General features: G+C 46.1%; 1 pseudogene across 1 annotated transcript; it reads left to right on the top strand.

Annotated features, from left to right (window-relative positions):
- Nucleotides 1-34,921: 34,921 nt before the first annotated feature.
- LOC311142814 (aspartate beta-hydroxylase domain-containing protein 2-like) lies at nucleotides 34,922-120,663 on the top strand (annotated as a pseudogene). The gene is made up of 5 exons: nucleotides 34,922-35,378; nucleotides 102,135-102,341; nucleotides 112,497-112,724; nucleotides 112,982-113,095; nucleotides 120,554-120,663. The product of its transcript is annotated as an aspartate beta-hydroxylase domain-containing protein 2-like (transcript).
- Nucleotides 120,664-136,446: the final 15,783 nt, after the last annotated feature.

Genomic DNA, 136,446 nt, shown 5'->3' with positions numbered 1-136,446 from the left:
TGTCAAACATACGGAGGGGGTCCAATCTGGCTTGCGGGTGGTTGGAGTAAAAAAAATAATACAAAATGAAATTTTTCTCTTTTATTTTAACCTTTATTTCAACAGGCAAGAAATATAACAAATTTCAGTGCGGCCCTCCGGACCTCGTTGAAGACCGATTGAGGCCCCAAGGGCAAAATTAGTTTGACACCCCTGCTTTAGAGAGACAGATATTAAAAAGGTGCAGTCTGGGACCTGGGACTCTGTTCAATGGTCATTTACATTTTTGATTCCTAAAGAATATAACATACACATGAGCTTAGCCCAGCTGTCTTTCTCCATCATAAGCCAAGGGTTGTATTGCTCCATTGTTTACAAACAATAAACAAACAAACAAGGTATAGCTTCAAAATGTTTAAAAGGTAAAATTGCTCAACATGATATTATCAGCAGTGCAGTATCATCATTGGTGTTTGTTAGTGTTGCCTTCCATCAATGTCTCACCATGTAAATCTATCTCACAACATAAGATAAAGGGGAAAAGGCTATCACATTTCAGATTGTGAACACGTATTTACATTATGCGGGTCCTAAGGCCCAAGGGGGTTTAGATCCGTGGTCGTATGACATGCCTTCTGTGCTGTCATGGTCACTCAGATCTAAAATACTGTAATAGAGATCATACATCCGTATAGCTACATTAAACAAAACATGATAGGCCTAATAAGAATAGGCCTAAAATGTCAAGTTATGCATCGCAGGAGAACGTTTCATTCCTTCATGCTTTCAATTCCGTTCCCTCTTGGTTTTCAAAATACCCACCAAATCATTATATTTGTCCGACAACCACTCTCACCGGACGGCTATCAAAAATGAATAGGCCTAATTTCTATTTGCGACAGAGAAAAACCCGGAGTATTATTTGTTTGGTTTAAGATCTCATTGCAGATAGCGTTTGTGGTGCGAGGTGATGGATAAGAAAAAGAGACCTGCGCTAATTATTAGGCCTATGCGTAATAGTTAACAGGGAGGGAAGCATACGTACCTGGAAAATCACGTCCTGAACTATTCCCCTATTATTATCCGCTTCTTACACACTGGTATTCACGTTTCAGTAAAAAAAATCTGCCTATTGTTGGTTGAGCTACGTTCTCTTTTACTGCGTTCCTTCGAGTCACTTATGTAAAATACCAGCGCTGATGCTGCGCGTTACATTTGTTTAAATTATCATTTGCTCCCACCCGGACCTGCTCTTTGTGTGAGTATGCAGGGGGTTTTGTGACTACACCATTGATTTTCCATTGATTTTCCCAAATATGTGGAAAGGTATCCTGCTGTCTTCTGCCTCCGCTCCCCCTTTCTCCTTGATGGTATGTCTATCCGCCTCTCTTTCTAGGCCCCGAAGCAGGCGAGCGGGTGGGTGGAACGCTGGTAGCTTGTACCCGTATGGTGTGTGTGAGGGCATTTAAGTCGGGAGTCATAGCTCACAGATGCGCCCTGGTGGATGTTCGCAGATTTTCATGAACTTGGTTCTCTTGGCGAAGAGCTGTACACAAACACAGTGCTGAAACAACAACAACAACAACACACATCTAAAAGCCCAGGCTAGAGATGGGATAGCATGCAAGATTTACACTCAGATTGCCTATACCAAGCTAATTAGAAGACAAACATGCATTTCACTTCAATTGACCACACAATAAAAAAAACGTCTACAATTATATACCCTTCGGTATTTTCCGTAAAGGAGGACATTCTACTCTGGCGCTTTGCGGAAACATCGAATGCGGAAGAAATTGTATTGAGTTGCATCGGCGCAGCCCATCAAGACCGATAGACAGTGAAGCACAGAAGATAGACAGTGGTGAGTCATTAGGCTACAATTCAAATGTATTAGGAACCATGCATGCACGCATACCAGATACCTTTTAATGGTAGCCTAGAACTGAATAACCTACACAATATAGCCCATTTGTATAGCCTATATATTTAGATGTCGACTATTTTCAGAATAAATAGCTTAGGCTACTAAATTCTTTGCCCCCCACCACCACTATATTTTGACATTCTCCCGGGAACGCTTACAATCATTTTCATCGACAAAACCACAAGTGAAAGGCTGTGATGGAAGTATCTGCGCAGTTGTGCTATGTTGTCAATATGTTTACTGAAATGTGGGCTGATGATGATATCTTGTTAATGCACGGGAGGGGACCGTTCTAGGGGTTGCTTTTTGTGTAAGCCAAAAAAAGACCTTTGCTCATACAGTAAGTCCTGTAAACGCGGGATACTGAATCTAATAGGCCTATGTACACTGCTCAAAAAAATTAAGGGAACACTTAAACAACACAATGTAACTCCAAGTCAATCACACTTCTGTGAAATCAAACTGTCCACTTAGGAAGCAACACTGATTGACAATAAATGTCATATGCTGTTGTGCAAATGGAATAGACAACAGGTGGAAATTATAGGTAATTACCAAGACACCCCCAATAAAGGACTGGTTTTGCAGGTGGTGACCACAGACCACTTCTCAGTTACTATGCTTCCTGGCTGATGTTTTGGTCACTTTTTAATGCTGGCGGTGCTTTCACTCTAGTGGTAGCATGAGACGGAGTCTACAACCCACACAAGTGGCTCAGGTAGTGCAGCTCATCCATGATGGCACATCAATGTGAGCTGTGGCAAGAAGGTTTGCTGTGTCTGTCAGCGTAGTGTCCAGAGCATGGAGGCGCTACCAGGAGACAGGCCAGTACATCAGGAGACGTGGAGGAGGCCGTAGGAGGGCAACAACCCAGCAGCAGGACCGCTACCTCCGCCTTTGTGCAAGGAGGAGCAGGAGGAGCACTGCCAGAGCCCTGCAAAATGACCTCCAGCAGGCCACAAATGTGCATGTGTCTGCTCAAACGGTCAGAAACAGACTCCATGAGGGTGGTATGAGGGCCCGACGTCCACTGGTGGGGGTTGTGCTTACAGCCCAACACCGTGCAGGACGTTTGGCATTTGCCAGAGAACACCAAGATTGGCAAATTCTCCACTGGCGCCCTGTGCTCTTCAAAGATGAAAGCAGGTTCACACTGAGCACATGTGACAGACGTGACAGCGTCTGGAGACGCCGTGGAGAACGTTCTGCTGCCTGCAACATCCTCCAGCATGACCGGTTTGGCGGTGGGTCAGTCATGGTGTGGGGTGGCATTTCTTTGGGGGGCCGCACAGCCCTCCATGTGCTCGCCAGAGGTAGCCTGACTGCCATTAGGTACCGAGATGAGATCCTCAGACCCCTTGTGAGACCACATGCTGGTGCGGTTGGCCCTGGGTTCCTCCTAATGCAAGACAATGCTAGACCTCATGTGGCTGGAGTGTGTCAGCAGTTCCTGCAAGAGGAAGGCATTGATGCTATGGACTGGCCCGCCCGTTCCCCAGACCTGAATCCAATTGAGCACATCTGGGACATCATGTCTCGCTCCATCCACCAACGTCACGTTGCACCACAGACTGTCCAGGAGCTGGCGGATGCTTTAGTCCAGGTCTGGGAGGAGATCCCTCAGGAGACCATCCACCACCTCATCAGGAGCATGCCCAGGCATTGTAGGGAGGTCATACAGGCACGTGGAGGCCACACACACACTACTGAGCCTCATTTTGACTTGTTTTAAGGACATTACATCAAAGTTGGATCAGCCTGTAGTGTGGTTTTCCACTTTAATTTTGAGGGTGACTCCAAATTCAGACCTCCATGGGTTGATACATTTGATTTCCATTGATAGTTTTTGTGTGATTTTGTTGTCAGCACATTCAACTATGTAAAGAAAAAAGTATTTAATAAGATTATTTCATTCATTCAGATCTAGGATGTGTTGTTTAAGTGTTCCCTTTATTTTTTTGAGCAGTGTATTTGGATGTGTGCAAGATGGTAAACTCAATCAGACAACAAATGATAACATGATTCCTCAACTGTAATACTTTTTTAAACCTTTATTTTATCAGGGAGTCATACTGAGACCAAGGTATCTTGTGCCCTGAATTACAGAAAATACACACAATATTAATACAAAATACAAGCAGAAAGAAAAAAAACAGTAATAAAAAACAAACACATTCATAAGTAACAAGGTCCTCAAATCAGCTTTCTGAATTGCCCTAGAGGCAACAGAACATCACATTTAAGAACATTTGGAAGATTGTTCCACAGATAAGGTGCAAAAAAACTAAAAGCTGATTTACCTAACTCAGTAGAGACCAAAGGAACTTCCAGAGTTAGCCACCACATCTGGTAACTCACGGCGGCCCACTTATTAGGCTGCGGCCTATGGCTGTAGATTGACGAGGGCAACATATTCTGAGTTAAATTGACCAAGACGCACCTCCAACAACACATAACTTACATAATTTTGCCCCAAAACAATGACAATGTCTCTCAACCAGTGGCATATGGGCTTTTTAGGTGAGCGCTGATGCCACCCTGTAATAAACAGTGCTCACTTTGTCAAAGGCTCAAAATATTTTGTTTGTCCATTCCCAGCACGCCTCTTCAGGGTCCTGTTGGAGAGACGCGTCGCTGTGGCGCTCCACCAACTTTACGTCAAATAAATAATCTAACATGGTAGAAGGAGTATGTGGACTTTTCTGTAGCCTACAGGCTGGAGATAATGTATGACAATGTAATGAGACGGGCATGCAGGTTTCTCCAATCAAATAGCCTAACCTAAATGGTGCCCAATCCAGTAAAAAATGTGCTGTCATTTTAACAAACATATCCTAAAAACAGGACAGGTCAAAGTAAAATGGACAATCACAACTGTTGTCCAGGAGTTTCACCCCACTGTCTTGATCAATGGTTTGAAGTTTGTATCCTTCAACTTTTGACAAGCTGATCATAGCGAAAAAGAAAATACTTCTCCATTTCCTACTGTGTAAACACATTGAAAATAGGCTCACGATAACTCCTGATAAAGTTGGGTAGCTTATATTCAGAGTTTAAATAGCCAAATGGATTAGTCACAGGAGTCAGGACTAATAAAGCCAATACAACGGCCCATTTTACAAATGGTGGGCTTACCACATGGATGGGCATTCATAAAATTCCATTGCGGCCGACATGGTAGGCTACATCACAGTGAGCACGAGGGGGGTGCATTTTTTGGTCTCGCCTAGGGTGGCAGAACGGCAAGGACCAGCCCGGTGATAACTCATGTCTAAAGTTTAGTAATGATGTTAGGTACAGTGGGATTTTTTGTAAAAGGGCTTTATAAATGAAGCAATGTATCAACCTTCGTGACATCGAAGAGAGCCAACCAACTTTCTGGTAGAGAATGCAGTGATGAGTGCTAAAATTGTTGCCCGTAATAAAGCGCAGTGCGCTATGATAAACTGCATCTAACAGCTTTAATGAAGTGGCAGCTGTGTTCATATAGATGACGTCGCCATAGTCTAGGACCGACAGTAACATCGACTGAATAATCTGCTTTCTACTATTTAGCAAGCGGCAGTAACCCATTTTTATTCTTAGCTTCTTAACTCATCAATATGCTTTTCAAAAGACAGCTTTTCATCTATCCAGATATTTGTATGCATGGACACGATCAATTTGGACACCAGCACATATGCTTAAATCAGACTTATTTTTATGCGCTCTAGAGAACATATACTTAGTTTTACCTGCATTCAGTACTCATTTCAGGTCAATAAAGTTTCTGTAATACAATGAAGGCAGACTGTAGTTCAGATAGAGTCTGGTCAACCGTGGGGGCAATAGCATACACATCAGTATCATCGGCATACAAGTGCAGGTTACAATGTTTTACAGACAAGTCGACATTGTTCATGTAAACAGTAAAAAGTACAGGACCCAGAATCAACCCTCTGAATTAGCAGTGAGTGATCAACAGTATCGAAAGCCTTTGACGGGTCGATGAAGAGTGCAGCACAATGTTGCCTTTCATCCATACAGTTAACCACATCATTTATAACTAGGGATGCAGCAGAGATAGTGCTATCACCTTCTCTAAAACCCGACTGAATACATTTCAACGATAAGAAATATCTTAGCTGGATTTTAATAGTTTAGCTAGGCTAGAAAGTTTAGAAATAGGCCGAATTTTTTAGGTCACCACCTTTGTGAAGGGGGAGTACATGGGCCGCCATCCAAACCTTGGGTAGAGTACCAGATATAATCGTCAGGTTAAAAATATGGGTTAATGATTCAGCAAATCAGAGGGGCAGAGAGCTGCAACAAAAAGGGATCAAGCATATCAGCTCCAGTGGATTTTTAAGCAAGGCATCTAGCACATCACAGATAGTGAATTGTTGAAATGAAAACAAAGATTCACTAGGAGCTGATGGGTTGACTGTCGAGTCAGCTAGAGGCTGGCAGAGGGAAGAGCAGACGATTGACTGACCAGGGTCAACTACACCAAGGTTTATCTCAAATAAAAAGCCTGCTGAGATAACATGATTAAAAGCATCAGGTATGGTTTACATTTTAAGTTTAAGGTTTACATTTAATTGACCACAACTTTGTTACATAATGTGCTATTTCACTGGCATATCAGGTAACAAGAAGTGATTTGATTATGTCATGTGTCTGCTTTACATTCCTACCTGGTCTCAAAGCATTTTGTATTATTCTGTATGTAAATCCTAAATACTTCATTTAGTATGATATGTTATGTTTTGTATGGTATGTATTAATTAGTGGATGTTGAGACATTCCCAGCTGACAAACTCAAAATGTCGCTCACAACAAAGGGAACTAACAAAGAAAAATCACTTTGACCACCAAAACAAAACAGAAAGGGGTTCAGAAAGGCACCCGTGTGGGTGCTCACTGAAAGGGGTTTTAAAAGACACCCACCATGGATGCCCACTAGGTATGCCTTTGAAAAGACAAACTAAAAGAAAAACCCAAAACAACTTTGGATAGGGTTTAAAAAGAACGTGGAGCAAAACAAACAGGGGGGGACACCAAAAATCTGGCTTCTTTCAAACTTGTTATATGTACTTTAACCTATTTTTCTCCCCAATTGGTAGTTACAGTCTTGTCCCGTCGTTGCAACTGCCCTACGGACTCGGGAGAGGCAAAGATCGAGAGCCATGCGTCGTCCGAAACACGACCCTGCCAAGCCGCACTGCTTCTTGACTCACTGCTCGCGGCTCGCTTAGAAGCCAGCCCCACCAATGCTGCGCCACTCGGGAGGCCGCTTCTTTCAAACTTACATAGGTTGAGCTCGAAATCGCACCTTAACTGAAGTGTAGCTCTCCCAACATCTCTCATGCTCAAGAGGAGCACTGGGCCAGCCACTCTTAAATATCACCTGGGCGGAACACCTTCCGACTAACGAGATGACGAGCCAGCTCAGGTGTAACACGTACAGTACCAGTCAAAAGTTTGGACACACCTACTCAATCAAGGGTTTTTCTTGATTTTTACTAATTTCTACATTGTAGAATAATTGTGAAGACATCAACACTATGAAATAACACATATGGAATAATGTACTAACACCAAAAAAGTGTTAAACAAATCAAAATATATTTTAGGTTTTAGATTCTTCAAAGTAGCCACCCTTTGCCTTGATGACAGCTTTGCACACTCTTGGCATTCTCTCAACCAGCTTCATGAGGATACTTTTCCAACAGTCTTGATAGAGTTCCCACATATGCTGAGCACTTGTTGGCTGCTTTTCCTTCAATCTGCGGTCCAATTCATCCCAAACCATCTAAATTGGGTTGAGGTCGGCACTCCATCACTCTCCTTCTTGGTCAAATATCCCTTAAACAGCCTGGAGGTGTGTTTTGGGTCATTGTCCTGTTGAAAAACAAAATGATAGTCCCACTAAGCGCAAACCAGATGGGATGGCGTATCGCTCTGGTAGCCATGCTGATTAAGTGTGCCTTGAATTCTAAATAAATCACAGACAGTGTCACCAGCAAAGCACCCCCACACTATCACAGCTTCTCCTCCATGCTTTATGGTGGGAACCACACATGCGGAGATCATCCGTTCACCTACTCTGCGTCTCACAACGACACGGCAGTTGGAACCAAAGATCTCAAATTTGGACTCATCAGGCCAAAGGACAGATTTCCACCAGTCTAATGTCCATTGCTCGTGTTTCTTGACCCAAGCAAGTCTCTTCTTCTTATTGGTGTCCTTTAGTAGTGGTTTCTTTCCAGCATTTCGACCATGAAGGCCTGATTCACGCAGTGTCCTCTGAACAGTGTCTGTTACTTGAACTCTGTGAAGCATTTATTTGGGCTGCAATCTGTGGTGCAGTTAACTCTAATGAACTTATTCTCTGCAGCAGAGGTAACTCTGGGTCTTCCTTTCCTGTGGCGGTCCTCATGAGAGCCAGTTTCATCATAGCGCTTGATGGGTTTTGCGACTGCACTTAAACTTTCAAAATTCTTGAAATGTTCCAGATTGACTGACCTTCATGTCTTAAAGTAATGGACTGTCATTTCTCTTTGCATATTTGAGCTCTTTCTTGCCATAATATGGACTTGGTCTTTTACCAAATAGGGCTATCTTCTCCCTACCTTGTCACAACACAACTTATTGGCTCAAACGCATTAAGAAGGAAAGAAATTCCACAAATTAACTTTTAACAAGGCACACCTGTTAATTGAAATGCATTCCAGGTGACTACCTCATGAAGCTGGTTGAGAGAATGTCATCAAGGCAAAGGGTGGCTACTTTGAAGAATCTGAAATATATGTTGATTAAAAAAAAAAATTGGTTACTAAATTATTCCATGTGTTATTTCATAGTTTTGATGTCTTCACTATTATTCTACAATGTAGAAAATAGTAAACATAAAGAAAAACCCTTGAATGAGTAGGTGTCCAAACTTTTGACTGGTACTGTACTTACTAACAAGGTGAAACCAATCGGTGCACCCTACATGCTACCTCGAAATATAAATGGAAAAACCAAAACCAGTAACACCTTCCCCCTTAAGACAACAAATGTATCCTATATTTGTTGGACAAGTTTGTTCACAACCAACAGAAAATAACTTCCATCTCACAACATGATCAACTTAAATGTGTCGCCTTCTCCAATATAAACATGGTGTCTACTGGCTGTCAACAATGAAATACAAGACAAAAACAGCCACCTTTATATATATTTTTCTATATATAGTTGCCTAAAACACAGTAGTTTTGAGAAACAGGTCAAATCATGTTCGTTCTCTCATCCCTTTGGAACAAGCACAACCAAAACAAAACTAATCTCCAATATGGCAAAACCTGCAGTCAAAATAAATTGAGAGCCAGGGCTACACACTGGCTAAACACAAAACGTATTCAAAACGACATCTCCCGAGTGGCGCAGTGGTCTAAGGCACTGCATCGCAGTGCTAGCTGTGCCACTAGAGATCCTGGTTCGAATCCAGGCTCTGTCGTAGCTGGCCGTGACCGGGAGACCCATGGGGCGGCGCACAATTCGTCCAGGGTAGGGGAGGGAATGGCCAGCAGGGATGTAGCTCAGTTGGTAGAGCATGGTGTTTGCAATGCCAGGGTTGTGGGTTCGATTCCCACGGGGGGCCAGTATGAAAAAAAATAAATAGATGCACTCACTAACTGTAAGTTGCTCTGGATAAGCGCGTCTGCTAAATGACGTAAATGTATTGACTGTGCACACTTGAAAGACAATCAGCAACCAAGTTGTCCTTACTACGGACTAATATGAGACTCAAACAACCTAAGTGTTAGTCATTAAAATTTGTTTTTCAACCACTCCACAAATGTATTGTTAACAAACTATATAGTTTTGGCAAGTCGGTTAAGACATCTACTTTGTGCATGACAAGTAATTTTTACAACAATTGTTTACAGACAGATTTCACTTATAATTCACAATTCAGGTGGGTCAGAAGTTTACATACACTAAGTTGACTGTGCCTTTAAACAGCTTGGAAAATTCCAGAAAATGATGTCATGGCTTTAGAAGCTTCTGGTAGGCTAATTGACATAATTTGAGTCAATTGGAGGTGTGCCTGTGGATGTATTTCAAGGCCTACCTTCAAACTCAGTGCCTCTTTGCTTGACATCATGGGAAAATCAAAAGAAATCAGCCAAATTGTAGACCTCTACAAGTCTGGTTCATCCTTAGGAGCAATTTCCAAACGCCTGAAGGTACCACGTTCATCTGTACAAACAATAGTACGCAAGTATAAACACCATGGGACCACGCAGCCGTCATACCGCTCTGTCTCCTAGAGATGAACGTACTTTTGTGCGAAAAGTGCAAATCAATCCCAGAACAACAGCAAAGGACATTGTGAAGATGCTAGAGGAAACAGGTACAAAAGTATCTATATCCACAGTAAAACAAGTTCTATAGACATAACCTGAAAGGCTGCTCAGCAAGGAAGAAGCCACTGCTCCAAAACCGCCATAAAAAAAGCCAGACTACGGTTTGCAACTGCACATGGGGACAAAGACTGTACTTTTTGGAGAAATGTCCTCTGGTCTGATGAAACAAAACTAGAACTGTTTGGCCATAATGACCATCGTTATGTTTGGAGGAAAACGGGGATCGCTTGCAAGCCGAAGAACACATTCCCAACCGTGAAGTACGGGGGTGGCAGCATCATGCTGTGGGGCTGCTTTGCTGCAGGAGTGACTGGTGCACTTCACAAAATAGATGGCATCATGAGGAAGGAAAATGATGTGGATATATTGAAGCAACATCTCAAGACCTCAGTCAGGAAGTTAAAGCTTGGTCGCAAATGGGTCTTCCAAATTGATAATGACCCCAAGCATACTTCCAAAGTTGTTGCAAAATGGCGTAAGTCAACAAAGTCAAGGTATTGGAGTGGCCATCACAAAGTCCTGACCTCAATCCTATAGAAAATGTGTGGGCAGAACTGAAAGCGTGTGCGAGCAAGGAGGCCTACAAACCTGACTCAGTTACACCAGGTCTGTCAGGAGGAATAGGCCAAAATTTACCCAATTTACTGTGGGAAGCTTGTGGAAGGCTACCCGAAACGTTTGACCAAAGTTAATCAATTTAAAGGCAATGCTACCAAATACTAATTGAGTGTATGTAAACTTCTGACCCACTGGGAATGTGATGAAATAAATAAAAGCTTAAATAAATCATTTGACTATTATTCTGATATTTCACATTCTTAAAATAAAATTGGTGATCCTAACTGACCTAGGACAGGGAGATTTTACTAGGATTAAATGTCAGGAATTGTGAAAAACTGAGTTTAAATGTATTTGGCTAAGGTGTATGTAAAGTTCCGACTTCAACTGTATCTCTTAACACCATCCATATTGGATTTCTATTTGCCATATATTTTTCAACTGTACTCTGATGTTTTACAAAAGCTCTGAACCCTTCTATTCTCATAGTTTCTACAGATTGTAAATTGAAAATAAACATTTTTGCTAAAAGTATCATATTATTGATCGATTTACTGTCTTTTCAGATCACCCAGTAGTGCTATCTGCAGGGTTAGCTCTAGGTAAATATTGCAATCCTTTAGCCATTCCTGGACCTGTGTCCAAAAATAAACTACAAATGGACTGTACCAAAACAAATGATCGAATGATTCTGTCTCTTCGCAGCAAAATCTGCAGAGCTGGGAAGATTGTATCCCCCATATAAACAACATTCTATTGGTAGCAAGAATTTTGTATATTAATTTAAATTGAAAAATTGTAAAGTTTTGAATCTGGCGTCGTTTTGCGTATCAGTTCAAAAAACACTATGCCATGGAATCGGTATGTCAATCTCTTCCCAACTATTTTGCAATCTATATGGGACTGCTGTCAATCCTTTGGTCCTTAAATGAAACTGGTATACTTTTTTATTTATCACAATTTTCTTTAACCAATTATGTTCTTCCGACAGACAAGTTCCTTACTTTTTCCCCTTTCCACTTTCCTCTTCCATTTTTGCGGTAATGCTGCAATTATTTGGTTTTAATTTTTGTGTAGAGCAGACATTTCCATATGTTTTTGTTAGGTGTTTTTAATATGAAGCCAATTTCTTTGGAAAATACCCCACAGGGTGCTCAACATTTTTATCGTCTTTCTGTAGGTGCACAGCCCCTGCATTCCTGAAATCGGACAATGGAAATCCAGAGCAGCTAGCACCTGTGCAGTGACCAAAATAGTCTTTGTCTTCTCAAATGCATCATGACAGTCGGGGCTCCAACAGAAAACGACTTTCAGACTGGTCAATCTGTAAATGGTGCAACAACCTGGGCAAAGTTCTTGCAAAAAGCCCGGTAGTAGCCAGACATTCAAGAATCGGTGTAGAAGCTGGCACTGGAAGGTTATTGATGGCCGCCACTTTTTCGGACTCTCCCTTGCCCCACCACCTGTCCGAGATATTTCACTGTTGCTTGGGAAATGTCGCTCTTTGACAGGTTAACTGTAAGGTTGGCTGCTGCGAAACGCCCGAACAGACTCCTAATATCCTGAAGGTGTTGGGGCCAGGTGGTGCTAAATACGACCACATCTAAATATGCCTCAGCATTTTCTAAGCCACTTAGCACGATGTACATGAGCCTTTGAAACATGGGTCCGGCATTTCGTAACCCGAACGGGAGACGAAGGTAGGAAAACAAACCATCTGGAGTGACAAAAGCAGACAACTATGGCGCAGAGACCTATCCACCTTAGATTCTAAAATACAGGGCGAACTCCACTGACCATTGTCATGTTGTGCAATGCCGTGCCCCACCTCACTGCAGAGCTTCTTTCTCTTTTCAGGATTCACTCGATAGGCATGTTATTTGTCATGCTCTAGTACATTTGTCTGAGTTGACACCTCTGAGAATAAACTCTGATATTCTAAAAGCAGTGAAACAATGTTGCATTTTTCCTCCGGAGACGAGTGTACCAAAAATACATCAAGGTTTTCTAGGATCTGAGTTACTCAACCATCCAATAGGCACAGGGTGTATTGGGCTTTCCTTGTGCTCTTGAGGAAGACGATAGTCAACGGTGACAGCAGAAGAGTATCACTAACGGTTTCCACCGACTTCTCTGCCTGATCGTAGCGGGTGAAGTATGGTTTCAACATGTTGACATGACACAGGAGTTTTTTTTCCCTGCGCTCCAGTGTGGCGATGATGTAATCCAGATGACCATTTTTTTCCTATGTGGTAAGGGCCTGAAATGCGAGCTTGCAACGGTGACCCCAGAACGGGCAACAAAATCAGGACTTGGTCACCCACATCGAAAGTGCGGTTTCGGGCCTTTCGATCAAACTTTCATTTTCGTTTGCGCCTTCTCCAGATTCTCACTGGCAAACTCACAGGCGCGGTGCGATCTGTATCGAAAGCGCTAACGTGCGCCAACAGATTTGTTTTTGTGTTTAAGGTGTTGCCCTGCAACAACCTCGCTCTCAGCAAACTCAAAGGACCTCTGACATGATGTCCAAACACGAGCTCATTTGGACTAAAACCGAGAGATTCCTGAACAACCTCCCACGCTGCAAACAGCTGAAGAGGGACATCCCAGTCTTTCTCAAACGCAAAGAAGTAAGCTCTCAAAATAGACTTCAAAGTCTGATGTAATCTCTCAAGAGCACATTGAGACTGTGTGGTAGGCACTAGAGGGGGAAATGGGTAACACCCACTTGCTGGAAGACATTTGACATTAAATTTGAACGTGCTGAAGTCCAAACGTTGAAAATAATTTCACCAGGTCTGTTACGGTCCGGCTCTGTTGGTCCTGTTCCTGTTGGTGTTCCTTTACCTTTTCTCCCCTGTGTGTGTTGTTTGTGTCTGTCTCCCCCTGCTGTGCAGTCAGAGGTTCTAGGTCAGCGGGCGTGGCCATTCTATCACCAGAGCAGTTACATCAAGCTGCAGCTCATTGGCACCAATCAAGCAGCAGATATCTACCCGGGCTGGACACCTCTCCAGCGCCAGTTCGTTCCTACACTTCCAGTGGTAACTTGGCCCGTACAGCACTCTCAGTGTAGTTGTACTCTCTCAGTATTATTGTTGTTCCTGCCACGTTTTGTAACCTGTCTCTCCTTCGACCAGATCTCGTCTGTTCCTGCTGCCTGCTTGCCTGCCTGCCTGCCTGCCATTCCCACGCCGCTACCTGCTCCTCTGTTGCCTGATATCCTCGTTATTCAGCTCTCAGGACTACTGGCTCTCCACTCCACTCAGCTCCTACCCCAGCCTGAAGCTATTTCACCCTGACTACTTACCTCTGCCAATACACGTTGAATAAACTACGTCCTAATTTTACTCTCTTTGTCCGTGTGTCCGTCTCTGCACCTGAGTCCCCCACCCAACCGAACAGAACGAACTGGCCAAACATGGACTCAGCAGAGATGCCACATGAAACAACGGAGGATGGCATACAACACGCCCTCCATTCACAAGGAGTACTATTGGGACAACACGACCAACTCATCCGGACTCTATTGGATAACAACCAGCAGTTGTTGGATCAAGTATCTCATCTCACCTCTCAGGTAGTTAACCTGGTAACACTCACTACCCTTTCTCCCTCTGCTTCTCCTCCGCCTGTTCCTCCTACAGTGGCTCCAGGCTCGGCTTCCGCTCCTGCCCTTCGGGAACCCCCTACAACCGCACCCGAACCTTTCACCGGGGATCTGAACAAATGCCGTGGTTTCCTGCTTCAGTGCCGCTTGGTGTTCCAACAGAAGCCCCTGTCTTTCTCCACGGAATCCTCAAAGGTACATTACGCACTGGGGTTAATGAGGGGCAAAGCTTTGATGTGGGCAGAAGCGGCTTGTTCTACTCAGCAGATTACCAGTCTGTCGTTTGACGATTTTTCCTCTCAATTGAAAGTTGTGTTTGATCACCCGGACTATGCCGGAACCGCCACAAAGAGACTATTGAAGCTACGACAGGGCACGGGTAGCGTGGCTGAGTACGCCATTGATTTTTGGACCTTGGCAGCCGAGTCCAAGTGGAACGACGAAGCTCTTCAGGGAGCGTTTGTTAACGGTCTAAGTGACACAATTAAGAATGAACTAGCAGTTCGTGATGAGCCTGCTAACCTTCATGTTCTCGTTTCCCTTGCTACACGAATAGACAACAGGCTACGGGAGAGGAGACAGGAGAGGGGCGGTCGGGTCCACACCTCTAACGGGGCTCCCTCGTTTTCTGCAGTCCAAGCTACACCACCACTCGGACACCGACCACACACCTCAGCGGATTCCTCCACGGAACTAGACGAGCCCATGCAGCTGGGCCGTGCTCGTCTGTCCCATGTCGAAAAGGAACGGCGCATACGGGCTGGTGAGTGCATGTACTGTGGGGACCGCACTCATTTCCTGGTTAACTGTCCGATTCGCCCAAAAGACCAAGCTCGCAAGTAAAAGTGGGCGTACTTGCGAGTGTTATACCAGACTCAATGCCCACAGCACCCCGTCTAGTGATCCCAGTTACAGTCCAGTTCAGGAAGCTATCTCTCCCACTAGCTGCTCTCATCGACTCTGGTGCTGAGGATAGTTTTATTGACGCTAGCCTGGTTACTCAGGCTGAGATCCCTGTTCAGCCCCTGCCTAAGCCTATAACAGTAACCACTATTGACGGCCATCAGTTTGCCAACATCACCCACCAAACTGTCCCCGTTTCTCTCATGCTGTCCGGCAATCACAAAGAAACCATCCAGTTTAAAGTTGTCTCCTCCTCGGCCTCCCCCCTTATCCTCGGTTTTCCCTGGCTTAGCCTTCACAACCCCCATATTGATTGGCAAAACCACAAAATACACAGTTGGAGCACTCACTGCCATTCTGTTTGCCTTGGGTCGGCTATTCCGCCCTCGGTCGGCTCCCCTGCGTCCCCTGTCAAAACCCCAGACCTCTCTTCAGTCCCGGAGGAGTACCTGGACCTGGCCGAGGTATTCAGCAAGTCCAAGGCACTTTCATTACCACCTCATAGGCCATACGATTGCGCTATTGAGTTACTGCCTGGAGCGCCTTTGCCGTCCAGTCGGCTTTTCAATCTGTCCCGTCCTGAGAGGGAAGCTATGGAAACCTACATAGGCGACTCCCTAACCTCTGGCATCATTCGTCCCTCATCGTCCGCTGTTGGTGCTGGGTTCTTTTTTGTTGAGAAGAAGGACAAAACATTACGCCCATGCATTGACTACAGAGGACTTAATAACATCACAGTCAGAAATACATACCCCCTGCCTCTCATCAACTCAGCATTTGACTCCCTTCATGGTGCCACTGTGTTTACCAAACTCGACCTACGGAACGCTTACCACCTCGTTAGGATCAAGCAGGGAGACGAATGGAAGACTGGGTTTAATACCCCTCTCGGACATTTTGAATACCTAGTCATGCCATTCGGTCTCACTAACGCCCCAGCAGTGTTTCAGGCCATGGTGAACGATGTGTTGAGGGATTTTCTACACCGTTTTGTGTTTGTCTATTTGGATGACATTCTGATATTCTCTAAGTCACAGGATGAACACGTCTCCCACGTCCGTCTGGTTCTCCAACGCCTCATGGAAAACAAACTGTATGTGAAGGCAGAAAAATGTGAGTTCCACCGGCAGTCCGTCCCCTTTTTGGGCTTTATCATTGAGCGGGGACAAGTGTCACCAGACCCTGACAAGATCAGAGCGGTTGTGGAGTGGCCCACACCCACGTCTCGGAAGCAGCTACAACGCTTCCTGGGCTTCGCCAACTTCTACCGCCGCTTCATCAGGGGTTTCAGCCGAGTGGTTGCCCCCCTGACCAAGCTCACCTCCCCTAAGGTGCCTTTCCTGTGGACGCCTGAGGCCGAGTCAGCCGTGAGTACATTGAAGAAACTGTTCACTACCTCACCTGTTCTGATTCATCCTGACACTAGTTTGCAGTTTGTTGTGGAAGTGGACGCCTCAGATTCGGGGGTGGGGGCTGTCCTGTCACAACGTTCCCCCACGGACCAGAAGCTCCATCCGGTGGCTTTTTTCTCCAAGAGATTGACCCCTGCTGAGAAGAACTACGACGTGGGTAATCGGGAGTTACTTGCTGTCAAGTTGGCGTTGGAGGAATGGAGGCACTGGCTAGACGGAGCAGAGCAACCCTTCATAGTCTGGACTGACCACAAGAACCTGGCTTACATCCAGTCGTCCAAGAGGCTGAACTCCCGTCAGGCCAGATGGGCTCTGTTCTTCAGCAGGTTCAAGTTTATTTTGACATATCGTCCTGGCACACGTAATGTCAAGCCTGATGCTCTCTCTCGCCAGTTTACAGACACTGAAGACTCCAGCAATCCTGAATCTGTTCTGCCCGCTTCCTGTTTGGTGGCGGCTGTGGGGTACCAACCGCCATTGTTCCCGTCTCAGGAAAGGGAGTTAGCCGTTCCGTCTGTTCAGGATAACCTTCGTCGCTGCCGCAAGGTGTGGGTGGACACCCGTGAGGCCCTTCTACGGACAGAAGAGAGGAATAAGAGGGTGGCGGACAGGCACAGAGTAGTCGCTCCACAGTTCCAGCCTGGTCAGCGTGTCTGGCTCTCCTCCAGCAACATTCCCCTGCGCACTGACTCCCGTAAGCTGTCGCCCCGATATTTGGGTCCTTTTGAGGTCGAATCCATCATCAACCCTTCGGCTGTTCGGTTGAAGCTTCCCCAGGCCATGAGAGTCCATCCTACATTTCACGTGTCCCAGCTGAAGATGGTCTCCTCCAGTCCTTTGTGTCCGCCGGCGGATCCCCCTCCGCTACCGCGCATTATTGACGACCATCCAGCTTACACGGTTCGGAGACTGCTGGACGTCCGGAGGCGTGGTAGAGGGTTTCAGTACCTGGTGGACTGGGAGGGATACGGTCCCGAGGAGAGGTCCTGGATTCCCAGACGTTTTATTCTGGATCCTCAGCTAGTGAATGACTTCCACAGGGACCACCCTGACAAGCCGGGTGGGTCGCCGGGTGGCGCCCGTTGAGGGGGGGGTACTGTTACGGTCCGGCTCTGTTGGTCCTGTTCCTGTTGGTGTTCCTTTCCCTTTTCTCCCCTGTGTGTGTTGTTTGTGTCTGTCTCCCCCTGCTGTGCAGTCAGAGGTTCTAGGTCAGCGGGCGTGGCCATTCTATCACCAGAGCAGTTACATCAAGCTGCAGCTCATTGGCACCAATCAAGCAGCAGATATCTACCCGGGCTGGACACCTCTCCAGCGCCAGTTCGTTCCTACACTTCCAGTGGTAACTTGGCCCGTACAGCACTCTCAGTGTAGTTGTACTCTCTCAGTATTATTGTTGTTCCTGCCACGTTTTGTAACCTGTCTCTCCTTCGACCAGATCTCGTCTGTTCCTGCTGCCTGCTTGCCTGCCTGCCTGCCTGCCATTCCCACGCCGCTACCTGCTCCTCTGTTGCCTGATATCCTCGTTATTCAGCTCTCAGGACTACTGGCTCTCCACTCCACTCAGCTCCTACCCCAGCCTGAAGCTATTTCACCCTGACTACTTACCTCTGCCAATACACGTTGAATAAACTACGTCCTAATTTTACTCTCTTTGTCCGTGTGTCCGTCTCTGCACCTGAGTCCCCCACCCAACCTAACAAGGTCCTAAACAATATTGGGAGCCGTGATTTCCCTCAGAGGAATGGCCTCAGGGAAACAAGTGGCAGCGCACGTAACGGTCAAGAGAAACTGATTACCACTCTTTGCTTTGGGCAAAGGACCAACACAATCCACCAGAACCCTGCTGAAAGGATTTCAAAAGCTGAAATAGGCTGCAAAAGGTGCAACCTGTACAGCTTGGTTTGGTTTACCCGTCCGCTGGCAAACACAACAGGATTTACAGAAAGCCACAACATCCTGTTTCAGACCAGGCCAGAAGAAATTACGCAAGATCCGGTCATATGTCTTGTTGACCCCAAGATGACCTCAGCATCTCTTGTCGAAGTGTAACTGGAACGACAATTTGAGATACACTGGGCCAATAGTCTTGCTCAGAAGTGATGCGAGAACGCCACTTCCTCATTAGAACACCATCTCTGTCAAAGTAACCCACACAAACCTCCTCTGGACTTATCTCAGCAAAAATAGGAGAGAGGGAAACATCTTTACTTTGTTCAGCAATCAGTTGCAACCTAGACATCGAAGTGTCAACTGTAGGGACCCTCTCTTCCTTCAGTGGTCCTACAAACTCGCTCAGCGGTCAACTCAGGAGGTTTAGCGAAATCAGGATCACCCATAAACATCTCGGACAGATCGACCATGGTGGGATCTCTGACATCCTCCTCAACATTAGACTTGCTCCCGGCAACTTTCTTACACATAGCACGCTGGGAACACTCTAGGGTACTTTTCTGATCACCCATCAAGTTCCTCTACTCTGGGTTCCATACAAATTACAGGATTTGGAACGACATTCCCTACAACAAAATCGTTTCCCAAAATGAATGAGACCCCCTTCACCGGTAGGCTAGACCTCACTCCAACAAAAACGGAACCAAAAATAAGATCAGACTCGAGTTCCACATTACTGTATACAAAGGAACTTCCATGCAACCCATCTCCACGCCTTGTACTACCACATTGTAACCAGTTGCTGAAGTGTCAGACAAAGGCAAAACACCCTCCAAAATGAAGGATTGGGCTGCCCCAGTGTCTCACAGTATCTTTACCGGCTGCTTAAAAGCATCACCACTCTGCAGAGACACGAACCCGTCTGAAACAAAAGGTTCATACACAAAATCTTGTTTAGGAGATACGTACACCAATCCCAACCAGACTTAATGGCTCCCACAAGAAGAAACATTTTTCTCTCTCTCAGTTTTCTGTTTCAACCTAGGACAATGTGTCCTTTCTCACAGCAGTAATGACAAACTGCCGGATACGAAAAACCTGTTTTCTGCCGATCTTTATCTTTGGGCACTGTAGAAAAAGACTGAAACCTCGTATGAGGTGACTTCACTGGATTGCTTTTTGCGCAAGGATAACTACTGGGTGCTTTGTTTGTGAAGGTAATTTTATGTGTCAACACAAACTCATCTGCAAGAACTGCAGCTTTCTCATAAATGGAGGTTGTAGGCAATTCTTGAACTGCTCGAGAAGTACGAGTGTCTTTAAATCCTCCAGGTCCTTGACCTCTTGAGAACCACACCACTGATCAAAAATACATGCTTGTTCCCTTGCGAACTCAACATGGCTTTGTGATTATGTCTTTCGTAATTTGTGTAACTGTTGTCTGTATGCCTCTGGGACCAACTCGTAAGCCCGAAGGATAGCAGCTTTAACAGTGTCATAATCTGAACTCTGGTCAAGAGAAAGCGGCGTACACTTTCTGGGCCTTTCCCACAAGAACACTTTGGAGGATCGGTGACCATATCTCACAGCCATTTTAGGGATGTGGCAGTCCACTCAAAACAGTAAAATATACATCCACTTATTTTTTGTTTAAAAGGCGGTACAAGCAGGCTGTTCCGACCAAGATCAAACTCTGTTGAGAGTGCATGACTGGATTCTGAGTGCTTCCAGATCCATCTCTTAATCGAATGGCATGCTCACGTTCCTGATCTTGTGGTTTGGCTGCACGCTCATCTTGTCTTTCCCTGTGCTCCAACTAATTTATGTTGTTCCAATCTCTCCTTAGGTTATATTTCCTTGTGCTCAAGGTCTAATTTATGTTGCTCCAACTTTGCTTTTAGTTCTAACTCCCTCAGTTGCATGTCTATGGGACTCACCCCACCACCCGTAGCACCCTTTTCATCAGCCTCGCCAAAACCGTACCAATCAACTCTTTGACTACTGTTTTTGGATTGCCAGATGCCACGGATGTCATAAATGCTTTGCAATGATGAGCAGATTTGCCTTTGTACATTTATCCAGCATCTCCCATGTAGGGGTTTTCCACAAATGCTTCCAACTTAAAGTCCATGGATTTTTTTATAAGCCTGTGTCTTTATGTAACTTTCAAAATTATTGCACCAATCTTATAACCCTTTTGGGTGGATGTCAGTGACAGAAACTCTACCACAAAACAGAATTTTGAACACTCATATCTGGACACAGCAGAGCTTCAAAGTAGGTGATTAGAGCCTCTATCATACCCATGGGAACCAAGATCCTGGACGAGCCCCCATTTTGTTACGTTCCCAGCTGACAAACTGAAAATGTCACTGACAACAAAGGGATCTAACAAAGAAAAATAATTTTGTCAACCAAAACAAAACAAAGGGGTTTAAAAGGGGTTATGAAAGGCACCCATGTGGGTGCCCACTGAATGTTGGCAAAGCCACTAGTAAGGGGTTCTAAAAGACACCCACCATGTATTTATTTTTATTATTTTTTATTTCACCTTTATTTAACCAGGTAAGCCAGTTGAGAACAGGTTCTCATTTACAACTGCGACCTGGCCAAGATAAAGCAAAGCAGTGCGATAAAAACAACACAGAGTTACATATGGGGTAAAAAACATGAAGTCAAAAATACAACAGAAAATATATATACAGTGTGTGCAAATGTAGCAAGTTATGGAGGTAAGGCAATAAATAGGCTATAGTGCAAAATAATTACAATAGTATTAACGCTGGAATGCTAGATGTGCAAGAGATTATGTGCAAATAGAGATACTGGGGTGCAAAAGAGCAAAATAAATAACAATAGAGGGATGAGGTAGTTGGGTGGGCTAATTTCAGATGGGCTGTGTACAGGTGTGTCACGGTTTCGGCCGAGGCTGCTCCTCCTCCTGGTTCGGGCAGGCTTCGGCGTTCGCCGTCCCCGGAATATTAGCTGCCACCGCTCTATGTTTCTGTGTTTGATTGCTTTTGTCTGTCTGTCACACCTGTGTCTGTTTGAGTGTTGATTACGTGTCTTATAAGTTCCTTGTTTTGCTCTATGGTAACTGTGTGTTGTTATTTTCCGTTGCCTATTTTGTATATGATACGTGTTTGTTTTTCCGTATCATTTTTCTATGTTTAGTGTTTTACGCGTGTGCGTAATTTTCCCTCGCCTCTTCGTGTTATCGAGGTCGGGGTTTATACCATTGCATTTGAGACTATTAAAAGTCTTGTTGGACTAAACCTCTGCTTCCTGCGCTTGACTCCTCCACCACATCCACAACGGTTTATCACAGAACAACACACCATCATGGAGTCAGCAGGATCAGCGGCGGCACCCGAATCCCTGCTGGACCGGATCGATTTCCAGGACGCCATGATCCAGCGACTCGGGACCGCCATGGACGAGGTGTCCAACGCCCTGCGCCGATTGGTGAACTCTGAGGTGGCCAAGGACCCTTACAACATCACCTCACCAACGGCCAGTCCTCCTCTCTCAGTACCGGAACCCAGTGGCATTCGGCTCTCACTCCCGAGGGCATATGACGGTTCTGCAGCCGGGTGTCAGGGATTCCTCCTGCAGGTAGAACTGTACCTTGCCACTATACACCCGGCGCCCTCGGGATACGAGAGCGTCTCCGCCCTCATCTCCTGTCTCTCCGGCAAGGCGTTGGAATGGGCCAACGCCGAATGGAGGGGAATAGACGGCGCTACCATCACCTACGCGGAGTTCTCCCGCCGCTTCAGGGCTGTCTTCGATCATCCCCCTGAGGGGAGAGCGGCGGGAGAGCGTCTATTCCACCTCCGACAGGGGAAGAGGAGCGCACAGGAGTTCGCACTGGAGTTCCGGACACTAGCGGCAGATGCGGGGTGGAATGAGAGGGCCCTCATCGACCAGTACCGATGTAGTCTACGAGAGGACGTTCGTAGGGAGCTGGCCTGCAGGGACACCAACCTGTCGTTTGACCAGTTGGTGGACATTTCCATCCGTCTGGATACCCTGCTGGCTACCCGCGGACGTCCCGAGTGGGGGTCGTTCTGTCCACCCTCCAGCACCCCCGAGCCGATTCCCATGGAGCTGGGGGGTGCTGGCGCTAGAGAGAGGAGGAGAGGGAACCCGAGGGGGGCCATCCCCTGCACCACCTGCGGTCGTGGAGGACACACTGCGGCCAGGTGCTGGGGAGGGTCCCCTGGGGGAGGTGACAGCAGGCCACGCACTGGGGAGTCATTTCAGGTGAGTAGGCGCCCCACTCACCCAGAGCTCTCTGTTGGTCACATGAGTATTCCTGTAAGGTTTCCACAGGTGGCACCTCATTCCCAGCATAAGGCGCTAGTAGATTCAGGCGCAGCTGGGAACTTTATTGATCGGGCATTTTGTAGTAGGTTAAGGATTCCCCTTCGGCCGGTAGACAATCCATTTCCTGTCCACGCATTAGACAGCCGGCCGTTGGGGTCGGGCCTTATCAGGGAGGTCACAGCGCCACTGACTATGACGACGCAGGGGGGTCATGAGGAAATCATTCAGTTCTATCTGATTGACTCTCCTGCGTACCCAGTGGTGTTGGGTCTTCCCTGGTTAAGCACCCATGATCCTACCATAGCGTGGCAACAGAGGGCTCTTATGGAGTGGTCTGCCCAGTGTGTAGGGAGATGTCTAGGTGTTTCCATAGGGGCGACCTCGGTAGAGAGTCCGAACCAAGTGCCCGCACTGCGCATTCCCCCCGAGTATGAGGATTTAGCACTCGTGTTTAGCAAATCGAGGGCAGCACGGCTACCTCCTCATAGACAGGGGGACTGTGCGATAAATCTCCAGACCGGAGCGGCTTTTCCCCGGAGTCATGTGTATCCCCTGTCTCAAGAGGAAACTGCGGCTATGGAGACATACATAGCCGAGTCCTTGGCACAGGGATACATACGGTTCTCTACTTCCCCAGTCTCCTCGAGTTTCTTCTTTGTGAAGAAGAAGGACGGGGGATTGCGCCCGTGTATTGATTATCGTAGTCTCAATCAGATCACAGTTAAATACAGCTACCCACTTCCACTGATTGCGACGATGACGGAGTCATTACGCGGAGCGCGGTTCTTCACAAAGTTGGATCTCAGGAGCGCGTACAATCTGGTACGCATTAGGGAGGGGGATGAATGGAAGACAGCATTTAGCACCACCTCGGGTCATTACGAGTATCTCGTCATGCCATACGGTTTAATGAATGCTCCTTCAGTCTTCCAATCCTTTGTTGACGAGATTTTCCGGGACATGCATGGGCAGGGAGTAGTAGTTTACATTGACGACATCCTAGTGTACTCTGCTACTCGAGCCGAGCATGTAGCCCAGGTACGCCGAGTGTTGAGACGACTGTTGGAGCATGACTTGTATGTCAAGGCAGAGAAATGCCTGTTTTTCCAGGAGTCCGTCTCCTTTTTGGGTTATCGGTTGTCCGCGTCTGGTGTGGAGATAGAGGTAGACCGGGTATCGGCCGTGCGTAATTGGCAAACTCCAACCACTGTAAAAGAGGTGCAGCAGTTCTTGGGTTTTGCTAATTACTACCGGAGGTTTATTCGGGGTTTTGGACAGGTTGCAGCTCCCATTACGTCCCTGCTAAAGGGGGGTCCGGTTCGCTTGCGGTGGTCGGCTGAGGCGGACAGGGCATTTGTCAAACTGAAGAACCTGTTCACCTCGGCTCCTGTGCTGGCGCATCCGGATCCCTCTTTACCATTCCAGGTTGAGGTAGACGCGTCCGAGACTGGTATTGGGGCAGTTCTATCACAACAGTCCGGCACGCCACCTAAACTCCGCCCCTGTGCGTTCTACTCCAAGAAGCTCAGCTCGGCGGAGAGTAACTATGATGTCGGGGACAGGGAGCTGTTAGCCGTAGTCCAGGCCCTAAAGGTGTGGAGGCATTGGCTTGAGGGGGCTCAACACCCTTTCCTCATTCTGACGGATCACCGTAACCTGGAGTACATCCGGGCAGCTAGGAGACTGAACCCTCGTCAGGCTAGGTGGAACATGTTCCTAACCCGGTTCGTTTTTAAGATCACATACATCCCTGGGTCCCAGAATGGTAAGGCAGACGCCCTGTCCCGGCGGTATGACACAGAGGAGAGGTCCAACGAGCCTACTTCCATACTGCCGGAGTCCTGTTTGGTGGCTCCGGTGGTGTGGGAGGTCGATTCAGAAATCGAGCGGGTCCTGTGGGGCGGACGTACGTTCCGCTCGAGATTCGGGATCGACTTATTTATTGGGCTCTTACAGCACCCTCCTCTGGACATCCAGGTATTGGCCGGACATTGCACTGTCTTAGCATGAAATACTGGTGGCCAACGTTAGCCAGGGATGTGAGGGTTTATGTCTCCTCCTGCTCGGTATGTGCCCAGTGTAAGGCGCCTAGACATTTGCCCAGGGGTAAGCTACATCCCCTGCCCGTTCCACAACGACCATGGTCCCACCTATCGGTGGATTTCGTAACAGACCTTCCCCCCTCCCAGGGGAATACCACCATTTTGGTCGTTGTGGATCGGTTTTCTAAGGCCTGTCGTCTCCTTCCCATGCCGGGTCTCCCTACTGCCCTACAAACCGCTGAGGCCCTATTCACCCATGTTTTCCGGCACTATGGGGTCCCCGAGGATATTGTGTCTGACCGAGGTCCCCAGTTCACTTCCAGAGTTTGGGGAGCGTTCATGGAACGGTTGGGGGTCTCGGTAAGCCTTACCTCGGGGTACCACCCAGAGAGTAATGGGCAGGTGGAACGTGTCAACCAGGATGTGGGTAGGTTTTTGAGGTCCTATTGCCGGGACCGGCCGGAGGAGTGGTCGAGGTTCATCCCCTGGGCAGAGATGGCCCAGAACTCTCTCCGCCACTCCTCAACCTAAAACACACTGGAAAGGTGTTAAGTTGGTGATCAGCCGGTCCTGGCACTGTGGCACGAGAGCCAGATCGAGGCCCCTGCGGTGGACGAGTGGATTCAGCGCTCGGAGGAGACGTGGGACGCTGCCCATGTCCATCTGCAGCGTGCCATCCGTCAACAAAAGGCGAGCGCCGATCGCCACCGCAGTGAGGGACCGGTGTACGCACCGGGAGATCGAGTCTGGCTCTCGACTCGAAACCTGCCCCTCCGCCTGCCCTGCCGGAAGCTGGGTCGGCGGTTTGTGGGGCCCTTCAAAGTCCTGAGAAGATTGAACGAGGTGTGTTACAGGTTACAACTGCCAATTGAGTATAAAAATATTAACCCCTCGTTCCATGTGTCTCTTCTCAGGCCGGTGGTAGCTGGCCCACTCCAAGAAGATGAGATAGGAGAGACCCCTCCGCCCCCTTTGGACATCGAGGGGGTCCCGGCGTACAGGGTCCGGACCATCCTGGACTCGAGGCGCCGGAGGAGTGGTCTCCAGTATCTCGTGGAGTGGGAGGGGTACGGTCTGGAGGAACGGCGCTGGGTGCCCAGGGGGGACATACTCGATCCATCCCTCCTGACTGAGTTTCACCATGGGCATCCCACGCGCCCGGGTCCGCGTCCTCCTGGCCGTCCCCGAGGCCGGGGTCGGCGCGCGGCTAGGGCCGCGCGTCAAGGGGGGGGTACTGTCACGGTTTCGGCCGAGGCTGCTCCTCCTCCTGGTTCGGGCAGGCTTCGGCGTTCGCCGTCCCCGGAATATTAGCTGCCACCGCTCTATGTTTCTGTGTTTGATTGCTTTTGCCTGTCTGTCACACCTGTGTCTGTTTGAGTGTTGATTACGTGTCTTATAAGTTCCTTGTTTTGCTCTATGGTAACTGTGTGTTGTTATTTTCCGTTGCCTATTTTGTATATGATACGTGTTTGTTTTTCCGTATCATTTTTCTATGTTTAGTGTTTTACGCGTGTGCGTAATTTTCCCTCGCCTCTTCGTGTTATCGAGGTCGGGGTTTATACCATTGCATTTGAGACTATTAAAAGTCTTGTTGGACTAAACCTCTGCTTCCTGCGCTTGACTCCTCCACCACATCCACAACGGTTTATCACAAGGTGCAGTGATCGGTAAGGTGCTCTGACAACTGAAGCTTAAAGTTAGTGAGGGAGATAAGAGTCTCCAGCTTCAGAGATTTTTGCAATTCGTTCCAGTCATTGGCAGCAGAGAACTGGAAGGAATGGCGGCCAAAGGAGGTGTTGGCTTTGGGAATGACCAGTGAGATATACCTGCTGGAGCGCAGACTACGGGTGGGTGCTGCTATGGTGACCAATGAGCTAAGATAAGGCGGGGATTTGCCTAGCAGTGATTTATAGATGGCCTGGAGCCAGTGGGTTTGACGACGAACATGTAGTGAGGACCAGCCAACAAGAGCGTACAGGTCACAGTGGTGGGTAGTGTATGGGGCTTTGGAGACAAAACGGATGGCACTGTGATAGACTACATCCAATTTGCTGAGTAGAGTGTTGGAGGCTATTTTGTAAATGACATCGCCGAAGTCAAGGATCGGTAGGATAGTCAGTTTTACGAGGGCATGTTTGGCAGCATGAGTGAAGGAGGCTTTGTTGCGAAATAGGAAGCCGATTCCAGATTTAACTTTGGATTGGAGATTATTTATGTGAGTCTGGAAGGAGAGTTTACAGTCTAACCAGACACCTAGGTATTTGTAGTTGTCCACATACTCTAGGTCAGACCCGTCGAGAGTGGTGATTCTAGTCGGGTGGGCGGGTGCCAGCAGCATTCGATTGAAAAGCATGCATTTAGTTTTACTAGTGTTTAAGAGCAGTTGGAGGCTACTGAAAGAGTGTTGTATGGCATTGAAGCTCGTTTGGAGGTTTGTTAACACAGTGTCCAATGAAGGGCCAGATGTATACAAAATGGTGTCGTCTGCGTAGAGGTGGATCTGAGAGTCACCAGCAGCAAGAGCGACATCATTGATATACACGGAGAAAAGTGTCGGCCCAAGAATTGAACCCTGTGGCACCCCCATAGAGACTGCCATAGGTCCAGACAACAGGCCCTCCGATTTGACACACTGAACTCTATCTGAGAAGTAGTTGGTGAACCAGGCGAGGCAGTCATTTGAGAAAACAAGGCTATTTAGTCTGCCAATAAGAATGCGGTGGTTGACAGAGTCGAAAGCCTTGGCCAGGTCGATGAAGACGGCTGCACAGTACTGTCTATTATCAATCGCGGTTATAATATCGTTTAGGACCTTGAGCGTGGCTGAGGTGCACCCATGACCAGCTCGGAAACCGGATTGCATAGCGGAGAAGGTACGGTGGTATTCGAAATGGTCGGTGATCTGTTTGTTAACTTGGCTTTCAAATACTTTCGAAAGGCAGGGCAGGATGGATATAGGTCTGTAGCAGTTTGGATCTAGAGTGTCACCCCCTTTGAAGAGGGGGATGACCGCGGCAGCTTTCCAATCTCTGGGGATCTCAGACGTTATGAAAGAGAGGTTGAACAGACTAGTAATAGGGGTTGCGACAATTTCGGCGGCTAGTTTTAGAAAGAAAGGGTCCAGATTGTCTAGCCCAGCTGATTTGTAGGGGTCCAGATTTTGCAGCGCTTTCAAAACATCAGCTGTCTGAATTTGTGTGAAGGAGAAGCGGGGGGGGGGGGCATGGGCAAGTTGCAGCGGAGGGTGCAGAGTTGCTGGCCGGGGTAGTGGTAGCCAGATGGAAAGCATGGCCAGCTGTAGCAAAATGTTTGTTGAAATTCTCGATTATTGTAGATTTATCGGTGGTGATAGTGTTTCCTAGCCTCAGTGCAGTGGGCAACTGGGAGGAAGTGCTCTTATTCTCCATGGACTTTACAGTGTCCCAAAACTTTTTGGAGTTAGTGCTACAGGATGCAAATTTCTGTTAGAAAAAGTTAGCCTTTGCTTTCCTGACTGCTTGTGTATATTGGTTCCTAACTTCCCTGAAAAGTTGCATATCGCAGGGGCTATTTGATGCTAATGCAGTACGCCACAGGATGTTTTTGTGCTGGTCAAGGGCAGTCAAGTCTGAGGAGAACCAGGGGCTATATCGGTTCTTAGTTCTGTATTTTTTGAATGGGGCATGTTTATTTAAGATTGAGAGGAAATTACTTTTAAGGAACAACCAGGCATCCTCTACTGACGGAATGAGATCTATATCCATCCAGGATACCTGGGCCAGGTCAATTAGGAAGGCCTGCTCGCTAAAGTGTTTTAGGGAGCGTTTGACAGTGATGAGGGGTGGTCGTTTGACCGCGGACCCGTTACGGACGCAGGCAATAAGGCAGTGATCGCTGAGATCCTGGTTGAAGACAGCTGAGGTGTATTTAGAGGGTATGTTAGTCAGGATGATATCTATGAGGGTACCCATGTTTACGGACTTAGGGTTGTACCTGGTAGGTTCGTTGATAATTTGCGTGAAGTTGAGGGCATCTAGTTTGGATTGTAAGATGGCCGGGGTATTAAGCATATCCCAATTTAGGTCACCAAGCAGTACGAACTCTGAGGATAAATGGGGGGCAATCAATTCACATATGGTGTCCAGGGCACAGCTGGGGGCTGAGGGGAGTCTGTAGCAAGCGGCAACAGTGAGAGACTTATTTCTGGAAAGGTGGATTTTTAGAAGTAGAAGCTCAAACTGTTTGGGCACAGACCTGGATAGTATGATAGAGCTCTGCAGGCTATCTCTACAGTAGATTGCAACTCCACCCCCTTTGGCAGTTCTATCTAGACGGAAAATGTTATAGTTGGGGATGGAAATTTCAGAATTTTTGGTGGCCTTCCTGAGCCAGGATTCAGACACTGCTAGAACATCAGGGTTGGCGGAGTGTGCTAACGCAGTGAATAACTCAAACTTAGGAAGTAGACTTCTGATATTTACGTGCAAGAAACCAATACTTTTGCGATTACAGAAGTCAGCAAATGATAGCGCCTGGGGAGTAGGAGTGATACTGAGGGCTGCAGGGCCTGGGTTAGCCTCTACATCACCAGGACTAGAATATGGATACGGCTAAAGGCTTTAAGAACTGGTCTTCTAGTGTGTTGGGTACATAGAATAAAGGGGGCAGATTTCCAGGTGTTGTAGAAAAGATTCATGGCATTATGTACAGACAAGGATATGGAAGGATATGAGTAAAGTGGAGGTAAACCTAAGCGTTGGGTAACAATGAAAGAGATAGCATCACTGGAGGCATCAATTGAGTCGGTCTCCGCGTGTATGGGGGGTGGGACAAAGGAGCTATCTAAGGCAGGTTTAGCTGGGCTGGGGGATCTACAGTGAAATAGTACAATTAGAAATAACCGAAACAACAATAAGCTAACCATGTTTGGGCTGAGGCTAAACATAAACAGGATGTAGTACCGTAAAAAGGAACAGTCCAGCAGACATCAGCTGTATAGCTGAGTTATCATAAGGTCCGGTGAACAGCAATAGGATAGTTCGGAGGCTGCTAAAGCACTAGCGAGTAAGAGGCCACGGCTAGCGTGTGCTAGCGGGCCGGGGCTAGCAGATGGAATCTTCGTGGTCGACGTCGTAACCACATCAGACGATTTCGTCGGCAGACCAGTCGTGTAGGATCGGCGGGGCTCCGTGTCAACACTAGGTGGTCCCGTCCGGTTGACAGAGAGGTAGATAGCCGGGAGATGGGCCTAGCTCAGGATGATTAGCCAGACCACAGCGTCCATTTTGTTGCAGCTAGCTGGTAGCGATGAATCCGGAGTTAAAGGTCCAGTGATTCAGTGATTCTGGCAGAAAAACTGATATGTTCTGGGTCGATAACGCGCTGTGCAGACTGGCCGAATATCCGGTGATTAATGTCCAGTGATTAAATTAATCCCGCAGAAAAAAAAATCCAATGTTCTGGGTGAAATACCGCTAACTGTGGCTAATAGCAAGTAGCTAGTTAGCTGGCTAGCTAGTTTCAACTGGAGATTCTAGATAAAAGGTAAGTCAGTAATAGAATCCGTTCCACATTGAGTGAGGCGGGTTGCAGGAAAGTATATTTTGTAGAAGGATGAAAAGTCTGATAGGGAAATATGTACGAAAAATACAACAACAAAAAAACAGGGTATTTACAGGCTATTTACAGACACACGACAAAAACAGAACTGCACTACTACGCCATCCACAAGATCTGCCTCCGAAAATAAAAACCCACAACTTAGGTTGGAGAGTAAAAAGAATATGGAGCAAAACAAACAAGGGAAACAACAAACATCAGGCTTCTTTCAAACTTAAATAGGTTGAGTTTGAAATCGCACCTCAGCTACGGTGAAGTGTAGCTCTCCCAACATCTCTCAAGCTCAATTGGAGCACTGGGCCAGCTGCTCTTAAATATCACCAGGGCTAGCACAGGTGAAACACCTTCCGACTAACGAGATGGACAAGCCAGCACAGGTGTAACACATACTTACTAACGAGGTGATACAAATTGGTGCACCCTACGTGCTAACATGCTAACGTGCTACCTCAAAATATAAATGGAAAAACCAAAACCGGTAACAATGTCCATCATCCATTTCGTATGATATATTATGAATTACAATTCATATGAAAAAAACAAAACCGGTAACAATGTCCATCATCCATTTGGTATGATATATTATGAATTACAATTCATATACAGTGGGGAGAACAAGTATTTGATACACTGCCGATTTTGCAGGTTTTCCTACTTACAAAGCATGTAGAGGTCTGTAATTTGTATCATATGTACACTTCAACTGTGAGAGACGGAATCTAAAACAAAAATCCAGAAAATCACATTGTATGATTTTTAAGTAATTAATTTGCATTTTATTGCATAACATAAGTATTTGATCACCTACCAACCAGTAAGAATTCCGGCTCTCACAGACCTGTTAGTTTTTCTTTAAGAAGCCCTCCTGTTCTCCACTCATTACCTGTATTAACTGCACCTGTTTGAACTCGTTACCTGTATAAAAGACACCTGTCCACACACTCAATCAAACAGACTCCAACCTCTCCACAATGGCCAAGACCAGAGAGCTGTGTAAGGACATCAGGGATAAAATTGTAGACCTGCACAAGGCTGGGATGGGCTACAGGACAATAGGCAAGCAGCTTGGTGAGAAGGCAACAACTGTTGGCGCAATTATTAGAAAATGGAAGAAGTTCAAGATGACAGTCAATCACCCTCGGTCTGGGGCTCCATGCAAGATCTCACCTCGTGGGGCATCAATGATCATGAGGAAGGTGAGGGATCAGCCCAGAACTACACGGCAGGACCTTGTCAATGACCTGAAGAGAGCTGGGATCACAGTCTCAAAGAAAACCATTAGTAACACACTACGCCGTCATGGATTAAAATCCTGCAGTACACGCAAGGTCCTGCTGCTCAAGCCAGCGCATGTCCAGGCCCGTCTGAAGTTTGCCAATGACCATCTGGATGATCCAGAGGAGGAATGGGAGAAGGTCATGTGGTCTGATGAGACAAAAATAGAGCTTTTTGGTCTAAACTCCACTCGCCGTGTTTGGAGGAAGAAGAAGGATGAGTACAATCCCAAGAACACCATCCCAACCGTGAAGCATGGAGGTGGAAACATCATTCTTTGGGGATGCTTTTCTGCAAAGGGGACAGGACGACTGCACCGTATTGAGGGGAGGATGGATGGGGCCATGTATCGTGAGATCTTGGCCAACAACCTCCTTCCCTCAGTAAGAGCATTGAAGATGGGTCGTGGCTGGGTCTTCCAGCATGACAACGTCCCGAAACACACAGCCAGGGAAACTAAGGAGTGGCTCTGTAAGAAGCATCTCAAGGTCCTGGAGTGGCCTAGCTAGTCTCCAGACCTGAACCCAATAGAAAATCTTTGGAGGGAGCTGAAAGTCTGTATTGCCCAGCGACAGCCCCGAAACATGAAGGTTCTGGAGAAGGTCTGTATGGAGGCGTGGGCCAAAATCCCTGATGCAGTGTGTGCAAACCTGGTCAAGACCTACAGGAAACGTATGATCTCTGTAATTGCAAACAAAGATTTCTGTATCAAATATTAAGTTCTGCTTTTCTGATGTATCAAATACTTATGTCATGCAATAAAATGCAAATTAATTACTTAAAAATCATACAATATAATTTTCTGGATTTTGTTTTAGATTCTCTCACAGTTTTAGTGTACCTATGATAAAAATAACAGACCTCTACATGCTTTGTAAGTAGGAAAACCTGCAAAATCGGCAGTGTATCAAATACTTGTTCTCCCCACTGTATGTTACGAATTTGCAAAATGTATGATTTGTTACAAATTCCAATGTGTTGTGGCTAACGTTATCTAGGTGGCTAATGCTAATGTTAGCTAGCTGGCTAACGTTAGCTAGGCTAGAGGCTAGAGTTAAGGTTAGGTGTTAGGTTAAAGTTAGGGGAAGGGTTAGATAAAAGGCTTACATTTAGGGTTAGGGGAAAGTTAGCTAACATGCTAAGAAGTTGCAAAGTAGCAAGTAGTTGAAAAGTAGCTAATTAGCTAAAATGCTAAAGTTTTCCATGATGATATTCAAACACACAACCTTTGGGTTGCTAGACGTTTACGTTATTCGCCCACCCTCCTTTCGTTCTTACGTTAAGTAACCTTTTGTCTTATGTAACCATAACAGCCTTATCCTAAAATTGATTAAATCATATTTTCCCCCCTCATCAAATCACGCACAATATCCCATAATGACAAAGTAAAAACAGGTTTTTAGAAATGTTTGCACATTTATAAAAAATAAAAAAACTGAAATATCATATTTACATAAATATTCAGACCATTTACTAAGTACTTTGATCTCTGCAGATCCTTTCAAGCTCTGTCAGGTTGGATGGGCTGCACAGCTATTTTCTGGTCTCTCCAGAGATGATCGATCGGGCTCAAGTCCGGGCTCTGGCTGGGCCACTCAAGGACATTCAGAGACGTGTCCCGAAGCCACTCCTGCATTGTCTTGGCTGTGTGCTTAGGGTTGTTGTCCTGTTGGAAGGTGAACCTTTGCCCCAGTCTGAGGTCCTGAGCGCTCTGGAGCAGGATTTCATCAAGGATCTCTCTGTACTTTGCTCCATTCATCTTTCCCTTGATCCTGACTAGTCTCCCAGTCCCTGCCGCTAAAAAACATCACCAAAGCATGATGTTGCCACCACCATGCTTCAGTGTAGGGATGGTGCCAGGTTTCCTCCAGACGTGACGCTTGGCATTGAGGCCAAAGAGTTCAATCTTGGTTTCATCAGACGAGATAATCTTGTTTCTCATTGTATGAGAGTCTTTAGGTGCCTTTTGGCAAATTCCAAGTAGGCTGTCATGTGCCTTTTACTGAGGAGTGGCTTCCGTCTGGCCACTCTACCATAAAGGCCTGATTGGTGGAGTGCTGCAGAGATGGTTGTCCTTCTGGAAGGTTCTCCCATCTCCACAGAGGAACTCTAGAGCTCTGTCAGAGTGACCATCGGGTTCTTGGTCACCTCCCTGACCAAGGACCTTCTCCCACAATTGCTCAGCTTGGTGGTTCCAAACTTCTTCCATTTAAGAATGATGGAGGCCTCTGTGTTCTTGGGGATCTTCAATGCTGCAGACATTTTTTGGTACCCTTCCCCAGATTTGTGCCTCGACACAATCCTGTCTCGGAACTCTATGGACAATTCCTTCGACCTCATTGCTTGGTTTTTGCTCTGACATGCACTCTCAACTGTGTGTGCCTTTCCAACATGTCCAATCAATTGAATTTACCACAGGTGGATGCCAATCAAGTTGTAGAAACATCTCAAGGATGATCAATATAAACAGGATGCACCTGAGCTCATAGCAAAGGGTCTGAATACTTATGTGAATAAGGTATTTATGTTTTTTATACATTTGCAAACATTTCTAAAAACCTGTATTTGATTTGTCATTATGTGGTATTGTGTGTAGATTGATGAGAAAAAATAATAATTTAATCCATTTTAGAATGAGGCTGTAACGTCACAAAATGTGAAAAAAGTCAAGGGGTCTGATTACTTTCCGAATGCACTGTACATGTCGGATTTTCACTATGCATAATACAGTAATGTCTCTCTGGATAAAATCAAGAAAAACAGCTCAACTACTTCTCTCTGACTGGTACCTGTTACTCCGTAGTGTTGCGCATATCTTCATTACCCTGGTCCTGGACTAAAAAGCTATTTAAATGGCGGTTCAATCTCCATTGACCATGTCTTATAGTCCAGGGCTAGGCTTTATTTGTGTCTGGGAAACCGGCACCTATTGATATCTCTCTCGCTTCCTCCTTCTGCTCTTTCTCCTTTACTTCCCCTCTGTTATTTCAGTTTATCACTATCGGATGGACTGGCCCATGGATCTGCTCCCATTGCCCCCCTGTGCTGAGCTGGGGATCCGTCCTCTGAGTGGGCTCCTGTGGACCCTGCTGCTCCTCTTCCTATGGTATTGTTACAGGGTGGGCTCCGACCCGCCAGCCCCAGGCAGAGCCATCCCAGGAAAGCACAAGTCCGGCTCCAGACGCTCTGTGTTGTCCCGCGCCGGCAGCTGTGCCGGAGCAGAGTGCAGTGCCACATCAAAGGTGACCACTGGTGGTCGGGGGACTCCCTGCATCACCATGGAGATGGGAGATGGGGGAGGAGGAGCAGGGGCGAGGCTACCTGACCCCTGTGCTGAGCCATGCCCTGTTCCCAGCCCAGGCCACAGCGAGTGGCAGGAAGCTTTATGCAGCACTGCAGGAGTATGCAAAGCGCTACAGCTGGGCTGGCATGGGACGCGTTCATAAAGGACTCCGGGATCAGGTAATGTGAAATCTGAAATTTACAGTCATTTCAATTAATGATATACCCATTGATTTTCGAAGAATATGAAATGCCTCATGAGCTTAATACAACTGTCTAACCCCATCATAACCCGAAAGATAATGGTTGGTTGGTCACACTTTATTTGGATAGAACAGATAGTCCATCTGTAGATGTTCTACAGATGGTCATACTATCAACCCACTATATTTTCATAAGCAACTGGAAAGGGAAAGAGGGATACCTAGTCAGTTGTACAACTGAATGCATTTAACTGAAATGTGTCTTCCTCATTTAACCCAACCCCTTCTAAGTTTGCGATTAGGGTTAGGTTTAGAATAAGGTTAAGGGTAAGGGTTAAGTTTAGGGTTAGGATAAGGGTTAAGGTTAGACTTAGGGTTAGTAGATAGTTAGTTCATGTCAAGGTAGATGTAGGTGGGTGTGGGTGGAATCAGGCGCAGGACGCAGTACGTTAGTCCAACAGACTTTAGTGATGCACAGCAAAACAAACACGAAATAACTGCCCTGAGGCAAAAGCTCCGCACGTAGGCGAAAACACAAGCGCACAAACAGGTGCGACAAAATACTCCAAAACTAAGGAGCAAAATAGCTCAACCGAGCAAACAGTAATAATCCAGCCTACCGGCACGACAGTCAAACAATCACACACAACACTAGACAAACACAACGAGAACTTATAGGACACTAATTACACTAAATGATAACAGGTGTACAACAATCAGACAAAAGCAAACGAACATGGAAACATACAACGGTGGCAGCTAGTATTCCGGAGACGACGACCGCCGAAGCCTGCCCGAGCAAGGGAGAGAGGCAGCCTCGGCCGAAACCGTGACAGTACCCCCCCCTTGACACGCGGCTCCAGACGTGCGCCGACTCCGGCCTCGGGAACGACCAGGAGGACGCGGAGCAGGGTGCGTCGGGTGCCCACGATGGAATTCCGTCAGGAGAGACGGGTCCAAAATGTCTCTCCTCGGCACCCAGCACCGCTCCTCCGGGCCGTACCCCTCCCACTCCACTAGATATTGGAGACCCCCCATCCGACGTCTCGAATCCAAGATGGACCGTACGGAGTACGCCGGTGCCCCCTCGATGTCCAATGGGGGCGGAGGAGTCTCCCTGATCTCACTTTCTTGGAGTGGGCCAGCTACCACCGGCCTGAGAAGAGACACATGGAACGAGGGGTTAATACTTTTATACTCAACAGGTAGTTGTAATTTGTAACACACCTCGTTCAACCTTCTCAGGACTTTAAATGTCCCTACAAACCGCCGACCCAGTTTCCGACAGGGCAGGCGGAGGGGCAGGTTTCTGGTAGAGAGCCAGACTCGATCACCAGGTGCGTACACCGGTCCCTCACTGCGGTGGAGATCGGCGCTCGCCTTATGACGTCGGAGGGCCCGCTGCAGGTGGACGTGTGCAGCGTTCCATGTCTCCTCCGAGCGCCGCGCCCACTCATCCACCGCAGGAGCCTCGATCTGGCTCTGCTGCCAAGGTGCCAGAACCGGCTGGTAACCTAACACACATTGAAAAGGGGTTAGGTTAGTGGAGGAATGGCGTAGGGAATTCTGGGCCATCTCGGCCCAGGGAACGTACCTTGCCCACTCCTCCGGCCGGTCCTGGCAGTATGTTCTAAGAAACCTACCCACATCCTGGTTCACGCGTTCCACCTGCCCATTACTCTCCGGGTGGTAACCCGAGGTGAGGCTCACCGAGACCCCCAACCGCTCCATAAAAGCTCTCCAGACTCTGGAGGTAAATTGGGGACCTCGATCAGACACAATATCCTCGGGTACCCCGTAGTGCCGGAACACATGGGTGAATAGTGCTTCGGCGGTTTGCAGGGCAGTAGGAAGGCCCGGCATAGGGAGCAAACGACAGGCCTTAGAAAACCGGTCCACAACGACCAGTATAGTGGTATTCCCCTGTGAAGGAGGAAGGTCAGTGAGGAAATCCACCGAGAGGTGAGACCATGGTCGTTGTGGAACGGGCAGGGGTAGTAACTTACCCCTAGGCAGATGTCTAGGCGCCTTACACTGGGCGCACACCGAGCAGGAGGAAACATAAACCCTCACATCCCTCGCCAACGTGGGCCACCAGTACTTGGTACTAAGACAGTGCACTGTCCGGCCGATACCAGGGTGTCCAGAGGAGGGTGACGTGTGAGCCCAATAGATCAAACGATCCCGAACCTCGAGCGGAACGTACTTCCGACCCTCCGGGCATTGAGGTGGACTAGGGTCGGTGCGTAACGCCCGCTCAAGTTCGGCATCGACCTCCCATACTACCGGTGCCACCAGACAATCCTCCGGCAGTATGGGAGTGGGCTCCACGGACCTCTCCTCCGTGTCATACCGCCGAGACAGCGCGTCTGCCTTACCGTTCTGTGACCCAGGGATGTACGTGATCTTAAATGTGAAACGGGTCAAAAACATATTCCACCTCGCCTGGCGAGGGTTCAGCCTCCTCGCTGCCCGGATGTACTCCAGGTTACGGTGGTCCGTCAAAATGAGGAAAGGGTGTTGAGCCCCCTCAAGCCAGTGCCTCCACACCTTTAGGGCCTGTACCACGGCTAACAACTCCCTGTCCCCCACGTCATAGTTTCGCTCCGCCGGACTGAGCTTCTTGGAATAAAAGGCACAGGGGCGGAGCTTAGGTGGCGCGCCGGACCGTTGCGACAGCACGGCTCCTATACCGGCCTCTGACACGTCCACCTCTACCTGAAATGGCAAAGAGGGATCCGGATGCGCCAGCACCGGAGCCGAGGTAAACAGGTCCTTCAGCCTCCCAAACGCCCTGTCCGCCTCGGCTGACCACTGCAGACGCACCGGACCCCCCTTCAAAAGAGACGTTATGGGAGCTGCCACCTGTCCAAAACCCCGGATAAACCTCCGGTAATAATTCGCAAACCCCAAAAACTGCTGCACCTTCTTCACAGTAGTTGGCGTTTGCCAATTACGCACGGCTGACACCCGGTCTACCTCCATCTTCACCCCTGACGCAGACAACTGATAACCCAAAAAGGAGACCGACTCCTGGAAGAACAGACACTTCTCTGCCTTGACATACAGGTCGTGCTCCAACAGTCTCCGCAACACTCGGCGCACCAGGGCCACATGCTCGACTCGGGTAGGTGAGTACACGAGAATGTCATCGATGTACACGACCACCCCCTGCCCCTGCATGTCCCTGAAGATCTCATCCACGAATGATTGGAAAACTGAAGGAGCGTTCATCAACCCGTATGGCATGACAAGATACTCGTAATGGCCCGAATTGGTACTAAAGGCTGTCTTCCATTCATCGCCCCCCCTAATGCGCACCAAGTTGTACGCGCTCCTGAGATCTAATTTAGTGAAGAAACGCGCCCCGTGCAATGACTCCGTCATGGTCGCAATCAGCGGGAGTGGATAACTGTACTTCACCGTGATCTGATTGAGACCACGGTAATCAATGCACGGGCGTAATCCTCCATCCTTTTTCTTCACAAAAAAGAAACTCGAGGACGCAGGGGAAGTGGAAGGCCGTATGTATCCTTGTCTCAGAGATTCGTCTATGTACGTCTCCATAGCTCTCTTCTCCTCCTGAGACAGAGGATACACATGGCTCCGTGGGAGCGCAGCTCCTGCCTGGAGGTCTATCGCACAATCTCCCTGCCTATGGGGAGGCAACTGATTCGCCCTCGACTTACTGAACACAATAGCCAAATCCCCATACTCAGGGGGAACGTGCAATGCGGGCACCTGGTTTGGACTCTCCACCGAGGTAGCCCCTATGGAAACGCCTAAACATCGACCCACACACTGGGCAGACCACTCCATCAGAGCCCTCTCCTGCCACGAAATCGATGGGTTATGGGTACTCAACCAGGGCATGCCCAGCACCACCGGATACGCAGGCGAGTCGATCAGAAATAGCTGGATCATCTCCTGATGACCCCCCTGCGCACACATCCTAAGTGGCGCAGTGACCTCCCTGATCAAGCCCGCACCCAACGGACGGCTATCTAGGGCATGAATGGGGAAGGGAACGTCCACAGGGAGAAGGGGAATCCCTAAGGCTAAACAAAACTTCTTATCAACAAAATTCCCAGCCGCGCCTGAATCTACCAGCGCCTTATGCTGGGAATGAGGTGCTACCTGTGGAAAACGCACAGATATACAGAAATGTGCAACAGAGAGCTCTGGGTGAGTGGGGCGCCTACTCACCTGGAAGGACTCCCCAGTGCGGGACCTGTCGTCCTCTCCCCGAGGAGGCCATCCCCAGCACCTAGCCGCGGTGTGTCCTCCCCGACCACAGTTGGTGCAGGAGATGGACCCCCTCGTAAGCCGACCCCTCCTCTCTCTAGCGCCAGCGCCCCCGAGCTCCATGGGGCACGGCTCGGAGGCGCTGGAGGGTGAAATGGACGGACATCCCTCGGAACGTCCGCGGGTAGCTAGCAGGGTATCCAGCCTGATGGACATGTCGACCAACTGGTCGAACGAGAGGCTGGTGTCCCTACAGGCCAGCTCCCTACGGACGTCCTCGCGTAGACTACATCTGTAGTGATCAATGAGAGCCCGCTCATTCCACCCTGCATCCGCCGCTAGGGTACGGAACTCCAAGGCGAACTCCTGGGCACTCCTCTTCCCCTGCCTGAGGCCGACCAGATGCTCCCCCGCCGCTTTCCCCTCCGGGGGATGGTCAAACACCGCCCTGAAGCGGCGGGAGAACTCGTCGTAGGTGATGGTGTTAGCGTCGATCCTCCTCCACTCTGCGTTGGCCCATTCCAACGCCTTCCCGGAAAGGCAGGAGATCAGGGCGGACACACTCTCGTGTCCCGAGGGCGCCGGGTGCACGGTGGCCAGGTAAAGCTCCACCTGGAGAAGGAATCCCTGACACCCGGCCGCGGTCCCATCGTAGGCCCTCGGGAGTGAAAGTCGAACTCCTCTGGGTTCCGGAGCGGGAATGGGCTGAGTGGCCGATGGTGCGGGCAGGGAGGATGGCGGTGGAGGAGTCCCTCGGGTCTACCAGCCTCGGATGGTGGTGATCACCTCCTGCAGTGCGGACCCCATCCGCAGGATCTGGTCATTCTGCTCACGGACCCTGTCCTCCAACGTCGCCTGTGCTGCTGCGGCTCCTGCTGATTCCATCGAGTATGGTGTGTGATTCTGTCAAGGTAGATGTAGGTGGGTGTGGGTGGAATCAGGCGCAGGACGCAGTACGTTAGTCCAACAGACTTTAGTGATGCACAGCAAAACAAACACGAAATAACTGCCCTGAGGCAAAAGCTCCGCACGTAGGCGAAAACACAAGCGCACAAACAGGTGCGACAAAATACTCCAAAACTAAGGAGCAAAATAGCTCAACCGAGCAAACAGTAATAATCCAGCCTACCGGCACGACAGTCAAACAATCACACACAACACTAGACAAACACAACGAGAATTTATAGGACACTAATTACACTAAACGATAACAGGTGTACAACAATCAGACAAAAGCAAACGAACATGGAAACATACAACGGTGGCAGCTAGTATTCCGGAGACGACGACCGCCGAAGCCTGCCCGAGCAAGGGAGAGAGGCAGCCTCGGCCGAAACCGTGACAGTTCAAATGTGACTAATAGTCTGTAGAGTATCTACAGATGGACTATCCAAGTAAAGTGTTAGTGGTTGATTTACTCCATTGTTTGTAAACCAAGTGTTTGTGTATCTGTGCCAAGTCTGGCAAAAATTGCCTGCATTTTGAAAAGACACCAGATATAAATGAAACCGATATTAAAGGTGAATCAGAATCTCAGGTGTCACCTACACACTTAAAAGGCCCAATGCTGTTTTGATCTTAATACCAAATCATTTCTGTGTAACAATTAAGTACCTTACTGTAATATTTTCCATTAAAATATTCGTTTTTTTTATTTTTTTATAGCTTTTTAGCAAAAACAACTTTTCTCAAGCAAGAATTTTGCTAGGATTGTCTGGGAGTGGTCTGTGTAGGACCTAATTGAAGGGACCTAACAGAACTTGAGTGGCTTGCAAAAGTATTTTTCCTATTTTGTTTTCTTATAAACTGGAATTAAAATAGATTTTTTGGGGGTTTGTATAATTTGATTTACACAATATGCCTACCACTTTGAAGATTTTGAAGATACCCCCCCCTATCTCAACGCTCGGGCACGCCACCCATGCTCCGCCCCTGTGCCATCTTCTCTAAGAAGCTCAGCCCGGCGGAGCAGAACTACGACGTTGGTGATCGGGAGCTGTTGGCTGTTGTCAGAGCCCTGACCGCGTGTAGGCACTGGCTTGAGGGAGTGAAACACCCTCTCCTCGTCTGGACTGACCACCGTAACCTGGAGTACATCCGGGCAGTGAGTAGGCTGAACCCTCGCCAGGCCAGTTGGGCCTTGTTCTTCACCCAGTTTGATTTCACTTTGTCATACATACCAGGTATTAAGAACGTGAAGGCAAACGCACTGTCCCGGCTGTATGATACAGAGGAGAGGCCCAGAGACAATACCCCCATACTGCCAGACTCATGCATTGTGGCGCCGGTAGTATGGGCGATGGACGTGTATATAGCGCAGGCATTACGCACAGATCCATCTCCACCGCAGTGTCCAGCTGGACTCCAGTACGTGCCTGCGCTTATCCGTGATCGTCTGATCTACTGGGCACACACGTCATCCTCCTCTGGTCACCCAGGTATCGGTCGTACAGTGCACTGCCTGACCGAAAAGTACTGGTGGCCTACCTTGGCTAAGGATGTGAGGGTGTATGTCTCCTCCTGCTCGGTGTGTGCCCAGAGTAAGGCACCTAGGCACCTCCCAGCGGGTAAGTTACATCCCTTACCAGTTCCACAACGACCATGGTCCCACTTGTGTATTGACTTCCTTACCGATCTTCCCCTCTCTCAGAGTAATACCACCATCCTGGTCGTTGTGGACCACTTTTCTAAAGCCTGCCGCCTCCTTCCTCTGCCCGGTCTCCCCACGGCCCTGCAAACGGCGGAAGCCCTGTTTACGCATGTCTTCCGGCACTACGGGATGCCAGAGGACATAGTGTCTGACCGGGGTCCCCAGTTTACATCCAGGGTCTGGAAGGCTTTCATGGAACGTCTGGGGTCTCGGTCAGCCTGACCTCTGGGTTTCACCCCGAGTCTAATGGGCAGGTGGGAAGGGTGAATCAGGAGGTGGGTAGGTTCCTGCGGTCCTACTGTCAGGACCGGCCGGGGGAGTGGTCGGTGTTCTTACCATGGGCCGAATATGCCCAGAACTCTCTCCGCCACTCACCTAACTCCCTTTCAATGTGTCTTAGGGTATCAGCTGGTTCTGGCACCATGGCATTAGAGCCAGACCGAAGCTCCTGCGGTGGACGACTGGTTTTGGTGCGCAGAGGAGATGTGGAACGCTGCCCACGTCCACCTCCAGCACACTGTGAATCGCCAGAAAGCTGAAGCTGACCACCACCGTAGTGAGGACCCGGTCTTTGTACCGGGTGATCGGGTCTCGCTCTCGACCCTGAATCTGCCCCTCCGCCTGCCCTGCCCGGAAGCTGAGCCCGTGGTTTGTGGGGCCGTTTAAAGTCCTGAGGAGAATAAATGAGGTTACATATAGGTTACTACTCCCTCCTGATTACCGTATTAACCACTCGTTTCATGTTTCTCTCCTCAGGCCGGTGGTGGCTGGTCCGCTCCAGGAGTCTGAGGTGCGGGAGGTCCGAGGGGGCCCCGGCATACTCTGTCCATTCCATCCTGGTTTCGAGGCGTTGGTGGGGGGCCTTCAGTACCTCGTGGAGTGGGAGGGGTACTGTCCGGAGGAGCGGTGCTGGGTCCCGGTGAGGGATGTCCTCGATCCCTCCCTGTTGCAGGATTTTCACCGTCGCCATCCGGCTCGCCCTGCTCCGCGTCCTCCTGGCCATCCCTGAGGCCGGTGTCGGCGTGCTGCTGGAGCTGTGCGTCAAGGGCCCCTCCGAAGCTGCCTCCTCTCCTTGTTCGGGCAGGCTTCGGCGTTCGTCGTCACCGGCCTTCTAGCCACTGCCACTCCTCATCATCATTCCATTTGTTTTGTCTTGTTTATTACACACACCTGGTTCATATCCCCTCATCAGTACCTGTATAAGTATTCCCTCTGCCCCCCTTGTCTTTGTGTGTGATTGTTTATTGTGGAGGTTTCTGTAGCTCGGTGGAGCTAATTTGTATTTTGTATCGCCGGGATATTCACCTGTGTGCCTTGTTGTCTGCAGTGTGCCGAAATTACCGCATTGGAGTGTTTTAGGCATTGCTGCGTACCGCTGTCTTACCGAATAAAACATTTATTCTGTGATTTACCCTCCTGCGCCTGACTCCGTCCAAATCACCCGCCACATTAATGAAGAACAGGGTGGGCCATTCTATTGTATTGATCCATTCTAATTATAATATTAAAGATGCACTATGCAGAAATCACTCCGCCATTTTCTGGTTGCTAAAATTCTAACAGTTTGTCTCATTTCAGTGTATGTGACTGTCACGGTTTCGGCCGAGGCTGCCTCTCTTCCTTGCTCGGGCAGGCTTCGGCGTTTGTCGTCTCCGGAATACTAGCTGCCACCGTTGTATGTTTCTATGTTCGTTTGTTCTGGTCTGGTATTGTACACCTGTTATCGTTTAGTGTCATTAGTGTCCTATAAGTTCTCGTTGTGTTTGTCAGGTGTTGTGTGTGATTGTTTTCCTGTCTGTTGGTGTTCGACTGTTTGGGACAGACGCTAGTTTACCGTCGCACTGTTGTTCGTGCGTAGTCGGGTTTTGTATTTTACGCACTGTTGCGTATTGTTTACCTCCGGGTTAGTTTACCCGTATATTTTTGTGCTTTGCCAGTAAAGTCAAGTTTGACTGAGCTCCTGTGTCCTGCACTTGATTCCACCACACCGTCGCATCAGAACCCTTGACAGAATCACACACCTTTTCGAATGGAATCAGCAGGAGCCGCAGCAGCACAGGAGACGTTGGAAGACAGGGTCCGGGAGCAGAATGACCAGATCCTGCGGATGGGGTCCGCCCTGCAGGAGGTGATCACCACCCTCCAACGCTGGGAGACCCGAGGGACACCCCCAACGCCATCTTCCCTGCCCTCACCATCGGCAAGTCAGCCCATTCCCGCTCCGGAACCCAGAGGAGTTCGACTCTCGCTCCCGAGGGCCTACGATGGGACCGCTGCCGGGTGTCAGGGCTTCCTTCTCCAGGTGGAGCTTTACCTGGCCACCGTGCACCCGGCGCCCTCGGGACTCGAGAGCGTGTCCGCCCTGATCTCCTGCCTTTCCGGAAAGGCGTTAGAATGGGCCAACGCCGAGTGGAGGAGAATAGACGCTACCACCATCACGTATGCTGAGTTCTCCCGCCGCTTCAGGGCGGTGTTTGACCATCCCCCGGAGGGGAAAGCGGCGGGGGAGCGTATGTTCTGCCTCCGGCAGGGGAAGAGGAGTGCCCAGGAGTTCGCATTGGAATTCCGTACTCTAGCGGCGGATGCAGGGTGGAATGAGCGGGCCCTCATCGATCACTACCGCTGTAGTCTACGTGAGGACGTCCGTAGGGAGCTGGCCTGTCGGGACACCAGCCTCTCGTTCGACCAGTTAGTCGACATGTCCATCAGGCTGGATACCCTGCTAGCTACCCGCGGACGTCCCGAGGGGGGTCCGTCCATTTCACCCTCCAGCGCCTCCGAGCCGTGCCCCATGGAGCTCGGGGGCGCTGGCGCTAGAGAGAGGAGGGGTCAGAGTACGAGGGGGTCCATCTCCTGCACCAACTGTGGTCGGGGAGGACACACCGCGGCTAGGTGCTGGGGATGGCCTCCTAGGGGAGAAGACGACAGGCCCCGCACTGGGGAGTCCTTCCAGGTGAGTAGGCGCCCCACTCACCCAGAGCTCTCTGTTGCACACTTCTGTATACCTGTGCGTTTTCCACAGGTAGCACCTCATTCCCAGCATAAGGCGCTGGTAGATTCAGGCGCGGCTGGGAATTTTGTTGATAAGAAATGTTGTTTAGCCTTAGGGATTCCCCTTCTCCCTGTTGACGTCCCCTTCCCCGTTCATGCCCTAGATAGCCGTCCGTTGGGTGCGGGCTTGATCAGGGAGGTCACGGCGCCACTTAGGATGTGTGCGCAGGGGGGTCATCAGGAGATGATCCAGCTATTTCTGATCGACTCGCCTGCGTATCCGGTGGTGCTGGGCATGCCCTGGTTGAGTACCCATAACCCGTCTATTTCGTGGCAGGAGAGGGCTCTGATGGAGTGGTCTGCCCAGTGTGTGGGTCGATGTTTAGGCGTTTCCGTAGGGGCTACCTCGGTGGAGAGTCCAAACCAGGTGCCCGCATTGCACGTTCCCCCTGAGTATGGGGATTTGGCTATTGTGTTCAGTAAGTCGAGGGCGACGCAGTTGCCTCCCCATAGGCAGGGAGATTGTGCGATAGACCTCCAGGCGGGAGCTGCGCTCCCACGGAGCCATGTGTATCCTCTGTCTCAGGAGGAGAAGAGAGCTATGGAGACTTACATAGACGAATCTCTGAGACAAGGATACATACGGCCTTCCACTTCCCCTGCGTCCTCGAGTTTCTTTTTTGTGAAGAAAAAGGATGGTGGATTACGCCCGTGCATTGATTACCGTGGTCTCAATCAGATCACGGTGAAGTACAGTTATCCACTCCCGCTGATTGCGACCATGACGGAGTCATTGCACGGGGCGCGCTTCTTCACTAAATTAGATCTCAGGAGTGCGTACAACTTGGTGCGCATTAGGGGGGGCGATGAATGGAAGACAGCCTTTAGTACCACCTCGGGCCATTACGAGTATCTTGTCATGCCATACGGGTTGATGAACGCTCCTTCAGTTTTCCAATCATTCGTGGATGAGATCTTCAGGGACATGCAGGTGCAGGGGGTGGTCGTGTACATAGATGACATTCTCGTGTACTCGTCTACCCGAGTCGAGCATGTGGCCCTGGTGCGCCGAGTGTTGCGGAGGCTGTTGGAGCACGACCTGTATGTCAAGGCAGAGAAGTGTCTGTTTTTCCAGGAGTCGGTCTCCTTTTTGGGTTATCAGTTGTCTGCGTCATTGGTGAAGATGGAGGTAGACCGGGTGTCAGCCGTGCGTAATTGGCAAACGCCAACCACTGTGAAGGAGGTGCAGCAGTTTTTGGGGTTTGCGAATTACTACCGGAGGTTTATCCGGGGTTTTGGACAGGTGGCAGCTCCCATAACGTCTCTTTTGAAGGGGGTCCGGTGCGTCTGCAGTGGTCAGCCGAGGCGGACAGGGCGTTTGGGAGGCTGAAGGACCTGTTTACCTCGGCTCCGGTGCTGGCGCATCCGGATCCCTCTTTACCATTTCAGGTAGAGGTGGACGCGTCAGAGGCCGGTATAGGAGCTCTGCTTTCGCAACGGTCCGGCACGCCACCTAAACTCCGCCCCTGTGCTTTTTATTCCAAGAAGCTCAGTCCGGCGGAGCGAAATTATGACGTAGGGGACAGGGAGCTGTTAGCCGTGGTACAGGCCCTAAAGGTGTGGAGGCACTGGCTTGAGGGGGCTCAACACCCTTTCCTCATTTTGACGGACCACCGTAACCTGGAGTACATCCGGGCAGCGAGGAGACTGAACCCTCGCCAGGCGCAGTGGAATATGTTTTTGACCCGGTTCACATTTAAAATCACGTACATCCCTGGGTCACAGAACAGTAAGGCAGACGCACTGTCTCGGCGGTACGACACGGAGGAGAGGTCCATGGAGCCCACTCCCATACTGCCGGAGTCTTGTCTGGTGGCACCGGTAGTGTGGGAGGTCGATGCTGAACTCGAGCGGGCGTTACGCACCGACCCTAGTCCACCTCAATGCCCGGAGGGTCGGAGGTACGTTCCGCTCGAGGTTCGGGATCGATTGATCTATTGGGCTCACACGTCACCCTCCTCTGGACACCCTGGTATCGGCCGGACAGTGCACTGCCTTAGTGCTAAGTACTGGTGGCCCACGTTGGCGAGGGATGTGAGGGTTTATGTTTCCTCCTGCTCGGTGTGCGCCCAGTGTAAGGTGCCTAGACATCTGCCTAGGGGTAAGTTACTACCCCTGCCCGTTCCACAACGACCATGGTCTCACCTCTCGGTGGATTTCATCACTGACCTTCCTCCTTCACAGGGGAATACCACTATACTGGTCGTTGTGGACCGGTTTTCTAAGGCCTGTCGTTTGCTCCCTATGCCGGGCCTTCCTACTGCCCTGCAGACCGCCGAAGCGCTATTCACCCATGTGTTCCGGCACTACGGGGTACCCGAGGATATTGTGTCTGATCGAGGTCCCCAATTTACCTCCAGAGTCTGGAGAGCTTTTATGGAGCGGTTGGGGGTCTCGGTGAGCCTCACCTCGGGTTACCACCCGGAGAGTAATGGGCAGGTGGAACGTGTGAACCAGGATGTGGGTAGGTTTCTTAGAACATACTGCCAGGACCGGCCGGAGGAGTGGGCAAGGTACGTTCCCTGGGCCGAAATGGCCCAGAATTCCCTACGCCATTCCTCCATTAACCTAACCCCTTTCCAATGTGTGTTAGGTTACCAGCCGGTTCTGGCACCTTGGCAGCAGAGCCAGATCGAGGCTCCTGCGGTGGATGAGTGGGTGCGGCGCTCGGAGGAGACATGGAACGCTGCACACGTCCACCTGCAGCGGGCCCTCCGTCGTCAAAAGGCGAGCGCCGATCTCCACCGCAGTGAGGGACCGGTGTACGCACCTGGTGATCGAGTGTGGCTCTCTACCAGAAACCTGCCCCTCCGCCTGCCCTGTCGGAAACTGGGTCGGCGGTTTGTAGGGCCATTTAAAGTCCTGAGAAGATTGAACGAGGTGTGTTACAGATTACAACTACCTGTTGAGTATAAAAGTATTAACCCCTCGTTCCATGTGTCTCTTCTCAGGCCGGTGGTAGCTGGCCCACTCCAAGAAAATTAGATCAGGGAGACTCCTCCGCCCCCATTGGACATCGAGGGGGCACCGGCGTACTCCGTGCGGTCCATCTTGGATTCGAGACGTCGGATGGGGGGTCTCCAATATCTAGTGGAGTGGGAGGGGTACGGCCCGGAGGAACGGTGCTGGGTGCCGAGGAGAGACATTTTGGACCCGTCTCTCCTGACGGAATTCCATCGTGGTCACCCGACGCACCCTGCTCCGCGTCCTCCTGGTCGTCCCCAAGGCCGGAGTCGGCGCACGTCTGGAGCCGCGCGTCAAGGGGGGGGGTACTGTCACGGTTTCGGCCGAGGCTGCCTCTCTTCCTTGCTCGGGCAGGCTTCGGCGTTCGTCGTCTCCGGAATACTAGCTGTCACCGTTGTATGTTTCTATGTTCGTTTGTTCTGGTCTGGTATTGTACACCTGTTATCGTTTAGTGTCATTAGTGTCCTATAAGTTCTCGTTGTGTTTGTCAGGTGTTGTGTGTGATTGTTTTCCTGTCTGTTGGTGTTCGACTGTTTGGGACAGACACTAGTTTACCGTCGCACTGTTGTTCGTGCGTAGTCGGGTTTTGTATTTTACGCACTGTTGCGTATTGTTTACCTCCGGGTTAGTTTACCCGTGTATTTTTGTGCTTTGCCAGTAAAGTCAAGTTTGACTGAGCTCCTGTGTCCTGCACTTGATTCCACCACACCGTCGCATCAGAACCCTTGACAGAGACAAAACAAGCAAGTATAGTGTAGATAATCATTATACCATGTAAACCGCTGTGATTGTTTTTTTTTTCCATAACCAAAAATATTGTATTTCAGCTGTTTGAAGCTGGTATACAAAACTGACACATTTCTATGTGAATTTGGTAAGGTCACCCAAAAAGTGACATATTACAGCTTTAAAGTGTTATGTACCCTATATCAGTCCACCGAATCAAAGCAGTCTTATCAGTCTACTCTGGCCTACTTGGAGTATTCTATACAGTGAGAGTGTGCATAATTGTACATGCTGAATGGCTTTCAATATCTGGGAAAATATCCACATCGGGCAGCAGGTGAACGAGTGATGGAGAATGTGGTGATGAAGCTCGTGGAACCTTAAGTTGGCAAGGGGAGAAATGTCACCATGGACAATTTCTTCACTTCACTGTCATTGACGAACAAGTTGCTTGCAAAGAAAACAAGTCTGGCCGCCACCATGAACAAAGTGAGATAGGAGATGCCTCCCTCTGCACAAAATAAGGCACCTGCACAGCGGTTGTACTCCACAACAGTGCTGAAGAATGACAAGATGATGGGGGGACAATTAAGAGAAAACCGGAGACTATTATGCACTATAACCAAACAAAGGTATGTCAAAGTGTGTCAAGCAAGTGAAAGTTTCGAAAATTGTGTCAACTGTTAGGACAAGGGATAACAGCTAAATAAAATCAAACTGATGCCATTGCATGAAGACGCACACAAGCATGAGCTGACAATAATTGATAATGTTTTATTGTTGTCTTATCGACACATTCATAAAAATTCCATTATTGCTTTTGTGCTGAGTTTCACTATTTGTCAAGGCCAGTTGGCGCTTATAAGGATGTTTAGGCTACTAATGTTTTCATTATTTGACCGCACGTCTTGACCGTGCGTCTTGGTGGGTATTTTTTTTCTTCATAAGTGTTCCAACACATATGGTTTCTGTTTCATGGTTATAACAAAGGCACAAATAAAATTGATTGAACACTTGATTTTTTTTGTTTTTACCTATAGCCTACAGTAACATAAACTAATGAAAAGGCTATTGTGTTATTTGAAATAAAATAAAAGTAGTGTTCTAATTTTACCCAAGGCTTTCATAAACACAGCCAAATGATTATTTTTGCGATAGCATATATGAAATGTATTGATTACACTGTTTAAAGGGGATCCATTGAGGCCCAGCAGTTCTAGTATTACGGTTCTATGAAGAACCATTCTTAAAGGCTGTACAAATAACATGTTGAAGAACCATATAGGGTTCCTTATTCTATGTTCTTTTTTTATGGTTAGCCATATTATACTGTTTTGTGTTGAATTATAATTTCAAAAGTGTTATTGTTGAGTTATTTCTCTTCATACAACGGGTGGGTCTAATCCTGGATGCTGATTGGTTAAAACTGCATTCCACTGCCGGTGTCTATTCCACAAGTTACCACCGTGTGACGAGGAGTGAATGACAGAGTCAGGCGCAGGAGGTAAAACACCAAAATCCAGAGTTTATTCAGTGTACATGAATAAAGTGCAGCAAGCGTCAAAATGAAGGGAAAAATCCACCTTGGCTACATACAAGGAAAGAGTAGCTCAACCGAGCTACTCACTCTCACAATGAAAAATTAATCACAAAGGACAAGGGGGCAGAGGGAACACTTATACACAGACTAATGAGGGAATGTGTGTGATTGACAAGACAAATGGAGTGAGTAAGCCGGTGACGACTAACGCCGAAACCTGCCCGAGCAAGAAGGAGGGGCAGCCTCGGCTGAATTCGTGACAGTACCCCCCACTTGATGCGCAGCTCCAGCAGAGCGCTGACACCGGTCTCGGGGACGGCCAGGAGGATGCGGAGCAGGGCGAGTCGGATGACTCCGGTGGAAATCCCTCAACATGGAGGGATCTAGGATGTCCCTCCTAGAGACCCAGCACCGTTCCTCCGGACCGTACCCCTCCCACTCCACGAGATACTGCAGGCCCCCCATCCGACGCCTCAAATCCAGTATGGAACAGACAGAGTACGCTGGCGCCCCCTCGATGTCCAAAGACGGGGGGCCTCACTGCGGTGACGGTCAGCGTTGGCCTTCTGACGACGCATGGCGCGTTGGAGGTGAACATGGGCAGCATTCCACGTCTCCTCCACGCACCAAAACCAGTCATCCACCGCAGGAGCTTCGCTCTGGCTCTGGTGCCATGGTGCCAGAACCTGTTGATAACCTAAAACACACTGAAATGGCGTTAGGTTTGTAGAGGAGTGGCGGAGAGAGTTCTGGGCATATTCTGCCCATGGCAGGAACACCGACCACTCCCCCGGCCGGTCCTGGCAATAGGACCTAAGGAACATACCCACATGCTGATTTACCCGTTCCACCTGTCCATTACTCTCAGGGTGGAACCCAGAGGTCAGGCTGACCGAGACTCCAAGATGTCCCATGAACGCCTTCCAGACTTTTGACGTGAACTGGGGACCTCGGTCAGACACTATATCCTCTGGTACCCCATAGTGCTGGAAGACGTGAGTAAACAGGGACTCCACAGTTTGCAGAGCCGTGGGGAGACCAGGCAGAGGAAGGAGGCGGCAGGCCTTCGAAAAGCGGTCCACAACAACCAGGATGGTGGTGTTCCCTTCAGAGAGAGGCAGATCAATTAAAAAATCAACACTCAAATGAGACCATGGTCGTTGTGGAACTGGTAAAGGTTTTAACTTACCCGCTGGGAGGTGCCTTACTCTGGGCACACACTGAGCAGGAGGAAACATACACCCTCACATCCTTAGCCAAGGTAGGCCACCAGTACTTTTCGGTCAGGCAGTGCACTGTACGACCGATACCTGGGTGACCAGAGGAGGATGACGTGTGTGCCCAGTAGATCAGACGATCACGGATAAGCGCAGGCACGTACTGGAGTCCAGCTGGACACTGCGGTGGAGATGGATCTGTGCGTAATGCCTGCGCTATATACACGTCCATCGCCCATACTACCGGCGCCACAATGCATGAGTCTGGCAGTATGGGGGTATTGTCTCTGGGCCTCTCCTCTGTATCATACAGCCGGGACAGTGCGTTTGCCTTCACGTTCTTCGTACCCGGAATGTATGACAGTGTGAAATCAAATCGGGTGAATCATAGGGCCCACCTGGCCTGGCGAGGGTTCAGCCTCCTCGCTGCCCGGATGTACTCCAGGTTACGGTGGTCCGTCCAGAGAGGGAATGGGTGTTTCGCCCCCTCGAGCCAATGTCTCCACATGGTCAGAGCTTGGACAACAGCCAACAGCTCCCGATCACCAACGCCGTAGTTCTGCTCCGCCGGGCTGAGCTTCTTTGAGAAGAACGCACAGGGGCGGAGCTTGGGTGGCGTGCCCGAGCGTTGAGACAGGACTACTCCCATCCCAACCTCGGACACATCCACCTCCACTACGAACGGTGGTGGTGGATCGGGGTGGGCCAGTACCGGGGCCGAGGTGAACAGTTCCCTCAGGTTACTGAAGGCCCTGTCAGCCTCAGCAGACCAGCGGAGCCGGGATGGCCCACCCTTCAACAGAGATGTAATGGGAGCTGCGACCTTGCCAAAGCCCCGGATAAACCTCCGATAATAGTTGGCGAAGCCAAGGAATAGCTGCACCTCCTTTACTGTGGTTGGAGTTGGCCAATTACGCACGGCTGCAATGCGGTCGCCCTCCATCTCCACACCTGTGGTAGAAATGCGGTATCCGAGGAAGGAGACGGACTGCTGGAAAAACATACACTTTGGTCCTTAGCATAAAGGTCAGTTTCCAACAGTCTGGCCAGTACTTTGTGAACCAGGGACACATGCTCGGGGTGCGTAGCGGAATACACCAATATGTCATCGATGTAGACCACTACACCGCGACAAAGCATGTCCCGAAACACCTCGTTCACAAAGGACTGGAAGACTGAGGTAGCATTGATCAAACCATAGGGCATCACCAGGTATTCATAATGCCCCGTGGTTGTGCTGAATGCTGTCTTCCACTCATCTCCCTCTCGGATACGCACCAGGTTGTACGCACTCCTGAGATCTAATATAGTGAAGAAGCGCGCTCCATGCAATGACTCAACCACTGACGGAATGAGGGGGAGAGGATAACTAAATCGAATCGTCTCCTTGTTCAGTGGTCGATAGTCAATGCACGGGCGCAGACCGCCATCTTTCTTTTTCACAAAAAATAAACTTGAGGAGATGGGTGAAGTGGAGGGACGTATGTACCCCTGGCGCAGGGACTCGTGACGCATGTCTCCATAGCCTTCGTCTCCGCCTGCGACAGGGGATACACATGACTCCTGGGAGGTACAGCGTTTACCCAAAGGTTTATTGTGCAATCCCTTGCCCGATGAGGTGTCAATTTAGTTGCTTTATTCTTGGAGAAAACTTGTGCCAGATCATGGTATTCGGGGGGGAATGTGCACGGTGGAGGCACCGTCTGGACTTTCCACTGTGGTTGCACCAACGGAAACACCCAGACACCTACCCTGACACTCTTGTGACCACCCCGTGAGAGCCCACTCCGGCCATGAGAAAGTGGGGTTGTGGAGTGCTAGCCACGGAATACCTAACACCACAGGGAAAGCAGGAGACTCAATGATGGAAAAAGTGACCTACTCACAATGCGTCTCCTATTTGATTATGGTGACTGGTACCGTGACTTCCTTTATCAACCCGGATCCTAATAGTCGACTATCAAGTGCTCTGATGGGGCATGGAATGGATAGAGGAACTAATGAAATGCCCTGTCGGCGTGCAAAAGTTTTATCCATAAAGTTCCCAGCTGCGCCTGAATCTACTAGCGCCTTACACTTGGGAATGCTCATGTAATCAGGGAAGTATATGGGTATGGTACAGTGCACAGCAGAGGGCTCTGAACAAGTGTGGGTGCTCAATACCTGGGGTGATGCGAGAGTGCCCTGCCGGCTGCCTCCTGACCCAAAAGAGCGCTGACGACAATGTGTGGTGGAATGTCCCTTCGTGCCATCCGATTGGCACTGGCACTGTCGTCTTCCGCTCTCTCGGTGCGCGGTACCACCCAGCTCCATGAGCTCTGGATCCGCGTTGGTCGGGGCGGGAACGGGCAGACCTCCTCCAGGACGTCCTCTGGTTGCCAGCAGGTTATCCAGATGAATGGCCATGTCCACCAGTTCGGTAAAAGACAAACTGGTGTCACGGCAGGCTAGCTCCCGTCGGACATCCTCCCGTAGATGGCACCAGAACTGGTTGATCAGGGCCCGCTCATTCCACCCGGATCCTGCTGCCAGAATCCGGAACTCCAGCGCAAACTCCTGTACTGTCTTTGTCCCCTGCCTCAAGTGGACCAGCTGCTCACCCGCCTCTTGACCCTCGGGCAGGTGATCGAAGACCGCCCGAAGTAGGCGGGCAAACTCCCTGTAGTCCTCCAACGCGGCTCCTCCTTCTCTCCAAACCGCATTGGCCCACTCCAGCGCTTTCCCCGAGAGGCAGGAAATGAGGACAGACACCTGCTCTCGATCTGATGGCGCTGGCCTGACACAGGAGCAGTACAGCTCTAGTTGGAGAAGGAATCCCTGACATAGAGCCGGCGTCCCATCGAACGCCCGTGGTCAAGATATCTGGATCCCTCTGGGTGCTGTGATGTAGGTGGCTGGATCCGGTTGGCCAGCTGGTCTCGACGGATCGGTTTCTCTTCTCTCCAGGCGTTGGACGACCTGAAGAACCCGATCCATCGCTTCCCCCAAGCTGGCCAGCATAGTGGAATGTTTCTGGACCCTAGCCACTATTCCAGGCATGCGCTCCTCTCCTGCTGACGCCATAGAGGTGAGTAATTCTGTGATGAGGTGTGAATGACGGAGTCAGGCGCAGGAGGTAAAACAGCGAAATCCAGAGTTTATTCAGTGTACATGAATAAAGCGCAGCAAGCGACAAAACGAAACTAGCACAAGGGAAAAATCAACTGACCTACTCACTCTCACAATGAACAATCACTCACAAAGGACAAGGGGGCAGAGGGAACACTTATACACAGACTAATGAGGGAATGAGTACCAGGTGTGTGTGATTGACAAGACAAGACAAATGGAGTGATGATAAATGGAGCGGTAGTGGCTAGTAAGCTGGTGACGACGAACGCCGAAACTTGCCCGAGCAAGGAGGAGGGGCAGCCTCGGCTGAATTCGTGACACACCGGCTAAATTGATGACGTTCAAATGCCTATGTACTCTGTTCCCTCTGACTACTCAATCCACTGTCTGATCAGCTCAGCCAGGCAATTTATATACTAGATCTACACTGTAAAAAGCATCTAGACATTATCTCCGATTTCTTTTAGACTAGCAGTTGGTCTGACATTTGCAACATTGTTTCAATATTGAAATTCAATCTCCAGCTGTCCTATGGTAATGAGTGTGTCGGGAGTCGGGACGAGACAGAAAGGCTGGCAGGTTTTCTCAGCCAGTCGAAATCATGAATCAGCATAATTTGTATGAAAAATGTATGCACTCACTAACTGTAAGTCGCTCTGGATAAGAGCGTCTGCTAAATGACTAAAATGTAAAATGATATATACAAAGAAATTTCAATAGAAAAACACGAAATGCAGCAAGTTTTTGTTAGCTGTGTAGTTGGCTATCTCTCTTGAACAGTGGATTGGCGAGAGAGCAAATGTTCTATGCCAGGCGAAATCTTATATCATTAGCTCATTGTTATGGATGTATCCCCCCCAAAAATCACTAGAAAACAGCTTAATGGGGAAGTTCACCCAAAAACACTTCTGGGCCCTTTATAACACTTGCGTGGTCGTTTGTCAGTACCCCAGACAGTTTTTAGGTCCACTGCTTGAGTATTTAGATGTAGATATTAAGCTGATTCTACACCCACCTTCCCTATAGAAACCCCATGCAATGTCAAAGTCCATCATAAATACACATCCCAAACACACCGCTCTGGCCTCCCATGACCGCAATAGTCCTTGTAATTACTTTCTCTGCACAATTTTCCAGCTAACTTATTTCAGTTGGCAAATTTCTACCAATGTATTTTGTTATTTTCGTATTGAAATCCAGGAATTATATTAATATTCCCCGCAAGTCGGGACCTAGGTCGGGACTTCCGAGGTGGGCGTGGTTGAAGGATGTAAACAAACATTTTCTGTTCTCACTCCCTAACAGTATTTGCTGCCCTCTCAAATTTAATTAGGGTAAAGAATGTCAGATCGAGAACAAAGAGGAAATTGGAGACCTGCCTTATTTTCAGAATGGTACTGTTGTGCCATATCGGTTTGAGCCGGAGTATACTGAGGCTGAGTTGTTCCATTTGCGGGCTGACAGAGAGAAAAGAGCTAGAGGAGACAGGCGCGAGCAGATGTTGAGGAAACATAGGCCCTTCCCAGACTGGTGGTGCAGTTGTGGAAAATGCCTACCTCTACCAATAGACAGTGAATGTCTCGGCTGTTGAGAATGGGACCAGTTTATTCCGATAATGGAGGAGATAGAACATCAGACTGAGGACGCAGCAGACGATGGCATGTGTGTAACTAAACACTCCGATTTATTGTCTCTCATCAATCCTGGTGTTGAAGACTTTCTTCAGAATGCCCAGGATCAACTGGAAACGACGTGCCACACCTGATGGTCCAAATGGGAAGCTCTGAAGCGTAAGTGTTTTGGCTAATATTACTCACAGGATATTTATATTACTCTCTAAGATGAAAATAAATAGCCTACCTAATGACACCCTTCCAACTGTATTTTCGAGTATCCTGCCTACACCCCATAATGTAACTGGCTACTGTAGTCCCCTTCAAGTTTGTCTGACAATGATGACATGCTGGCTAGCTAAACAGTGTCTAGAACGAGTGGATTCGCTCCATAGAAATAGAATGTATGGGACACGCACTTCACAATCTGGGTCTACATAAACAATCATTTATATTACCAAACAGTGTAAGAAGTATAAAGTCAATAGTGGTAGTAGAGAAGAGTATGATGCATGCAACTGCCAGTCTAGCTTTTATACCAATAATATTCTAATTAGCCTGTAAACCCACACACAAGAGGAAGAAAAACAGCCTCACACTTGACCACTAACACTCTTTGAACAATGAGTTGGCTATACAGACCAAGAGAGCCATCAATAGTACTGCGGCAGGTAGGCTTTTGGGTAGAGTTTTGGGCCAGTAACCAAAATGTTGCTGGTTCGAATCCCCAAGCCGACAAATCTGCCCATGAGCAAGGCACTTAATCCTAACTGCTCCTGTTAGTCACTCTTGATAAGAGGGTCTGCTAAATGACCTAAATGTAAATGTATTGTGCCATCATCAATACGGCTTATACATGAATATGCTTAATGATCCCTGAGCCTGTTATATTTTATGTTGTATAGGCCTAGGTCTATTTTTTTATATAACATTGTCATATATTTATTTTCTGTCTCTCTAGACTATACAGACTAGTCTCTTATCGGATCACCCTGGAGTGGATGCTGAGGGGAGAACATCTAGGTCGAGGCCAACGACGGGTACTCCCAGCCTCTGTGGTGGCAGCAATTACGTCTAACTACCCTGACCCCAACAGCAGCTACATTGGATTCCAGGAAGATGTGGAGGCTCATAGCGCCTTATACGAATAACAATTTAAAGAAATAACATTGTAGTAAAAAAGCCATTCACACAGTGTCACCGTGACACCACCCTTAACCTGGAACAACTGGTGGATATGTTGATAAGGCTGGATAACCTGTTGGCAACCCGCGGACGTCCGGATCAGGGGCCGTCCATTCCATCCCCCAGCGACCCTACCCCTATGGAGCTCGGAGGTGCTACGCTTAGGGAGACCGGAAGAAGGGCCGTCTCCTGCACCAACTGTGGCCGCAGAGGACACACTGCTGGTCGGAGCTGGGTAGGGTCTTTAGGGAGTCGAGGCAGTAGGCAGAGCACTGGTGGACTGTCTCAGGAGAGTAGGCACCCGACTCACCCAGAGCTCCCTGTTGCACATATGTGTATTGATATCGTATTTCCAGAGTTTTCCCCTCATTTTCAGCATAAGGCGCTCGTAGATTCAGGCGCAGGTGGGAACTTTATTGATCGTCAGTTTTCCCGTAGTTTAAGGATTCTTATTGTTCCTGTTGATGTGCCCTTCCCTGTACATGCCATAGATAGTCGGCACTTAGGGTCAGGCCTGATTAGGGAGGTCACAGCTCCACTCTGGATGAAGACGCAGGAGGGTCATGAGGAGAAAATTAGTCTCTATCTGATTGATTCTCCTGCGTTTCCAGTGGGGTTGGGGCTTCCCTGGTTAACTTCTCATGACCCCACGATTTCATGGCAACAGAGGGCTCTCAAGGGATGGTCAAGTCAGTGCTCAGGGAGGTGTGTAGGTGCTTCCATAGGGGCAACTCCAAACCAGGTCTCCACCATGCACATTCCCCCCGAATATGCCGATTTGGCTCTCGCCTTCTGTAAAAAGGAGGCGACTCAGTTACCACCCCATCGACAGGGGGATTGTGCGATAAATCTCCAGGTAGGCGCTGCACTTCCCTGGAGTCACGTGTATCCTCTGTCACAGGAAGAGACAGCGGCTATGGAAACATATGTCTCCGAATCTCTGGGGCAGGGATACATTCAGCCATCCACTTCACCTGTCTTTTTTGTGAAGAAGAAGGATGGAGGTTTACGCCCGTGCATTGACTACTGGGGTCTCAATCAGATCACTGTCAAGTACAGTTATCCACTACCGCTCATTGCTAGTATGACGGAGTCATTGCACGGGGCACGCTTCTTCACAAAATTGGATCTCAGGAGCGCGTACAACCCGGTGCGTATCCGGGAGGGAGATGAGTGGAAGACGGCATTTAGTACCACATCTGGGCACTATGAGTACCTCGTCATGCCGTACGGGTTGATGAACGCTCCATCAGTCTTCCAATCCTTTGTAGATGAGATTTTCAGGGACCTGCACGGACAGGGTGTAGTGGTGTATATAGATGTTATTCTCATATACTCCACTACACGAGCCGAGCATGTGTCCCTGGTGTGCAAGGTGATTGGTCGACTGTTGGCACATGACCTGTACGTCAAGGCGGAGAAATGTCTGTTCTTTCAAAAGTCTGTCTCCTTCCTAGGGCGCCGCCTGTCCGCGTCAGGGGTGGAGATGGAGATTGACCGCATTTCGGCTGTGCGTAATTGGCCGACTCCAACCACGGTTAAGGAGGTGCAGCGATTATTAGGGTTTGCCAACTACTACCGGAGGTTTATCCGGGGCTTTGGTCAGGTAGCGGCCCCCATTACCTCCTTGCTGAGGGGGGGACCGGTGCGACTGCAGCGGTCAGCCGAGGCGGACAGGGTGTTTGATCGACCTGAAGGACCTGTTTACCTCGGCTCCAGTGCTGGCTCATCCGGATCCCTCCTCAGCATTCACAATAGAGGTGGACGCCTCCGAGGCTGGGATAGGAGCTGTACTGTCTCAGCGCTCGGGTACGCCAGTGCAACTATGATGTGGGGGACCGGGAGCTGTTAGCTGTGGTTAAAGCTCTGAAAGAGTGGAGGCATTGGCTTAAGGGGGCTAAACACCCTTTTCTCATTTTGACTGACCACGGCAATCTGGAGTACATCCGGGCGGCGAGGAGATTGAACCCTCCCTAGGCAAGGTGGGCCATGTTTTTCACTTGTTTTGTGTTCACCCTTTCTTACAGACCAGGTTCCCAGAACACTAAGGCAGACGCCCTGTCCCGACTGTATGACACAGAGGAGAAGTACATTGAGCCCACTCCTATACTTCTGACGTCGTGTCTGGTGGCACCGGTGGTGTGGAAGGTTGACGCGGACATCGAGCAGGCGTTACGTACAGAGCCCACTCCCCCCAGTGTCCGGAGGGTCGTATGTACGTGCCGTTAGAGGTCCGCAATCTATTGGGCTCACACGTCACCCTCCTCTGGTCATCCTGGCATCGGTCGGACAGTGCACTGTCTTAGTGGGAAATACTGGTGGCCCACTTTAGCCAAGGACGTGAGGGTTTATGTTTCTTCCTGCTCGGTGTGCGCTCAGTGTAAGGCACCTAGACACCTGCCCAGAGGGAAATTACAACCCCTACCCGTTCCACAACAGCCGTGGTCCCACCTATCGGTGGATTTTGTTACGGATCTTCCCCCGTCACAAGGGAACACCACGATCCTGGTCGTTGTGGATCGGTTTTCTAAGTCCTGCCGTCTCATTCCTATGCCCGTTCTCCATACGACCCTAAAAACTGCGGAGGCCCTATTTACACACGTCTTCTGGCACTACGGGGTACCTGAGGATATTGTATCTGATCGGGGTCCCCAGTTCACCTCAAGGGACTGGAGGGCGTTCATGGAACGTCTGGGGATCTCAGTCAGCCTGACCTCAGGTTTTCACCCCGAGAGTAATGGGCAGGTGGAGAGAGTGAACCAGGATGTGGGTAGGTTTCTGCGGTCCTATTTCCAGGACCGGCCGAGGGAGTGGTCGGGTTTTGGGCAGAGATGGCCCAAAACTCCCTCCGCCACTCCTCCACTAACCTTTCTCCATTTCAGTGTGTGTTAGGTTATCAGCCGGTCCTGGCACCTTGGCATCAGAACCAGATCGAGGCACCTGCGGTGGAGGAGTGGTTTCGGCGCTCTGAAGAAACCTGGAATGCTGCCCATGTACGCCTGCAACGGGCCATCAGGCGACATCAGCCGACCGCCACCGCAGTGAGGACAGTGCACCGGTGAGGTGTATGCACCGGAGGACCGGGTCTAGCTCTCGACCCGAAACCTGCCCCTTCGCCTGCCCTGCCGGAAGCTGGGTTGGCGGTTTGTGGGGCCATTTAAAGTCCTGAGGAGATTGAACAAGGTTTGTTATAGGTTACAGCTTCCCCCTAGTATCGTATTAACCCCTCGTTCCATGTGTCTCTCCTCAGGCCGGTGGGAGCTGGTCCACTCCAGGAGTCTGAGGTACGGGAGGTTCCTCCGCCCCCACTGGACATCGAGGGGACACCTGCGTACTCGGTCCGTTCCATCCTGGATTCGAGGCGTCGGGTGGGGGGCCTGCAGTATCTCGTGGAGTGGGAGGGGTATGGTCCGGAGGAACGGTGATTGGTCCCTAGGAGGGACATCCTCGATCCCTCCATGTTGAGGGATTTCCACCGTCGTCATCCGACTCTCCCTGCGCCGCGTCCTCCTGGCCGTCCCCAAGGCCGGTATCGGCGCACGGCTGGAGCCGTGCGTCAAGGGGGGTGGGGGGATACTGTCACAGATTCAGCCATGGCTCCTCCTCCATGCTCGGGCAGGCTTCGGTGTTCGTCGTCGCCGGAGTACTAGCTGCTACCGATCTATGTTTCTGTGTTCTACTTGTTTTGTCTTTATTGTTCACACCTGGTTCCCATCATGTATTGATTTCTTCCCTATTTAACCCTCTGGCTCCCACTGTGTTTTGTGCGTGTTTGTTCATGTTTGGTTGTCGTCTGGTGAGCGGGTTTGTTCCTCCCTGCGTGGAGGTTATGTTATTTACGTTACCTACGAGTAAAGTACGTTTTCGATTAGCTCTGTGTCCTGAGCCTGACTTAGTCCTACCGCATCACACTGACCTCCTGACACATGGTCACTCAGCGTTAGTTAGACCAGGGATTTACAAACATGTTCCTGAAGAGCAACCGTCTTATAGGTTTTCACTCCAACAGGTGAGCTTGATTAGGGTTGGGCTGGATTGAAAATATATAGGACGGTACAGTGGCTTGCGAAAGTATTCACCCACCTTGGCATTTTTCCTATTTTGTTGCCTTACAACCTGGAATTAAAATGGATATTTGGGGGGTTTGTATAATTTGATTTACACAACATGCCTACCACTTTGAAGATGCAAAATATTTTTTGGTGTGAAACAAACAAGAAATAAGACAAATAAACAGAAAACTTGAGCGTGCATAACTAGTCACCCCCCCAAAGTCAATATTTTGAAGAGTCACCTTTTGCAGAAATTACAGCTGCAAGTCTCTTGGGGTATGTCTCTATAAGCTTGGCACATCTAGCCACTGGGATTTTTGCCCATTCTTCAAGGCAAAACTGCTCCAGCTCCTTCAAGGTGGATGGGTTCCGCTGGTGTACAGCAATCTTTAAGTCACACCACAGTTTCTCAATTGGATTGAGGTCTGGGCATTGATTATGCCATTCCAAGATATTTAAATGTTTCCCCTTAAACCACTCGAGTGTTGCTTTAGCAGTATGCATAGGGTCTTTGTCCTGCTGGAAGGTTAACCTCCGTCCCAGTCTCAAATCTCTGGAAGAATGAAACAGGTTTCCCCTCAAGAATTTCCCTATATTTAGCGCCATCCATCATTCCTTCAATTCTGACCAGCTTCCCAGTCCCTGCCGATGAAAAACATCCCCACAGCATGATGCTGCCACCACCATGCTTCACTGTGGGGATGTTGTTCTCGGGGTGATGAGGTGATGGGTTTGCACCAGACATAGCGTTTTCCTTGATGGCCAAAAAGCTCAATTTTAGTCTCATCTGACCAGACTACCTTCTTCCATATGTTTGGGGAGTCTCCCACATGCCTTTTGGCGAACACCAAACGTGTTTGCTTATTATTTTCTTTAAGCAATGGCTTTTTTCTGGCCACTCTTCCGTAAAGCCCAGCTCTGTGGAGTGTACGGCTTAAAGGGGTCCTATGGACAGATACTCTCCGCTGTGGAGCTTTGCAGCTCCTTCAGGGTTATCTTTGGTGTCTTTGTTGCCTCTCTGATTAATGCCCTCCTTACCTGGTCTGTGGGTTTTGGTGGGCGGCCCCTCTTGGCAGGTTTGTGGTGGTGCCATATTCTTTCCATTTTTTAATAATGGATTTAATGGTGCTCCGTGAGATGTTCAAAGTTTCAGATATTTTTTTTATAACCCAACCCTGATCTGTACTTCCCCACAGCTTTGTTACTGACCTGTTTGGAGAGCTCCTTCATGGTGCCGCTTTCTTGGTGGTGCCCCTTGCTTAGTGGTGTTGCAGACTCTGGGGCCTTTCAGAACAGGTGTATATATATACACTGAGATCATGTGACAGATCATGTGACACTTAAATAAAGTCCACCTGTGTGCAATCTAACTAATTAAGTGACTTCTGAAGGTAATTGGTTGCACCAGGTCTTATTTAGGGGCTTCATAGCAAAGGGGATGAATACATATGCACGCACCACTTTTCCGTTATTCTTTTCATTTCACTTCACCAATTTGGACTATTTTGTGTATGTCCACTACATGAAATCCAAATAAAAATCATTTAAATTACAGGTTGTAATGCAACAAAATAGGAAAAACGTCAAGGTGGATGAATACTTTTGCAAGGCACTGTAGCTCTCTAGGTAAAAGGTTTGAGAACCGTGGGGTTATGTAAAACACAGGGAAGATCCCAATTGTATACTCTTTGCGTCCACTCTCCTTCTCAAAACACATTGAATGAGAAAGCCATAAGACATTCCATTGCATGAGCCACATCAGTTAGCATAATTTGAATGAACATTCTACATTACCATGGAAATTATTGTCTGGAACCAACAGGACCCTCAACAGATAATAAATGTGACTGTTTATTATCTGTCACTTTTTTCATAGTTATACATACATATCTACCTCATTTACCTCGTACCCTGCACACCGACTCGGTACTGGTACCCCTTGTGTATATAGCCAAGTTATCGTTACTCATTGTGCATTTATTATTACTACTTTTCTATAATTTCTCTCTCTCTCTGCATTGTTGAGAAGGGCCCATAAGTAAGTATTTCACTGTTAGTCTGCACCATGTGACAAATAACATTTTATGACAACACCAGGCAGCCATTGCAAGTGTACCCTTGAGTTTACCAGTCAAGTAGCTTAGTGGTTAAGAGTGTTTTGCCAGTAACCGAAAGGTCGCTGGTTCTAATCCCCGAGCCGACTAGGTGAAACATCTGTCGATGTGCCCTTGAGCAAGGCACTTAACCCTAATTGCTCCTGTAAGTCGCTCTGGATAAGAGCGTCTGCTAAATGACTAAAATGTAAATGTAAAATGCCAGGGTTAGAGGTTCCAAGCCTGTTCTATTCATTCGGATATCTATGCCCATGAGTTTACCAGAATGAATACACCTCTAAGGTCGAGAATGGTGCTGTTCCAGGTGGTCTACATAGCAGTCACACTGCATGCAGCCACCAATGATTGCCTGACATGTTATTGATGGTGTTCCACAATATCACACTGCCATCATTAGGCTAGCTAAAATTAGTTGCAAAGTTAGGCTGAAAAGTTTTTCCACCAGCTCCTCCTTGGTTGGTTTTCCAACCAGGGCGATGTTGGGAGGTAGGTCTGGTGTGTCAACTTTGAAGTCTGGGTCTTTGTATATGATCTGTTTATCTTCCCGCTGCTTGACAGCCTGCTGGACCAATCGGGTTTTAAAGTTGAATGTCTTCTGTTCAGACACTCTTCTCTACCCAGTCCTTGGCCTGTTTGGAATACTCCACACGGCTTTTCGGATCTCCTGAAAGATTGTGTGGTGGCCAAACAACGATGCTGCAATGTTGTGTTGATAAGGAATCCGCTGACACTGTATTTTATTATAAAGGTTTATTATATCAAAGATTCAGCATCAATTTACAGATTTCTGCAGAATCTGGTGAGCAACAAACCCAACCTCAAATATGATCACTCTCCTCATCCCTTTGTTCAAGCATGGTATATATCCTATGTAACATAAGATGGCATGTTTTGAATAGACCAATCCCTGGCCTCCACATATCCCAATCCCCACTGTCTTAGGGGGCCCCTATAGTAATACTTTCCAGATGTTTCAGCAAAGCAAAGTAGAGTCCATTTAACCAACAATATGAAAACCTCAGCCAAAGCAAGAAATGTTCAGATACTACATATTTCCCCCCTTCGAGACTAATTAAGTCTCGAAAACAAAAAGAATAGGATTATGACACACCTTGTGTAACTTTAGAAATAAAACCAAGTTTATGGAGTGTGAACACATTTTTATGGAGTGTAAGAGCGAAAAACCTGTCTGGCAGCTTTCTTTTCAAATATCCATCAATCAATCAAGACAGTAAAATTCTATCACAGCCCCTCTGCCTCAGGCGACCACCGAAGTACTCCAGATCAATTTATAAATCTTTATCAATGCATTTTAAGCTATGATGCAATCAAATACACATGAAAGCCTCAGAAAACAAAATACAATCAAAAACCCATCCACATTCAGGCTGGTCGACCCATCGGACCCTCCTGTGGATTCTCTCTGTCCCTGCCTAGACCCAATATCCCTAAGTGTAAAAAAAACCAAAACATCTGAGGTCCCCACATGTACCCAACAACAGAAAACATCATTCTTCAAAAAATGTATACAGAAAGAATATGACACAAATTATGTATTACACATGCAAATATGTATATATATATCATTGCAGACACTGGAATGTAGTCCACTACACTACAGCTCCTCAACAGTGTCGACTTTCAATGCAACGTCGATTATGGAATCTGAACATTTCCACACCTTCCTTGTTCAACTTCCTCCAGTCCATTCATATTGTCCATATTTGAGTATTTGAATCCCACTCTACACATTCCCCATATGCTTCTGGAAGAAAAGAAAACACCAACCAGTATCTTTTACAAAGCAACACATGAAAATTAAAACATCAATATCAAAAATAATATATAAAAATGATATATATATATATAAATGAATCACATTCCATTTCCCCCTTTGATTCATAAGAAAACACTAAATCTCACAACAATATGCAAAGAAATTTGAAAATTATCTCACAATCAGATATTCAACATTTCCTAGAGTTACTTCAACCCTAGTTTTCGTAACGTTTTGGTCTGACTTTTTTCCAAATTTTTGCAAAAATCAATTTCACTGATTTATCCACAAAACTCTTTCCCATTATCTGAGGATATTCGATCGGGAAATCCCCACCTGCTTATGACTTCTTTACACAAAAACTTTGCAACCAACTGAGCGTCTTTTCGCTTGGTTGGACATGCCTCCGGCCATCGTGAAAATCTATCTACAACCACCAGCATATATCTTTTCCCTTCAATTGGTTTTATCATATCAACAAATTCGATAACCAACTCACGCATAAGACCTCTCGGTGTTGGAATGTAACCAGGAAGAACAGTCACACCCCTGCAAACATTATTTTTCAGACAGATTGTGCACCTGCCTATGACATAGTCAACCTTTTCAAGCAAATATGGTGCCCAAAAACCATACTCCTTTGTGATCTTTCTCCTAACCTCCCCCCTTGCAACATTAGCTAACCCATGTGCTTCCTGAATCATCAGACCTAATAGGTCTAGAGGCGATACTATCAACCCCTCATGGTTTCTCCAAAGACCCATAGCATCTTTAACGGCACCTCTGTCTAGCCATAACTGTTTGTCAATCGTAGAAGCAGCTTCCTGCATCAAAATCACATCCTTAAGCGTGATTTTTTCTTCCAAGTCCACTCCATGAGTGACCAGAAAAATCTTGCCCAATTTGTCCGCTCCTGTGACGGCTTTTGCAGCTTCATCAGCAGCTTTGTTCCCTTGTGTGACTTTTGACACATCTGTTTTATTAGCTGCACACTTAGCTATCGCTATCTCTTTAGGCTTCATCATAGCATGCAACAGTTTCATTATTTGCGCATGATGTTGTATCGGAGAACCATCCGTTTTCTTAAACCCTCAACCTTTCCACACTGCTCCAAACAAATGACATACACTATGTGCATATGCAGAATCAGTATATATCGTCACTCGCTTTCCTTCTGCTAACAAACACACTTCTGTTAGCCCCACAAGTTCAGCAAGTTGTGCGGACGCAGGCTGTGGTATTACTTCAGCCTTTTCAACAACAAATCCAGTTCCTTGTGCTTTAACTACTGCATAGCCAGCACACAATTTATCTCCCACACGATAACAAGACCCATCAGTCCAATACTCCAGGTCTGCCTCACGTAATGGAAGGGCTTACAAATCTGATCTAAGCCTAGAGTATTTCTCTGCTTCTTGAACACAATCATGTGGCTCACCATCCTCTGAAGTTGGCAAATTCTCGTCTGGATTCATCGTATCACACCTCACTAGGGTGACATCTTCTTGCTCTAAGAGCCTATGATAGTCTCTGAGCCTAGGCATAGTCAATGTATATTTTCCATAGTTCAGAAGATTTCTGAGACTATGATGGGTAAGAATTGTTACTGGGTAACCCATCGTAACAGATGATGCTTTGTCATACATTAAATATACTCCCACCATTGCTCTGTAGCACAGTGGTAGCCCTAGTTCTACTTCTGAATAGGCAGTAGAGTAGTAGGAAATAGGTTGAGGATTCGTCCCTGTACCTGTCGGCTGACAGAGAACTGCACAAGCATATTTACCTCCAGTAGAAGTAGACAAATATAGCAAGAAATTCTTAGAGTAGTCTGGTAGTGTGAGTGCTGGTGCCTCTTGTAACCTCTGTTTGATCGTTTCAAATGCTACAAGGCCTTCCTGTGTCCAGGAAAGATTGCTATGGAGTTGAACTTTCCCAGTATCCTTAACCATAGCTCTCAAAGGTAACCTCAAACTAGCATAGCCCTCAACCCAGGCTGAAGAATAACCAGCAATACCAAGAAATGTCATCATCTCTCTGACAGTTCTAGGCTTCTGCTCATAGTCTTCAGAAACCAACAAGGTCACATGTGGCACACTCTTCTCAATCTCAAATTCTTTATCCAGATAATCGTCTGTGTTTATCTTCATAGCTGCTCCTTGTGGTCCTAAAATTATGCAACATGAGCTGAGTTTAACTTTCTTTGGTTGATGACTCAACCATTCCTCTGAGTTCGATTGGGCAGCATTCTTGAAATACTTGAGCGTACAATGAAATGGATATTCCGGAAGCCTCGCATCTGGCATGTTTGCCACAATGAATTTCTCCCATATCTTAGCCGGCTTCAAAAAATCTGCACTGAGATTTCCAATCCAAAATACTGAAGAAGAGTCAATCTCTGTCGTCATCAACAATTGCTAAACCTTTTCTTTTGGCACTTCTACCAGACAGCCGTCTGGCGTACATTTTATTGTACAATTCAATCTACACAATGCATCTCTTCCCAACAATGCAATAGGTGTATGTTCCGATACCAGTATGGGTATTGTAGTTTTCTGATTTTTATAGTAGAGCTCAATTGGTTCCGTAAGAGGAATCAGCTGTTTCACTCCCTCAAATCTGATTGTCCAAATCAGTTGATTGGACATGGGGAGATGTGTAGCATCTTCAGGCCGAACACAGGTAAAAGCAGCTCCGCTATCCACCATCACTTCCAATGGTCGGTTGTTTACTTTCACCTCAATTGTTGGATCTTGTTCCGGTCCTGATGCTACCAGCTGACACCCCCCTTTCGGATCTTCTGGGCACCTCTAGAATCCTTGCTCCTGGCCCATATAAGGGTTCACCGGTCCTCCAAATGATCTTGACTGGCCCCTGTATCTTCCTCTGAAATTTCCTCTTGTGTTTCCTCCTGGCCCATTACACTCACGGGCAAAGTGACCAACCTGTCCACAATTATAACACACTTCTGAAGATTGATGGAAGTATGGATTAAATCTTCCTCCTCTTCCTCTTCCTAAGCCTTCTCTTCCTCTTCCTCTCCAATTCTGTGTCTGTCCGGAAACTGGCTGTGGATATGAAACAACTGGTCCCACTAGTGGTGGCTGGGACAATTGCAGTTGGAACTGGTTCGGTTGAAGCTGTAGCAGTGATTGTTGATTTGTTGAACACTGATTCTACATAACCAAAGCCTATTTATTCTCCTTCTTCCTATTCTCCACCAGTTGTATTTGATTGAGTTTTCTGAGAGTTTCTTGGTCCTGTTCTTTCTGGTTGTGTTCCTTTTTCCTGTATAGATCCACTTGATGGGCTATATGATCTGTATAGACACCTTTTGCCATGCTTCCAAGTCCAACCACCTCTGCCAGTTTACTCCTTACTGGTGAAGGCAGCCCCATCTGCAATTTAGCTCGCAAAATTGACTGCTCTATTTGACTCACATCTGGATCATTTCCGGTAATATTTCTCCACACTTGATGAGCTCTTGACACATAGGCTCTCTGATTTTCTTGTTGTCCTAGTGGGTCAATCAGAATGTAGTCAGGATGCACATTTGTTGGAAACGTATCTTTCAGTGCTCTCCACAGCCGATTTCTACTTGCAGCTCACAACTCAGGATCATTCACCGCAGTCCCCATATATCTATTAAGTCCAGCTCTCTGAAAAATGTCTTCCATACCTGGAATCCCAAGCAGATTAGCCAAAAGTATCTTAATGTCTCCTATGGCAGACTATGTTCCCACCATAATTTCTTCCAACTTTGAAATCCAAGGATATGCTCCATCTTGAAGAGTAGGCAGCTTCTCAAGTATATCTGACATATCGGTATTCTGCAAAGGTTTATACTCCAGGTTCTGTCCTCAAATTATCACTGGCATCATCTTCTTACTTGTGTTCCCTTTTCTTGGCCGCAATGTATATTTCCTCTCCAATTTTTGGGATCCTTTTTTCAGCAGTTTTTCCTTCTGTATCTTCAACTTCTTGAGTTGTTCTTCCAATTCTCTTACTTCTTCTAAATTATTTGCCTTATCCAAGCATGATATGCATCGATCCATATCTCTTTCTATTTCTTCTGTGCTAGTCATTGTAGGATAAAATCCTCTTGAACATGAAGCACCTTTAATCTCCAAATCTTCATCGCTGTCTCCATCTTCACTTTCATCAGAGATCGAATCTCCTGTATCCTTCTTCTTCCAACTTCCATCACCCCTTCTTTCCGCTCTGGCCAACCTCCGTCTGATCACAGGGTCATATCCACCCATGATCTCTTCTGAATCACTCTGATCATCATCATCATCATCTTCAAATTCCATCCTCCTGAACCTCACTCTACCCTTAGTTTCCAGACATGTCGTTTTCTCCTTACTTTTGGAGTTTGGATTCATCTTTATGGTTGTTTCTGCTTGTCCTCTCTCTATTATTCGTTCATCTTCATCTCTGATGCAATAATCACCCTCCTGAATGATCACTGGAAGTTGAGGATAGACGTCCTTAAACTCTACTTCTTCCTCGTAAGGTGGGGGTCTTTTTGCTGAATCCTTATGTGAGAAAGGTGTATTGACTTCTGCCATTAGTTTTTATGTTACCTTCGCCTCTTTTGCCATTTTCTCTATACCTCTGTCTCTTTTATCTTTTGTATCTTTTATCAGTTTTTGTCCCTCATTTTCAAACAACTTAAGAACACCCACCTCTCTTTGTCTCTTTTCTTTATGCTGTTCCCCTTTTTCCCCCTTCTTTTGATCTGCCTTATATGTGGACACAAGCACTTGCATTATTTTAATTACGTCTGAGTTAAGAGTCCCTTCCACTGGCCATGATTGTTCAATGTCAGGCCAACGTTTATGCCATTTTCCAGATAACCTTGCAATACCATTAACTAAAGGGTTACTATTCTGTACTACATCAACAGGAGTAATTACTTTCATAGTTTTGATGTCCTTTTTCCGCATTGTAACAACTCTTTTATATTCCTTTATTGTGAATTTATTATTATTATTATTATTTTTAACTAATTAATTTGTAAACCAAAAAATACTTTAAGCTACTTTATCATTCCCTCCTATTTTTTATTTTTTATTTTTTGTACCAAATTATTGATTAGTGGCAATCTTACCACATCCGATAAAGAAAAGTAAAGGAAGCTAGTCAACTTCAGAGCAATCAAAAAAGAAAGACCTGTAATCCAGCAACACTACAGCACCCACAAACCAATTGCTTAATAAGCACCCAATCACCTTAATTTTACAGAATAATCTCAGTGCTGGATTTCGAACACAACTCTAATCAAAACAACCCATGCCCAAAAAAAGCTTCAATGTGCAATTCTCAATTACATCAATTGATCAGTCTGTTGCCAAGTCCCTGCTAAATGGTCACAACATGAAATATTTTAGGCATACACAAACAGATAAATGCCCTTCATCTATAATATCCTGTAAGGGAAAGTAAGTTTGTGAATAGAACAGTACTGGCCTTAATTGGACTGGATCCGGGACAGCACACGCTGTCGCGTGACGCACTGGTCAGAACCTCCTCTCTCTCTCTGTCTCCTCCCTCTCGTCTCTCACACCACAGGAGAACAAAAGAAACAGACAAGAATTTAGTATTTTATGTACTCACTGGGTTATTTCAACCATACAATACCCTTTTAGACATTCCTATGTTCACATTCGCGCTAAGAAATAAGCAAACAGCTTAACTCAGGAATATTATAAATAGCAATTATTATTATTATTATTATTTTATTTTTTATCCGTCAACATAGCTCTCATTTATAAATTCAATGGATCTCAATCAAATAGTTTAATAGTTAAGCAACAGCCACTTAACAAACATAATATTTTATTTGTGTGTACTCAAAGTCTCGCCCTCCTTCTTTTTGCAGCTCTAAGTCTGCGTCTCCCAGCAGCTCAGTGCAGGCAGGGGAGTGGCATATTCGCTCTGTGCAACTGTAAACACTTAGAGCTCCACACATGCGCAGTTCATTTATTAGTGCGACTTCAGGGTCAGAGGAGCACTCCCGCAAGTAACTTTTCTCTAAGTCAAACAGCAGACAGACCAGCTGTCCCTCCGTTCTCCCCAACACAGACAAACAGTAACACTGAACAAAACGCACAAACCAACACAAATCATAGAACACAAATCCTACTTCGAAGTTTCTTAACTTTACTTTAGTCTATTTTCTCTCTCCTCTTTCTTCACCCATTCTACTCCAATCTGCAGATTTATACTCATTTTCTTATCCATTACAAATCCTCTCTATACAATCATAACGTCCTCCCGGGGGCTCATAGATTTTAACCAATTTGAAAATGTTCTCTCAAATGGAGACTCACAAGGTTTTAACCGTAATTAACAGATTTCCTTACAAAAAACTAAAACCCCTGTTCTCAACCACAACATATATATGTATATATATATCTAACATAAAATCTTAACATAGCATGAGTCGAGCATATAACTCTCTGCACAATCCACACAGCTCAAACACAGCAGAGACATCTTTATTTGCGCACACACACACTCTCTGTCTCTCACACACACATGAAAACTATTCAATCAACAAGAATGCATCCATTCATACAATTCCAAAAGCATGCTTCCGTCGCTCCTATTCCTTATTTTCCTTCCTAAATTTGTGCTACCTTGAGTTGCAGATATTCAATGAGAGGCTACTTCAGACATATACCTCGTCAACTATATACAGAGAGGTAACATACAATTGAATTTGTATTCTACAAACTCACAGTCCCTTGGAACTGACCCAAAAATTCACCTAGTGACTTCCCAGGATTTGTGGCCCATCTAATGATTGCCTCGTTTGAGGGCTTCCGTAGATCAGCGTAGAAGCCAAATTTCCCTGGGCCCAGTGTTATCAATTCCTTTTTTTTCCTTTGATCCTGTATTATATACACACTCCCCCCTGTTTGCGTTGTTTCCAACGCAAACAAATTTAGAAATTTAGAACGGAATCTCATCACACAGCAAGGCACACATGTTGTTCACGGTGCGTGCCCCCAACGCACACACAGTCACACGAACTGACCAGCATCCAAAGTTGTGAGAAAGCTCACCCTTACCTGCCTGACTCTGGAGCGAGAGTCAGCTCAGAGCCCATGATGGAACGTTGAAACAGACGCAACACGTCCCAAAATCCTCGTCGCCAATTTCTGTGGTGGCCGAACAACGATGCTGCAATGCTGTGTTGATAAGGATTCCGCTGACACTGTACTTTATTACAAAGGTTTATTATATAAAAGATTCAGCATCAATTTACAGATTTCTGCAGAATCTGGAGAGCAACAAACCCAATATCAAATATGATCACTCTCCTCGTCCCTTTGTTCAAACATGGTATATATCCTATGTAACATAAGATGGCGTGTTTTGAATAGACCAATCCCTGGCCTCCACATATCCCAATCCCCACTGTCTTAGGGGGCCCCTATAGTAATACTTTCCAGATGTTTCAGCAAAGCAAAGTAGAGTCCATTTAACCAACAATATGAAAACCTCAGCCAAAGCTATAAATGTTCAGATACTACAATTGTGTAACAGAATAACGAAACAAAATATAGAAATTAGTCTTTCCTTGCATCCTCCTAGACAATTATTGGAGGAGGCATGAGTGGAGGAACATTGGGTCCCCTCTTTGAAAAAGGTGTGAAAATAATACAAAGATGTGAGAAATTGAACAAAGATAAAAATCAGAGACAGTATGGTTAATTCTCCTATCCTCTTGTCTGTTCCACCACCCTTCTCCGTCTTCCATTCCCTCCCAGGCAGGTATAAACAGAAAGAGTGATTGGTGATGTTGGCTGGTATAAAACAGAAAGTCAGTCATTACATGTCAATTCAGGAGCTGATATTCTAAATTTTTTAATTGAAATAATGTAAGGAGATTGTTCTCATTACAGCTCATGCATCAGCTAGACCCAGAGCCATATATGGCTCTGGCTAGGGCTGTGTCCTACTCATGGATCTTAACTAGGGCAAGTCATTTATGCAATCAATAGCAATACAGAAACCTGTGATGCCTAGTAGAAAATAATATACTATTTCTTATCAGTAACGTTATAATGAAAAAGGGACTTGCATCACAAAGCAAAATAAACAAAACAGTCAGTAGGACAGGATAACATTACTGCTACAGTAGTAGCTAAGCTAAAAACACCACAAACTAGTTCAAGGAATGGCAAACAAATAACATTATAAATGACTTTGTGGTGACTAGCTACAGGTGTTAGCAACTTATCTAGCTTGCAACATACCTTGAATGGTTGGAGCTTTCCTGTCAATGGTGGAAAGACAGTGGGAACAGAACCCGGCTTCAACCCGTCCCCATTGTAGTCAGTGGCCACAAAGTGATCACTGGACACAGTCAACCGCAGCTGGTGAATGACTTCAGGCGTCGTATCGACACCATAAGCAGGATGTCAGATGGCCTGCAGTCAGAACACAAAGCTCCATCGCGGTCAGGAAAAGAGTGGAAATGTGTAGTGTATTTGTAGCTGACCGGAGCATTATTGCACCCGGGTACAATGCACTTCATTTTGGCCAACGTCACTCAGCTACTCGACTACGAACGTTATTCACCTAGCCTTACTTTACTTCAGAGATTACTAACCACTAGCCTAGCTAGCTACCATCTCTTTGTTTACTTATTTCATCCTGATTTCCTTTCTTGAAGACTTATAGTAAGACGGTCCTTCATCCCGCGTCTGTAATGATCAATTTTAGAACCACGAAGAAGAGTCTCTACAGGATTACAGACTATATCGAAGACCTTTGCGCTAGCACAAAGTAGCTCTTGGTTTATTTATTTTTTTACATTAAACACATTTATTTGGCAATTCAATGCCGAGACACCAATCGTTGTTTATTTAACAATAAATACAGTTTTTAATGCATTTTAGGTCATTTAGGAAATTCAGCATTTTGATATAAAAATACAGAAAGCTAAATACTCAAACAATGGACCTAAAAACTGTCAGGGGTAATGACAAACAGCCACACAAGTGTTATAAAGGGTCCAGAAGTGTTTTTGGGTGAACTTCCTCTTTAAACAAATGCAAATGCAGCTACTTTGCTGTTATTCTGGCTGCACTGTTTGATCTGACTGTGTTATCCAAAGTTGGCTAGCTAGCAAGCAAGGGATAAGAACGTTGCCAGTCATCATGGCAACGGAACATTTAGAATGAACAACTGTACATAGATTTAGAACAAAAATACTTAATGACCCTGGCAACTGAACCGATAGAACCAACGACCAGCCGGCTTGGGTAGCAACCCTAGATTTGTGTCAGGACTATATCTTGTGAAAGGATGAAATAGTATGAATAAATTCATCAAAATAATGTTTTTAATTAAAATGTGTCAATCATTATTTGAATACGTTGTTAACCCGTTGTATAAAAGTGATAATGCCCTCGACGCCGGTGTTTGGAGGATATTATAGCACAGTTTGCCAGCCCTCGACTTCGTCTCAGGCCTAACAACACCCATGCCAATATATCCTCCAAACACCGGCGTCGAGGGGATTATCACTTAAATATTTAATTTAACCTACTTTTTGTGTGGAGATGGTAACTGAACAACAAGAAACAGTTCTTAAGTGCATTCGGAAAGTATACCCTTGATTTTTTCCAAATTTTGTTACATTACAGACTTATTCTAAAATGGATTACATTGTTTCCCCCCCCTCATCAATCTAAACACAATACTCCATAATGCCAAAGCAAAAAAAGGTTTTTAGCAATTTTTGCAAATGTATTAAAATTGAAAACGGAAATATCACATTTACATAAGTATTCAGACCCTTTACTCAGTACTTTGTTGAAGCACCTTTGGCAGTGATTACAGCCTTGAGTCTTCTTGGGTATGACACTACAAGCTTGGCACACCTGTATTTGCGGAGTTTCTCCCATTCTTCTCTGAAGATCCTCTCAAGCTCCGTCGGGTTGGATGGGGAGCGTCACTGCACAGCTATTTTCAGGTCTCTCCAGAGATGTTCGATCGGGTTCAAGTCCAGGCTCTGGCTGGGCCACTCAAGGACATTCAGAGAATTGTCCTGAAGGCACTCCTGCGTTATCTTGGCTGTGTGCTTAGGGTCATTGTCCTGTTGGAAGGTGAATCTTCGCCCCAGTCTGTCCTGAGCGCTCTTAGCAGGCTTTCATCAAGGATCTCTCTGTACTTTGCTCCGTCCATCTTTCCCTTGATCCTGACTAGTCTCCCAGTCCTTGCCGCTGAAAAACACGACCCCCACATTTTCTAATGAGCCACCACCAGTATATCAGTACATGTTAATGCTGCGTTCATAACATCTCGTAAATCCCACAGCTGACAGTGCATGTCAGAGCAAAAAAAAGTCTTATTGAAGAGCTCAGTGACTTTCAACGTGGCACCGTCATACGATGCCACCTTTCCAACAAGTCAGTTTGTCAAATGTCTGCCCTGCTAGAGCTGCCCCAGTCAACTGTAAGTGCTGTTATTGTGAAGTGGAAACGTCTAGGAGCAACAACGACTCAGCCACGAAGTGGTAGTGTTATGTATGGTACGACGTGCTGTACGTCGTACTGTACATTGCTATGGTTTAGGACAGTGTGCTGCTTTACGTATGAATGGGTTGTCAGAATGAGTGGCACATGTCATTAAACGTCAGAGTGATGTACAATGTGAAACCGTGCAGATGTGCGTTCTTCTACAGCTAAGCTAGATATAACATTGGCGACGAAGATGGCTGAATTTAGCCTACCACCGCCAGCACCATTCCTCGCCATGCCTGTTGAACCTCCAGTCCCGTGGAATAACTGGCTTAAAAAGTTTTAACACTTATCTCGAAGCTATGAACTTTTCTACAATCTCCGACAAGCGGAGGACAGCACTGCTCCATCACTGCCTCGGTACAGAAGATTTTCAGAGCGCTTGGATCGGCTCCTACATTCACCGCGGCAGACAGCCTCCTACGGAACCACTTCGCCGGAAAAGAGTGAGTGCTCCTCCGACGCTACCAGCTACGGAAAAGACACCAACGGCCCGGTGAGTCCGTTCAAAGCTACGCGGCTAATCAGAGGGATTTGGCTAGCTCTTGTCACTACGGGACACTTCAGGACAAGATCATCAGGGATCAGCTGATAGAAGGGACGTTATGTGAAAAGACAAGGGAGAAACTGCTTTAGCAATCGGATAATTTACAACTTGATGGAGCTATTAAAATAGCACTCCAGGTTGAAGCGGCTTTGGAAGGCTCTACTATGCTAATAGACAGCTCTGCAGCATACACTCGGCCACCAGCCATTCTCACACAGCAGCTTCAGCCCGCGCAGGCGCACTACAGCGATCACACGCTGTGCACGCCCTCCTATGTCAATAGCTGCATGGACACAGACACCGGCATGCCTGTGCAGCAGGCACACAGACAAACAAACAGAAGTAGCTGTGGCAACTGTGGGGCTAGCTCTCATGATTCAAGGCCTTCAAACTGCCTAGCCCGTGGAAAGATATGCAAGAACTGTTCAAAATACAATCACTTTGCAAAAGTGTGTCGTTCTGCCCCAGCTACTAGCTCCACTCAGAACATCTCGCTCTCTAACATGAACACACTGAAATCCGAACCGTCTCCACCAACCATGTGTCATTCAAGACATGCACTGTGCAGCTGGGCGAGGTGGTTTGCCTTTGCTACTGGATACTGGTGTCATTGCTCAACCTTGCCACATACTACAAGTTTTTCAGTCACCTACCACTTCGACAGCCCAAGATAGACATTGCAGGAACCCTCCAGGTTCCAGTGCACTACGGTGCCAAGCATCTACCGTCATTCACATTTCACGTTGCAAAGCGGGGTGCCGACCTCCTGGGCCTCAACCTTTTTACAGGCTTGGGGTTCACACTGAGAGATGACAGTGGGTCAGCTATCCAACAGGTTACCTGCACATGGCAACAGAACTGGCCAGTTCTGTTTGAGGGACTGGTCTGCCTCACAGGCTTTACTCACAGGCCCCTAGTGAACCCGGACGTGACCCCAGTCATGCAGCCCCTGCGGCGCATCCCCTTTGGATGATGTCACAAAATATCTCGGGTCACAGTTGGAGGTAGACATCATTGAGCCAGTCAATGCGATCCGGACCTGTGTGGATCTCCATGCTGTGAACAAGGCTGTTTTCCCGGATAAGTACCGCTTGCCTGCAGCTGAGGAGCTGACCGCACAATTTCACGGCTCCAGGGTCTTCACGAAGCTCGACCTGTGTAAGGGTTATCTTCAGGTGCCCCTCCACCCACTGTGCCCCTTGGCTCTCTTTGACCCTGTCTGCCCCACCATTGTCACCTGTGATGCCTCTGCTGGAGCGCTAGGAGATGTCCTCTCACAGCTGCAGAATGGCATTGAGAGGCACGTCGCCTTTGCCTCGAGGGCCATGAGCCCCACTGAGCAACGGTACTCTGTGGGCAGACGAGAAGAACTGGCCTGTGTCTGGGCCTGCAAAAGGTGGCACCTCTACCTGTACGGCCGGCTTTTCACGCTCCGAACCAACCACCAGTCCCTAACGACGCTACTGTCAGCCTTAGGAACTGGCCCCAAGCCACTTCGGCAGCACAGATGGGCCGACCGCATCAGACAGTATGACTATCAGCTGAAGTTCACTCCAGGGAGGGATAACGTGGTGGCAGACCTCCTCTCACGCTCCATCGACGTTCCTACTCCAACAGTCTTGCCAGACGACAACGAAACAGAGCTTGTACAAATGCTCTACACTCCCCTTCAGCCAGCCTTCTCACTGTAGGAGCTAAAGCAAGCATCGGAACAGGACTCCACACTGTTTACCCTGCACACCTACATATGCACTGGATGGCCAGCACGTGTGCCGGAAGAGCTGGTGCCTTTCGCCAGGGTGAAGCACAAAATTTCTTGCTGGGAAGACGTCTGTGTCTCTCGAGGGTTTTGCACTGTGGTCCCGAGTGGCCTGCGTGCGCGTGTTCCATCCATGGCACACAAAGGTAACTTGGGCATAGTGAAGGTCAAGCAGCGATGTTGAGACCTTGTGTGGTGGCCAGGCATCGACCACGACATTGAAGCCCTGGTCAGGGATTGTGCTGCATTCCTCCTAAGTGGAAAAAAAGGAAAGTCTGCCCCACCCCCCCTGCAGCCTCACATTGCTGTCGCGCCCCTGGGAGCACATCCACCTGGACATCTGTGGAGAGATCCATGGGCACGCAGTCCCTCACCATCAGCGTTTCCTGGTGGTGGCGTTTGACCTCTACTCTAAGTGGCCAGAAGTGGTTCCTGTCGTAACTGACAGCCTGTTCACAAGGTGGGGCCTACCCCTCACCCTCACCACGGACAATGGGCCCAAGCTAACCTTTGTCGAGTTCTCCTCCTATCTCAGCAAAAAAGGAATCAAACACATCCACATGGCCTACTACAACCCACAAGCTAACAGAGGAGTAGAACGCTTCAACCAAACGCTGAAGAACGGCATCAGACCGCACCTGGTCCAGGGGTGCAAACTGCCTTGAACCAAACGCTAATGCACTACAGAGCAAGCTAAAACACAACAACACAGGTCTCCCCGGCATCTCTCATGCTAGGTCGTGAGATGCAGGTCAGTTGACAACTGGGGCCCGCCACCATCATGCTGAGCAATGGATTACGCTGGCATGCCAGCCGCCTCAGAAAAGTCCCTGCCCCTCAAGGAATACAAATGCCTGCAAAACAGACATACAGGCCAGAGACACCACCTGATGGACCTCCTCCACTACTATTACCCGAGTCCCAGCCTCTGTGGGCTCCCCAAGGGCCAGAGCCACAAGCGGTGGTGGCTGAAGAACGGCCTATGCGGGCACGGTATAAAGCTTGCCGCCATTGGACTCTGGAACAGTTGAAACGCGTTCTCTGTAGTGATGAATCATGCTTCACCATCTGGCAGTCCGACGGACGAATCTGGGTTTGGCGGATGCTAGGATAACGCTACCTGCCACAATGCATAGTGCCAACTGTAAAGTTTGGTGGAGGAGGAATAATGGTCTGGGGCTGTTTTTCATGGTTTGGGCAAGGCCCCTTAGTTCCAGTGAAGGGAAATCTTAACACTACAGCATACAATGACATTCTAGACGATTCTGTGCTTCCAACTTTGTGGCAACAGTTTGGAGAAGGCCCTTTCCTGTTTCAGCATAACAATGCCCCTGTGCACAAAGCGAGGTCCATACAGAAATTGACTTGATTGGCCTGCACATAGCCCTGACCTCAACCCCATCGAACACCTTTGGGATGAATCGGAATGCTAATTGCGAGCCAGGCAATTGGCGTTCCAATTCATCATGTGCACGGGGGCATTGTTATGCCCAACATCAGTGCCCGACCTCACGAATGCTTGTGGCTGAATGGAAGCAAGTCCCCGCAGCAATGTTCCAACATCAAGTGGAAAGCCTTCCCAGAAGAGTGGAGGCTGTCATAGCAGCAAAGGGGTGGGGGATGAACTCCATATTAATGCCCATGATTTTGGAATGAGGTGTCTATATAATTTTGGTCATGTAGTGTGGGAGCAAAAAAATAATAATTGGCAAGGGAAATGGATTTCAGTAAAGAGACAGAGGAATGATTTTTAATAAGAATGGCCACTCCACCACATCTATCCTGTCTGTCAGCTCTGAACACATTATAACCCTCAATATTCATATCAGAGTCCAGAATGTCCCCAGAGATCCAAGTTTCAGTCAATACCAGAATGTCCGGATTCATAATCCAGTTTAGGAAGTAAGCTCCTAATGGTCAGATGCATCAACCCAAGTCCTTTACGTTTTTTTAAGTCACATGGAGTCTCCAACGCAACCAAGCTACATTCAATAGGCAGTTGCAGGCCCTGTCCGATGGTTGATATTGATGTAGTTGGTATAAGATTGCATAGAACTGCACCATTTGGTCTATCCCGATTAGTACTAGAGGAAGGAGTAGAAATTTGAATTACTTTTCCCAGCACAGTAGGGCATGAGGCCGCAGCCAATGTCAATATGGGGAACTCTCAGATCAATGATGAAATGTTATAAACTGACTTACATGGGCTTTGGTTGCTATCACGTTACAGCCCAAGCCCTCTACGTGATTTGAAAACTGAGGAGGTATTCAAGTTTATGTAATTCACATTTGAATTAAAAGCACTGGGTGAGCAGACCACAGCGCTAACAATAGCAGATCCAGACAGTTATCAAAATGCTGCATTGAAGCAGCTAAAGTTAGAAAAGTTGAAAGAGATGAGTTTAATCGTCCTTGTCTTGAAATTGAAATAGGAACGCACCTACCTTATTATCACCCCTGGCGTCACCATAACTACAAATGCAGGTCACCATAACTACACGTATGACTCGTCCGTAAGACTCGTTCATAAGACGCAGTTAACATTACAGATCACACCTTAGAAAATTATGTAGCTAGATGACATTGGGCTCCAATTTGCTTCCACTAAAGGCTAAACAGTGGCGTGCAGCACTAAAAACATGTCCAAAAAACGTTTTGGTAATTTGGTGTCACCCCAAAGTGCGTCTGCCAACAAACTTTGCACCAATATACACTGAGGGTACAAAACATTAAGAACACATGCTCTTTCCATGACATAGACTGACCAGGTGAATCCAGGTGAAAGCTATGATCCCTTATTGATGTAACTTGTTTTTTTATTTATTTTATTTTTTCACCGTTATTTAACCAGGTAAGCCAGTTGAGAACAAGTTCTCATTTACAACTGCGACCTGGCCAAGATAAAGCAAAGCAGTGTGATAAAAACAACAACACAGAGTTACATATGGGGTAAAACAAAACATAAAGTCAAAAATACAACAGAAAATATATATACAGTGTGTGCATTGTTAAATCCACTTCAATCAGTGTAGATGAAGGGGAGGAGACAGGTTAAAGAAGGATCTTTAAGCCTTGAGACAATTGAGACATGGATTGTATATGTGTACCATTCAGAGGGTGAATGGGCAAGACAAAATATTTAAGAACGGGGTATGGTAGTAGGTGCCAGGTGCACTGGTTTGTGTCAAGAACTGCAACGCTGCAAAGTTTTTCACACAACAGTTTCCCGTGTGTATCAAGAATGGTCCACCACCCAAAGGACATCCAGCCAACTTGACACAACTGTGAGAAGCATTGGAGTCAACATGGGCCAGCATCCCTGTGGAACGCTTTCGACACCTTGTAGAGTAAATGCCCAACGATGCTATCTCTCTCAGAATGACCTTCTTGGTCCAAACCAGTCAGGTTTCAAGACTGGTCATTCAACTGAGACTGCTCTTCTCTGTGTCACGGAGGCTCTCCACACTGCTAAAGCTAACTCTCTCTCCTCTGCTCTTGTCCTTCTAGACCTGTCTGCTGCCTTTGATACTGTGAACCATCAGATCCTCCTCTCCACCCTCTCCGAGCTGGGCATCTCCGGCGCGGCTCACTCTTGGATTGCGTCCTACCTGACCGGTCGCTCCTACCAAGTGGCGTGGCGAGAATCTGTCTCCGCACCACATGCTCTCACCACTGGTGTCCCCCAGGGCTCAGTTCTAGGCCCTCTCCTATTCTCGCTATACACCAAGTCACTTGGCTCTGTCATATCCTCACATGGCTTCTCCTATCATTGCTACGCAGACGACACACAATTCATCTTTTCCTTTCCCCCTTCTGATAACCAGGTGGCGAATCGCATCTCTGCATGTCTGGCAGACATATCAGTATGGATGACGGATCACCACCTCAAGCTGAACCTTGGCAAGACGGAGCTGCTCTTCCTCCCGGGGAAGGACTGCCCGTTCCATGATCTCGCCATCACGGTTGACAACTCCGTTGTGTCCTCCTCCCAGAGTGCGAAGAGCCTTGGCGTGACCCTGGACAACACCCTGTCGTTCTCCGCTAACATCAAGGCGGTGACCCGATCCTGTAGGTTCATGCTCTACAACAATTGGAGAGTACGACCCTGCCTTACACAGGAAGCGGCACAGGTCCTAATCCAGGCACTTGTCATCTCCCGTCTGGATTACTGCAACTCGCTGTTGGCTGGGCTCCCTGCCTGTGCCATTAAACCCCTACAACTCATCCAGAATGCCGCAGCCCGTCTGGTGTTCAACCTTCCCAAGTTATCTCACGTCACCCCGCTCCTCCGCACACTACACTGGCTTCCAGTTGAAGCTCGCATCTGCTACAAGACCATGGTGCTTGCCTACGGAGCTGTGAGGGGAACGGCACCTCCGTACCTTCAGGCTCTGATCAGTCCCTACACCCAAACGAGGGCATTGCGTTCATCCACCTCTGGCCTGCTGGCTCCCCTACCTCTGCTGAAGCACAGTTCCCGCTCAGCACAGTCAAAACTGTTCGCTGCTCTGGCACCCCAATGGTGGAACAAGCTCCCTCACGACGCTAGGACAGCGGAGTCACTCACCACCTTCCAGAGACATTTGAAACCCCACCTCTTTAAGGAACACCTGGGATAGGATAAAGTAATCCTTCTACCCCCCCGCCCCCCCCTTACCCCACCCCAAAAAATATTTGTAAAGTGGTTATCCCACTGGCTATAAGGTGATTGCACCAATTTGTAAGTCGCTCTGGATAAGAGCGTCTGCTAAATGACGTAAATGTAAATGTAAATGTAATGTAAATGAATTGAGGCTGTTCTGAAGGGGGGGATTCTTAATGTTTTGTACACTCAATTAAGACAATGACTTCTCAATGACCCAAGACCAGCTCAGTTAATCCCTACCATTGTGACAATGAGTTGTCATAATGCTGCATCAAATGTACATTATCCCAGGGGTGTTGGCAGACACAATGTAAGTAACTTAAGTTATGTCCCCCTAACTGCCCTGAATACGTCTGTTAATCCTACAGCTATTGTATGCAGTAATCATGTGCCTATGAACCAGAGTTACACTGTTAGCACTGAGGTGGTGTGCCCTAGTAGGAAGTCCACTGTGTGCAGCTCAACGTGCACCATCATCTCCAATATAAATAACATGAGCAAATCTACTTCTGATAAGCTTCCAATTGAAGTAAAGCATTAAAAACAATAAAGTAACCAAGACAAGTGCTAAAAATAGCCCATATTAACATATGAAGCCTAAGAAACAAGGTTCATGAAGTCATTAACTTTCTTGTAACAGATGACATTCATATTCTGACTATCTCTGAAACTCAGTTAGATAACACCTTTGATGATACAGTGGTAGCAATACATGGCCATAACATCTACTGAAAACACAGAAATGCCAACGGGGGCAGTGTTGCGGTCTATATTCAGAACCACATTCCTGTAAAGCTTAGAGAGGATCTCATGTTAAATACTGTTGAAGTAATATGGCTACAGGTTAATCTGCCTCACCTAAAGCCCATTCTTGTGGGAAGCTGCTACAGACCACCAAGTGCTAACAGTCGGTATCTGGATAATATGCGTGATAATGTATGTGATATCAACAGAGAAGTATATTTTCTGGGTGATTTAAATATTGACTGGCTTTCATCAAGCTGCCCACTCAAGAAAAACTTCAAACTGTAACCACTGCCTGCAACCTGGTTCAGGTTATCAGTCAACAAACCAGGGTAGTTACAAATAGCACAGCATTGATCACATCTTTACTAATGCTGCAGAAATTTCCTTTAAAGCAGTATCCAAATCCATAGGATGTAGTGATCACAATATAGTAGCCATAACTAGGAAAACCAAAGTTCCAAAGGCTGGGCCTTATATAGTGTATAAGAGGTCATACAATACGTTTCATAGGGATTCTTATTTGTATTTGTATTTATTAAGGATCCCCATTAGCTGCTGCCAACTTCCTGGGTTCCTGCAACATTAAGGCAGTTATATACAATTTAAAATTTACATGACATTATATTTCATAACACTTTACCCAATACATTTAGTGGGTTCCCTCAGGCCACTACTCCACTATCACATATTTACAAAACAACATCCATGTGTACATGTGTGTAGAGTGTCTATATGTATGTGTGTATGTGCCTGTGTGTCTGTGTGTGTGTCTCTCTTCACACTCCCTGCTGTTCCACAAGGTGTATTTCTACCTGTTTTTTAAATCTGATTCTACTGCTTGCATCAGTTACCTGATGTGGAATAGAGTTCCATGTAGTCATGGCTCTACTGTGCACCTCCCATAGTCAGTTCTGGACTTGGGGACTGTGAAGAGACCTCTGGTGGCATGTCTTGTGGGGTATGCATGGGTGTCCGAGCTGTGTGCCAGTATTCCAAACAGACAGCTCGGTACATTCAGCTCGTCGACACCTCTCACAAAAACAAGCAGTAATTAAGTCAATCTCTCTTCCACTCTGAGCCAGGAGAGACTGACATGCATGTCATCACTGTTACAGTGGGGGAAAAAAGTATTTAGTCAGCCACCAATTGTGCAAGTTCTCCCACTTAAAAAGATGAGAGAGGCCTGTAATTTTTATCATAGGTACACGTCAACTATGACAGACAAAATGAGAAAAAAAAATCCAGAAAATCACATTGTAGGATTTTTTATGAATTTATTTGCAAATTATGGTGGAAAATTAGTATTTGGTCAATAACAAAAGTTTCTCAATACTTTGTTATATACCCTTTGTTGGCAATGACACAGGTCAAATGTTTTCTGTAAGCCTTCACAAGGTTTTCACACACTGTTGCTGGTATTTTGGCCCATTCCTCCATGCAGATCTCCTCTAGAGCAGTGATGTTTTGGGGCTGTCGCTGGGCAACACGGACTTTCAACTCCCTCCAAAGATTTTCTATGGGGTTGAGATCTGGAGACTGGCTAGGCCACTCCAGGACCTTGAAATGCTTCTTACGAAGCCACTCCTTCATTGCCCGGGTGGTGTGTTTGGGATCATTGTCATGCTGAGAGACCCAGCCACGTTTCATCTTCAATGCCCTTGCTGATGGAAGGAGGTTTTCACTCAAAATCTCACGATACATGGCCCCATTCATTCTTTCCTTTACACGGATCAGTCGTCCTGGTCCCTTTGCAGAATAACAGCCCCAAAGCATGATGTTTTCACCCCCATGCTTCACAGTAGGTATGGTGTTCTTTGGATGCAACTCAGCATTCTTTGTCCTCCAAACATGACGAGTTGAGTTTTTACCAAAAAGTTATATTTTGGTTTCATCTGACCATATGACATTCTCCCAATCCTCTTCTGGATCATCCAAATGCACTCTAGCAAACTTCAGACGGGCCTGGACATGTACTGGCTTAAGCAGGGGGACACGTCTCGCACTGCAGGATTTGAGTCCCTGGCGGCGTAGTGTGTTACTGATGGTAGGCTTTGTTACTTTGGTCCCAGCTCTCTGCAGGTCATTCACTAGGTCCCCCCGTGTGGTTCTGGGATTTTTGCTCACCGTTCTTGTGATCATTTTGACCCCACGGGGTGAGATCTTGCGTGGAGCCCCAGATCGAGGGAGATTATCAGTGGTCTTGTATGTCTTCCTTTTCCTAATAATTGCTCCCACAGTTGATTTCTTCAAACCAAGCTGCTTACCTATTGCAGATTCAGTCTTCCCAGCCTGGTGCAGGTCTACAATTTTGTTTCTGGTGTCCTTTGACAGCTCTTTGGTCTTGGCCATAGTGGAGTTTGGAGTGTGACTGTTTGAGGTTGTGGACAGGTGTCTTTTATACTGATAACAAGTTCAAACAGGTGCCATTAATACAGGTAACGAGTGGAGGACAGAGGAGCCTCTTAAAGAAGAAGTTACAGGTCTGTGAGAGCCAGAAATCTTGCTTGTTTGTAGGTGACCAAATACTTATTTTCAACCATAATTTGCAAATCAATTCATTAAAAATCCTACAATGTGATTTTCTGGATTTTTCTCTCTCAATTTGTCTGTCATAGTTGACGTGTACATATGATGAAAATTACAGGCCTCTCTCATCTTTTTAAGTGGGAGAACTTGCACAATTGGTGGCTGACCAAATACTTTTTTTCCCCACTGTAGCTCTCCGTGTACTTTTAAGGGCCAGTCGTGCTGCCCTGTTCTAAGCCAACTGCAATTTTCCCAAGTCCCTCTTTGTGGCACCTGACCACACTACTGAACAGTAGTCTAGGTGTGACAAAACTAGGGCCTGTAGGACTTGCCTTGTTGATAGTGTTGTTAAGTGTCACGACTTCCTCCGAAGCTGCCTCCTCTCCTTGTTCGTGCAGGCTTTGGCATTCATCATCACCGGCCTTCTAGCCACTGCCGCATCACATCTCATCATTCCTTTGTTCTGTCTTGTCTTTGTTAGCTTGATGGCTAGCAGCTTAGCGTCTCTGTTAAGCAGGTTTCAACCTGTCTCTTGATGACTAGCAGCTTAGCTAGGTTAGCGGCTCTTTCAATCAGACTTTAACCTGTCAGTTAAGCGGGATTCTGGGACAAGAGATAGTGGTCCTAGCCGGTAAAAGCTAACCGCGATGCAGAATCCATGCAAAAACACGTTCTGTATTTATGTTTAACAAAGATTGGTTATGTTTTAGTTAAAATAACAGAGTGTTTCTAGCATACAGTGTTCAGCAGCACACTCTGATGACGTCAGTCTGGCTCCAAAAAAAGTTTGCAGTGTGCAGTGAGCTTATGTTGATGATGTAAAGAATATTTGCTGGTCTGTGGAGTGTAATGAGGAGCATCCAGACGCTGCACTTGATACATTTATGAAATTGCTTATTCCAGTTGCTAATAAGCATGCACCCATTAAGAAAAAGACTGTAGAAATGGTTAAATCCCCTTGGATTGATGAGAAATTGAACAATTGTATGGTTGAGTGGGATGAGGCAAAAGGTATGCAAATAAGTCTGGCTGCCCAATTGATTGGCAAACATACTGGAAATTAAGAAATCATGTGACTAAACTAAATACAAATATAAATAAACTATACTATGAAACAAAAATAAATGATATAAAGAATGATAGTAAAAAGCTTTGGAGCACCTTACATGACATTTTGGGAAAAAAGGCAAACTCGGGTCCATCATTCATTGAATCAGACGGCTCATTCATCACAAAACCACTGATATTGCCAACTACTTTAATGACTTTTTCATTGGCAAGATAAGCAACAAACGTTGACACTACACATGCAAGTATGTCTGACCAAATTATGAAAGACAAGCATTGTACTTTTGAATTCCGTGAAATGAGTGTGGAAGAGGTGAAACAATGATTGTTGTCTATCAACAATGACAAGCCACCGGGGTCTGACAATCTGGATGGAAAATTACTGAGGATAATAGCAGACGATATTGCCACATTATCGATCATAGTCTGCTGATGGAAAAAGTGATGTGTTATGGCTTTACACCCCCTGCTATATTGTGGATAAAGAGTTAATTGTCTAACAGAACACAGAGGGTGTTCTTTAATGGAAGCCTCTCCAACATAATCCAGGTTGAATCAGGAATTCCCCAGGGCAGCTGTCTAGTCTACTTTTTTCAATCTTTACTAATGACATGAGTAAAGCCAGTGAGTCTATGTATGCAGATGACTCAACACTATACACGTCAGCTACTACAGCAACTGAAATGACTGCAACACTTAACAAAGAGCTGCAGTTAGTTTCAGAATGGGTGGCAAGGAATACGTTCATCCTAAATATTTCCAAAACTAAAAGCATTGTATCTGGGACAACCTCAACTACATCTCGCAATGAATAATGTAGAAATTGAGCAAGTGGAGGTGACTAAACTTCTTGGAGTAACCCTAGATTGTAAACTGTCCCGGTCAAAACATATTGATATAATAGTAGCTAAGATGGGGAGAAGTTTGTCCATTATAAAGCACTGCTCTGGCTTCTTAACAACACTATCAACAAGGCAGGTCCTAGTTTTGTCTCACCTAGACTGCTGGTCAGTTGTGTGCTCAGGTGCCACAAAGCGGGGCCTTGGAAAATTACAATTGGCTCAGAACAGGACAGCATGGCTGGCCCTTAAATGTACACAGAGAGCTAACATTAATAATATGTATGTCAATCTCTCATGGCTCAAAGTAGAGGAGAGATTGACTTCATCACCACTTGTTTTTGTAAGAAGTGTTGACAAGCTGAATGTACCGAGCTGTCAGTTTAAACTACTAGCACACAGCTCGGACACCCATGCATACCCCACAAGACATGCCACCAGAGGTCTCTTCACAATCCCCAAGTCCAGAACAGACTATGGGAGGCGCTACATAGAGCCATGACCACATGGAACTCTATTCCACATCAGGTAACTGATGCAAGCAGTAGAATAAGATTTTTTTTAAACGGGTAAAAAAAATACACCTTATGGAACAGCAGGGACTATGAAGAGACACACACACACACACAAAGTTACAGACATACGCATACATTGTAATATTGTTGTATGGTGGTATTGTAGATATGTAGTGGTGTAATAATATTTAATGATGTACTGTTTTATCTTTTGTTTTATATGTAATGTAAGTGCTTTAACCTCTACGGGATCGGTGTCCCGTATACGGGACAGTAGAGCTAACATGTGCTAATATGATTAGCATGACTGTTCTAAGTTACAGCAACTTTCCAGGACATAGACATGTCTTATATGGGCAGAAAGCTTAAATTCTTGTTAATCTAACTGCACTCTCCAATGTACAATAGCTATTACAGTGAAAAAAGACCATGCTATTGTCTGAGGAGAGTGCGCAACAACAACAAAACGTATCACTGCAACTGGTTTGATACATTCACCTCTGAAGGTAAATAATGAACTAACATTCAGTAATCTTGCTCTGATTTGTCATCCTGAGGGTCCCAGAGATAAAATGTAGCATAGTTTTGTTTGATAAAATCCATTTTTATATTCAAATGAAGTAACTGGGTTCCACAGTTTGAACCCCTGCTGTCTCTAGCTCCACACCCACCGCGCCCGGCCATCTAGATGTGTGAAAGTTAGTGTAGAAGCTAATGATCCATCATGTTTGACATTCCTGGGAGTGTGTAAACTTTCATTTTGTATTACCATATCATTTTTGTATGTTCTCTATAGTTACGTACTTGAAAATGTACCAATTGACCAATTCGGCACATTTGGGCAGACTTGATCCTAAATAGTCCAGTATTGCAATGCTTCACTGGATCAATCTGAAACTTTGCACACACACTGCTGCCATCTAGTGGCCAAATTCTAATTTGCGCCTAAACTGCAATATTATATTGTGGCCTTTCTGTTGCATTTCAAAGACAATGGAACAAAAAATAAAACACACGTTTTTTGGTTTGTATTATCTTTTACCAGAGCCAATGTGTTATATTGTCTTATATTAATTTCCCATTTCCACAAACTTCAAAGTGTTCAAATAGTATCAAGAATATGCATATCCTTGCTTCAGGTCCTAAGCTCCAGGCAGTTAGATTTGGGTATGTCATTCTAGGCGAAAATTGAATAAAAGTGTTTGATCCTTTAAATGTGTTTGAGCCAATCAGTTGTGTTGTGACAAGGTAGGGGGGAGGGGGGGGGGGTATACAGAAGATAGCCCTATTTGGTAAAAGACCAAGTCCATATTATGGCAAGAACATCTCAAATAAGCAAAGAGAAACAACAGTCCATCATTACTTTAAGACATGAAGGTCAGTCAATACGGAAAGTTTCAAGAACTTTGAAAGTTTCTTCAAGTGCAGTTGCAAAAACCATCAAGCGCTATGATGAAACTGGCTCTCATGAGGACTGCCACAGGAATGGAATTCAAGTCACAGACACATCTCAACATCAAATGTTCAGAGAGGACTGTGTGAATCAGGCCTTCATGGTCGAATATCTGCAAAGAAACCACTACTAAAGGACACCAATATGAAGAAGAGACCTGCTTGGGCCAAGAAACACGAGCAATGGACATTAGACCGGTGGAAATGTGTCCTTTGGTCTGGAGTCCAAATTAGAGATTTTTGGATCCAACCGCCGCGTCTTTGTGAGACGTGGTGTGGGTGAACGGATGATCTCCACATGTCTAGTTCCCACCGTAAAACATGGAGGAGGAGGTGTTATGGTGTGGGGGTGCTTTGCTGGTGACACTGTCTGTGATTTATTTAGAATTCAAGGCACACTTAACCAGCATGGCTACCACAGCATTCTGCAGCGATACGCCATCCCATCTGGTTTGCGCTTAGTGGGACTATCATTTGTTTTTCAACAGGACAATGACCCAACACACCTCCAGGCTGTGTAAGGGCTATTTTACCAAGGAGGACAGTGATGGAGTGCTGCATCAGATGACCTGGCCTCCACAATCCCCGACCTCAACCCAATTGAGATGGGTTGGGATGAGTCGGATGCCAGAGTGAAGGAAAAGCAGCCAACAAGTGCTCAGCATATGTGGGAACTCCTTCAAGACTGTTGGAAAAGCATTCCAGGTGAAGCTGGTTCAGAGAATTTCAAGAGTGTGCAAAGCTGTCATCAAGGCAAAAGGGTGGCTACTTGAAGAATCTCAAATGTAAAATATATTTTGATTTGTTTAACACTTTTTGGGTTTTTGGTTACTTCATGATTCCACGTGCCATTTCATAGTTTTGATGTCTTCACTATTATTCTACAATGTAGAAAATAGTAAAAATAAAGAAAAACCCTTGAATGAGTAGGTGTGTCCAAACTTTTGACTGGTACTGTATGTCAGTCACTGACGGTGTCTCAATTAGCACATGACAGCTAAAACATTTTTGATTGTAAATTAGGTGGCCGCCAGACTATCTAAACTTGTAGTAATCATGATCGAATTACCGACCGGGGGGCCAAAATTGATTTTGTTTGTGACACTCTGGCTCTATGGACGTTTATATTGAGCCAGGGTTGTTCATTTTCATGTGTTTGGGTGTATTTCATTTGGTGGTGTTGGGGATGGGTGAGTTTCATTTTGTTTGTGTCATGTGGTGATTGGTCGATGACTCCCAATCGGAGGTAACGAGTGTCAGCTGTCGGCTCGTTATCTCTGATTGGGAGCCATATATATTCTGTATGTTTTCTCCTTTGTGTTGTGGGTTATTGTTTCTGTGTTGCTGTTAGTCGTATTCAGTATTTGAACTTCACGTATCGTTATTTTGTTGTTTTCTTCGTGGTTGCTTTTATTAATAAAGTCATCATGTTCACTTGCAACGCTGCGTATTGGTCCGCTCCTTCAGACGATCGTGACAGAATAACCCACCACAAGAGGACCAAGCGGCGTAACAAGCGGCAACAGGACCTACCTACGCAGGATTTATGGAAGCCTCCTAAGGACTTTTGGACATGGGAGGAGATTCGGGCTGGAAAGGGTCCTTGGGCACAACCGGAGGAATATCACCGCCCTCGTGAAGAGCTGGAGGCAGCTGCAGCCGAGAGGAGGTGGTATGAGGAGGAATATCACCGCCCTCGTGAAGAGCTGGAGGCAGCTGCAGCCGAGAGGAGGTGGTATGAAGAGGAAGCGCGGAGTCGAGGCTGGAAGCCCGTGGTTACTCCCCAAAAATTTTTTTGGGGGGGGCACATGGCTTGGGCGCCTGGGCAGCAGGAGGCTGCCACAGGTAGAGCTGGAGAGAAGGCTATCGGATTATGGGAGCCATTGGCGAGTAGAGGGAGGGAAGTTGTTGTGGCACGGCATGAGAGACTGAAGTGTGTTCCCAGTCTGGTCCGGTCCGTTCTTGATCCCCAGTTAAGGCCAGTGGTGGGTGTTCCCGGTACGGACCGGTCTGTTCCTACTCCACGCACCAGGTCCACGATGTGCGTCGCCAGCCCGGCCCGGCCTGTTCCGGCCACTCGCACCAGGGATAAGGTGCGCGTCGCCAGCCCAGCCCGGCCTGTTCCTGCTCCACGCACGAATCCTACGGGGTGCGTCACCAGTCGGCCAGAGTCTGCCGTCTGCCCAACGGCGCCTGAACTGGCCGTCTGCCCAACGGCGCCTGAACTGCCTGTCGGCCCTATGGCGTCTGAACTGCCCGTCTGTCAAGCGCTGCATAAGCCGCCCGTCTGTACTGAGCCTGCAAAGCCGCCCGTCTGCCATGAGCCTTCAGAGCCATCCGCCAGATCGGAGCCGCTAGTGCCTTCCGCCAGACAGGAGCCGCTAGAGCCTTCCGCCAGACAGAATCATACACCTGCTATGGAATCAGCAGGAGCCGACGCAGCCCATATCAGACTGGAAGCTCAGGTTCGGAACCAGAATGAGCAGCCAGACCCGTCAGCCAGCCATGAGCAGCCAGACCCGTCAGCCAGCCATGAGCAGCCAGATCCGTCAGCCAGCCATGAGCAGCCAGACCCGTCAGCCAGCCATGAGCAGCCAGATCCGTCAGCCAGCCATGAGCAGCCAGATCCGTCAGCCAGCCATGAGCAGCCAGATCCGTCAGCCAGCCATGAGCAGCCAGATCCGTCAGCCAGCCATGAGCAGCCAGACCCGTCAGCCAGCCATGAGCAGCCAGATCCGTCAGCCAGCCATGAGCAGCCAGATCCGTCAGCCAGCCATGAGCAGCCAGACCCGTCAGCCAGCCATGAGCAGCCAGACCCGTCAGCCAGCCATGAGCAGCCAGATCCGTCAGCCAGCCATGAGCAGCCAGATCCGTCAGCCAGCCATGAGCAGCCAGATCCGTCAGCCAGCCATGAGCAGCCAGATCCGTCAGCCCGCCAGGATCCGCCAGATCCGTCAGCCAGCCAGGATCCGCCAGAGCCGTCCAGCCAGGATCCGCCAGAGCCGTCCAGCCAGGATCCGCCAGAGCTGTCCAGCCAGGATCCGCCAGAACCGTCTAGCCAGGATCCACCAGAGCCGTCCAGCCAGGATCCGCCAGAGCCGTCCAGCCAGGATCCGCCAGAGCCGTCCAGCCAGGATCTGCCAGAGCCGTCCAGCCAGGATCCGCCAGAGCCGTCCAGCCAGGATCCGCCAGAGCCGTCCAGCCAGGATCCGCCAGAGCCGTCCAGCCAGGATCCGCCAGAGCCGTCCAGCCAGGATCCGCCAGAGCCGTCCAGCCAGGATCCGCCAGAGCCGTCCCGCCTGGATCCGCCAGAGCCGTCCCGCCTGGATCCGCCAGAGCCGTCCCGCCAGGATCCGCCAGAGCCGTCTCGCCAGGATCCGCCAGAGCCGTCCCGCCAGGATCCGCCATCTAGTCAGGTACTGCCCCTTAGCCCGGTGCTGCCCCTTAGTCCGGTGCTGCCCTTTAGCCCGGTGCTGCCCCTTAGTCCGGTGCTGCCCCTTAGTCCGGTGCTGCCCCTTAGTCCTGTACTGCCCTTTAGTCCGGTACTGCCCCGTAGTCCGGTGCTGCCCCTTAGTCCGGTGCTGCCCCTTAGCCCGGTGCTGCCCCTTAGCCCGGTGCTGCCCCTTATCCCGGTGCTGCCCCTTATCCCGGTGCTGCCCCTTAGGCCGATGCTGCCCCTTAGGCCGATGCTGCCCCTTAGTCCGGGGTTGCCCCTTAGTCCAGGTGGGGTTAGGTGGAGGGTGGTCATTAGGAGGAGGCTACCGAAGCAGGTTGTGACTGTGGTGGGGTGGGGATCACGACCGGGGCCAGAGCCGCCACCATGGACAGACGCCCACCCAGACCCTCCCCTAGTCCTGATGTTGGTGCGCCCGGAGTTCGCACCTTTAGGGGGGGGTACTGTGACACTCTGGCTCTATGGACGTTTATATTGAGCCAGGGTTGTTCATTTTCATGTGTTTGGGTGTATTTCATTTGGTGGTGTTGGGGATGGGTGAGTTTCATTTTGTTTGTGTCATGTGGTGATTGGTCGATGACTCCCAATCGGAGGTAACGAGTGTCAGCTGTCGGCTCGTTATCTCTGATTGGGAGCCATATATATTCTGTATGTTTTCTCCTTTGTGTTGTGGGTTATTGTTTCTGTGTTGCTGTTAGTCGTATTCAGTATTTGAACTTCACGTATCGTTATTTTGTTGTTTTCTTCGTGGTTGCTTTTATTAATAAAGTCATCATGTTCACTTGCAACGCTGCGTATTGGTCCGCTCCTTCAGACGATCGTGACATTGTTAGTCACTCTCATTCAGATATCATACTAAAAACAGCAAACATTTCGCTCCACCCTATTGCAAAATGTGTAGAATTGCAGGAAATTAGATGTAAAACTGCTAATGTTCATCTCCACCTTCCCACGGGGGGCCAGTATGAAAAATGTATGCACTCACTAACTGTAAGTCGCTCTGGATAAGAGCGTCTGCTAAATGAATAAAATGTTAAATGTAATGGCAAAATTAGTAGAATTGTCTGAAATTAGTTATAAAATTGCAAAATCTTCTCTCCACCCCATGGCAAAATGTATAGATTTGAAGGAAATTAACTCTAAAACTTCCCCCAAAAGGCTCTGTCGGTATGCAGATCCGCGAGCCACTGCGGCCCCCTATGATGAGTTCAGATTTTTGGTGGCCCCCACCCCATCAAAGTTGCCCATCCCTGCCATAAAACATCAAATGACCAATGTTGCATACATCGATCACTCTCAGTGCTCTAGGTGCCAATTACTAATGACATCATGCAACCGTAAATGTCTTTGATAGGATATAACATTAAATAGGAGAATATCTTAAACATTGTAGGCTATACTGTAGATTAGCCTAAAGTAGTGGCACCTCGTCATACGGACGGTCAAAAATCATTGTATTTGATTGCTTTAACTCAATGTGGTCAGGTACCATATATTTTATACAGTAGGGCCATTTTTACAGGTAATGAACTACACCCCAAAGATGTCATGTCAATCTAAGAATAGCCTACAGAAAAAGTGTGTTTCCTAAGCCCTCATACATTTTTCCTACTGTCCCGTTCATCCCGTCTCGACTGTCCCGTTGGATCATTGGAATGTGCACATCATGGTCTTAACAGGTTCAAACAACCAGTTTGTGTATCCGTTCCACAATGATCCCGTGATATATTTATTTTTAGGCACAGGCTCATAGTGTGAGAAAATGCAATTTAGTGAGGACATTTAAATTCTTTATGGTATAAAATAAATTTCCCGAGAAAAATATGACCTTTCAGTTTCTTTTTGTAACGTAATACATCTTACAACAAAGCACAGAGCACTGTTGACAGCGATGCCGCTTCCTTGCATCAACTTTTGGAGATTTGATGTTGCAAAGGTCCTTTTACATTTTTTTCTGCAGGTTGCAAAAAGTACAATTAGGATGACCGGAGCTGAAATATGCAGGCTTGGAATTGTAAAGTCTTTAGTCGCCAACGCTTGAAGCTCTGTTGAGTTTGCGCAAAACGACGCTTGCTTTTGTGGGAAATCATCGAAAAGGGATAGGTATTTCACATTGAATATGAAAGTGTACATCAAAATATGAAAATACTATAGGCCTATGTCACGTATCAAAATGGATAACTATCTTACCTCAATGTTGTTAACCTATGTCCTGTGGATTTAGGTAGAGAGGTGAATAGTAGGCTACAACGCGAAAATCAGTATTTCAGGTAGGCTACGAATAAAAGGAGGAAGATGCTTGAGGTGAATTACAGCTGCTCGTCTTATAGTTATAGGAAAGCCTATACGTCTTAATCGATTATAAATATTGCTTTCCAATTATTGAACTTACACACAATGTGACAACAAGATAGGTTATAGTTTGATGACTTACAATGAACTCCATGTTTGTTACAAAGCTTTGGCTACAAATTGTGTTGTTTTCGAGAAGTATTTTTCAACCTTAGTGGACACTTTTTATTTCGGGCCTCTGTTGATTTTGTTCCCATAATGTTAGCAATTCTACAGGGGGAAACAACTCTATCATTTTGATCGGATACAGTTTTGACCATTGGTTTTCTGAGATTATTATCTACACAGTAAACATATTCCCATACCCCTTGGTCCCAATTTTTTGTATTTATTGGACACCCTACTTTTTACGTTGAATATTATCTGCGATTGCCAGCGACCTTAAGTAGGCCTACAGTAATAATGCAGTCGTGATGGCATTTACAGAGAAGAAACGGTAAGTGAAACGATATAATGAAATACATGTAGCCTAGGCAACTGTAAGACTACACCAACATGGCAGGTAGGCCTAATCGTGGTTATGACTGGGGGTTGCGAGCGATAATGGATAGATAGTAAATGTATTTAGCTGATGCAAATGAGAAAAACATGAGAAAAGTCACGACAGGGTTTTTTTTTTTTTTTACCTTTATTTAACTAGGCAAGTCAGTTAAGAACAAATTCGTATTTACAATGACGGCCTACCAAAAGGCAAAAGGTCTCCTGCGGGGACGGGGGCTGGGATTTAAAAAATATATATAGGACAAAACACACATCAATAAAAGAGAGACACCACAACACTACATAAATATTTTTGGCCTTCCTGTGACATCAGGTGCTGTAGGTGTCTTGAGTGGCGTAGTGGTGTAAGGCACTGCATCGCAGTGCTAGCTGTGCCGCTAGAGATCCTGGTTCGAATCCAGGCTCTGTCATAGCCGGCCGTGACCGGGAGATGCATGGGGCGGTGCACAATTGGCCCAGCGTCGTCCAGGGTAGGGGAGGGAATGGCCGGCAGGGATGTAGCTCAGTTCGTAGAGCATGGCATTTGCAACGCCAGGGTTGTGGGTTTGATTCTGCTGTTTCCTGAAGTCCACGATGTGTTGATGTTGAGTGAGAGGTTATTTTCCTGGCACCACACTCCCAGAGCCCTCACCTCCTCCCTGTAGGCTGTCTCGTCATTGTTGGTAATCAAGCCTACTACTGTTGTGTCGTCTGCAAACTTGATGATTGAGTTGGAGGCGTGCTTGGCCACGCAGTCATGGGTGAACAGGGAGTACAGGAGGGGGCTGAGCACGCACCCTTGTGGGGCCCCAGTGGAGATGTTGTTTACTGTCTAAAATGTGACAAATGCTTTGGTTTACTAATTTAGTAGCTAGTTAGCTATCTAGCTAAGTGGTTAACTTCTTCCAAAATAAAGCTTTGCTTGGTAACAGCAGAAAATCCCTTCCCGGAACAAGAGCCTTGCTGTCTAATATTTGTTTTGTGCGTGCAGCAAACTGAGTATCATTTTTTTTGTAACTTTTGCATTTAGTTAGCATTCTATATGGGTTTTTACATGTACTTGTTAGCATTGCTAACCTTCGGATTACAGAGGCAGAGTGGGGTTTGAAAATAGCGCTCCTTGTGTTCAGTGCCGGTATTACCGAATATCCCGGTATGGCACAAGGTCGGTATGAAGGTATGATAATCTGGATACCGCCCAAGCCTAGTCTCAATACTCAACAGTGGCTTCCTCTCACTGGCTAGAACCTATCCTACTAGTGTCGGATCAAGCCGGGTGAAGAAAAGGAAAGAAGGAAAGGAGAAAAGTAAAGGAGGCCACTGTAGAGTATTGAGATAAAGCCATTGCCTCATTTTCAGTTCTGTCTTGAAAGCATTTTAAACATGTGAGATGGGACGAGGTGGTAGAAGGGGTTACATTATTTATCTTCAAATATTTTGGTGTGCTACAAGTCCTGTATAACATGTTTCAAAGCTGTTGATAGACTGCTGCAGACAGATTGACTGAAAGTCTGAATATAACAATAACATTAAGTCTGACTATAATAATATGATTGACTATAATAATAATAAGTCTGACTACAGTATATAATATGAAATGTAACCATACTGGTAGTGGTCACCAACTGGTCGATCTTCAAGGCATTCCTAGTCGATCACCAACGATAAAGGCCTGTTGCGCTGTTGGTGGTATATGCACGTGATTCAGAAGTCCTGTGCACCGGGTAGGCAAAGTATTCCCAGTTTGAACCATTTCATATGTCTGAAAAGACAAACTCCGCCTACCTGGCACCCATTGTTCTAGGGTACAGGAACAATGGTGGCCATCTTGAAGCATGTGGGAACAGCAGACTGGGAAAGGGAGAGATTGAATATGTCCATAAACACACCAGCCAGCTGGTCTGCGCATGCTCTGAGGACGCGGCTATGGATGCCGTCTGGGTCGGCAGCCTTGCGGGGGTTAACATGCTTAAATGTCTTAATCACGTCGGCCATGGAGAAGGAGAGGCCACAGTCATTGGTAGTGGGAATCGTCAGTGGCACTGTGTTATCCTCAAAGCGGGCGAAGAAGGTGTTTAGCTTGTCTGGAAGCGAGACGTCAGTGTCGGTGACGTGGCTGGTTTTCTTTTTGTAGTCCGTGATTGTCTGTAGACCCTGCCACATACGTCTCGTGTCTGAACCGTTGAATTGCGACTCCATTGTCTCTATACTGATGTTTTGCCAGTTTAATTGCCTTGCGGAGTGAGTAGCTACACTGTTTGTATTCTGCCATATTCCCAGTCACCTTGCCATGGTTGAATGCGGTGGTTCACGCTTTTAGATTTGCTCAAATGCTGCCGTCTATCCACGGTTTCTGGTTAGGGTAGGTTTTAATAGTCACAGTGGGCACAACATCACCTATACACTTCCTGATAAACTCAGTCACTGTTTCAGTGTATTAGCCTAAATTATTTTCAGAAGCTACCCGGAATATATCCCAGTCCGCGTGATCAGAACAATCTTGAAGCGTGGATTCCGATTGGTCAGACCAGCGTTTAATAGTCCTTAGCACGGGTACTTCCTGTTTGAGTTTCTGCCTATAGGAAGGGAGAAGCAAAATGGAGTCGAGGTCAGATTTGCCAAAAGGAGGGCGGGGGAGGGCCTTATAACCATCCCGGAAGTTTGAATAGCAATGGTCAAGGATTTTGGCAGCACGAGTACAACAGTCGATATGTTGATAGAACTTTGGCAGCCTAGTCCTCAAATTTGCTTTGTTAAAATTCCCGGCTACAATAAATGCAGCCTCAGGATATGTGGTTTCCAGTTTGCATAAAGTCCAGTGAAGTTCTTTGAGGGCCGTCGTGGTATCGGCTTGAGGGGGGATATACACGGCCGTGACTATAACCGAAGAAAATTATATTGGGAGATAATACGGTCGGCATTTGATAGTGAGATATTCTAGGTCGGGTGAACAGAAGGACTCGAGTTCCTGTATGTTACTACAATTACACCATGAGTCGTTAATCATGAAACACACACCTCTGCCCTTCTGCTTCCCGGAGAGATATTTATTCCTGTCTGTGCGATGAACTGAGAACCCATCTGGCTGGACCGATTTTGACAGAATATCCCAAGAGAGCCATGTTTCCGTGAAACAGAGTATGTTACAGGCCTTGATGTCTCTCTGGAAAGAAATCATTGCCCGTAGTTCATCGACTTTATTAACCAAAGATTGAACATTAGCAAGTAGGATACTTGGAAGCGTTGGGTGGTGTGCGCGCCTCCTAAGTCGAACCAGCAGGCCACTCCGAGTGCCTCTCCTCCGCTGGCAATGTTTTGGGTCGGCCGCTGGAATCAGTTCAGTTGCCCTGGGGAGAGCAAACAAAGGATCTGCTTCGGGAAAGTCATATTTCTGGTCGTAATGCTGGTGAGTTACCGCCGCTCTGATATCCAATAGTTTTTCCCAGCTGTATGTAATGATGCAAAACACTTTCTGAGCTAATAATGTAAAAAAAATACTTAAAAAAACAAAATACTGCAAAGTTTCCTAAGAGCTAGTTGCGAGGCCGCCATCTTCGTCAGTGCCAGGAGTAGACGAATCATGCAGTTAGACCGGCGGGCCCCGGTGGCAATAAATTAATAAAACCAAAAGCTTACCTTGACTTGGAAGAGTTCCAGTGTTCTGTTGGATAATCATAGCCAGCTAGCTAACGTAGCATCCCTCTGTTTGAGCCTGGTGTTTGAGTAACTAAACTAGCCAGCTGCATTTGCTAGCTAAGCAAGTGAAACTGAAAAAAAATTACTGTCTCTTGCTGCTTCATTTTTGAAGAAATTAATTTGTTGAAAAGCTTATGCTTTCAGTACTAGATGCATTCTCTGATCCTTTGATTGGGTGGACAACATGTCAGTTCATGCTGCAAGAGCACTGATAGGTTGGAGGACGTCCTCCGGAAGTTGTCATAATTACTTTGTATGTCTATGGAAGGGGGTGAGAACCAAGAGCCTCCTAGGTTTTGTATTGAAGTCAATGTACCAAGAGGAGGACGGAAGCTAGCTGTTCTCCGGCTACACCTTGGTGCTACCCTACAGAGTGATGTTGCGGCTACTGTAACCATTACAAAAGAGTGTGTTTTAATCAATTATTTGGTGATGTGAATATATTTAGTATAGTTTTATCTAAAAAGGATAACTTTTTCAATGTTTTATCATTTTTATTTGTATGAAATTCACTGAGAATGGTCCTCTCCTTCCTCCTCTGATAGTGAAGTCCAGCCAACCTTTTGATACAGGATGCAGTTATGAGTATCAAAACTGTCACCTGTAACAAAATGAAGGGCACTATGGTAGATGGCATCCAAAGGTTTAAGAGTAGTAGCAGCTGCACTTTGATAAATAACATCACCATAATCAAGAACAGATTAAAAGGTTGACTGAATAATCTGCTTCCTACTGCTTACAGAAAGGCAGGGGATGGGAGGAGACAGGTTAAAGAGTAATTTTTAAGCCTTGAAACAATTGAGATGTGAATGGACAAGACAAAATATTTAAGGTAGCCCTGCAGTTAAGAGCATTGTGCCAGTAACCGAAGGTCGCTGGTTCGAATCCCTGAGCTAGGTGAAAAATGTCTGTGCCCTTGTGCAAGGCACTTATTGCTCCTGTAAGTCGCTCTGGATAAGAGCGTCTGCTAAATTACAAAAATTTAAGCGTTTGAACGGGGTTTGGTAGTAGGTGCCAGACGCAATTTGTGTCAAGAACTGCAAAGCTGCTGGGTTTTTCACGCTCAACAGTTTCCTGTGTGTATCAAGAATGGTTCACATTTTCTTACGTTACAGCCTTATTCTAAAATTGATTAAATAGTTTTTTCCCCCCTCATCAATCTACACACAATACCCCATAATGACAAAGCAAAAACAGGTTTTTAGAAATTTTTACAAATGTATTAACAATACAATTATTTATTGTTGCTATGCAATCAAAGAATGGTTGCAATGAAGGTTGGCTAACATTCTTGTCGCTAGCTATCCGTCGACAGCAAACAATCATGTAAAACTCTGCAGCTGAAATGACGACAAACTATCTGCATTTGTTTGTTTTACATTATTTACATTAGTATTCAGACCATTTGCTATGAGACTCGAAATTGAGCTCAGGTGCATCCTGTTTCCATTGATCATCCATGAGATGTTTCTACAACTTGATTGGTGTCCCCCTGTGGTAAATTAAATTGATTGGACATTATTTGAAAAGGCACACACCAATCTATATAAGGTCCCACAGTTGACAGTGCATGTCAGATTAAAAACCAAGCCATGAGGTCGAAGGAATTGTCTGTAGAGCTCCAAGACAGGATTGTGTCGAGGCACAGATCTGGGGAAGGGTACCTCTCGGTGTGTGTTTGGTGTCCTGGTGGTTGGGATTTAAAGAACAGAAAGAAAAAATAAAAATACAACAAAAACATCACTTGCATGTTTTTGTTTTCATCCTCAGTGTAAAACAATTACAATAAATATGTATTAACCAATGTCTAATGTTCAGTTCTTTCTCTAGAATGTATGACTCTTTCTCTGTGATTTGTCTTTCTCAGGCCACATTAAATGATCGCTCCTCCATCCAAAAGCCTCATCTCTTCTTCCTCCCAGATGTCCCCAGCATTCCTTTTTTCCCACGTGACGCCCATCGACATGACATTGAGGTCTTGGAGGCCAACTATCCTATAATCCTTGCAGAGTTCCAGGCGGTCTACCAGAGAGGCATGGATCCAAAGATGGGCTGGACCGGCCTGGGACCTAAGGTACACAAGCCTACAACTCCCAATGAGCATGTACCTGTTCAACACCTTTTAATTGTTCCTTCCTCATTTTCTTGATTTAGGTCACTGACCTAACCTGATCGGACAATTAAGTGAAAGCAAAGGTTCTCTTACATAGCTTTCACAGATCCAGTCATGTCACATCAGTGAGTGTTTCCAAAACAGAGGGAGAAGGAATATGTTTAATGTCTCCATATCCTCTGAGCCTGCACTACTAGTCCCACACTACACACACACACATTTTAAATTCAGTGGAAGTCATTCACTTCAAATGGAGGCAGTCTGCACTGTTGCAGTCAAGCTGCCACTAAGCTTTGGTGCTGCAAGTTTGCACTTCTAACTCTTGCTATGCCACAATCCTAAAGAAAACTAAAGACTACAGGGACTTCAAGAGTTAACCAACGCTGTGAACATGTTTGGTGCCTCATGTTTTTATACCTTAAATGTGAGGTACGCTGGAAACTTGTGGAGCAGAGCTTTGTAATGAAATGATCTACGGGACTTTAGTGAGGTCCAGCCAACCTTCTGATACAGGATGCAGTGATTTAGTATTAAACCTGTCAGCTGTGATAAAGTAAAGAGAGCTGTGGCAAACTGCACCAAGGGTTTTAGAGTAGTGGCTGCATTCTGATAGAGGGTGTCACCATAGTTGAGAACTGGCAGGAAGGTTGACTGTACAACCTGTTTCCTGCTGTTTAAGGAGAGGCATAGTCTGTTAAATTTAAAAAAGCCCACTTTAAATATCAGCATCTTAACTATCTCATCCGTATGTTTTTTTAAAAATGTTTGTCTATCCAAACGCCCAGATATTTATAGGTGCAAACTCAATCGTTGAGAGAACATCCAATTAATAAATGTTTAAGCCATCTGAGACATTTTTGCATGAATTAGAAAACAACATATTTAGTTTTGCCTGCATTAAGTACAAGTTTTAAGTCAACAAGGGCTTTCTGTGTGGCAAAAAGGCAGTTTGCAGCTCTAACATACACTACCGTTCAAAAGTTTGGGGTCACTTAGAAATGTCCTTGTTTTCGAAAGAAAAGCAATTTTGTTGTCCATTAAAATAACATCAAATTGATCAGAAATACAGTGTAGACATTGTTAATTTTGTAAATGGCTATTGTAGCTGGAAACGGCAGATTTTAATGGAATATCTACATAGGCGTACAGAGGCCCATTATCAACAACCATCAGTCCTGTGTTCCAATGGCACGTTGTGTTTGCTAATCCAAGTTTATCATTTTAAAAGGCTAATTGATCATTAGAAAACCATTTTCCAATTATGTTAGCACAGCTGAAAACTGTTGTGTTGATTAAAGAAGCAATACAACTGGCCTTCTTGAGACTAGTTGAGTATCTGGAGCATCAGCAATTGTGGGTTCGATTACAGGCTCAAAATGTCCAGAAACAAATAACTTTCTTCTGAAACTCTTGTACAATGCTGTGTACTACTCCCTTCACAGAACAGCGCAAACTGTCTCTAACCAGAATAGAAAGAGGATTGGGAGGCCCCGGTGCACAACTGAGCAAGAGGACAAATACATTAGTGTGTCTAGTTTGAGAAACAGACGCCTCACAGGTCCTCAACTGGCAGCTTCATTAAATAGTACCCCCAAAACACCAGTCTCAACGTCAACAGTGAAGAGGTGACTCCGGGATTCTGACCTTCTAGGCAGAGTTGCAAAGAAAAAGCCATATCTCAGACTGCCCATCTTAATCTTTTCTTTGTATTGGCCAGTCTGAGATATGGCTTTTTCTTGTGCACCGGGGCCTCCCAATCCTCTTTCTATTCTGGTTAGAGCCAGTTTGCGCTGTTCTGTGAAGGGAGTAGTACACAGCATTGTACAAGATCTTCAGTTTCTTGGCAATTTCTCGCATGGAATAGCCTTCATTTCTCAGAACAAGAATAGACTGACGAGTTTCAGAAGAAAAGTATTTGTTTATGGCCATTTTGAGCCTGTAATTGAACCCACAATTGCTGATGCTCCAGATACTCAACTAATCTCAAGAAGACATTTCTAAGTGACCCCAAACTTTTGAACGGTAGTGTAGCTTGGTCAACAGTTGAGGCAATGGCATACGTAACCGTATCATCTGAATACAGATGAATGTAACAGGTTTTAACAGATATATCAATATTATTTAAAGAACAGGTCCCAGTATTGACCCTTGCAGTACACCTTTCATAATATCAAGGAAACTAGACTTGACACCATCAGGAAATACAAATTGTGTTCTGTCTGTCAAGTAATTCTTAAACCACTTGCAAGAAGCCTGATCTAGGCCCAATTCAGACAACCTATGAATGAGTAGGTAATGGTCGACAGTGTCTAAGGCCTTGGACAGGTCTATAAATGAGGCAACACAATGTTTTTTATGATCTAAGCAATTTAACATACAGTGGCTTGCGCAAGTATTCACCCCCCTTGGCATTTTTCTTATTTTGTTGCCTTACAACCTGGAATTTAAAATGATTCTTGGGGGGTTTGTATCATTTGATTTACACAATATGCCTACCACTTTGAAGATGCAAAATACTTTTTTTTGTAAAACAAACAAGAAACAAGACTAAAAAACAGAACTTGAGCGTGCATAACTATTCACCCCCCCAAAGTCAATACTTTGTAGAGCCACCTTTTGCAGCAATTACAGCTGCAAGCCTCTTGGGGTATGTCTCTATAAGCTTGGCACATCTAGCCACTGGGATATTTGCCCATTCTTCGAGGCAAAACTGCTCCAGCTCCTTCAAGTTGGATGGGTTCCGCTGGTGTACAGCAATCTTTAAGTCATACCACATATTCTCAATTGGATTGAGGTCTGGGCTTTGACTAGGCCATTCCAAGACATTAAAATGTTTCCCCTTAAACCACTCGAGTGTTGCTTTAGCAGTATGCTTAGTCCCCTGTAGCTCAGTTGGTAGAGCATGGTGCTTGCAACGCCAGGGTTGTGGGTTCGTTTCCCACGGGGGGCCAGTATGAAAAAATGTATGCACTCACTAACTGTAAGTCGCTCTGGATAAGAGTGTCTGCTAAATGACTAAAATGTAAATGTAAAATGTAATTGTCCTGCTGATAGGTGAACCTCTGTCCCAGTCTCAAATCTCTTGAAGACTGAAACAGGTTTCCTTCAAGAATTTCCCTGTTTTTAGCGCCATCCATCATTCCTTCAATTTTGACCAGTTTCCCAGTCCCTGCCGATGAAAAACATCCCCACAGTATGATGCTGCCACCACCATGCTTCACTGTGGGGATGGTGTTCTCGGGGTGATGAGAGGTGTTGGGTTTGCGCCAGACATAACATTTTCCATGATGGCCAAAAAGCTAAATTTTAGTCTCATCTGATCAGAGTACCTTCTTCCATATGTTTGGGGAGTCTCCCACATGGCTTTTGGCGAATACCAAATGTGTTTGCTTATTTTTTTCTTTAAGCAATGGCTTTTTTTGTGCCACTCTTCCGTAAAGCCCAGCTCTGTGGAGTGTATGGCTTAAAGTATTCCTATGGACAGATACTCTAATCTCCGCTGTGGAGCTTTGCAGCTCCTTCAAGGTTATCTTTGGTCTCTTTGTTGCCTCTCCGATTAATGCCCTCCTTGCCTGGTCTGTGGGTTTTGGTGGGCGGCAACCTCTTGGCAGATTTGTTTTGGTGCCATATTCTTTCCATTTTTTAATAATGTATTTAAATGGTGCTCCGTGGGATGTTCAAAGTTTCGGATATTTTTTTTATAACCCAACCCTGATCTGTACTTCTCCACAACTTTGTCCCTGACCTGTTTGGAGAGCTCCTTGGTCTTCATGGTGTCGCTTGCTTGGTGGTGTCCCTTGCTTTTTTGAAACAAGTTATTTTTTTCATTTCACTTCACCAATTTGGACTATTTTGTGTATGTCCATTACATGAAATCCAATTAAAAATCCATTTAAATTACAGGTTGTAATGCAACAAAATAGGAAAAACGCCAAGGGGGATAAATACTTTTGCAAGGCACTGTATAATCTAAGACAAGCATAGCAGCTGAAATGATGCTATGTCCAGGTCTAAAACCTGATTGGTGCACATTAAGAATATAATGAGAAGTTAAAAGTTCTTAGGTGAGGCAAGATAACTACCATCCGATTTCCAAGCTATCTAAGTCAAAAGGGGCTCTGTGTAGGGGGAGGACATGTGCCGCTTTCCATATCTTAGGGATGATACCAGAAATAATTGTCAAGTTAAAAATATAGGTTCATGTTTCTGAAATAAGTGGGGCAGAGAGCTGTAGTAAGAAGGGCTCAAGCGAATTAGCCCCTGTGGATTCTTTTACATGGATTTTTAACAGGGCATTTAGTACATCAGAGACAAAATATGGTTGAAAATAAAGAATGTGTGACTAGGAGTGGATCATTCTCTGCAAGTTGTTTTTTAAAATGATTTTAATAAAGGACTCCCTCTAGTGGAAATAAAGGAATTTTCAGAAACTATTCTTTCAAATAGGTGGCCAGCTGAGGCAAAATGGTTATTAAAAGCATCACAATTTTTCATTTGATCTATTATAGGACCAGAGACTGTCATAACCTGTTGGGGCAATAAGGGGGTGGAATTTTGCTTCAAGGACTTTCCAGAAGTTAGCTGGATTTCCACCACTCTCAGAAAATTCAAGAAGTATGTTGATTTTGCCTTTCTAACCAGAGTTAGACATCTAATTCTCAAATGTCTGAAGGACTGCCAATCAGATGCATAATCAGTCAACCTAGCCTTAGCCCAGGCTAAGTTTCTTTATTGTACTTTTTCAGACAATTCATGGGTGAACCATGGGTTAGATCTGTCTTTTACCCTTAGTATTTTAAATGGAGCATGCTTATCTGCAACAGAGTTGAACAGAGAGGTAAAACAATTAAGGGACAGAGCCGAGTCAGAGATGGATGACACATCCCCCCAGTCACACAACCCCAGGTCAGACAAGAAATGTTACTCATGGCCGTGATTTAGGTAGTTAAGCATCTTTTATGCAAGCAATGGGACAATGGTCACTGAGCTCATAGCAAATATTCAATTGGCTATATACTTATGAGGGGCATTTGTCAGAATATCTAAAAGAGTAGATTTATCAGGGTGTTTAAAGTTGGGGCAGGTTGGTTTAGTTATCAGCGGAGTTAAGTTTAGCTCAGTACAAATATATTTCAGCCTATATGACACTGGCATCAACCAATCCAGGTTAAGATCACCCATTATTAATAATTCAGATTTAGCATACATAGATAGCAAGTCAGACAATTAGCTAAGAACACATGGGGGAGCCGAGGGAGGGCGATAAATTCCCACTAGCGTTAGCTGGGGATTACTACCAAAGCCCACATTAAGGACTAGACATTCAAACTGCTTAGGGACAGAGATGGAAATAGACCCATAATATTTAAGTTGTTCTTTATGAATATGTCATTTTGTATACATCTGGCCCTTCATTGGACACTGTGTTAACAAACCTCCAAACGAGCTTCAATGCCATACAACACTCCTTCCGTGGCCTCCAACTGCTCTTAAACACTAGTAAAACTAAATGCATGCTCTTCAATCGAACGCTGCTGGCACCCGCCCACCCGACTAGAATCACTACTCTCGACGGGTCTGACCTAGAGTATGTGGACAACTACAAATACCTAGGTGTCTGGTTAGACTGTAAACTCTCCTTCCAGACTCACATTAAGCATCTCCAATCCAAAGTTAAATCAAGAATTGGCTTCCTATTTCACAACAAAGCCTCCTTCACTCATGCTGCCAAACATGCCCTCGTAAAACTGACTATCCTACCGATCCTTGACTTCGGCGATGTCATTTACAAAATAGCCTCCAACACTCTACTCAGCAAATTGGATGTAGTCTATCACAGTGCCATCCGTTTTGTCACCAAAGCCCCATATACTACCCACCACTGTGACCTGTACGCTCTTGTTGGCTGGTCCTCACTACATATTCGTCGCCAAACCCACTGGCTCCAGGCCATCTATAAATCACTGCTAGGCAAATCCCCGCCTTATCTTAGCTCATTGGTCACCATAGCAACACCCACCCGTAGTATGCGCTCCAGCAGGTATATCTCACTGGTCATCCCCAAAGCCAACACCTCCTTTGGCCGCCATTCCTTCCAGTTATCTGCTGCCAATGACTGGAACAAACTGCAAAAATCTCTGAAGCTGGAGACACTTATCTCCCTCACTAACTTTAAGCATCAGTTGTCAGATCACCTTACTGATCACTGCACCTGTACACAGCCCTTCTGAAATTAGCCCACTCAACTACCTCATCTCCATATTGTTATTTATTTTGCTCATTTGCACCCCAGTATCTCTATTTGCACATCATCTCTTGCACATCTATCATTCCAGTGTTAATACTAATTGTAATTATTTTGCACTATGGCCTATTTATTGCCTTACCTCCATAACTTGCTACATTTGCACACATTGTATATATATTTTCTGTGGTATTTTGGACTTTATGTTTTGTTTTACCCCATATGTAACTCTGTGTTGTTGTTTTTATCGCACTGCTTTGCTTTTTCTTGGCCAGGTCGCAGTTGTAAATGAGAACATGTTCTCATCTGGCTTACCTGGTTAAATAAAGGTGAAATAAATACATAAAATATGAAATAACACATATGGAATCATGTAGTAACCAAAAAGGTTTTCTACTAATTCTTCAAATAGCCACCCTTTGCCTTGATGACAGCTTTGTACTCTCTTGGCATTCTCTCAACCAGCTTCATCTGGAATGCTTTTCCAACAGTCTTGAAGGAGTTCCCACATATGCTGAGTAATTGTTGGCTGCTTTTCCTTCACTCTGCCGTCTGACTCATCCCAAGCCATCTCAATTGGGTTGAGGTTGGGGTATTGTGGAGGCCAGGTCATCTCATGCAGCACTCCATCACTCTCCTTCTTGGTAAAATAGCCCTTACACAGCCTGGAGGTGTGTTGGGTCATTGTCCTGTTGAAAAACAAATGATAGTCCCACTGCGTATTGCTGCAGAATGCTGTGGTAGCCATGCTGGTTAAGTGTGCCTTGTATTCACAGACAGTGTCACCTGCAAAGCACCCCCACACCATTACACCTCCTGCTCCATGCTTTACGGTGGGAACTACACATGCTGAGATCATCCGTTCACCCACACTGTGTCTCACAAAGACACGGCGGTTGGAACCAAAAAGGACACATTTCTTGGCCCAAGCAGGTCTCTTCTTCTTATTGGTGTCCTTTAGGAGTGGTTTCTTTGCAGCAATTCTACCATGAAGGCCTGATTCACACAGTCCCCTCTGAACAGTTGATGTTGAGATGTGTCTGTTACTTGAACTCAGTGAAGCATTTATTTGGGCTGCAATTTCTGATGCTAGTAACTCTAATGAACGTATCCTCTGCAGCAGAGGTAACTCTGGGTCTTCCATTCCTGTGGCGGTCCTCATGAGAGCTAGTTTCATCATAGCGCTTGATGGTTTTTGCGACTGCACTTGAAGAAACTTTCAAAGTTCTTAATTTTCCGTATTGACTGACCTTCATGTCTTAAAGTAATGATGGACTGTTGTTTCTCTTTGCTTATTTGAGCTGTTCTTGCCATAATATGGACTGATTGGCTCAAACGCATTAAGAAGGAACAAAATTCCACGAATTAACTTTTAAGAAGGCACACCTGTTAATTGAAATGCATTCCAGGTGACTAACTCATGAAGCTGGTTGAAAGAATGCCAAGAGTGTGCAAAGCTCTCATCAAGGCAAAGGGTGGCTATTTTAAGATAGAAAATACAGTTGAAGTCGGAAGTTTACATACACTTAGGTTGGAGTCATTAAAACTTGTTTTTCAACAACTCCACAAATGTCTTGTTAACAAACTATAGTTTTGGCAAGTCCATTAGGACATCTACTTTGTGCATGACACAAGTAATCTTTCCAACAATTGTTTACAGACAGATTATTTCACTTATAATTCACTGTATCACAATTCCAGTGGGTCAGAAGTTTACATACACTAAGTTGACTGTGCCTTTAAACAGCTTGGAAAATTTCAGAACATGATGTCATGGCTTTAGAAGCTTCTGTTAGGCTAATTGACATCATTTGAGTCAATTGGAGGTGTACCTGTGGATGTATTTCAAGGCTTACCTTCAAACTCAGTGCCTCTTTGCTTGACATCATGGGAAAATCAAAATAAAATCAGCCAAGACCTCAGAAAAGAACATTGTAGACCTCCACAAGTCTGGTTCATCCTTGGGAGCAATTTCCAAACGCCTGAAGGTACCACGTTCATCTGTACAAGATCACCAATCAGGATATTACTTTATTCAGAACTTAGCAACAAGGCTTGATTGTTGGCTGAGAGCCCCGACACAAAGAATACAAATATATTTTATAGCAAAAGATACACCCTCTTAGTCTATATTATATGACAAATAACAGATGTATTGAATGGGTCACAAGGTGAGACTTGATATATGAGAAAGGAGTATCTCCTAGCCAGATAGCATTTGCCGTGAAGACTGTTCTTATTGTACAGAAACCAGAGTTTGGCCCCCAAAACAAGCTTCCTCTCATCATTATCCATACCTGAGCCATCTCTCCCTGGTACCTCATTACACAAACACCAACTCATTCTATGGAATGCATGCTGTAGGTTTTATCACCAAAGGCATCATAAATATACTGTCAATGTTAACCCAGACACATGAGAGTTTCTAAGAACCCTATTCTATTGCAGAAAACAACCATTTGATGCATTAACAGTATTATAGCATAATCTTGTAATATTTGCTCTCACAATGAGTAGGTGTGTCCAAACTTTTAAACTGGTAGTGAATAAACATTAGAACCCGTCAGAGTTCGGCACAGTTATTTAACCAAGACCAAGTGATTATCAGAATGTTTGCGTTGGTTTGGGAAGCCAGGATTACTAAAAAATCATTTTAGAAATCAAACTTCTGGTATTTACATGAATCAGTCCAAGGCTACAGCTGCAGGATTTCAGATCAGATGGTCAGTCTCTAGCGCAAACATGCTATGTTCAGTAGGTAACCCCTTGTTTAAAAATACTGTAGGTCTGGCTTGAAATGGTATAAGATATAAGATTTAAAACAATAATCAATGAGGGTTACCTGTTGAGGGCCAGGACTGAAATTCCATCACTTGTTTAGTATATTTGCAATATTAGAACTCAGCATTCTAGCTCCTCTTCTATTCAGGTGTAAGCCATCCCTTTTTGAGAACTGAGGTTGCTCACAAAATAAATCAGTTGTCGATAAAATCCAACACTTTTTAGAGTCAGAGTTTCGATTTCATCCACGAGTCCAGTGCAAATAGCAGAGAGAAACGATCAACTCCATGACCGTATGTTGGGATAGGGCCGGTAAGGACAATCTGCTTGCCATTAGCTTGTCCCTCAGGTATTCGAAAGTTCTAGCTCAACTCCTCTGATTGCCACAATTTACCCCAAGGCAAACATTTTGACTATATTAGCCCACACAGCTACAATGATGCACTTTCATGCTAGGTTTAGGACCTCATATTGAAACTTATAGAGACCCCAACGGATGTATAGAACATTATTAAAATGAACAACTTTGGTTTAGAGACAAGCATCATGAAACCTCTAACAATAAATTAATTTTACTTGGTGAAAATGTTTTTGGGACCTAACTTGCTTACCACTTTTTCCATGTGGTTTCTTCTTTCATAGACTCAATGAAATGATGACCTCTTCCTAAATATTTGGTCAAATGATTCATTTTGTGTATGGTTTCCTAGAAACTTACCCCTTTGGCCCAATTTACCCCACTCTCCCCTAGGCTCTATCGATGATATAAATAATGACACTCAAATTTAATTATTAAACTAAATACCAGCCTACAAAAGCCACATGGCTACGTTCTCCTTATTTGTTTAGTGGAAAAGCATTGAGGCAACATTATCAGAACTATAAAATTGTCATACATAAACAAATATGTGCTAATGTGCATGCAGTGCAGCAGTTCAAAACACATACAATACAAACACGTGTGGGTACATGGGTTTGAAATAGCTGTGTTTGTATGTTGCAGTGGTGTGTGTAACATTTATTTAACACAGTTGTGCCTGTGTGTGTGACAAGGCAGGTCTATGTGTAACAGGTCTATGTGTCTCTCCCAGGGCCAAGCCGTGTTCCCCTTGTACAACGCAGGCGTGTGTGTAGCAGGGAACTGCCGCTCCTGTCCCTGCACCTACCGCACTCTTCTCACCTTGCGCACCTTCATAAGTAGCAACTCCCTGGGGGGCGCCGGGTTCTGGCTGCTAGTGTCAGACATGTTCCAGCCCACATATCATTAGGTCTCAGTATGGTTCTTGACAATTTGGGAAAGTTTTGCTTACATGCTCTCTGTGCATGATTTTGGCCATTAAATGTGCAGTCTAATATTAACGATAATTGAAATTAATGATATACCGTTTGATAAAGAAATGCCTCATGAGCTTAGGTCAACTATCTAACTCCATCATAACCCCAAAAACGAGGTTGTTTTACTTCACTGTTTGTTAACAAAGTGTTAGTATGTAAGTCAAGTGTGCTATATACAATGCAAATCAGTGTAGTTATATAATTGCCATGAATCTATCCTTTTGACACCACCACATTTTAGGAGTGCAGATCCCACCTCAGTGTGAGCTGGTGGTGGGAGGAGAGCCTCAATGCTGGTCAGAGGGACACTGCCTCCTGGTGGATGACTCCTTCCTGCACACTGTCTCCCACAATGGTCAGTCAACTCCACTTCCCATAACAAGGCAGTCACTCTCCAAACAAACTCAAGCTGTACTCCGATTCCAGTTCCCTTTCAGTCAGTCAACTTCGGTACAACAAACTATGGGGAGTCGCACTCTCGCGACTTGGGTTGACGGATATAAAATCATGCTTGGCAAAGGCAATGAAATCCGCGCCTCGCTGGAAGCCCCGTCTTCCACAGGTGACAAGCGTGAGGCTCTGATTCATTCCTTCAATTATTCCGCTCTTAACCTCAGCGTGAACAGGAACGATTCACGCTACTAAAACAAGCAATTGCAACAAGAGACTATCTTACATAGCGCCAACTAAACTGTCCCTTAGTGGTACAGCGTGCTCACCCCTTCAACGTTGAGTGTGGATGTTTGTATGGTTCTCATAAGTTTCCTAATGATGAACAATTAGTTATTCTTCGGATTGCTTGATCTGGCTATAGCAATAAGTAAGATGGCTAACATGACCGAAGCAATGAAGGCTAAGAAGCCAGGTTCGCGACCAAGCCCCAATGAATTAAAAGATACTCACGTTTGTTGTCTTGTATGTTTCGGCTCGGTGCATGCTCAGGCTGCTGTCACTTGAATCTGTTTGTGTGCGAGACTAGTGGACGGCGGGCACTGTTCCCTACTAGTCTGTGGTGCAGGTTCTCTTGGCAATCGTGTAGCATTCTTTAGAGGGCTTGGTGTGTCTGATGGTGACTTCCTCTCCCGGGTGCCCGTACCTCGGCTGAGGGACGTGAAGATGGATTGGATCATTGGTCGCGTCGAATGTCTTCCGGCTCCTGTGCGCTCTGTGGCCGGTTATGGTCCAAAGTAGACGTTCGAAACCAATCTAGCTAACAAGCGCTGCATAGCTTGCTAGCCAGGTTAGCTAATTCGCAGATTCGGGCTAGCTATTCAGGCTTCCTAACGGTGGAATTGCTTGGGTAGCTCTCTTGTTTAGTATACGTAGCTAGCGTTAAGTCGCTTGGTTATTCGAAATATAAACGGACCATGCTGTGGCCAAAGAGGCTAGGTTGCCCTTAGTTTGAAGATCTAATCCGGAGACAGGTGTTTTATACAACAGCCTTCTGTGTGTTCTCTATTCGACTCCGTCTGCATATTTGCAATCAAACGCCAGAATTTTTATAAATCAATTTAATTTACACCATCACAATAAAGCCATTATTTATTTTAGTCAGGCCTAAAGAAACATTATGATATGAAGAAAATGTATTTCAGAAGGACAGAATATGAGTTGGCCTGCTGTAGGCCTACAGTATGTTATCTGACTATGCTGCATGCCATAGGCTGTAGGCTTGTTCATTTAGCTGACAAAATATGCTTTTAAGTCCCGTGCCATTATTTTATTTGATAGTAAGAAGAATATAATTGAACTTAGCTGAATAAAATAGAAAGGATATTTTCCCATTATGGAGCGAGTGAAGTGGTTATGTTGAGCATAAAAGCAATAATTTGAAACAGGTCCTGTATGCTAGATTTAGAGTTATTTGGCAACTTTAGTTGTGAATGATACAAACCTTAGAATTTATTTCTAAACATATATGGGCTGCATGGTGTGACTATAGGCTATTGATGATTTGAGAAAGTAGCAAAAAGCTTGCAAGCTGTTCTCTCATCAGGTGATCATATTTTCACCCATCAGACTATTCTCAATGTAATCTTGTCTTTACTAATATGTAAAATTAGTTTCGATTTAGAATAGCCCATGGGCAGGGGAAAAAATACGTAATCTGTATGCACTAGAATAGCGAAAGGAGGCCACACGCTTTCCCGCAGGTCCGTTTTGTAGGCTACTTCGGTTTTATACATTCTAAGGCATGTGCTTTAAGAAATAAATATAACAACACATATTTCACTCCATGCATCAACCACTGTTTGAGGAGCATGCTCTCGCTGCCCGACAGGTGATATTCCGCCCAAACTCTGTATGCCATGGGCTCATAAACTTTGTTCCTGCAGCTACCCAGTGCTTAATTTGGGAAACCAAGTCAAATCTGTTTGGGAACATCAATAGTAACATGTTTTCGCTGCACGCTCGAGCAAGGAATAAAGGACAGAGAAGGAGATGGAAATGGATGGGGGTGAGATTCTGTATAGCTAAAGTTAATGTGTCTCCCAATTAATTATGAAAATATTTTAAAAGATTCCTATTAATAGGCCATTCAAAATCAAATATAAATTTACTAATTGTAGGCTAACTGTAAGCCGCCCTGCACAACCAATGAACCAACAGCATCGCCTAGGGCTATACCTTCTCTCCCAGGCTCTTGGATATATATTTTGGAGCCTAGCAGAAGGAAACCAGTCCATCCAGTATGCATAATAGTACAGTCCACACTCAAAGGCTAAACCAATTATGTACCAAAGACATGTTAAATCTGTTTTGTTTTGTTTTTCTGCCATTCCTAATATGTGGTAGGCTGTGTATTGTATAATGGCACAATCATAATTTTAATTCAGGTTTTTCTTTCAGGCTTGGGCTCATAACCCTATGCATATGCATAAGCTCTAATATGGTATAGGTGTTTTGAATTAATCATCACCTTAGAAAGCGCTGCCCATTTCATTGTGCTAGGCTTTGAAAGAACATACACAACAACCATGTTTTACACAATTTCAACCTGCTGTTGAATTTCTTTCTTCAAATTGATCATCACAGTGAGGTGAGTTTTTTAGAAAGTACAATAGGCCTACTGTTTTGATAAAGTGTTTGATGTGATTTTCGATTGCATTGATGTCAGAGGGACAATAGAGCCCTGAGTACCAGGCCATTAGGACCTGATGGTAGTTAGCAAGTTGGGTACTACTAAAGCATGTCCAGAGTGCATTAACAAGATTACCGTGTCTCAACAGTCACATGGAATTGTACTACTTGTGTGGCAGTAATATGGTCACCACAACAGTCCTAGTTATGACTATAACTACTCTTCCCTGAATGAGGGAAATGAGGTACAACACCTGTTTACATTTATATTTTAGTCATTTAGCAGACGCTCTTATCCAGAGCGACTTACAGTTAGTGGGTGCATACATTATTATTATTATTATTATTAAATTTTTTTCATACTGGTCCCCCGTGGGAATCGAACCTACCAACTGAGCTACATCCATGCCGGCCATTCCCTCCCCTACCCTGGACGACGCTGGGCCAATTGTGCGCCGCCCCATGGGTCTCCCGGTCACGGCCAGCTATGACAGAGCCTGGATTCGAACCAGGATCTCTAGTGGCACAGCTAGCATAGCGATGCAGTGCCTTAGACCACTGCGCCACTCGGGAGGCAGCCAGTTCCTGTGCTCAGTGAAGAGTGGTATTAAATTGAAAGAATTAATCCATTTACATTTACGTCATTTAGCAGACGCTCTTATCCAGAGCGACTTACAAATTGGTGCATTCACCCTATAGCCAGTGGGATAACCACTTTACAATATGTTTTTTTTTTCTCTTTATTTGGGGTGGGGTAAGGGGGGGGGGTAGAATGATTACTTTATCCTATCCCAGGTATTCCTTAAAGAGGTGAGGTTTCAAGTGTCTCCGGAAGGTGGTGAGTGACTCCGCTGTCCTGGCGTCGTGAGGGAGCTTGTTCCACCATTGGGGTGCCAGAGCAGCGAACAGTTTTGACTGGGCTGAGCGGGAACTGTGCTTCCGCAGAGGTAGGGGGGTCAGCAGGCCAGAGGTGGATGAACGCAATGCCCTCATTTGGGTGTAGGGACTGATCAGAGCCTGAAGGTACGGAGGTGCCGTTCCCCTCACAGCTCCGTAGGCAAGCACCATGGTCTTGTAGCAGATGCGAGCTTCAACTGGAAGCCAGTGGAGTGTGCGGAGGAGCGGGGTGACGTGAGAGAACTTGGGAAGGTTGAACACCAGACGGGCTGCGGCATTCTGGATGAGTTATAGGGGTTTATTGGCACAGGCAGGGAGCCCAGCCAACAGCGAGTTGCAGTAATCCAGACGGGAGATGACAAGTGCCTGGATTAGGACCTGTGCCGCTTCCTGTGTAAGGCAGGGTCGTACTCTCCGAATGTTGTAGAGCATGAACCTACAGGATCGGGACATTGCCTTGATGTTAGCGGAGAATTACAGGGTGTTGTCCAGGGTCACGCCAAGGCTCTTCGCACTCTGGGAGGAGGACACACCGGAGTTGTCAACCATGATGGCGAGATCATGGAGTGGGCAGTCCTTCCCCGGGAGGAAGAGCAGCTCCGTCTTGCCGAGGTTCAGCTTGAGGTGCTTATCCGTCATACAAACTGATATGTCTGCCAGACATGCAGAGATGCGATTCGCCACCTGGTTATCAGAAGGGGGAAAGGAGTAGATTAGTTGTGTGTCGTCTGCGTAGCAATGATAGGAGAGGCCATGTGAGGATATGACAGAGCCAAGTGACTTGATGTATAGCGAGAATAGGAGAGGGCCTAGAACTGAGCCCTGGGGGACACCAGTGGTGAGAGCACGTGGTGCGGGGACAGATTCTCGCCACGCCACTTGGTAGGAGCAACCGGTCAGGTAGGACGCAATCCAAGAGTGAGCCGCGCCGGAGATGCCCAGCTCGGAGAGGGTGGAGAGGAGGATCTGATGGTTCACAGTATCAAAGGCAGCAGACAGGTCTAGAAGGACAAGAGCAGAGGAGAGAGAGTTAGCTTTAGCAGTGCGGAGAGCCTCCGTGACACAAAGAAGAGCAGTCTCAGTTGAATGACCAGTCTTGAAACCTGACTGGTTTGGATCAAGAAGGTAATTCTGAGAGAGATAGCAAGAGAGTTGGCTAAAGACGGCACGCTCAAGCGTTTTGGAGAGAAAAGAAAGAAGGGATACTGGTCTGTAGTTGTTGACATTGGAGGGATCGAGTGTTGGTTTTTTGAGAAGGGGTGCAACTCTCGCTCTCTTGAAGACGGAAGGGACATAGCCAGCGGTCAAGGATGAGTTGATGAGCGAGGTGAGGTAAGGGAGAAGGTCACCGGAGATGGTCTGGAGAAGAGAGGAGGGGATAGGGTCAAGCGGGCAGGTTGTTGGGCGGCCGGCCGTCACAAGTTGCAAGGTTTCATCTGGAGAGCAGTGTCATTTGACTTAACAAACGAGGATCGGATGTCGTCAACCTTCTTTTCAAAATGTTTGACGAAGTCATCCACAGAGAGGGAGGAGGGGGGGGAGGGAGGATTCAGCAGGGAGGAGAAGGTGGCAAAGAGCTTCCTAGGGTTAGAGGCAGATGCTTGGAATTTAGAGTGGTAGAACGTGGCTTTAGCAGCAGAAACAGATGAAGAAAATGTAGAGAGGAGGGAGTGAAAATATGACAGGTCCGCAGGGAGTCTAGTTTTCCTCCATTTCCGCTCGGCTGCCCGGAGCCCTGTTCTGTGAGCTCGCAATGAGTCATCAAGCCACGGAGCAGGAGGGGAGGACCGAGCCGGCCGGGAGGATAGGGGACATAGAGAGTCAAAGGATGCAGAAAGGGAGGAGAGGAGGGTTGAGGAGGCAGAATCAGGAGATTGGAGGGAGAAGGATTGAGCAGAAGGAAGAGATGATAGGATGGAAGAGGAGAGAGTAGCGGGAGAGAGAGAGCGAAGGTTGCGACGGCGCATTACCATCTGAGTTGGGGCAGAGTGAGTAGTGTTGGAGGAGAGCGAGAGAGAAAAGGATACAAAGTAGTGGTCGGAGACATGGAGGGGAGTTGCAGTGAGATTAGTAGAAGAACAGCATCTAGTAAAGATGAGGTCAAGCGTATTGCCTGCCTTGTGAGTAGGTGGGGGGACGGTGAAAGGGTGAGGTCAAAAGAGAAGAGAAGTGGAAAGAAGGAGGCAGAGAGAAATGAGTCAAAGGTAGACGTAGGGAGGTTGAAGTCACCCAGAACTGTGAGGGGTGAGCCATCCTCAGGAAAGGAACTTTTCCGAGCCTCATGCTTATCACCTGTGGAAGTCAGGGCTTCCAGCGAGGCGCGGATTTCATTTGCCTTGTCAGGTTTGACTTTAGATCCTTCAACCGAAGTCACGAGTGTGTGACTCCTCATAGTATGTTGTAGCTTCCCTCCTCCTGGGAACAGTAGTTATAGTCATAACGCTAGGTTCTACAGTAGCTGTGTCCGACTTCTCATACTAGATCCTAGTTAATAAACTTTTTAGATGTGTAAATTATAACATTTTGTCGCCGGTTCCAATTTATATTACTAGCAATTGGTCAATGGCTTTCGGGTTCTCAGAAATGGCCAGGCATACATTATTTCTTTTTTTAAGATATAAACTTAGGCCAGGATTCAATCAGATCAGCGGTAACCTGCGTTAGCAGTCAAGCGCATAGCTTTTCATTGCTTTTGTTTAGGCGGTGTCGGAGGTGTAACTGCGTTAGAGCTGCCAAATCCACAAGCGACTTCTATTGCAGACATTACTAAGTTACATTATTAAGTTGCACCCCAGATCAGTCTCAATTCGTCGAGGCATGGACTCTACAAGGTGTCGAAGCATTCCACAGGGATTCTGGCCCATGTTGACTCTAATGCTTGTGTCAAGTTGGCTGGATGTCCATTGGGTGGTGGACCATTCTTGATACATACAGGAAGCTTTATCTTGGCCAGGTCGCAGTTGTAAATGAGAACTTGTTCTCAACTGGCTTACCTGGTTAAATAAAGGTTAAATAAAAAAATAAAATTAAAATAAACAGTTGAACATGAAAAACACAGCAGCGTTGCAGTTCTTGACACACTTAAACCGGTGTGCCTGGCACTTACTGCCATACCCCGTTCAAAGGCTCTTAAATCTTTTGTCTTGCCCATTCACCCTCTCAATGCCACACATACACAAGCCATGTCTCAAGGCTTAAAAATCCTTCTTTAACCTGTCTCCTCCCCTTCATCTATACTGATTGAAGTGAATTTAACAGGTGACATTAATAAGGGATCATAGCTTTCACCTGGATTCACCTGGTCAGTCTGTCATGGAAAGAGCAGGTGTTCCTAATGTTTTGTCCACTGTGTACATCCCCATTATTTAGTTTAATAATTTTTAATTTGAGTGTTATTATTTCTATATAGCCAACACTTTCTCATTCTGAACTGACCATAAAACAAGACTTATCCCTTTTAGAGCACTAGATGGTAGTAAGCAGTAGTTTCGCAGACAACAGTACTGAGAATTCTGACGGTGTATGTGAGCATTGGTTACAGTCCCATCCACTCTGTTCAATTTTGGAAGCTAACTTGATAACCACAAGTGCATTATCTGTACAAAGACTGGCATTCAATCTGAGGTGGGTTAAGGAGCAGCGCACTATAACAGACTTCTAAAGGTAATTTATGTTTGAGACAACATTCTTACCATGAGTGCAATCTATGTGAATGTCGGGGAAAATGCCTTTAAAAGGCGCATTGTTGGCTGTATAGTGCGCTGCTCTATAATACGGATTTGATTGAATCTCCGCCTTAGTTTATAATGTTTCCTTGTTTTTGTTTTTCATGAAGGGGTGGCAGAGGATGGACCACGGGTGATTTTCAGTGTGGACCTCTGGCATCCAAATGTGGCTGCAGCAGAAAGACAGGCCCTGGACTACATTTTCTGCCCTGACCAATGAACTACAACTCCCACTATGCACATGTTCTAGTTCTGCTCCACCCTTCTTTGATATGAGGGAAAGGTGCCCAAACCTAGTCTTGAGGGCTGTGCTCTTCAACCTCAATGTTCATCCAGTCCGAGTATCACTGTGTTACTAGTGAATCCACTGAAACAGTTCAAATAGCCAAAGGGAGCTTCAACGTCTAGTTTTGATTTACATTTGGTTGAGTTGTCAACTAAGCTGAATTCAATGTGAAAATAAATAAATAAATCACCATGTCATTGGATTTAGGTAAAAAGTTGGGTGAAAAAAAACTACATTCCTTATGTTGCAGACTTTTTTAAATTCACGTTGATTCAACATCATGACATTGACTTTTTTGTTTTTGAAATGTTTTTGAAATTCAACCAGTTTTGCCCAGTGGTTAGAAACAGAATAAACGTACAGTCATCTAAGATCAGAACTGGTCTTTGCTGCTTTAAACTGCACACGTGCACTCACACACACTATTGGACTGCACTATGTTAATAGCAAAACACATACACACAAATTACATTGCGGGACGATCACAGCTTTTTGATAGGTGACCTCATGATGCAAACGAATCCTCCAATAAAACAAGTCAATATTTCTTATTTTGTAGAACTGTATCATCACGGTTTTTGCTCAACATACAGTATGTAGACATGCTTTTCATAAACATGTGCTAAACTGAATGTCACAAGAATTTCTATCTCTAATTAATCAAACTTATTGCTCTGAATAATTCCCAGAGGGTGTAAATTCTCTGGTTTAATCATGAATTAAACAAAGGTCCGTAACCAGCAAGAATGATCTGTATTTTTATTCATGGAGAGCTCTGGTGCCAAAAAACATACATACAGCTTTGATATCCCTTGACACACAAAGGCACTTTGCTCCGCCCACCTATAAACCGTTTCTTAGTCCCCTTCACCCTGGAATGCTTTCAACAGTTTCTAACTCCCCCCCCTCTGTTAGTGGGTTCACACTACATTATAACTCTAACACCTCCCACATTTATACTGTATTTGGGGTGAAATCCTTTAGTCATTATTCTTAAAATACAAATTAATCTATCAATCCACCCCTTTGACTAAATGTTTTACAAGTATGATTAATATCAGAGATTAGTTCTAATTATCTACTTCCAATCATAGGTCTTCTTCTTAAGATTTTCCCTATGACCTTCATACGTCAGAACCTATAAACGTTTCATCCAATTGCGGTCTTTCAGGGTCAAAGTCCTCGTTATCCCCCAAGCCTGGAGGATCGCATTTCCCACTCTCCTCGTCAGAGTCTGGAGTCGGTCCATCTCTCATAATTTGGTGAGATACTGCATTCATCAACGCCTTACTCACCAAACCTCGGACACAGGGAACAAGACAACAACCACATAATACAAGAATACCCATACAAACACTGACCCCCCCCTAAGATGGTGGCTGCTATGGTTTTCCATTTACCAAACATTTCATCAAACCACCCTATCCACGATGTACTAACTTCTGAGTTCTCAGCTCATTCTTCACTTAGTGCAGTTAATTCTGCAAGAGCTCTGGTGTCATGATCGTCAAAAGGATTGGACCAATGCGCAGCGTGGAATGCGAACATACTTTATTATTATATTCACCACACGAACAAAACAACAAAACTATACGTGAAGTCCTTGGCAACAAAACACAAACCATACACGGAACAAGATCCCACAAAACACAAGTGCCAAACGGCTGCCTAAGTATGGTTCCCAATCAGAGACAACAAGCAACAGCTGATTCACGTTGCCTCTGATTGAGAACCACCCCGGCCAACATAGAAACACATGAACTAGAAACTGAAACAATGAACACAAAACATAGACTCTACACACCCTGGCTCAACATAAAAGAGTCCCTAGAGCCAGGGCGTGACATCTGGTGACTGTCCCATCCGGTGTGGTGTTATTAGGGATAAAATGTGCAACAATGGCTTATCATTCTATAGACACCGGCCCTTTCTGCCTGATCTAGAGCCAATCTCTTTTACTAAGTCATGAGTGGGATGGCGGATAATTGCTCGGAGATCCCCTTTACTGCATCTCTAGTCTTGTTAATAAATCGTTGTTGGTTGTAATAGATATAATTTATCCAATCCACATTCTTGTTTATTGTCACCCACCAGAAAATTGTTGCGGTAAAACCCTCCCATATTTGATTCATAGCTTTGTATTAGTCTGGAACACCCCTGGGGATGCCTATACCATCTATCCAAATTGGGTTATTTCCTTCCTGACCTATATTTCTTCTCCTCCTGATTATTCTTCCTGTCACTGGTCTTTGATGACTAATTCTTACAGGTTGGACCAACAATACTGGGGCACCCATCCTTCTGGTAATGTCTGTCGAATGCTCCCTTTGTTAGTACATGCCCACCACACATCAGTCAGAGGGATGGTAAGGTTCATTATTTTATTTTATTTTTTCCCCCTCCCCTATCTAAATCAGTCACATTAAGTATATCCTTACAGCCATCAAAATCACCCAAGTTACGGGTGCCATTTCTATGTCTGTAACACTGGTATTCGCCAGGAGTTAAAGTGAACCTAGGTGGGCTAGCCGAGTAAGTCAACTTTGCTCGCCCAATTCCTGTGCAATTGTGCTCTTTTTGATTGGACCCCAGGTCTAATACACAGGTAAACATTTCCTTTGGCACTGGGGCGGTCAACATTGTCGGTTGCCCAATGGAGCATGCATAACAATTGGTCTCCCCCAAGGCCCTAGCAGTGTACTTCATCCACTTTAACCAGAGATTTTCATCCGGGACTCCCTCTACTTCCCCTTGGTTTCATTCTTGGAGGAGAAAATATTTTATCCTGGACAGGTTAGTTGAATTGACTCCGTCATCCTTTGACTGATTTACTCGGTTAATCGCTATTAATGGATTAATGACAGGACCTGGGCCCTCCATCTCTTTCGACTCCACCAAATGTAATCGTAGACAGGTATCGCGTCCGTATTCGTCCGCACAAGCCCAGTAAGTTATTTTCATGTCCTCTATAGTGACCTTTACTATTGTTACTACCATCTCCGTGGGGATGTCGTTATACCTTCTTATCCTCCATCTGGACGTCCAGCCCCCCCGTCTCATATCTCCATCCCGCAGTATGTCTAAACACCTGAGCCCAGGAACAATCCGCAGAGGGAGCTGAATATAAATACAATAGGATTCTATAATCCCACGTTGCTTGCTTATTGACATGTACCCCACCCATTGGCTACATCCCTAACCCTTATTTTGAATCCGACAGTCTGCCCTTCTCTGACTCCCATTTTGTAGGCCACTCATCCTTGACGGTCAGTATATCGGGTCGCTTCTCTTCTCTTTTACTTCTTAACAATGGTAAGGGCATAGCGTAATTGGTGGTGGATCTTGACATATCAAGACCATTGCCGAGACTATGATGCAGCTCAAGTTACCCCTATTCCCAAAAACCGCCAACCCTCTCCTGTCCTCAGTCTTTCTGCTTGGTATCACCCCATACTCACACCCTGAAAACACACTACAGTGATGATAGGTCGGGGTAGGAGATCTTCATTAACAGAGGTGATCCCCAGACCCTATTGGTTCAGTTCTTCTCTCTAACTCTGCGTGTGTTCAGTGGTGCTTGTATGTGTTCTTACCTTTTTGCAGTCGGTAACATGGACCCAGGTTGCTCTTTCTGCTATTCTAATGGCAAAGGCAGTGACCAATATCACCTGATAGGGCCCTTCCCAACAGGCCTGCTTCCAGTCTTTCTTCTTTAGGGACTGGATGCTCACCAGTCACCTGGTTAGATAGAGTGGGTCACCTTCTCCTTTAGTTCACCTGTGGGGCACAAAACCTCTGACATACCGCCCACATCAGTATTCTCTTTCTAGACTGTATCTAAAAAAAAATATTTTTTAAAAAGTATTTTGTCCTCTCCTTCGTATATTATTTAATCCTACCACTAGCTTCTTCCCCCCTCTTGACACATGGTTCTGCTCATGTGTCAATATTACCACCTACCTAAACAATCACTTAGGTAATATTGGTAATTTATCATCCAATTGCCATCCCTTATTTATTTTTGAGACTGTCCCTTGCTTCTTTATTGCTCCTCCCACTTCCTTTGTCTTTTATGGTGGCTAAATTCGACTTTCATTCAGTTCAGAATCAATAGTAATCCAATCAATCAATCTCTTATGTTGTAAAAACACTCATGTTTAGTTCAAACTCTGTTCTACCCCGGCTCTCCCGGGCTTGACCTGAAGACTGATGGTTGGACATGACAGGTCCATACTTAAATCTTTCAAACCTAACACAAACCCCCCTTCATGCTGTAATCAATCAAGAAGATAGCAAAGGAGAGACAGGTTTTAGCCTGCACTCTGCTCAACCCTGGTGCCGCTCCCTTCACAATGTTTGAAGAGAGACAAAAGACAGCCATGGATTGAAGTAAGAGCAAGCACTTCTACCCTAGGTCACCTAAGTCTTCTGCCTAGCAACAAAGAATAAAAAAACTCTATGTTCGTGATTAACCCAGTTATATCTAATAGCCCACCAAAAAAACTCCCTCATCACCATCTTTAAATCACGACCAATGTCATATCCCTCTTTACTCTCTACCATTTGGGTAAATCCCTGTTATATGTAGGAAAAGCTAAGACTGTTTTGGAAGTGAGCAACTTTTTCCTATTCATAAATTGTTCTTCCTCCTCAGAGTTCCAAATGATTTTACCATGGGCTGCCATTGCATTCCCATAGATAAGATCACTTAATTTACCAGTATGCAGTACATAATGGAGTACCCAAGCTTTACAGCAGTCTATCATTCCCAAAAAGCTCATCATTTTTCATCTATTTCTGGACAGCTAGTCCCTATCTTAAATTATCCTATTCAGCTTCCTATTATTACTATCTTCCTGATCTTATTACTAAATTAATGATCTAGGCAATAGCTGTTTCGCATTAGATTGTGCCTTCCCCTGATTACTGCAGCTCATTGCATTAATTTAGTTTCAAATACCAACTTGTTTTTTGTTTATTAAAGCATAATAAAAATGAAATGTAAATGACAACATTTGATAATATCTCAACTTACTTCTATCCCGTAAAAGTAATCCAAGATTAGTACAATTGACTAGCAACAGGTATCTTTCATTCAGGGAAAGCTCTCTCCCTCTTCTGTTATTTTAATGTTTCAAATCTTATTATTACCAAATTATAATTTTCTTCACACTTTTCACAGCACTATAAATTACTCTCAATTTGATGAAATAAACCATCCCAAAGTCCTCCTCTCATGCCCCCAGAACCACCAGTGTGGATGACCAGTCAACACCAGAAAGTTAAAACAGAGTCCAGAGGCCATTGAAATCACCCAACAAATCGTTCTATCCCACAGCATAGTAAACACCACCTGTGAACTGTTGAAAACCCCCTAAATTCAACATAACAACCCTTTATAAACATCATACTAGGTGTGTTGTTTTTTATTTGAAAAACCCAATTGAAAAACAACAATCAAAGATAGCCAGGCCCCGCTTAATTTGGTAGCTCCCTTTTATGACCTAAATACTGCCTAACTTCACTACTGCTCCCCCTAGCCCTTGGCAACATTCCAATGAGATAATATAATCTCTTTCTCCTGGTTATACATTTTGTCAACCTTCAATTACCATCAGTAATCTAAAGATGGTAAGTACACACAAAACATGATACAAATATCCCCAGTCCTAACTCATCAATAATGGTTTGTATCAATCTAATTCCTCATAACTAATCTCACAATGATTATTGAACCTCTAAATCTGCTCCATGTGATCTCATCTCAAATGATCCATTACCAATTATTTTACCAACACCATAGGAAAATCTGTCTCCCCTTCTATTGTTCCTTTCGCCCCTGTAAATGTCATATTTAATTCATTAGCCAATACAATCACATACTCCGTGTAAGTAAGACATTATATTTTATCCCAGGCATGCCCTTAACATAATGCTATAGGAGACTTCCATCAATCCTGGAAGACACTATATAATACCACGTTTCATTAAGTTCACTACACCTTCTAATATAACCCTATAACCCCTTTCTATTAATGTAATCATTGCAACCTGTTGCATTGATGTTTTAAAAATATAAACCTATTGTTTAATAACTTCATACTTATAACCAATGTTTATTCAATCCATCGTCCTAATAGTAAAAACGATATCCCATTGTTCACGTAACGAAACCAAATTATCGTTTTAGATTTCACCACTTATTTTTATACACCACTGGTGTTACCCAACCTATACAATAAAGTAATAACCATTTGAATTTATCAAAGCACTTCCTTCCAGTCAAGTATTTAGACCTCTACTTGAAATCTTACAGCTCAATCTAACTCGCTGGACTGTCTCTATTTTTTCCCGCTAACCAGAGCAATAAATTATTCTCCTTTGTCCTCAACTCAATTTTCACAGCTCTATCGCCATTTCAGTTCGCTATTCAATTTCTTTAACTGTTCTCTCTGATTCGGCCCTAATTAATAAAACAAATACTTGATATCGTTGATAAGCATACATTTAATGATATTCCTATCATCTGAACTATGTACTGTCTCTCACCCCTCCCCCCCTGCTCCTTCCTACACAACGGGGGAGGCACGGGGACCTGCCCTAATCGTCTTCCTTCTTAGGAAATAATGTCATTCGTACTTGTAACATATTTTCATAGACCTATCTAGAATACTTCTAAAGCTATCTAATTCACCTTTTAATACACGTAAAAACTCTCTCTCCCTACACCCATTCCCTATTGAATAAGTGAGTCTTTCTATTTAACCCCAACCACGCTTCAAATCTTCCATTCAACATCAACAAACCAAATACTCAGTAGTATCCGGTTACCATTCATACCAGCCGTTGAAATCACTCATACACACAGATTTCACCTTATGCCATTGAAATGTCCAACAAAACGTAATAGTTCAATGGAACCCTCTATTGGCTCTCTACTATTTATACATTACTTCTATAACCACATTAGTTATGGTCCGATTACCCATTAAACCTTATCACATAACCTTATCACATAATCAAACAACGGCACAACCTTAAACTCATATGGGGCGGCAGGTAGCCCAGTAACCAAGAGCACCATGTCAGCAACCGAGAGGTCGCCGGTTCCAATCCCCGAGCCGACCAGGATTAGAATGGATTAGTAGGATTTTTAATGAATTTATTTGCTAATTATGGTGGAAAATAAGTATTTGGTCACCTACAAACAAGCAAGATTTCTGGCTCTCACAGACCTGTAACTTCTTCTTTAAGAGGCTCCTCTGTCCTCCACTCGTTACCAGTATTAATGGCACCTGTTTGAACTTGTTATCAGTATAAAAGGCACCTGTCCACAACCTCAAACAGTCACACTCCAAACTCCACTATGGCCAAGACCAAAGAGCTGTCAAAGGACACCAGAAACAAAATTGTAGACCTGCACCAGGCTGGGAAGACTGAATCTGCAATAGGAAAGCAGCTTGTTTGAAGAAATCAACTGTGGGAGCAATTATTAGGAAATGGAAGACATACAAGACCACTGATAATCTCCCTCGATCTGGGGCTCCACGCAAGATCTCACCCCGTGGGGTCAAAATGATCACAAGAACGGTGAGCAAAAATCCCAGAACCACACAGGGGGACCTAGTGAATGACCTGCAGAGAGCTGGGACCAAAGTAAAAAAGCCTACCATCAGTAACACACTACGCCGCCAGGGACTCAAATCCTGCAGTGCCAGACGTGTCCCCCTGCTTAAGCCAGTACATGTCCAGGCCCGTCTGAAGTTTGCTAGAGTGCATTTGGATTATCCAGAAGAGGATTGGGAGAATGTCATATGGTCAGATGAAACCAAAATATAACTTTTTGGTAAAAACTCAACTTGTCGTGTTTAGAGGACAAAGAATGCTGAGTTGCATCCAAAGAACACCATACCTACTGTGAAGCATGGGGGTGGAAACATCATGCTTTGGGGCTGTTTTTCTGCAAAGGGACCAGGACGACTGATCCGTGTAAAGGAAAGAATGAATGGGGCCATGTATCGTGAGATTTTGAGTGAAAACCTCCTTCCATCAGCAAGGGCATTGAAGATGAAACGTGGCTGGGTCTTTCAGCATGACAATGATCCCAAACACACCGTCCGGGCAACGAAGGAGTGGCTTCATAAGAAGCATTTCAAGGTCCTGGAGTGGCCTAGCCAGTCTCCAGATCTCAACCCCATAGAACATCTTTGGAGGGAGTTGAAAGTCCGTGTTGCCCAGCGACAGCCCCAAAACATCACTGCTCTAGAGGAGATCTGCATGGAGGAATGGGCCAAAATACCAGCAACAGTGTATGAAAACCTTGTGAAGACTTACAGAAAACGTTTGACCTGTGTCATTGCCAACAAAGGCTATATAACAAAGTATTGAGAAACTTTTGTTATTGACCAAATACTTATTTTCCACCATAATTTGCAAATAAATTCATTAAAAATCCTACAATGTGATTTTCTGGATTTTTTTTTCTCATTTTGTCTGTCATAGTTGACGTGTACCTATGATGAAACAGGCCTCTCTCATATTTTTAAGTGGGAGAACTTGCACAATTGGTGGCTGACTAAATACTTTTTTTCCCCCACTGTATCGTTAGAAATGTATAGGTACCTCTCAAATAATCGCTTCGTGGTGTTTTTAGCCAATTCTTAATCGACACAAATTACTTCTTCAAACATTTTACCCGTGGAACCAAAAAATAGACTGTCATTTCCCGGACATTGCCCTTTCCTTTAGCTCTGCAGTCGCGATGGTTATGACCTGTTTTGTTACAGTATTTACATGAGGCCTCACACTCTCTGGCAAAATGTCCCTCCTTGTTACAGTTAAAGCACTTCCTCTTATCTCCTCCCCTATTATGCCTCCCTAATTTATTATAGCTCTCTAATCTCTTCAACTCTCTATGTTTAAATTCTGTAGCTTTTTTCAACTCTTCCTCTCTATCCAGTTCTTCTCTTAGCCTGCCTATTGATGTGCCCTCTTTACTTTCCCTGAGTTCTGTAAGTTTTTTCTGTAAAACTTCCCCCTCTTTTTTCTCTTTACTGGCCTCCCTACTCTGCCCCTTCCCCCCCTTCCAACATTCCGGCTTGGCCGTCATATGGTGGGAGAGGGGTGGGGACCACTCCTAATTTTCTCCTACACATGACAACATTATCATCTGGGCTTTCTTTCCAAGCTTGCTCTACTAAAACGGGATATAACCTTTCTGCCCTCTGCTCTGGAGGAGGCACTGAAACCTCAATTTTTACTTCATTTTCTCTATGCATAACAAAAAAAAAATCTCTGTCCTTCCTCTCTCTTTCGAGCCTCCAAAAGCCATACTCTCGCTGTCTCTAGCCCCTCCCCTCGCTGTTTCTTTAAATCCGTTCCACAGTTTATATGCATCTGCCTAATCATAACCTCTAACTTCTCCACATCGAGATGCCCAATAAATCCATACCTCTTCTCCCAAATGGATCCATAAAACATATTCCTTCGATCTCTTCCTAACATATATCTTTCATCACCCGTTAATTCTCGGACCTCTTTAGAATATTTATTTCCCATGGTAGCAAAATAAGAAATCCCCCCGTTTAATAATAATTCAATCAATAATTATTTCCTTTGGGACTTATTAATGGTGCGACTTTTGAAAAATGTTATGATCTGCTTTTGTAATAAACCATTTAAATTATTCAACCCGTAACCCAGAGTTTTTAAGACACCAGTTTCATGAAACGGATGGGACAACCATTTTTTCTCACACGACCTATTTTAGTCCCTCCCTTGAAACAATTATCACGTATTTCGATGGATCATTAGGTCTCACATTTATACAACCTTATATGATTTTTACTAACACTATCCGTAACCAAGAGGTCGTAACTGCTCCAGTTTTATGAAATAGACAGAGTTAGAGCAAATCCCCAGCTGTTTATTACTCTCGACTTGTTTAATGTATCTATCTCACACGACGATAATTATCTCCCTTCCTGTTTATATTGTAAAGACTGTATCTCGTACAATCTCAATATTAACTAGTTTATTTTGGTAATAGCTATCTACCCAGAGTCAATTCCGGACCCTTCTTCCTTCCTTTATAATTCTCTTATGAGATTTTGGTAACTATTCTCTGCCATTCACAATAATAATTATTCTCAGACAAGTTCAAATAATCACACCAAAATCCATGAATAAAAATTACTGACCTTCTCCTTGCAGTTTGGATTTAAATGCTTTTTCAATCTCGTTAATGTCTTTATCGTTCATAAGATTCATCACCGGCCTGTTTATAACCTTAACGTCGAAGGCCAGGTCTATTCTATACGGATGCTATCATCCGCCCGTGCACGGTTTTCGGTGTCCTCAGAACGATAAAGACGTATTTTGAGTTCCGCCCGAAGGACCATTTGTCACAAGAATTTCTATCTCTAATTAATCAAACTTAATGCTCTGAATCAATCCCAGAGGGTGTAAATTCTCTGGTTTAATCATGAATTAAACAAAGGTCTGTAACCAGCAAGAATGATCTGTATTTTTATTAATGGAGAGCTCTGGCGCCAAAAAACATACATACAGCTTTTATATCCCTTGACACACAAAGGCACTTTGCTCCACCCACCTATAAACCGTTTCTTAGTCCCCTTCACCCCGGAATGCTTTCAACAGTTTCTAACTCCCCCCCCCCTCTGTTAGTGGGTTCACACTACATTATAACTCTAACACCTCCCACATTTATACTGTATTTGGGGTGAAATCCTTTAGTCATTATTCTTAAAATACAAATTAATCTATCACTGAATGTATTGAATCCCACTACAAACTAGTAAATTACCACAAGTAACTGCAGAAACTGTGAGGAAAAAAAGTCAATGAACTACTGTTTTATGACTCATATCTTTTTTTTCTTATTTTGTTGTGCCTGTTTTATATATTTTATTTTCTCAATTGTGCCTGATGTTTATTTAAGGTGACCCCTTTTGGCATATACTGTGATATAGATATTTAATTTTGTTTGACTCAATAGATGTTTTTGTGTGAGCATGCATATATGTGGTTTTGAAAAGCACAGTCTGTAAGAACAAGTCATAGCACTGATGAAGCATGTTCTGCACTGTATGTGAATATGTAGCTAATAAAAGTGTCCAAATATGCTCTTATTCAATATTTTACATTACATTTGATTTACAGTCAGTGCATTAGTTCCACCACTGAGGTGCCAGGACAGAGAAGAACTGAAATTGGGATGAGTAGGAGTTGGCCCCTCGCAGGGATGGAGGCTTCAAGTGGCCAGAGGTGGCAGAATGGAGTTCTCGTGCCAGAGTGTAGGGCTTGACCATTTAGTTGAGGTAGGGAGGAGCGGTTCCACATGCTGTCTGTAGGCAAGCCAGGATCTTGAATTTGATGCGAGGTGCTACTGCACAGTAATGTTCCATTTATTAATTAAATTCCTATCGAGTCAAATGTAACATTATTTTGGGGTTTATATGGTCCCACCCCAATTTTGTGTTAAAACTGCCCTGGTCATGGTGTTCATATTTTTGGAGTTAAAACGACACTACAGATGTCGGATCTTAACTTGATCACTCTTGTCACAGAGAAATGTGCTGTTGCACCAGGAAATTCATATTAGCCTTGTGATTCCTTGAAAATGAGCAGTTCCCTTTCTCTCCATGCAGGGGCAGTCGAGTCATTGGGATCAGACCTGCTGTCAAAATAACATTCTCGCTCGCTCAAACACTAGGCCTAGGTACTATTACTGCAACATTCAAATGTACAAAACTTGATCTGAAATGTAGCCATACACATCAACAACCATTGTTTTATATAGCTTAATAACACAAGATAGATATTGGTCTCCTCTAGGCTACGGCATACAAGTGTGGAGTATATCCTAAGGTTACGAATGAACTGTCAAAATTGAGTTCAATCATGGCCTGGGGTGGTCTAGTGCAGGGTTTCCCAAACTCGGTCCTGGCCCACGTGGGTTTGATTCCGGCCCACACCCTTCTGATACAGATAACTCAATGCCCCCGATTGACTTGATTTAGTTACACATTTCAAATATGGACAGTCCAGGGATATTTTACCCCCGATCTTGATAAGAAAAAACCATACCAGACACTTTTGGATAACATAGATTAGTTTCCATTCATACAGTGTCGGGTGAATTGCCACAGTAGATTTGCTGCGGTAAATTAGGAAATACTTTATTTCTAGTGTACAGAATGTTTTTCAAATAGATAAATCCCTCTTAGTCGGTTAAAAAAGGACTAAGTTGTTCCGATGACAATACCAACCCGAGGGCGAACATAGCTTGAAAGACTTTGGTTGCAAGCAGGATTAAGGCAGAGAGGAAGAGGCAACGCGAGAGTGCTCTCTCGACAGAATCTGTCCAGAATAAGCCTTCCTGCCTTTAGGACAACAACTCCCATTGTTAGGGCGGGGACATGAGCATCTCGTCATTAAACAGTGCATTCGGAATGTATTCAGACCCCTTGACTTTTTCCACATTTTGTTACATTACAGCCTTATTCTAAAATGTATTAAGTAGTTTTTTTCGCTCATCAATCTACACACAATACCCCATAATGACAAACCAAAAAAGGTTGTTCAGACCCTTTACTCAGTACTTTGTTGAAGCACCTTTGGCAGCGATTACAGCTTAGAGTCTTCTTGGGTAAGACACTACAAGCTTGGCACACCTGTATTTAGGGAGTTTCTCCCATTCTTCTCTGCAGATCCTCTCAAGATCTGTCATGTTGGATGGGGAGCGTCGGTGAACAGCTATTTTAAAGTCTCTCCAGAGAAGTTTGATCGCGTTCAAGTCCGGGCTCTGGCTGGGCCACTCAGGGACATTCAGAGACGTGTCCCGAAGCCACTCCTGCATTTTCTTGACTGTGTGCTGAGGGTTATTGTCCTTTTGGAAGGTAAAGCTTTGCCCCAGTCTGAGGTACTGAGCGCTCTGGAGCAGGTTTTCATCAAGGATCTCTCTGTACTTTGTTCCGTTCATCTTTCCCTCGATCCTGACTAGTCTCCCAGTCCCTGCCACTGAATAACATCCCCACAGCATGATGCTGCCACCACCATGCTTCACCGTAGGGATGGTGCCAGGTTTCCTCCAGGCGTGACACTTGGCATTCAGGCCAAAGTGTTCAATCTTGGTTTCATCAGACCAGAGAATCTTGTTTCTCATGGTCATAGTCCTTTAGGTGCCTTTTGGGAAACTCCAAGCAGGCTGTTATGTGCCTTTTACTGAAGAGTGGCTTCCGTCTGGCCACTCTACCATAAATGCCTGATTGGTGGAGTGCTGCAGAGATGGTTGTCTTCTTCTGGAAGGTTCTTCCATCTCCACAGAGGAACTCTGTAGCTCTTTCAGAAAGACCATCAGGTTCTTGGTCACCTCCCAGACCAAGGCCCTTCTCCCCAAATTGCTCAGTTTGGTGGTTCCAAACTTCTTCCGTTTAAGAATGAAGGAGGCCACTGTTCTTTGGGACCTTCAATGCTGCAGACATTTTTTGGTACCCTTCCCCAGATCTGTGCCTCGACACAATCCTGTCTCGGTGCTCTAGGGACAATTCCTTCAACCTCATGGCTTGGTTTTTGCTCTGACAAGCAATGTCAACTGTGGGACCTTATATAGACAGGTGTGTGCCTTTCCAAATTTTACATTTACGTCATTTAATTGGGGGGGGGGGGGGGGATTACTTTATCCTATCCCAGGTATTCCTTAAAGAGGTGGGGTTTCAAATGTCTCCGGAAGGTGGTGAGTGACTCCGCTGTCCTGGCGTCGTGAGGGAGCTTGTTCCACCATTGGGGTGCCAGAGCAGCGAACAGTTTTGACTGGGCTGAGCGGGAGCTGTGCTTCCGCAGAGGTAGGGGAGCCAGCAGGCCAGAGGTGGATGAACGCAATGCCCTCGTTTGGGTGTAGGGTCTGATCAGAGCCTGAAGGTACGGAGGTGCCGTTCCCCTCACAGCTCCGTAGGCAAGCACCATGGTCTTGTAGCAGATGCGAGCTTCAACTGGAAGCCAGTGGAGTGTGCGGAGCAGCGGGGTGACGTGAGAGAACTTGGGAAGGTTGAACACCAGACGGGCTGCAGCATTCTGGATGAGTTGTAGGGGTTTAATGGCACAGGCAGGGAGCCCAGCCAACAGCGAGTTGCAGTAATCCAGACGGTAAATGACAAGTGCCTGGATTAGGACCTGTGTAAGGCAGGGTCGTACTCTCCGAATGTTGTAGAGCATGAACCTACAGGATCGGGTCACCGCCTTGATGTTAGCGGAGAACGACGGGGTGTTGTCCAGGGTCACGCCAAGGCCCTTCGCACTCTGGGAGGAGAACACAATGGAGTTGTCAACCGTGATGGCGAGATCATGGAACGGGCAGTCCTTCCCCGGGAGGAAGAGCAGCTCCGTCTTGCCAAGGTTCAGCTTGAGGTGGTGATCCGTCATCCATACTGATATGTCTGCCAGACATGCAGAGATGCGATTCGCCACCTGGTTATCAGAAGGGGGAAAGGAGAAGGTGGCAAAGAGAAGGATTCAGCAGGAAAGAGAAGGTGGCAAAGAGCTTTCTAGGGTTAGGGGCAGATGCTTGGAATTTAGAGTGGTATAAAGTGGCCTTAGCAGCAGAAACAGATGAGGAAAATGTAGAGAGGAGGGAGTGAAAAGATGCCAGGTCCGCAGGGAGTCTAGTTTTCCTCCATTTCCGCTCGGCTGCCCGGAGCCCTGTTCTGTGAGCTCGCAATGAGTCATCAAGCCACGGAGCTGGAGGGGAGGACCGAGCCGGCCGGGAGGATAGGGGACATAGAGAGTCAAAGGATGCAGAAAGGGAGGAGAGGAGGGTTGAGGAGGCAGAATCAGGAGATTGGAGGAGAAGGATTGAGCAGAGGGAAGAGATGATAGGATGGAAGAGGAGAGAGTAGCGGGAGAGAGAGAGCAAAGGTTGCGACGGCGCATTACCATCTGAGTAGGGGCAGAATGAGTAGTGTTGGAGGAGAGCGAGAGAGAAAGGATACAAAGTAGTGGTCGGAGACATGGAGGGGAGTTGCAATGAGATTTGTAGAAGAACAGCATCTAGTAAAGATGAGGTCAAGCGTATTGCCTGCCTTGTGAGTAGGGGGGGACGGTGAGAGGGTGAGGTCAAAAGAGGAGAGGACTGGAAAGAAGGAGGCAGAGAGAAATGAGTCAAAGGTAGACGTAGGGAGGATGAAGTCCCCCAGAACTGTGAGGGGTGAGCCATCCTCAGGAAAGGAACTTATCAAGGCGTCAAGCTCATTGATGAACTCTCCAAGGGAACCTGGAGGGCGATAAATGACAAGGATGTTAAGCTTAAATGGACTAGTGACTGTGACAGCATGTAATTCAAATGAGGAGATAGACAGATGGGTCAGGGGAAAAATAGAGAATGTCCTCTTGGGAGAGATGAGGATTCCTGTGCCACCACCTCGCTGACCAGATGCTCTCGGGGTATGCGAGAACACATGGTCAGACGATGAGAGAGCAGTAGGAGTAGCAGTGTTTTCAGTGGTAATCCATGTTTCCGTCAGCGCCAAGAAGTCGAGGGACTGGAGGGTAGCATAGGCTGAGATGAACTCTGCCTTGTTGGCAGCAGAACGGCAGTTCCAGATGCTGCCTGAGACCTGGAACTCCACGTGGGTGGTGCGTGCAGGGACCACCAGGTTAGAGAGGCAGCAGCCACGCGTTGTGAGGCGTTTGTATAGCCTG

This window comes from Coregonus lavaretus (assembly GCF_964263955.1).
Source record: "Coregonus lavaretus genome assembly, chromosome: 2".
Lineage (NCBI taxonomy): Eukaryota > Metazoa > Chordata > Actinopteri > Salmoniformes > Salmonidae > Coregonus > Coregonus lavaretus.
Note: the sequence above shows the minus strand (reverse complement) of the source record. Positions and strands in the feature narration are given on the sequence as shown.